We start from the raw sequence: 136,196 nt of genomic DNA on the forward strand, positions 1-136,196 counted from the left end.
TTCGTATGTGGTACTGAATCCGATACATATCCGATGTTTTAGAAAGCGACTGCTTTTTGAATGGTCAGGTCGCATTAAATCCGTCTTTTACGTCACTGACACAAGACAGACGCCAATTATTAGCGCCGGAGAAGACATTGTGAACGCTTCCTGGCCATCCAGTGAAACTGTTGGGAAGACAACGTTGGAGAAACATGAATAATCTGCAGATTCTGACAGAAATCTGCAGATTATCCTTTAAAGCACCGCTCCTCTAAAACAGCAATAAGGATCATTAGTAGGCCAAATGTAAATAACAAAATAACTTTATAACTTAAAGCAAAATTGGGAAACGTAAAGTCCGAAACAGCCAAACAACACTGTTTGGTCTGGGTCTAAACAGAGCGCGTTGTGTGTGACGTCTTCTTTTGCGCATGCGGGCCGCTTTGAGGGTTCACACTAGAGCGCGTTTGCTGTCACATTTTATTTGTAGTGTGAACAAGCAGACAAAACAATGGGATTTGATCAAAAAATCGGAATTGAGCATTAAGACCTGCAGAGTGAACGTAGCTTAAGAGACGCAGAGCTTCACCAACCTGCAGAAACTGAATCCTCACTGTGAACATGACATCATCTACACACCATGACATCATCAGCATACTCAGAGGACCTGGAGGAATCTCTGTGCGCGGGGACGAGGACGATAACCTTCAAACGCCACTCTGTGATAAATCAGTGCACGGGCTCAGGAAAGCTTCCAGAAACCCGAGTCTGCGAGCGGCTTGGCGTGCAGTGCACACGTGCAGGTTACAGCTCCATCACGTGGAGGAGAAGCCATACGTGACCACGATGGAGAAACAGCGCCGTCTCCTTTAAGACTGATCTGAGGTCAGACCCATCGAAACATGGACACCTCAAACTAAAGAGAAAAGGGAGAAGAGCCCGGCTTCTTATCAGTGCTCGGAGGAGGGTGGGGCTATGAAAGCCTATGGAACATCTGGAAAGGCTTCATGGGTGCTTCATGGGTGCTGCTAGAATTCCTCTCCCAGATGTCAAACAGCTGCTATCCTCTACTCACAGACTCAAAATTTAAAAAAAAAATGTAAAAATTGAAAGCTATGATAACTCCGGCTTTCCTTCCAGTGGACATTAATGTGACCATCATTTGATTCTTCTTTCAATATGATTGTCAGGGTTTCTGGGTCGTTGACCCAGTATTCTTAGTTCATGTTCACTGTTTATATTCTGTCTGTTTCATTTCCTGTTTTATTGTGTTAACCTTGGTCCATGTGCATTATGTTCAGTCCTCTTCCCATTTATCATTAGTTCATTATGTTCAGCTGTGTACTCACCAGTTTCTAATCACTCCTCACTTAGCCTGTGTATTTATGTTCCTCAGTTCAACCAGTCCGGTGTCGTGTCATTGATGTTCCCGTGATGTTATTGTCGTCTCTCCGCTTGTATGTGCAGATCAGTCAGCCAGCCAGTCAGTTCTTCAGTCAGTCAGTCGTCCACCCAGTCAGTCATTTCAGTTCCTGTTCTGTTCATCCAACCTACCTCAATAAACTCCATTATCCTGCACCGTGAGTCCAGCGTTTGGGTCATCTCTTCCTCGCCTCCACACACGCAACGCCTGACAGAATGACACGACCCGTGCCAAGAAGACACGCTTTTGACCCAGCGGACTCGGACCTTTTCGAGCGGCAGGATGCAGCGCTCTCCATTTGGGCGGAGAAGCTCAGGAGGAATCAGCGGCTCTTCTTTGAAAGGGAGCACGTCTTTGAGGAGACTCGTCTGGCTCTGGGCGGGCCTCAGAGACGCCGCAGTCCTCCACCGGCTGCCTCACCTGCACCGGAGCATTTGCCGCGGAGAGTGGGCGCTTCACGCCACGCTTCGGCCGCGCCCTCTCTCGCCGCTCCGCTCCTCGCTCACACACCCGCCGCCTCATTCGTCGGCTCTTCCACTTCGCCACGGCACAGCGGCTATGCCTCCCACCTCTGCTCAACGGAGGCTCCCGCGCCGGAGGCTCAGCTGTTTACCCCGCCCGCTTCCTCTTCCCGGAGAAAGCGGCGCACACGCCGTCATAAATTGGACTATTCTCAGCAACTCCCGGTGGTGAGTTCCAGTGACTGTTTTCCACACCCTTCATCCAATTGTCCACTCCAACCGCATAACGGACTCATTTCTGATTCATGGGGAACTTCCCTCCTAGAGGATGAAGTGGACTGGGAGGATTTGTTCTGCTCTACTCCCCCAAAGACTGTAAATAGTGATGGCAGAAGGACCAGAATAAAACCCAATAGACCAGTCAGTATCACTCACCCAGTCATTATTTCCACTCCCATCAGTCAGCCTACGCCCACACCTGTGCCAACTCCCAGGAGGAGGGCAGCTGCGACCCAGTCTACCTCCACACCCGCTCCTGTTTCTCTGGTGGGGGTGACTGGTGTCCAGCCACCTCCCGTGCCTGTCCCGGCGCCTAGGCTGAAGGCAGCTAGAACTCAGCCTGACCTCCCTAGAGTCTCGGAAGAGCTAGCCTTTCCATCTGCTGTTTCACCTCTTCATCCTGATCCAGCCTTTCACGCCCTCGCATTATCACTGGTTAAGCTAGCTGAGGTTTCTCCTGCTCAGGCACCAGCTTTACTAGCCCAGGCTATAGCTTTATCTCCCTCACTAGCACAGGCTATAGCTCAACCACCAGCCACACCAACCACAGCTCCGTCGTCAGCCTCACCCACCTCTATTCATCCCTTAGCATCCCCACTCCAGTCAGCTCCCTCTCCTGCTGTTCAGCCTCCAGCCCAGTCAGCTCCCTCTCCTGCTGTTCAGCCTCCAGCCCAGTCAGCTCCCTCTCCTGCTGTTCAGCCTCCAGCCCAGTCAGCTCCCTCTCCTGCTGTTCAGCCTCCAGCCCAGTCAGCTCCCTCTCCTGCTGTTCAGCCTCCAGCCCAGTCAGCTCCCTCTCCTGCTGTTCAGCCTCCAGCCCAGTCAGCTCCCTCTCCTGCTGTTCAGCCTCCAGCCCAGTCAGCTCCCTCTCCTGCTGTTCAGCCTCCAGCCCTCGCCCAGTCAGCTCCCTCTCCTGCTGTTCAGTCACCTGCTCTCGCCCAGTCAGCTCCCTCTCCTGCTGTTCAGTCACCTGCTCTCGCCCAGTCAGCTCCCTCTCCTGCTGTTCAGCCTCCAGCCCTCGCCCAGTCAGCTCCCTCTCCTGCTGTTCAGTCACCTGCTCTCGCCCAGTCAGCTCCCTCTCCTGCTGTTCAGTCACCTGCTCTCGCCCAGTCAGCTCCCTCTCCTGCTGTTCAGTCACCTGCTCTCGCCCAGTCAGCTCCCTCTCCTGCTGTTCAGTCACCTGCTCTCGCCCAGTCAGCTCCCTCTCCTGCTGTTCAGTCACCTGCTCTCGCCCAGTCAGCAGTCCAGCCTCCTGTCCAGCCTGCTCCTGTAGCTCGGGCACCCGTAGCGCAGTCAGCCCCTGTCCAGGCAGCCCCTGTCCAGGCAGCCCCTGTAGCTCAGTCTGTCCAACCGCCTCCTGTCCAGTCTGTAGTCCAGTCAGTTCAGTCATCCGTTCTCTCACAGCCTGTAGTCCACTCTCCTGTTCGGTTCCCAGACCTGCAGCCACAGCATCCAGAGCCAGCTGTGAGCTCTCCCGCACCTCAGCCAGGGGTTTCCGCGCCCGCTGGCCCGGCCGCACCTCAGCCAGGGGTTTCCGCGCCCGCTGGCCCGGCCGCACCTCAGCCAGGGGCTTCCGCGCCCGCTGGCCCGGCCGCACCTCAGCCAGGGGCTTCCGCGCCCGCTGGCCCGGCCGCACCTCAGCCAGGGGCTTCCGCGCCCGCTGGCCCGGCCGCACCTCAGCCAGAGGCTTCCGCGCCCGCTGACTCTGCAGGTGTTGCTTTGCCGTCTGCCTCGCCTGGCCCGGCCTCGGCCTCGGCTTCATCCTCTCCTTCACCTGGCCGCCGCCGCCTTCCTCGCGGCCGCCCACCGGACCGACTTCGGCGTCGCCGCCGCCTTCCTCGCGGCCGCCCACCGGACCGACTTCGGCGTCGCCGCCGCCTTCCTCGCGGCCGCCCACCGGACCGACTTCGGCGTCGCCGCCGCCTTCCTCGCGGCCGCCCACCTGAACTGTCCGGGCTCAGCCACTGGCCGCGTGGCCGCCCACCTGAACTGTTTTTGTTTCGGACTCCGTCCCTCCGTCCTGGGCCCCCTCCACCCTCCCTGTTCTGGTTTTTCGTTCTTTTGGCCGTCGGGTGCCGGCCTTTGAAGGGGGGGGTACTGTCAGGGTTTCTGGGTCGTTGACCCAGTATTCTTAGTTCATGTTCACTGTTTATATTCTGTCTGTTTCACTTCCTGTTTTATTGTGTTAACCTTGGTCCATGTGCATTATGTTCAGTCCTCTTCCCATTTATCATTAGTTCATTATGTTCAGCTGTGTACTCACCAGTTTCTAATCACTCCTCACTTAGCCTGTGTATTTATGTTCCTCAGTTCAACCAGTCCGGTGTCGTGTCATTGATGTTCCCGTGATGTTATTGTCGTCTCTCCGCTTGTATGTGCAGATCAGTCAGCCAGCCAGTCAGTTCTTCAGTCAGTCAGTCGTCCACCCAGTCAGTCATTTCAGTTCCTGTTCTGTTCATCCAACCTACCTCAAACTCCATTATCCTGCACCGTGAGTCCAGCGTTTGGGTCATCTCTTCCTCGCCTCCACACACGCAACGCCTGACAATGATGTGCTGAATTGGATCATTATCTTTTTAATAATGATTGTTTTCATTGCAGTTTTTTTCAGTCTTGTTGGGAATTAAGGAGATTGGATCATTAAATGATTTGCCTGTTGCCTTCAGGAGCTACAGGGTGAATGGGGTCGGGGTCTATGGGGACTTGTTAGCTCTCCTTGTTAGTGCGGAGGAGTGGATGATTTCTTTGTTTACTGAGCTGTACCACCGCGCTCACAAATCCTGTTAGCCATGCTGGGAGAGAGCCTCCATCGGACACTCGACCAAAGACAATAAGTCACAGTCATCTCCCTCAGTGCACCACTCTGACTCATCGGTGAAGCACCCTCAGGTCTGCCTTTCCCTCATGTCTGAAGACGCGTGTTTTATAAAGCCGCACAGACGTCAGTGCAAACGTGAAGCTGAAACATCATCCATCCGTCACACAAGTCCTGATAGAGTCCTGATGGCAGAAACAGAACCCAATGAAAGCATGAAATTCACTGTTTGATACTCAACATCAAAACTCTCTGAATACTTTCAGACAGCTTTCAGGAGGCCTCGCCAACATGCTGATACCTATCTCACCATGCCGCTCACCTGGTTCACACAAACACACCTGTTTGCTTGGTTTACATCTCTTAATCACCCGGTCTATTAAAGTCACCTCCAGACCTGCTGAAGCTTTGCTGACGTTCACGCTCGACTCCTGGCTGCGTCATGTGACTCCTGCCGTTCGAGGCACTGCTTTACATTTCAGCAGTGTTGGGTGTAATGTGTGGGTGCAGCAGTGCATTACTGTAATCTCATTACAGTTTTCAGTAACGCACTAATGTAACATGTGTTACCTCAGCCAGGTCTGTGGCTCCATAGTAAAGAGACCTCTGGCTAATCCGTCGGGTTCTGTGACTGGCTTGTAGCCTGTAACTAGCTTACTGTGCAGGCCAACTTTGCTAGTGAAGAGACAGAGAGAGGCATTGGAAAGCTGCTTCACCGGAACTTTATTACTTCAGAGGCGCGAAGACCGTGTACAGATGACTCTTAACAGCTTACTTACAATGGGCACCGCAGACACACCCTTTGGCTCCTGTGGGAGTTATTATGCTTTTATGCTTTCCTTTGCTGTTTTCCTCAGTAGCTACTCGAACCTCTTTTTCCGACTCTCTCCCTCACGCTCACACACACACAATGGGAGGGGCAGTCCCACATATTCTCCTCGGAATACATTTCCCATGATGCTTCATCCTTAAGGGGCCATGCCTGTAACACGTGGTACTGTGCTAAAATCAGTTATAACATTACAGTTACAATTATGTCATTACTCAGAGAAGTTCTCACTAAGGCAAACCAGGCCAGGACAGAAACATCTGCATTACACTGCTAACATCTGCACAGACAGCATGCTAACACTAAGCTAGCCAAGAACCCAGAGTGATGTTAAAGCTGAGTGTGTGCAGACTCCAGTCCAGCAGCCAGAGCCTGAACTTCAACAGGTAACAAACTGATGAGCAGTCAGCCTGTTTCTACCTGTTCATGTTTCTATAGCAGCATCACCGTGACTACCGCTCTGATGTCTCTTTGACTGATTTTAACTTTACTGTGTCTTCATGTGTGAACAATAAAAGAAATACAGTGTGTGTCTGTGTGTGTGTGTGTGTCCTCACTGTTTTAAACTAACTTCATTTTTAATTTTCTTTGCTTTTTTAAAATCACTGTTGTAAACATATAATTCCTGCAGTCGTAGTATACGGCCCTTCTAAGGCACCTATGGACCTTCTGATCCTCAGCCCCAACACTGCACCTTAGCTTGTGTAACTGTGTAATTGAGGGTATGATAGGAACACAGATGTCATTCATTTCATTTGTGAAATAAACTTTAGGATGTTGAGTCTGTGTAAACGTTAAGTGTTAAAAACAATAAATGAGTGCAGCCCTGATATCAGCGATTAAAGGAGGACTTCTCATGATGTATGAGCTGAAAAGCAAAAACAGAAAAACCTGCTTCAAAAGTGGTGACGTGCAGCTGTGAGAGGTAGCTCATGAAAAGCCTCTGGAAGAGGTTTGTGGTGACTGAAGTGAACTTTGTTAAAGTTCAACGAATGATGTGATGAACCTCTGTGACTAGTCTGCATCCTCTGGGCGATTATTAGTGCTAAGCTAGTTCTTGGTCATCATGCACAGGAAGAGACTGCAGACGCGACTCAACAATCAGAAGCGCTTCATTCACTCAGAGTTTCTCTGATTCAGCAGTGAATGAAATCAGTCCGATTCCACACATCTGAGCACTGAAACAACACACACACACACACACACACACACAGTAGCAGAATGGCTGCAGTTCACTTAACTGCTGCTGTTTCATTATTAGCAAAAATGAAAGGAATCATAATGTCCAGAAAACCATGAGCGATTCTTCTAATAATCCAAAATGCATTCCTGCTGCTTGTTTCCTCCTCAGTCTGTGTTTGTAGCTGCTCATTATCTTTGTCTTTGTTCCTCTCTCCATTCTCCCGTCGGTGGCTCTCACTCTGAAACCCGATAAACCTTTAAAGCTCAGGAGAGCTCGCTGATCGGATTTGTCTGCCTGCTTCTTCATATCCGGCTAATTAGTCCTGATGTAAAACAACTCCTGTCACCGCACAGGGAGTTCAGCACAGCACTCTCAGGAGTGTGGAAGCGTGGCCTCCTGCAGCAGGCTGATATCTGCAGCAACTATGTGCTCAAACACATTCCACTGAGAGAAAACAGGACAATAGTTTCTCACTCACAGAATAAGAAGCAGACGGACTAAAACATCCCACAGTTAAAGCTCAGTGAGTCTGACCTTTGACCCAACCAATGACAGCCCCACAGACCACACAGAATAGGAATGTGCAGAATAAAAGCTTTGCACCGCCGTCGGTGTCTCCTGTTTACAGAACCATTCAGTGAAATGATGGTTCAGAGTTAAATGAGCCATGGGGAGGTCTCCGTGAAAGGATCTTTAAGATCAGCCTTTAATCTCCCTGCTGTGCAGCTCATAAACAGCAGCATTAATAAATCCACACTGAAATACAAAAAGAAAACACTGAGCAGTGCAACATGATTAAAAAGAGGAAGTGAGAAAAATAAAAGTAGGCATGAAGTTTGTTTTACATAATATTGGTCAGAAGTGATGAAGTGAGTGCTGGTTTTTCATCTGCAGTATCAGCCCACTCTTGCACAAAGTACTCTTAGTTCGGAGGCGGGAGGAGGTGACGGCTGTGGAAAGAGGGCAGGAAACCAGAGTGTGACTGTGGCGGAGGTGTGGTCCCTGGCTCAGCTGCAGGGGAGGGTGGTGCAGTAGGCTCCGACATGTTGCTCCTGGACTCCTGTTTACATCCCGATTTTCCTCCTCAGCTCCTCCTCACTGCCTGACCTAAAAGCTTACCTTGTTTATTTGAGAAGAGCCTCGACATCAGGAGTGATCTAGGGTTTTTGTTGGAGAAGCTTCTTAGTCCATAAAGCTTTGACTGGTGATGCCCTCCTCATGAGCATCACCAAACACCCCCCACACAGGTGTGTCAGGATGGTCCTTTCTCTCATCCTTGACCAGACCAGTTCTTCTTCCTTGATGGAGGCTGGAGGTCGTGATCAGATTTGTGCAGGATGGGAAGAGCTCATGACTCATATGTCTTCTTGTTGCTGGCACAAAACAAGCCCAGTGTTTCATCAGTGCATGTAACACAGTGAGTGAAGGCTGCTGGGGGATGGAGAGGCAGCAGTCATGAGGTGGAGGCTCTGTAGGTGCTCCGTCTGCAGCCTGCAGTGTGAACTATGAGTGTTAGCCCAGGATTTCCTAAGCAGCTAATGAAAACACCTTTCCAGTGAGGCAAAGGAAGTGATTGCCCTAAAGATGAAACATGCCTCCACCTGCTTCTTAAACAGGGACCAATACGAGGTTTTTAAGGGTTCTTACATAGTTTTGTGCCTTACAGTCATGGCCCAGTGGTATCCAGCTCACCTTTCCTCTCTGTTCCTGCTTTGAGCTTTTCTTCTTCTGTCTCTCTCACCTGTCTTCATCGTTTCCTTCTGTTTCCATCTGTATTATATGACCTTTGTTTCATTATTATGAAACGAAGAGTAGCTTTTAATTTTTCCATCTGTGGTCCCATTGGCACAAAAATATGCATTCTTAGGTGTCGCTGAGCTTTCTTCTCTCCATAAAGGCCTCTTCACAGCATCGCTGCACAAACAGGTGAGGCCCTATATATGCAGGTACCTGGATGTGGGCCCCTCTCTGCAGACAAACGACTTCAACAGAAATCTTCAGCTTGCCGGTGCACACGTATCAAACTGTTGTAAATAATAAAGAGTCTCAGCTGTGGTCCTGTGACAGTTATGGTTGTTTGTAGCTCTTTCTCATTACTTCATTATCATTTCTTGAAAAGGCCCAGCCTTCATAGAGTCTTGATGCATGATGCATGATCAATTATCATCAGTTACATGATCATTAATATGCAAATTGTCATGACCACTGATCAATGGCCATGATTCCCATTCACAGAGAGTTGGGGAATGGCTGCAATCACAGCATTGTAAGATGGTGACAGATGTACCCTTAGGCCCCCTCCTCGATTCAGAGATGGTCTTTCTCTTTTCACGTAAATGGCCTCCTTGACTCCGCCCTCAAACCAGCGTTCCTCCCTGTCCAGGATGTTACATCCTCATCATTGAAAGAGTGTCCACTGGCCTGTAGGTGTAAACAGACTGCAGAGTCCTGGCCTGATGAGGTAGCTCTTCTGTGTTGTGCCATCCGCTTCGCCAGAGGTTGTTTGGTTTCCCCGATGTATAAATCCTGGCAATCCTCCTGCACTTAACAGCGTACACTATGTTACTCTGTTTGTGTCGGGGGACCCGATCCTTGGGGTGGACCAATTTTTGGCGCAGCGTGTTTTGGGGTTTAAAAGCCACAGAGACCCGGTGTTTAGAAAAAATGCGTCTCAACTGTTCCGATACTCCTGACACATATGGGATCACTACAGGTTTTCACTTAGGCGGTGGTTGTCCTTCTCTCCTGGAGCTTTCTTTTTCTTCCCCTGAAAACGCTACGTCCAGATAAACAGCATCAAGCCTTTGAGACAGCTTCACAGTCTCGTTTAAAGTAAAAATGTAGAGTTTGGTCATGTTTGACAAGTTTGGTCTGACTGGTGAATTCCAGCTTAGTTTACTCTGCAGCACACTTTTTGCATGTGCAGCCTATGCAGACATGTTGCTATGCAGCTCTCAAAGCCTGATGGGGATCACAGCGATGCGTAGGTAGCACCCTGATTGGCTGAAAGTTGAGCTCACAACAAGAGCAAGAAATGTGAAAAAACTACTGGAAGCTCAGACAGTCTGCATGCTCAGCTTAAAGCACTGCCAACAGCTCAAACATGAACATGTCTGTGACGCTGCCCCCCAGTGACAGAGAACAGCTACAACATGTAGCAGCGGTCTGGAAGGCTCTTCATCGGACCGACCAAGTCGTGTCAAGGCGATCCAAGTGGGTACTTTAAATAAAGAAAAAGGGTTCTGGTGTTCCTCCTTCCCGTCTTCCTCAGGGAGGCAACACTGATTAACATGCAGACTAACCCACACAGGAGTCGCCTCTGATCACACGTGAGTGCCAAATTAGAGCTCCAGCAGCCCATTCACACACGTTCCTTCACTCTGACAACCATCACTACCACACCATGGCTGGATCAGCACTTTAGAAGTACACACAGATCATTTTGAGGAGGTAAGAGTTACCTTATCATCACTCATTTTCTCCTTTCTTCTCCTCTCACTGCCTCCTCTCTTCCTCCTCTCCTGCCGTCTTCTTCTCCACCCCCTCGTGCTGAAAACTGTGATTAGCATCACAGACCGAAGCAACAGGCAGAGCTTTGTGTGGGTGTGCTTTGTGTTGTGTTGGCAGATTGGTGTGTTTAATTGCAGACGTCTTTCTCTGTTTGTTCTCGAGGGAGTTCACACTGGTTCTCCTCAAAACAACAATACAGCAGCAGCAGGAGGAAAGCTTTCATTGTTAGAGAGCTGAGCCAGTGACCACCATCCCGTAGCCGCTATCGCTAATCACAAACAGCTCCGAAAATGATCTAAAATCTCATAAATCCAGATTTTATTCACACTCACAACACAGAAAACATGAACGGAGAAAATAAAGTGCTTCAATAGAAATATGAGCTCAGTTTGAACTTGATGGCAGCTAACACGTCTCTTAAATTTAGTACAGGTCAATAAAGACTGCAAAAGAAAGAAAAACAGCTGATCAGGTGACCTGTCAGCAGCCCGGTCACATGATCGGGCAGAGCTTCACCAACCTGCAGAAACTGAATCCTCACTGTGAACATGACATCATCTACACACCATGACATCATCAGCATACTCAGAGGACCTGGAGGAATCTCTGTGCGCGGGGACGAGGACGATAACCTTCAAACGCCAATCAGTGCACGGGCTCAGGAACGCCATGAAGACGAACAGACGACCCAACACTGAACACAGGGGACAGAGGACTTAAATACACAGAAGGGCAATGAGGGAAGTGGAAACACCGGGGGAAAACAGCTGACACAAGTGAACATGACGCCACGAACTAAACACACTGAACATGGACACACAAGACTTTCAAAATAAAACAGGAAACCTGGAGAGACGTGATAACACAGCTTGACAACATGAACACGCAGACAAACTGGAGAGACACATGAGAACAGATAAGGGAGATGCAAGCACGGCATAACCAGACATTAAGAGGACAAGACAGAAGACAGGAAAAGACTCACATACACAGGGACACAAGGGAAACAAACTAGACTGAACACAACTAAACCCAATCTAAATAATAGCACAAGAACTTAGCATTATTGCAATACATAAGAAAATTAAAAGTCCAGATGTCACAGACCAGCCCCCTCCTCACTGTTTGTGAGCCAGTCAGCTGTTTTTATTTTCTGTCCTCTCGGGTGAACATGCTGTTTACTGTCAAAGTAAAATTACACAGTGAAGACGAGCTGGACTGCTCCTCCTCTTCATCCTCCGCATGCTGCAGTGCAGCTGGAAATGGAAGAAACAGAGAGGAAGCTGGGTAATCATGGTTTTAAATGAAGGAGCCAGGGTTACGTATTCAGTGTCCTCCAACACACACAATCTAATCATCATCATCACGAAGTCATGTGAGAGAAGGTGAATTCAGTGTAAGAATGGAAGCAGATCTGTACAGGTTGCACTTCTTTTATCTGAAATTAGACAAAATGAAACAAACACTGAGCTAAAAAGGTCCTTTCAGCTTCAGTGAAACGATAAATGAAATCAGATGGTGTTCTTTAGTGTTTCTGCTGTTTCGCCGACTCTGGGAATGCTCCCTGCATGCCATTACTCCTCCAGTGCCAAAGAAAGCAAACATCAGTGACATGAATGATGATCAACCACTTGCTCTGAATGTGAAAATAATAAAGTTCTTTGAGCTGGTCTTTTCCCAAATAAGGCATCTGTGGACTCACATCAGTCGGCCTGCAGAGGTCACTGCCCCGACCGTTTGTGCGGGTGCTTCGTGTCTGTTCGGGTCTCTGTTACTCTCTTTTACTTTGTATTTAGCTGCTTTTATTCTCACAGGTGCTTCAGTGCTCCCTTTTGTGTGTCCTGCAGGTTTTAGATCTCAGCCTGGGTCAGCACACCTGAATCAGATGATGAGTTCGTTACCAGGCTTCTGGAGAACTTCAGGACATGTTGAGGAGGTCATTTAGTCACACGTGTAAAACCTGCAGGATGATGACCTCTCTGACACCACGTAACATCTACCAGAGTGAAACACACAGAAATGAACAGATTAATCAATGCAGCGAACACTTAAAGCTAACATGTTGTTAATATAACTGCTCTGCTTGTTTTGAAATAAATTGTATGTAACTGGTGTGTGTGAAAACGAATGATGACACCTCCGTGTGAAGAGATTTGGAAGGACATTCACATTGTTATTGTTATTGTTATTGTATCTTTATTTCAGACATATACAGAAAAAAAAAACAATATATACACAAGTACACATACTTGCATTTACAAATACGAATATATATGTAAATACACATACGTATGTGCTCAGATAAAAAAAAACAAATAAAATAAAACAGAGTCTAAATGACATGAAATGACAATCACATCATCAGTGAACTACAAGCTGCTTTAACACCACCTATAATTTAACATTTACATCATGTTGAATGTTTATGTTTTTATTCATATGTATATATTATTCATGTTTAATTTGTTCTCATGCTGGTCGGATTTGCATTTAACACAATGCGCCTGGTATGGGGAACACTGCTGACCATTATCATTTTAATGATTGTTTGTCTACATGCTAACAAATGAAATGCATTCACCAGAACATCAGAGTTTAGTGAAACACTTCATGACATTGTTCTGAAACTAAAATGAGTCCACACTGCCAGAGAGAACTGCCCATCACTGTTTGGTTACAAAGAAAAGACAGTTTGGGCTAAAGTCCATAATTACAGCATCAAAAAGTTGTATGTAAATGTGCATTTCCTGTTTTACTTTGAAGGTCTGCGTCTTATGTCAGTGTGTTCAGTTTTGTGCTCTCCCTAGCTGTGAAGGACCCGGCCTTCACGGTCTACATGGGCCGGGTCCTTCAAAGACCGAGAAGGCCGGAAGTGCAAGGCTGTGAAATGGGTCTAGCCACACGGCAATGAGTTAAACTGCAGGAATGTCTTAAAGACATAAAGACCTGGATGGCCGCTAACTTTCTGCTTCTTAATTCAGATCAAACTGAGGTTATTGTACTCGGCCCTGAAAATCTTAGAAATATGGTATCTAACCAGATTCTTACTCTGGACGGCATTACCTTGGCCTCCAGTAACACTGTGAGGAACCTTGGAGTCATTTCTGACCAGGACATGTCTTCAATGCACATATTAAACAAATATGTAAGACTGCTTTCTTCCATGTGCAACATCTCTAAAATTAGAAATATCCTGTCTCAGAGTGACGCTGAAAAACTAGTTCATGCATTTATTACTTCCAGGCTGGACTACTGTAATTCATTATTATCAGGAAGTCCTAAAAACTCCCTGAAAAGCCTTCAGTTAATCCAAAATGCTGCAGCAAGAGTCCTGACAGGGACTAGAAAGAGAGAGCAGATTTCTCCTGTATTGGCTTCCCTTCATTGGCTTCCTGTTAAATCCAGAATTCAAAATCCTGCTCCTCACATACAAGGTCTTAAATAATCAGGCCCCATCTTATCTTAATGACCTTGTAGTACCATATCACCCTATTAGAGCACTTCGCTCTCGCACTGCAGGCTTACTTGTTGTTCCTAGAGTATTTAAAAGTAGAATGGGAGGCAGAGCCTTCAGTTTTCAGGCCCCTCTTCTGTGGAACCAGCTTCCAGTTTGGATTCAGGAGACAGACACTATCTCTACTTTTAAGATTAGGCTTCAAACTTTCCTTTTTGCTAAAGCATATAGTTAGGGCTGGACCAGGTGACCCTGAATCCTCCCTTAGTTATGCTGCAATAGACGTAGGCTGCTGGGGGATTCCCATGATGCACTGGGTGTTTCTTCTTCACTCACTATGTGTTAATAGACCTCTCTGCATTGAATCATATCTGTTATTAATCTCTGTCTCTCTTCCACAGCATGTCTTTATCCTGTCTTCCTTCTTTCACCCCAACCAATCACAGCAGATGGCCCCGCCCCTCCCTGAGCCTGGTTCTGCTGGAGGTTTCTTCCTGTTAAAAGGGACTTTTTCCTTCCCACTGTCACCAAAGTGCTTGCTCATAGGGGGTCATATGATTGTTGGGTTTTTCTCTGTATCTATTATTGTAGGGTCTACCTTACAATATAAAGCGCCTTGAGGTGACTGTTGTTGTGATTTGGCGCTGTATAAATAAAATTGAATTGAATTGAATTGAATTGAATTGAACTGTCAGACAGAGGGAAGGAGAGGTGACGGGGAGGCAAAGCGAAGCACACAGCTGTTTACAGCTGTCTTAAACAATCAGTGAAAAGTCCCGGGTCAGTTTCTACCTCGTTATGTCTCTGTCTCACATCTTCCTCTGTATGAGTGATGATTGTTCTGCCTCACTGTCTTCGGCCTCGCTTCACCTTTCCTTTTGTGGCAGGCTGACTCAGAGAGCTGCTGAAAAGTGACTGAAACAAATATTATTTATTTGATCTGGGCTGAAGCTTCATTCAGAACATGCTTCATGCTGCTGTAGACTCCTGGGTCCCCTCTCATCCTCTTCACTCATAATGTGTTCATTTACCACGATCCATGTCATTACGTCGTCTTGATGCATGCTCAATCATCCAGGTGAGTAAATCTCCAAAAAGTTGATTCTGTTCATCTGGACGTAGCGTTTTGTGGGAGAAACGTTTGGTCACTCATCCAGGTGACTTCTTCAGTCTCAGCTGACTGCAGGTTTCAATCTTATAAACAGTACATTTGCATGATGACTGAAACCAGCCCACTGAAGGAACAATGGGCTGGGAGGTCAGTTCCTTCATCATAATTATGCAAATTCTCATGACCATTGATCAGCAGCCAGTGATCAAAGCCCACTGATCAAAGCCCACTGATCAATGGCCATGAGTCCCATTCACAGAGAGTTAGGGAATGGCTGCAATCACAGCATTGTAAGATGGTGACAGATGTACCCTTAGGCCCCCTCCTCGTGAAAAGGGAAATCTCTGAATCGAGGAGCCTGTTCAGGTCAGTCCTTTATTATCCAGGTTTGTTGCTGAAGCTGTATTATACAGTTCTTCAGAGGAAACACAATCAGCCTGCTAAATAAAAGTCTCCAACACTCACGTATGAAATGTGATACATTAGGCCTTACAGGGTTAAGGTACAAACACGTCACCGGAGACTCAGACTGAACTGAATAAAACTGATTTATAAGTTCCTGTGTGGCGTTCTCACCGGAGGAAAATGTCACCACTGATCGATAGGGACGCCTCAAACCTGGGAGGACTCGACGGATCTCTGCACACAAACGGTCACACAACAGATTTCTGAAACATGAGGAGTTTTTACATGTCCTCGGACTTCAGCGTAATTTTAGGAGGAGTCCCGTTGCTGTGTGGTTATCACTTCCTGAGTGTGACTTTATGGACACAGATATTTTTACACTCTTTCAGCGTCTGGCTGAACTCATCTCAGGAAATTGGATAGCTCTCCGACTCACAGTGTAAATGACAGCAGCTGCCAGTAGCGCCAACCTGTTTCTTCTTTCTGAGCGGCACAGACCCATCTGGCTTTAGCAGCAGGAAATCATTTTCTAATATCTTTTTTCTGCTTTCATTTCTGTGACACTTTGACTCGTGGGGACAGGCAAACACACATCTCCCTTCCACTTCAAAATAATCCCATCTAAGACGCAGTAACAATCAAAAGCTCTCCTGTTGTCCTCTCGGCCATCTTCCTCTCTCAAAAACACTCCTCCTGTTTGAGCTCTTCCTCATCATCCTCCTGCTTTGATTGCAGCTATAACAAATCAGCTGTGTGGTTTTTCTCTCTGCAGATGTGAAAGACATGGCGACAGAGTTCAGTCAGTTTTCTATGTGGACACAAAAATCATATCTCTTATGTCTTTAATAGTTTTCCAGCACGAACACACGAAGGTACAAGTGGCTTCAACACACTGAGTCCTTGTTGTTCTCGTTGATGTTTGACAGAAACAAACTCCCTCGTCTCAAGTTTGAATCCTGGAATATCTTCTTCCAGAGCCATTTCTGCTTCTTCAGAATCAGAATCAGAATCGTGTTTATTGGCCATGTATATGCACAGACACATACAAGGAATTTGGTTCCGGTAGATGGTGACTCTCAAGCACAGCAATGTATATCTCAACAATGTAAGCAACACAATTCACCCACACACACACACACACACACACACGTGTGGATATATACAGCTACACATGCATACACAAACATACACAAGCTGTGTAAACCAACCATAAATATCCAGTCTAGATCTTATATACATAAAATACAGGATGACAGAAATGAAATGAGGTGGAATGAATACTACAGAATGCACATAAGGTGCAGTTGCAGTCTGGCAGTGGGAGCAGTGTGACAGGTCAACTATTTAGGAGGGAGATGGCGAGGGGAAAGAAACTGTTCCTGTGTCGGGTGGTCCTGGTCTGCAGGCTTCTGTACCGTCTGCCAGAGGGCAGCGGGTCAAAAAGTCTGTGTCCAGGGTGTGAGGGGTCTGCCCGTTTCCTGGTTCTTCAGAGGTGCAGGTCCTGGATGGAGGGCAGGGGGGCGCCAACGATCTTCTCTGCTGCCCGTACAGTCCGCTGCAGTCTGCGCCTGTCCTGTTTAGTGGCTGCACCATACCAGACTGTGATGGAGGAGCACAGGACAGACTCAATGACTGCACTGTAGAACTGGATCAGCAGCTCCTGTGGAAGACTGTACTTCCCCAGTTGTCTCAGGAAGTACATCCTCTGCTGGGTCTTTTTGAGGATGGAGGAGATGTTGGTCTCCCACTTCAGGTCCTGGGAGATGGTGGTACCCAGGAACTTGAAGATCTCCACAGTCGACACCGGGCTGTCTGATATGGTGAGGGGGAGCAGAGTTGAGGGATGTCTCCTAAGTCCACCATCATCTCTACAGTCTTAAGCGTGTTCAGCTCCAGATTGTGCTGACTGCACCAGAGTACCAGCCGCTCAACTTCCTGCCGGTATGCAGACTCATCACCATCCTGAATGAGGCCAATGACGGCGGTGTCATCTGCAAACTTTAGGAGTTTAACAGCCGAGTTCTTGGAGGTGCAGTCATTGGTGTAGAGGGAGAACAGTAGTGGTGAGAGGACACATCCTTGAGGGGCACCAATACTGAGGGACCGAGTTTCAGAGCCTCACTTGCTGCTTCCTGTCTGTCAGGGAGCTGGTGATCCACTGACAGGTAGCTGGTGACACGCTGAGCTGGGAGAGTTTGGAGGAGAGGTTCAGGCACGATGGTGTTAAAAGCCGAACTAAAGTCCACAAACAGGACCCTGGCATAAGTTCCCGGGCGGTCGAGCTGTTGCAGGATGTAATGCAGCCCCATGTTCACTGCATCATCCACTGACCTGTTTGCCTGGTAGGCAAACTGCAGGGGGTCCAACTGGTGGCCTGTAATGTCCTTCAGATGGGCTAACACCAGTCTTTCAAAGGATTTCATGACCACAGACGTCAGGGCGACAGGTCCGTAATCACTCAGTCCTGTAATCGGTGGGTTTCTTGGGGACCGGGATGATGGTGGAGCGTTTGAAGCAGGAGGGAACTTCGCACAGCTCCAGGGATCGGTTGAAGATGCAGGTAAAGATGGGAGCCAGCTGTTCAGCACAGGTTTTGAGCCAGGAGCGTGAAACACCATCTGGTCCGGGGGCTTTCCTGGGCTACTGTTTCTGAAACAGTCGGCTCACATCCTGAGTGTGTATTCTGAGTTTGAGGGAGGAGGAAAGGGGGGTGAGCGGTGTGATGGAGGTCGTTGAGTCTGGACTGAGGAGGGTGGTGGTGGTCGTTCTTCCTCTCTTTTCTCTTAACATGTCCAGTACAAATCAGCAGGAATATGAGCTCTGCGAGTTTGTCTGTGAGTCACCGGTGAGACTGTGATGCTGATTTCATGGCAGGAAAGATGCTCTCTGACTGAAGTGTACCTGCACTCATGGGGGAATATTTAATGCTATCAAATGTAAAACCATCATAAAATAGTCAAACATAGACTTTTACCATTTTACACTGTACACACAGTCTGCCTTATGTAATTTAATGAAAATCTATAACGCATGTTCACAACTTCTTCCATCCTTTAATGGAAAAGATGACCATTTAACATCAGAGCTTCATCCTGACCTGCTGCACTTAGAGACTGATTTCCCCTGAGAACACAGGTTAAAACATCTCCAGTGAATTAAACATGATACAGCTGCTGGTACTGAGACAGATGCTACAGGGGGGTTATTCAATACCTCCATCATCTCCAAGGTCATTGACAGATCACAGACAGGTGCAGACAGGTGCAGACAGATCACAGACAGGTGCAGACAGATCACAGACAGGTGCAGACAAGTGCAGACAGATCACAGACAGGTACAGACAGGTGCAGACAGGTGCAGACAGATCACAGACAGGTGCAGACAAGTGCAGACAGATCACAGACAGGTGCAGACAGGTACAGACAGATCGCAGACAGGTACAGACAGGTGCAGACAGATCGCAGACAGGTGCAGAAAGGTACAGACAGATCACAGACAGGTACAGACAGGTGCAGACAGATCGCAGACAGGTACAGACAGGTGCAGACAGATCGCAGACAGGTGCAGAAAGGTACAGACAGATCACAGACAGGTACAGACAGGTACAGACAGATCACAGACAGGTACAGACAGGTGCAGACAGATCACAGACAGGTGCAGACAGATCACAGACAGGTGCAGACAGGTGCAGACAGGTACAGACAGGTGCAGACAGATCACAGACAGGTACAGACAGATCACAGACAGGTACAGACAGGTGCAGACAGATCGCAGACAGGTGCAGAAAGGTGCAGACAGATCACAGACAGGTGCAGACAGGTGCAGACAGATCGCAGACGGCTGCAGAAAGGTGCAGACAGATCACAGACAGGTGCAGACAGGTGCAGACAGATCGCAGACGGCTGCAGAAAGGTGCAGACAGATCACAGACAGGTGCAGAAAGGTGCAGACAGATCGCAGACGGCTGCAGACAGGTGCAGACAGATCGCAGACAGGTGCAGAAAGGTGCAGACAGATCACAGACAGGTGCAGACAGGTACAGACAGATCGCAGACGGCTGCAGAAAGGTGCAGACAGATCACAGACAGGTGCAGACAGGTGCAGACAGGTGCAGAAAGGTGCAGACAGGTACAGACAGGTACATACAGATCACAGACAGGTACAGACAGGTGCAGACAGGTACAGGATGTAGACATGTGCAGACTGCAAGAAGTTGGAAGAGTTTTATCTGATTAAATGATGCAGCACAGTGGGTCCAATATGAATGAATTATGTCTCACAGCAAACACACAGGCAGATGAAACAACCACCTCTGCAGGTCTGTAAGACCTCTGTTACATATCTGCACACGGGAATCGACAGTCAGCAGGCAGCAGTCACCTTCTTTGGTTTCAGGTTATAGTTGAAATGCTTTCAGAGGACAGAAGCTAACCTTTCTTCTCAGAAACAATCTGATGACTGTCAGCTATTACCTGATGATGATGTTAGCTTTGTGATGTATCAGCAATCGCTAACAATGACCTGTGAATGAGACAGGAATTCATGAAACCCATCAGCTGCCTGCAGAGTCGGCGTCAGCAGACGAGCGGATTGGGCACGGGGAACCATTGCTGGGTTAAACTGGAAGCACCACACACGATCTAAGTTTAAAAGCTTGTGTGATTATCGGACAAGAAGGATACCAGTGAGGTCACTTTGAATGTTTGTTGCCTCGTGGTGATCAGTGAACGAGGCACCAGCCCTCTGATGTATGTCCTCACTCTTCCTCACAAAGCTTCTGCCTCGTCTTTCTCTGCTGATCTATTTCGGTGATTTCCCTGCAGCGTGTTTCAGTCTTTATGGTGACAGTTTTAATGTCAAACACCAGTTAAGCAGAGAGACCGTTTAGCAGCGTCTTCACATTGCTCAGTGTGAGCCGCCAGCTGTTTCCAGAAAAATATCACATTTCTTTAACATGCAGTGGAAGAAGAAAGAAATCCACTCTGACACGTTTGACCTCAGCACAAAAGCAATGAGGAAACTAAGATGTGACTTCAGATGGAGACAGGGAACAGAGTGAAGGTACCAGAAAGTCTCTGCCACCCGCCCACCATCTTTATTTAAAGCTGACCAGTTTTCAGAGCTCCCCTCATCGGTTTCCTGCTGTCGTTCAGTTTCTGTCTTCCATTAATTATTCAGAAGCAAACATACGTCACTGCAGTGAATCCAGACTGCAGCGCTGCACACTGAGCTGAGGGAGCTAACAGCCTCTTACTGTGCGTTTAAATAGACAGTACCAGTAAAACCAGTTACATTTACTGGACAGTATACATGTGTGCAGTGAACACATTATTTTATCTGCCAGTTTGACGAAAAGGCACTCAAATACCCATAATGCCTCAGTGATATCCGCAGCTAATGAACCCAGTGTTAATTTTAACTGTTGTTCTGAAGGCTTGACTTCACCTTCTTCTTTCCTTTGTCATTTCTGTGTTTGTGAACTTCCTGCTCAGTGTTGGGTAAGTTACTTTAAAAAAGTAATTAATTACTAATTACTAATTACTTAGTCAATATTGTATTTAAAATACTTATCTAATTACTGTGTCAAAAAAGTAACTTAATTACTAAATAAGTAATTTAACTAAATACTTCTTAAAATTTTAACCTTTTAAAGACGGAGACTCTACAGTATGCAGCGGTAGCATCTCTTCCACAATGTAGCCTGCAATCATTTTTTAAGCTCACCTTCAGACGCTTTCTGTGCTGCTGAAGTAAAATCAAGTTTTGCTGCTTAGCAGGAGTTGCTGCGGTGTTATCCATGGATGATGAACAAGGATCACTCAGAAGTGTTCGTCTATGCTCTGTGTCAGGCGCTTCGGTAGATTACTCGTGCTATTAACAGCGGCTGATAGTTTTTTCTCCCCAGCACATAGCTTACATATTACTGTAATATTCTTGTCTGCTTGTTTCAGAAAAGTGAAGAGACGGGAATATGTCCATTTCATAAAACAGCCACTCGCTTCAGCCGAGTCCGACATCTTCCGCTTTAGAATACGACTATGCAGCAAACTGGCGCGAAATGACGTGCAGCTGCACTACAGCGATGTTAAAGCGGCAGAGTTTACTTCTACATTTAGAAGATAAATTATTGAAATTAAATAATGATATTCAGCGAGTTTAATTATTTTACAATGTAACGCAAGTACATTGTAAGTAACTGTAATTAAAATACCTAAAAATGAACAGTAATTAGTTACTCTACTTTTTCAGTGGAAAAGTAATTTAATTACAGTAACGCGTTACTTAGTAACGCATTACACCCAACACTGTTCCTGCTTCACCTCACTGGTAGCTCTCCAATCACTTCATCTCAGCTGGTCGTCTGTGAACTTCTCTGGTGTCGTGTATGTCTGAAAAATCAACTTTGACCTTTTTGTGATGCAAAGCTTTTAGACCCGTTAGAGCCAAAGGAGGAATCAGCAGAGGTGAAAGTCTTTAATCTCAACCATATTTCTGGTGTACAGGTAGAAATGTTGGAGGTAAGAAATCAATTTCTAATGATCTCAAACATCCAAAGACACCTTCAGGTCTGCTCCGACTTTCTGCAGAGTCGAGCTAGAAAGGTTAGAGAGGTAACTCTGTGCACACTGAGCAAAAGTTAAGCTCAAACCAACACTGAGGTGATTTTAAACTGTTAGTTAGATGAGAGGAATGAACTCAAAGACCGGCATTAAAGGCATTGTACACTCAGCAGGTGGTTTATTGGAAAGAGTAATCAGCCGCAGAGATGCTGATTTGTTCCTCTTTTTGTCTTTATTTCCTGAAGCAGATGAAAGGAGTCTGTGCCGGGTCAAAGCAATTATCTTCGATAATCATTTCTGAGCACTGCAAAAGAAAAAAGTGTAACCTCGCCACCGAGCAGCAGATGTTCGTGGACAGTGTCCCCGTGGTGTGGATGAAATGAGTCAGACTAAGAAGAATTAGCATTACACCAAACATAGCAAGTTCTTCTACTTCTCTGAGTACTCACACTACTTGTACTTGCCTGTTTCACCATTCACACCAGCACTTTTTTGCAGCCTAAGTGCTTCAGTTTTACTTTTATGGCACCAAATCAGAACAGTTGCCTAAAGGTGCTTTATAATGTAAAGCTCCTACAATAATACTGAGAAAACTCCAAGAATCGTATGACCTGCTGTGCACAAGTGCTTTGGCAAGAGTGGGAAGGGAAAACGACCTTTTAACAAGAAGAAACCTCCAGGAGAACCAGGCTCAGGGAGAAGCAGCCATCTACAGTGACAGGTAGGGGTGAGGGGAGGACGACAGGACAAAGACACACCGTGGACAAGAGCCAGAGATTACTAATAAGTACTGATTAAATGCAGAGAGGTGTATAAACACCACTTAAACTGGTTAAACTGGTCATCTGACACTAAATCTCATGTGATTGTTGGTATTGATGGTCCACGGCCTCTAGCAGTGATCAGCAGGATTCAGAGCAGTCGTGTTATTGCTGCAGCGCTTGTTGCCTGTTGAGCTGAGAGACTGACACTGACAGACGAGATCGCTCTCAGGCGCCCTGTGGCTGAAACACTTCCTCAGCCAGACTAATGGAGTGGAAACACATCAGACGCAGCAGCTGTCGTCCATTTAACACCCAGCAGCCTCAGGATGGGATCTCGTACCTCGACCAAAAACACGTCGTTTCGCCTGAAGATTGAACTTATACCTGTTAGAGAAGAAACAGCAGCTCATCATTCAGTAAGCTGTTCTCATATTCAAGCTGTAAACAGTGAGCAGGATTGGAGATAGCTCAGCCCTCGGTGGAGCTCCTCGCTGCTCCACATCATCTAATCAGATAAAGCTCCGACGTCTCACCTGTTGGCAGTCTGTACCTGTCTGCATCCGTGTCTCCAACACACAGCTGATCAGCTGTGACACTGATGTTTCAGACTCGCCTCTGTGTGATGTTTCTGCTGGTCAGAGCAGAAAGGAGGCAGCGATCCAGGGAAGGCAAGTCTCATTAACCATGTAGTCAGTCTTAGCTCATCACTCCTCTCCTTTATAAAGAGTGTGCAGGTGTGAGTGAATCTATGGCTACAGGTGTGTGTAATTTGATTTGTTTGCATGTGAATGGTCAGGAATGAATGTGCACGTATACTGGCCATTTGAAAGTAAGACAAACTTCCTTAGACAGCAATGAGGGGTAGCAACATACATGGACTGGTTCTTATATAGTACTTTACTCAATGTGAGTACTCAAAGTACTTATACAACTTGCCTGTTTCACCATTCACACCAGCACTTTTTTGCAGTGCTTTCAATCTAACATTCACACTCTGGCAGATGCCTTGGAGAGCAACTTGGGGTCAGTGTCTTGCCCAAGGATATTTGGCTTGCAGACTGGAGCACTCGGGGATAGAACCACCAACCTACCGAGTAGCAGATGACCTGCTCCACCTACTGAGCTACAGCCACGCTCCCCACTCCCTTTCGAGCGTAGAATTTGACTTACTTATAAATGGACATTTTTTACATTTGGTTTTACTTTTGGAAGTTACATTCTAGTTATTTATCTGCCTATAGATCTATCTATATATGCAGTAGTGTCCTAGACGGCACTTGTGAAGGTGTGCCATGTCTACTCAACCTTTCTTCATTTGAGTTTCAGTTGGATTGGAAGAACCACGTGTAATTCACTGTTCAGATAAACATGGCTCCTCTCACGTCTCCTGTTCATAAATTGCTCTGTCTTGAGGAGAAGCCGTGGTTGGTCGTGTTTAGACAGAAGTCTGCAAAATGAAGGAGCCTGCACAGGCAACAGCCTGTTCCCAGCAGGATGTAGGGATGCTTACCAAATGTGTTTAAATGTGAAGCCAAGGGGTCGTTTACAAGCGACCATGTGACGAGCGTAGAGTGACAGACGTGTCGTATGCTGCTGCTGAACGACACTGTGTCACGGCGAGGTGCGCCAGTGTGTTAGTTAGAGCAGGGCCCAAGAGCAGACATAGGCAAGGAGACGCATTATGACTTAGTAAAAGGCGAGCCTTTATTATGGCTGATGACAGCAGGCAAAACAAAAGCTAAGACGAGTGCAGGCAAGACAACTAAACTGGAAAACAGACTATGAAATCCTATGACACTGAACGCTATACGAGACTATGAAACTGTGATAAAGCTATGAAACTTTGAAAACTAATTCTATGACTGTGACTGTGAGAACTGTGACGACTATGACGAGACATAACTGGGAAGGTTACACAGACGACGCGACACAGACCGAATGAAACACAGAGACTAAATGCACATAAGGGATGATCAAGGGAAGTGGCCACACATGGGAGCACGGCTGACACACATGAACCTAATGACAGGACAGGGGAAGTGAAACTAAATACAATGAACAAAGAACACTGGACTCTTTCAAAATAAAACAGGAAACATGGAGACGTAGACATGACACAAGGGGAACCTGATAAACCATGAACTAAACTGCAAACTAGGCCTGACCGAATAACTAGATAACTGAAAAGAATACAGATGAAATAACAAAATAACATGAAACTCAGACACACTGGGTCACATGACCCAGGACCATGACACACCGGGCTGACACCAATCAATACAAAACTTTAATGGGTCATTAAAGTTTGGGGGATTAAAATTTCTTCCTTAAATTTAAAAGAAGAATATTTATAGATAAAATCCGTAATGTTACAGCATTTCACTTTTACTGTTATTTTATGTGAAGGTGGCAGCATGCAGAGAGCTGCAATAATCATGCTCACTACAGCGATCAGTCAGAATTCATGTACCTGTTGCTACAATCACGGAGGCTGTTGCATGCTGAGCAGTGACAGCTGAAGTAATGAGGCAGCCTTCCTCCGAGCTGCCCTGCGGCCGACTCAGACAAACAGCTCTTACGACAGCGTAATGAGGCAGCAGCGGGATGCTCCGAGGGTCAGCTGCACTTCACCACCATGCACTGATTCGGCTTCATCTGACCAAAACAGGGCATCCTGTTGCTCTGGGTAACCGAGAGGAGGAACAAAGATTTCCTATCCTGCCCGAGTCCGCTGAAAGTTTATGTGGAGCAGTGAGCAGTTCCACGGTATTGCAGTATTAGTATTAAAATACCACCAGTAATACAAACAGGTTGAACAACAAAATAGAAACACATGCTGGGCTTAGGAGACAGGTCTGCTGTTTATTACAATTAGTCCTGGACAGCTGTACCTAATAAACTGTCAACAGAGGGCAGTTTTACAGACATTTACAACCAGTGATCGGATGTTAGCCCATTATGTCTGTCAGCCTAACACTCGATCCAGCAACGCTCTGGTTCCCAAACCACGGCCTCAAACGTGGAAGTGTCACGGCTGCTTCACATTCATCTGTAAACCACCCCAGTGTGAGCTGCAAGGCAACAGAGACATATCCTGGGGCACGCCCTCCACTCCCCACTGTGTCTGTCCTTTAAAAATGATCCATAGGATGTCATACTACACAAAATGACTTTACATTGTTTGTAACTGGTTTCTAAAGTAGTTTTCATTGTAAATCTAATGAAACCCACATATGGTTTAATATAAATCTTTGTATCAGTGTCATAAGGCTGACACTTAAACATCACAGAAAATTAATAAACAAAATAATTAATCTTATTTCTGCCAATAAAAGGAAAAAACTGTGGGTATTAATAAATAACCAAAGCTAATTAATAATCACACACAGGCAACATAGAAATGAGCCAAAGATGTCACACTACTACTACTAATAATAATAATAATGTTGCAGCTTTCCCCATGTTTAAGTTTTATTTCTCTTCTTTCTTTGTTCCATATTTGTCCGTCTCCCATGGTGTCATTCCGTCAAGACTACCTACTGGAATTACTAGCCCAGGAAATGATGAAACATTCACCTCCCAGCATCTAAAGAGTGACTCATAAATGAGCTGTACGTGACTCAGAGCCTAAGACAGTGGACTTATCTCTGTCTCGCTGGATACATTCAAAACACTTCAATGTGCAGATGAAAATAAATTCTTGTTAGACAAAACGTGCTGTGCTGGTGTGGATTCTATCTGTCTGAGAGACTCCACATATAAATGAAAAGTCTTCTTTACTCACCAAAGTCATTTATGGAGTTCCACAGGGCTCTGTGCTGAGACCAATGCCATTTAGCCCCAAAAGGTCCCACTTTGATCAGTGGTTGTTGATCAGTGTCATGACAATTTGCACATAAATGATCAACAAACTGACCTGACAGCCCGATGTTCATCAGTTAAACCATGAGACCATGACAAAGTGTGAAACACTGAGCCACCCCCAAATCCAGACATAGCGCTGGACGAAACTTTTGACCCTCAGACACGGAGCGCCAGCACGTTTATCAGCACACTGCATTGTAGGGCTGCTCGATTATGGCAAAAATGATAATCACGATTATTTTCACTGAAATTGAGATCTCGATTATTTGACGATATTTATTTAACAATAACAATGTATTGAATAATGGCTTTAAAGATGTCAAAAAATAATATAAAATAGTGTGCAAATACTGAAAACAGTGCAAATGTTTGCAATATAAAAAATAAATGAAAAATGTAAACATCTATGTTTAGTGAACTTCAAAATACTGCATAATACTGGTTGTTCACTGTATTAATTGAGCAGTGGTCTTTGGCGAGGAAAACGTTACCGCGTTTGTTATCTCCTTGTGTCTCTGGGAGCTGGTGGGATATTTAGTCGCGTTGTACAGGGTAGCGTGAATGGAAGTCTGTGAGGATGAAGCAGGTGTTGTAAAGAGTTTTTTCTCTATGTTCCTTCATTGTTTGATCGTATGTCACTTTGTGAGCGGTCTTCAAATGATTGAATAAATTTGTAGTGTTGCCCTGTGGTGCAGCTACGACACCGTAGCAAAGTTTCCACACTATGTCTACTTGATCCACGTCTGACTCCGCGAACCCAAAATGTTTCCACACCACTGAAGTCGTTTTACCTCTCTTTTCAACCAACGGCGTTCTTTCTTCAGCAGCCATTATCCTCTCCTCTCCAAATAACTTCTGCTTAGCTTTCCGAGCTTCCCTCGGGTCCTCTTAATTGTTGTGACGCGTGTTCGAAACGCAGAGAGATGCGCTCGATTTGCCACACGGAGCAGCGCGAGAGTAAAGCATGAGGGAGGTGCTAATAATCGGCTCAGTCATTTTTGATGATCGTTGAAAGCCCAGATCGTAATCTAGATTAAAATTCGATTAATTGAGCAGCCCTACTGCATTGTGTATAAAAAAAAATAATAAAAACAATAATTCTCAACCCTAACAGCCCTCAGCCTCTCTGTCTCAGTGTATCTAGTTTTGTCTCATTATGTCAGATTATTCCCAGCTGTGTTTCCCTCCTGTTTCCGATTCCCTCCTTACACCCTTGTGTATTTTTTTTTCTTCTCTTGCTCTTGACGAAGGCGGTCGCACTTTTTTTCCTCCTCCTCTCCTCTCCCTTAGCTTCCCTGCTTAGCCTCTTGTGTCCTTGTCTAGTCTCGTGTTTTTTGTATTACTTTTCCCTGGAGCACTCTCTCACAGTCTGTTCTCTAAAACCTAAAAGAGGAATTATGGATTTGATCAATTGGTCCCTGAATGCAATTGACACCCCTTCTCAACGAGAAGTCTGGGCTCGGGTGAGCCTGAGTGCTGAAGATATCTACCTATTCGGAACCATGATAACAGGGTTCTTGCTGATCGGAGCTGGCTTGGCCCTGGCTTATCGAAGAATTAAGGAAGCGGAACCGGCTGTTCAAACCCCCACAAGGCTGCCCGCTGGGATTGAAACGATGGGACGAGGCGTGAGTTTCTCGAAATGGGTCATTGAGTGCAGCACGGATAAGATCTTGGAGAACCGCACGGCTGCCGTGAATACTCAGAACAAGACCTCTGAGTGCAAACTGATTACATCTGGAGGGGCTCGCTCGGAATAACACCTCTGGGCGCAAATTGGATCACATCTTGGGAAGCGCACTGCGGTCGTGAGTTCTCAGAACCTGCTCTTTGAGCACAAGAATGACAACATCACGGAGCGTAAGGTTGATAACATCATAGAAAGCTCACGGCTCTCCAACGGGAGATTGAGAGACCAGTGTTGGACTGTTAGAACAGCTTTGAAATTCATATGAGTTGTTCGCAATAAAGTTAAAACCACCATTACTTCATGCGGAGACCCCTTCGGCGCCAGCTGTGGTCTCAAGGCTGGAGCTGAACAACAACACCCTGATAACGACTGTGTTTAGACTGTTCTTCCCATTCTATGCAAGGCCACCTGGGTTGGCTGGAAGACTGTTAACTTAGCCTGGCAGGGCGAAGGACACTGTCTCAGCTGAACTCTGGACATATACACACACATGCACACACAGACATATATACACATGCAGATATACACTCATCCCCCCTCCCCCTCCAAACGCCTTCGACACTTATTCCCTTCCGATGCTGACGGTGGATCATGGAGACCAGCGCATAGGCTGCAGGCCCGGATGTACTGTCTACATTGGCTGTCTCTCACCCTTTACCCGCCCCTGTTGCTTGTCATGTGTTTCTTTGGTGTATTAAGAGTTTTTTCATGTGCTATGTGCAGAGGTGTTTTTTTCTGTTCTCAAACTGATCTCCCTGTTGGAGCTCAGTCTGGGGGGAGTTATTTTTTCTCCTCGTCTTTCCTCATGTTGTGCTTTTCCATGTTATACCCCTCTGACCTGTCTTCCCCATCTGATGTTTGTGTAATGTATGTATGGTCGGATGGGTAAGACGGCGCTGGCACGGCTGGCAGCCTTAACCCAATTTCCCTCGGGATGAATAAAGTATAATCAATCAATCAATCAATTTAAGCCCTGTGTTTTCCTTTGCCCTTCGTTGTGTCGTACCCTCACCATGCTGTGTTTTTCCCTCCGTGTTCTTAGCTGTTTCCTAGTTCACAGTTCCTGGTTTGTTTTGTATTCAAAGTTGTTTACCGCCAACATAAAGCTGCCTCTTTTAGTTCATGGGTCCTATCCTGCCTGCCACACAGTAAACCTTGACAATAGCCCTTTACTGTCACTCTACATATACAACGAAATTGTGGGTGCGCCACACCAACTGTGCAGAAAAGAAAATATAAATAGTAGACAGCAGGAATACATAGAAACACATTAGAGGACATGTTGAGGATTGAGTCCATGGTTGAGTGACCTGAGTGATGGAGGTTACTCAGACCATGGCTCGGATTGGTGGGTGGGGGGCAGGTGTGGGGGGGAAGAAGCTGTTAGTGAGTCTGCAGGTGTGGAACCTGACCAGAGGGCAGCAGGTCAAACAGGTGGTGGGCGGGTGCAGTCCTTTATAGAGAGAAAATCATTTCTGCTTGAAACACTTTAAACCAGCTGTACTTGCGCAGTGTTGTTTAATTGCCACACAGGTGGCCCCTGGACCAGCTCGGGGGGCCCGGATCCACCTTGTCACCGCCGCCGCTGGATGTGCGGGTGGCCACTGAAACTAACACCTCCCTGTCGCTGGGCCAGGGACTGGGGGTGCTGATGGTCAGAGCTGATTCCCTCCCCCTCCTGTGTGGGGCGTAATGCTGCAGGGGAGGCGAACGCACCTGCACGGCATCCGCAATCATGCCTCGCCAGCCTAAAGTCTGCACGGGGTCCTGAATAATGTTGTTGTTGTTGGTGTGTGTTTTCGGCTGGCAACTGAAAAGCTGCAGCCGTGACAGTGTAAACAGCAAAAGCATGAGACCACGGTTGGTCTGTCGTGGATCTTTCACAGTGTACCTGACATGGCTGCTGTGATTTGGAACTATATTACGGAGTAACTGACAGACTCTTTAGAGCATAGGTGTCGAGCACATGGATGAATGACTCGCTCTCAACGCTGTCACTGATTGGACCAGAGGGATTTAGCAGTGGAGCTTCTCCCTGATGATGTGCTGCTGACTCACTGTGCTATTTTCTCATTCAAAGTGTATTTAAAGACCCCCGTATCACAGGAACAATGTGAATCCGATAACAGAAAACGAGGCTGAGGCAGACTGTGTGAACTGTGACGCGTTCCCCTCCTGCTGAAGCCCTAATGTGTGGATATGGTGATGAACATATTAAAATGATTTCAGCTGTGAGAACAAACGAAGAAACTGCTCAAACTATTCTACACAATCAGAATCAGGGCTAAACATCCACAGACTGAACGTGACAAACGAAGGTAGCATCGCGCCTAACATTCCCCGCTTCCTGTTCCTCTGTGGCTCTAACGGGACCAGTCAGACCAGATCAGTTGACCAGGAGGCTCATTTTCTCATGGACTCTAGAGAGAAAGCAGACACGTCTGTATTGGCTTCACTTTTAAGATGTGAATGTTTTTTTATTTTTAGAGACTGGATTTAGAGCAGGTTACCTGCTGCTCGACAGGTAAGCATGCAGCACCTGTTGGAGTCTCAGTCAGGCATCAAATCAGCTCGAGGCTTCCAAACCTGCGATAATGACGCCTGTCTCTGTATTTACAGTCCATGCAGAAAGGTCAGGGCTACAGTCGGGATCAGAAAAACAAAACTCTCGAATGTCTTTTGTGTCTCCGGTTATTATGTAAAGTGCTTTTAGCCGCAGAGACTTGGTGCTGGAGATTAGAAGAGAATAAAAAATGAAAACAGATCTAGTTCCTGTGTGTATCATCCAGAGGAACCAGCTCCATTGCTCCAGGTAACACCTGGACTAAGATTACTTCAGGAATGAGAGGTGCTGAGAGAAACTACAGTGCTGTCGTATGTGACCTCATTAGATGGTTAAAAACTTTACTGCATACTAAACTGTAGCGCAGTCTTTTAAAGCGACGGAGACATCCATCCTCGCCGTCTCTGGAAGCGCTGCAGTGTGTCCCTCACACGCTGCTGTTAAAGCACTCGGCCTACAGAGGTCTGTCAGGCCTCCTCTTCTTTATCATGGACCAAGCAGCCAAGATTATACAGGCGCAAAAAATGGGTTTGATTAAACCCCAAAATGACAAAATTATGACAAAAATTCAAAATGACAGGAACAAGCTATTTTAAAAACTGAGTGGGCCCATGAAGGAGGTCAACTTCACAAAATATCATAACTCAACAAACTGACTTATTATAGTAAGTGAATGAACCATTGTATACATGAAAGGTGGGAAGCACAGAGACCATAGCTCAACATTAAACAAGAATAAACCCCAGTCCCCCCTGCATGGTCACAACAGATGGTTTAGTCCATTTTATTGGCCTCTGCATTTAAACCAGCTCCACCTGTAGCAGGTCACTCAAAAAGAACAGAAAATCATTAATACAGCACAGAGCCATAACCAAACAGGCTCTGTGTTGGCATCAAGCTTTGCAGCACAATGTAAACACGAACATTACCAGAGTATTTCAGCCATCACAGTCTTCTAAACTATACAGACACAGTGTCAGTGATCCTACGTCCATGGCAGGAGCACAGCACCTCCTCCTGCGCCTCCTCCTCCTCCTCTTCTTTGTATTCAAAGACAGAAAGAGTTTTTCCATGTTTGCTGTTTACACATCCTTACTGCCATTAGAAATCAGTCCACAGGAGCACTTTGTCCTCTGATGTTCTCACCTAATAAAGATCATCATCCTGTCTTAAGACTGTCACAGCACACCACATGTACACTTCTTCGGAGTTTAGCTGCAAACTGGACACATAGTGCTCCAGTTTGCAGAGTAGACACTGAGTAAAACCAGAGCCATGCATGACACCTGTGTGACTCACTGCTGCTGAAATATCTCCAGTAATGCTGCTGTGATATGTGATACACGACACCCCTCAGATATCAGCCTTATTTTGCACCGTGATTAATTTCACTCAGTGGTAAAGACTTTAAGAGGGGCACCGAGAGCCTGAGGGCAGGTTAAAGGACATCGAGGGAGGAGATGGGAACAAAGGACAAAATGTGACGCAAGGCGAAAAAGCAGAAAAGAAAAATGAGCCGTTGGGTCCATAAACAGCTCAGAGTTAGTAATCCTGCAGGTCCAGTGGCTCTGCACCCTCTGCTCTCTCACCTAAAGGGCCATTATCTACGTTTGATGTCACCAAGAGATGACAACCTGCATTTAAGCCAAATCTGATTTAAAGAAAACACTTGCTGATCTGGTCCCAAAAGAAGTTCCAGTGTTTTTTTCCCCCTGCAAGTTAAGATCAGTCATTGTGCCACGTCTTTCTCTAATTAAATCAACTCTGTTTAACTCTAATCACTGATTTTCAGCCCAGTTCTTGTGTAATTCTCACACCTCAGCCCTTCTGTTTCCTCTTCTTTCACAATGGCTTCCAGACTGGAAAAAATAGCAATAATAAACAAATAACAATAATAATAAAGGTCGAATAAAATATGACCATCAAGTGAGCAGTATAGCAAAAGCTGTAATGGTCCATGGGGAAAATAAATGTGTTGGGTATTTTTCTTGGCCTTATAATTCTGATCGCTGATACAGCACTGGGCAGGACAATAAACCCATTTCTGATGAAGCTTCATTTCAGAGGCTCCACCCATCCATCCATCCATCCGCCCGCCCACCCAACCACCCACCCGTCCATCCATCACCGCTAATCCAACATTGGGTTGTGGTGGCAGCAGGGTATTCCAGCCTTTTTCCTAAAAACAAACACAAGTGGACTTACTTTTAGCTCATGAAGAAGTTTGACCTCTCACCTAAAGACTAGTCATACTAAATCATATTTTCAAGTAAGATCCTGTTAGTAACACAGAGTATTTGATGAATCACCCTCAGCTGTCGGAGCAGAAGAACAAAATCTTGGCTGCAGCTCTGTATGAAATACGCTGTGCTTAAACAGAGCACAGTTACAGGCCTTAAGTCAAAGCAGATATTTACAGTTTAAATCAGCAGCGGCGTTGCAACGTGATGCGCTGCAGTCAGAGGGCCGCTGACATCATGTGTGCAGAATGAGAGCGGAGGAGCTGCTGAGCTGTGAGTTCAGGTCAGCAGAGGAAGTCTGTTTAACGAGGTGATCTTCTTCAGGCAGGAAAACATGATTTGTTTCCCTCTGGGCCACAACCAGGGATAAGATGGAGCCACTGTGGATTCATTTAAAGTGTGTGAATGATCACATGTTACATGTGTGTTTCATTTCCATTCAAGCCTCAGAGCAGGGCGCGCAGTTTAAAGTGAGCAGTGCTGAACTCCTCCTGAAGGAGTCGTCATCCAGAGGCAGCCATCTGAGGCGACTGATGAGTTTCTGTGCTTCCAGGCGGAGCAGCTCCTGAGTCTTTTTAACCTGCTGCATTTCTTAGTCTCTCTGTAACACTCGACTGTCTGGCCGTCGTTCTCGGCCTCTCCGGCCGTTATCGGCTTGGACGCCTGCACCACGGTTTAGTCTTATTCAGGTAATGTCTTTCCTGTGGTAACTTCCTGCGAACCTACCTGCTCCAGAGCAGATTCAGATCCAGAGTAGAGATCAGCAGGTATGACATCACTGATTACGGACCAATCAGATCTCCAGAGAATAGCATCACCATCTAGGATCCCTGGGACCTCTGCACACGGAGGTCCCAGGGAGGGTCTGAAGTTTTTGTTTCCCTGATGAGCATCACTAATAAATAAATAGCCTTACTCAACACAACTTTAGTGTTTGTTGTGTTTTTTTCTAACAACATAACTGTATTGTTCTATGAGCGTTAGGCTTTGAGCCTCATACTGTCTGTCAGGTTTGGCTGGCAGTCATAGGTTCCTTCCAATAATATGACGCGAGACTGGAATTAAATGTATCCATGGACTGGCACTTTATTAAAGAAGGCACATGCTAACAGCACAAACACCAACAACCCACTAAAAACAAAATGGCTTCCTTTATACTCTACCTATTCAGGTGAGCATCTGGACTAGCCCAAGTATGGGGGTTAACTACTCAAAATGAAAACATAACCCTCCACACAAACAAATATACAATAACATTAGAGCACATAACAAACATATACATATTTCCAACACGTACTATAAACACATCAATAACATAAGCTTCACCCATTACTATCTAAATTAAAACCCTTCTTACCCACACTCCCTAACCTGCCACACTGGTCTGCTCCAGCAGCTCATCAGCAGGTGATTGAGCTGCTGGAGCTCTTTTGCTCCACATCCTGCAAGAAGCAACCAGGACAGGTGAGTACGTTTACAAATTCTCTTTTCACACATGTTTAGGTTACCGACAAATGATTAAACGTAAGCAGCTCTAACTTCGGCTCTTTTCTGACACAGGTAGGATGGCCAGTCCCCTTGTCGCTTCACCTTTTTAAGCTGTCAATTTAATCCTACATCAAATAAACCTAATAAAGAATTCATAAGAACTAATGTTTTCTTTATTATACTTTTTTAAATTCCCAATCAATCAATTACTAACAATGCAAACGAGGTAATGGAACCCCTGGTCTCAATTATATTTCCTCCCCCCTTCTCCTTAGACTACTGTACTTCAATCTTCATACATACGTGAAAGACAGTCTGCGACACAGTTAGATTTCCCTGGACGATAACGCACTGTCAAATCAAAGGGTTGCAATAACAGATACCATCTCGCAACACGCATATTGGTCTCCTTCATCTTGTGCAGCCACTGAAGGGCACAGTGGTCTGTCTCCAGGGTGAAATGTCTGCGTAGAAGATAGTACCTCAGTGACTCCACCGCCCACTTCATTGCAAGACACTCCTTTTCCACGGTGGAGTATCTAGACTCCCTGTCCTGAAGCTTTCTGCTGAGGAAAACAACTGGGCGCCTCACTCCCTCCACCTCCTGCAGCAACACGGCTCCTATGCCTACTCCAGAAGCATCTGTCTGCAGTGTGAAAGGCTGAGTGAAATCCAGGCTGTGTAGAACAGAATCATTCGTGATGGCTGACTTAAGGTCATTGGAAGCTCTGTCACAGTCTTTTGTCCACTTGACCTTATTCAGTGCAGATGCTTTTGTCAAGCCCGTGAGAGGTGCTGCCCTCTCTGCAAAGTGGGGGATGAATTTACTGTACCAGCCCACTAAGCCTATAAATGCCTGCACCTTCTTCTTTGTTGTAGGGACTGGATATGCATGGACTGCCTCCATTTTCCCCACCTGAGGCTTCACCTGTCCATGTCCAACCAGATATCCAAGGTACTCCACCTGCGTCTGTGCAATCTTACACTTGTGAGGATTGATGGTAAGACCAGCAGATTTGATCAGCTTCAGAACACGTCGCAGGTGAGCCACATGCTGCTCCCAGATCTGACTAAATATCACAACATCATCCAGGTATGCTGCAGCAAAGTCTGACACATCCATCAAGACCTGGTCCATCAGCCACTGAAACGTTGCTGGCACCCCCTGGAGACCAAACGGCATCACCCTGAACTGAAACAGCCCAAACGAGGTTTTGAAGGCCGTCAGTTCCTTTGCCTCTGGAGCTAGGGCCACCTGCCAGTAGCCCTTGCTTAGGTCAAGAGTGGTAATGAACTTGCTTCTCTCCACCCTCTCCAAGAGGTCCTCAATGCGAGGCATTGGGTAGGGGTCAAACTTTGAGACAGAGTTGAGATATCTCAAGTCAATGCAAAACCTCAATGTTCCATCCTTTTTAGGGACCAGAACAATTGGGCTGCACCATTCACTCGCTGATGTTTCAATTATCCCGAGTGACAACAATAGGTCGATTTCTTTCTTCAGCTGTGGCACCAGGCGTTCAGGAATCCTATAGAATTTTCTACGGGGTGGAGCATTATCCCTCAGGTGGACTTTGTTGTACCAGTTTTGTAAAACCAGGTTTTCCTGGAACAAATTTGGATCCAGAAGAGCACTTAGATTTTCCTGCTGGGAGGGCTTAAGATGGGTCAGTGACACTAAACTTGGCCCTGATTTGCCTGTGGGGAAAAAACTGTTCTCCCTCTTCTTCTTCCTTGACCACCCGAACAAGATAATGTTGTTTTACCTGCTGCGTGGACTGCATTGGCAGTTGCTGCTGCTGCGTGGTGGGCTGCTGCTGCTGCTGCGTGGTGGGCTGCTGCTGCTGCTGCGTGGTGGGCTGCTGCTGCTGCTGCGTGGTGGGCTGCTGCTGCTGCTGCGTGGTGGGCTGCTGCTGCTGCTGCTTGAATTCTTTTAACAGGTTAACATGGAAGACCTGATGTTTCTTCCTCCTGTCAGGCATGTACAGCTCATAGTTGACATTGCTGATGCGTTTTGTAATGTTGTATGGTCCTTGCCACCTGGCTTACAGTTTGCTGTCTGTCATAGGAAGCAACAGCAACAGCTGCTGTCCTGGTTGGAAAGTCCTTTCCCTGGCCTTCTTGTCATACCAGGTTTTCTGCTTGTTTTGAGCCACTTTCATGTTTTGCTGTGCCAGTATAGTCATTTGTTCTAGTCTGTCTCATTTTCAGCACATAAGCCACTACATTATCTCCATCAGGCTCTGGATTATCCCATTGTTCTTTCAGCAGGTCGAGTGGACCTCTCACCTGACGGCCATAAAGCAGTTCAAATGGTGAAAATCCTGTAGAGGCCCGTGGCACTTCACGATAGGCAAACAACAAGTAAGACAGCCACTGATCCCAGTCTGAGCCAGTCTGTTACAAATTTGCGCAGCATGTTCTTTAGTGTCTGGTTAAAACGCTCCACCAGTCCATCTGACTGGGGGTGGTAAGGGGTGGTTTTAATACCTTTTATGCCAAGTAATCTATACACCTGCTGTAGAAATTTAGACTGGAAATTTGTGCCACAGTCTGTCAGGACCTCTTTAGCTATACCAACTCTAGAAAACAACTGCAAGAGACAATTGGCAACCTGTCTCGCTTTCACTGATCTTAGGGGGAAAGCTTCAGGATAACGAGTGCCATAATCACAAATGACCAAGATGTAACGATTACCTGATGAACTTCTCTCAAGGGGCCCCACTACATCCATTCCTATTCTTTTGAAAGGTGTATCTATGACAGGCAATGGCTGAAGATGGGCACGGGCCAGTCCTTTACTTAGGGTGAGCTGACATATCTGACATGACTTACAAAACTGCTGTACTTGAGTGTACATGCCAGGCCACACAAAACGGCTTGCAATCCTATGTAGAGATTTCTGAAAACCAAGATGGCCTGCCCAAGGTACAGAATGACCAAGTTCCTTGACTTTGTGTCTTAGTGCCTGTGGTAATGCTATGGCTTCAGTCTTGCCTTTACACTCATAAAGGACACCATTTCTCAGCACATAGGTTGCATCTGCCAACACATCTACTTTCCCTTGCACCTGTCCATCAACCTCAGACACCTTATCAAACCAGGATTTTAATGTTGGATCTGCCCGCTGAAGTGAAGCGATATCTGGTGGGATATCAAGTTCCAGAGGGAGGTTGGGACTACGGCTGGGACGACGTGTCGACGTAATCAATTACGTCAACACGTAAAATACGTCGACGTACAAAAATGTGCGTCGACGCGTCGTCACTTTCAAAACAGACATGGCGGCAGCGAGTAGTGGCAACATGAGTGAGGCAGCCGCAGTCGACTTAAATCACTCCACCCGAACACGCAGTTCTACAGTATGGGGATATAGATAGTCTGTAATAGTCGGCCTCATCACTGATGGGGACGACAAGGAGTACAGAGGACTGACCCAAGACTTTGTGGACTGGTGCCAGCTGAACTACCTCCAGATCAACACTAGTAAAACCAAGGAGCTGGTGGTAGACTTCTGCAGGCACAAACATCCTCCACTCCAACCACTGAACATCCAAGGTATGGACATCGAGGCTGTGGACAGCTACAGGTACCTTGGTGTTCATCTGAACAACAAACTGGACTGGACTCATAATTCAGACGCCCTCTACAGGAAAGGGCAGAGCAGGCTGTACCTGCTGTGGAGACTCAGGTCTTTTGGAGTGGAGGGCCCACTCCTGAAGACCTTCTATGACTCTGTGGTGGCCTCAGCTATCTTTTACGGTGTGGTCTGCTGGGGTGGCAGCATCTCTGCCGGGGACAGGAAGAGACTGAACAGGCTGATCCGAAGGGCCAGCTCTGTTCTAGGATGCCCTCTGGACCCAGTGGAGGTGGTGAGTGACAGGAGAATGGTGGCTAAGCTGTCATCCCTGCTGGACAACATCTCCCACCCCATGCAGGAGACTGTGACAGCACTGAGCAGCTCCTTCAGTGGGAGACTGCGGCACCCACGATGTGGGACGGAGAGATTTCGCAGGTCTTTCCTCCCCACTGCTGTCAGACTCCACAACAAAGACTTTAACTGATCAAACACACACACCCACAAATGTGCAATAAGACTAAGTGCAATACTCCTTTCTGGCATCGTTGTACTTTTACTCAGTTGTATATAGAATTTGTATTCTATTTTTATCCTATTGTATATTTTTTCTATTTTATTCTACTGCATATAGTATTTTATTTTATTCTATTCTGTACAGTTGTGTACTGTATTTATTCTTATTGTATTCTAATTTTTGCTACATAACTTTTGCACTGTCCACTTCCTGCTGTGACAAAACAAATTTCCCACATGTGGGACTAATAAAGGTTATCTTATCTTTTAACAGAAAAGGAAGTGATTCAGTCGTTTGCTGGCTTTGTAAGGTGGAAATGGCCTATCATAAAAGCACGACGGCTATGCACCAGCACATGATTGATGATTGAACTCACACACACAGAAACGTGAGAAACGGCAACAAAATGGATTTTATTTTGTGAGTGAAGAGCACTTTTTTGCAGAAAGCAAAGTGAATGTTACATTTTGTTTGTTTAAAGACACCATTGCTGCTATTTATTTTAAATGCGTTGTTAACTTTTCCTTAATTTTATATATGTTTGCACATTTCATTTCTTATTAAATGCTATCTCTAATATAAGATTGTACTACTACTACAACTTTATTTTGCAATTTTTGTATTGAAAGGTGTTCAAATGAAGAAATTTGTGTTTTTCATTAAGATACATAAATTAGTAAATGTGAAATTGCTATACAAGTCAAATAATGGGGAAATAATCGATAATTGAATCAAATCAAAATAGAATCGGATTGAAAAATGAATCATTAGATTCATCTATGCATCGAAAAATTAATCGCTAGATTCATCGATTAGGAAAATAATCGTTTTGCCCAGCCCTAGTTGGGACTCTGGTCTACAACCTCTAACCTGGATGAACCCCTAAATTTGTCTTTGTCTTTGCGCTCGAGATTTAGCTGGTTTTGCTGGGCTTACTTCTAATTCTTCATCATAGAAGGGTAGCTCTTTCAACGGGTCATTTGCACTCTGAGCTCTTGTGGTGATCAAACTGGGGATTGCACTTTCTGGCTGTGCCTGCAGAATAATTTCTTGCTTCTGTAAGTTGTGGTCCTGATCTACATGAAATGCATTCAAATGTCCAGGAACTTCATTAGACACAATCTAGCAGTGTAGGTATATCTAAGCCCAGTATCACTGCATATGGTAGTCTGGGTGCTAAAGCCACTGGCAGGAGAAATGTCAAATACACCTCAGCCCTGGGATAATCCTTCTCATCACCATGTACACAGCTTATTTTAGTCCTTGTGTCACTCCATAGCTCTCTTGGTACTAAACTAGCCAAAACCACTGACTGAAAGCTCCCTGTATCTAAGAGTGCTTCTTCATGCTGACCATTAACAAGTACAGGTGCTGTTCTTACTGCTTCATGATCAGGACCTGGCAAAGTGGGTCTGGGGGCTGAGCACAAAAGGGATGGCCCACTTTGTGTTGCTGGGCAGGTATACTGAGTGTGGCCGATCTGGCTACAGTGATAACATCTAACATCTGATTTTGAGCCTGAATGTGACTTTTTAGTATGACTACTTTTACCAGAAACAAAATGTCTGCTTGCAGGATAACTTCTACTCTGGCCTATACCACCACTCCTTACACCCCCATCAGACTTACCTTGTCCAGTCACGAAGCTGTCCCGGCCAAAGGTGATTCCTCTCGATCCTGTTCTGGCAGAGATGAAGATTTCCGCTAGCTGTGAAGCCTCCTCTGCAGATTTGGGGGCACGTTCCCTGATCTACACCTCCAGATCAGGGTGGACCATCCTCAGAAACTGCTCCAAGATCATCAGTTCAGAAATGTCTTTCACTGTAGATTTTTCAGGTTTCGCCCATTTGTAAAACATATCTTTTAATCGCACATAAAGTTCTCTTGGAGTTTCACCTGGGTGAATATCCAGGGCTCGAAACCTTCTTCTGTATGTGTCAGCAGTTATTTCATATTTAGCAAGAATGGCATCTTTTACTTTATCATAGACTTCAGAATCAGCAATGTCCATGTGCACATAAGCACTACGTGCTTTACCTGTGAGCAGAGGTACGAGTCGAACGGCCCATTCTTCTCTAGGCCAACCGCAGACTTGAGCCATTCTCTCAAAGGTAGTGAGAAAATGCTCAATATCATCATCTGAAGTGAGTGGCAACAACTTGGGATCTCTCTGGTGAATTGGTTCCTGTCTTGGCAGAGACCACATCTGCTGACCAGTCAGACCAGGCCCCTCATCAGGTTCACCTCCTTCCTCATTTTGGTTGTCCTCTTGTTCCTGCTGCTCGTCTCTCATTTCTCTCACCTGAGCTTGAATTTGCTGAAACTGGTGTTGCATGCTTTTCCGTCTTTGCTCTTGTCGGGCTGATTCTTTGTCCATTCTCTGGTCTCTTGTTGCTTGAGACTGCATCAATGATTTCACCAGATCTGTCAGTTCATCCAGTCTATCGCCCGGTTTAGCTCCTGCTTTAGCCACTGCATCAGCTGTAGCACCTTCACCATCCTCTGCCAGCTCATTAAAGTCATTTTTCTTTCCACTTCTCGTCATCATATTTACCTCATTCATTAGAGGAAGCAGTTCTGACACCACTTGTCAGTTTTGGCTGGCAGTCATAGGTTCCTTCCAATAATATGATGCAAGACTGGAATTAAATGTATCCATGGACTGGCACTTTATTAAAGAAGGCACATGCTAACAGCACAAACACCAACAACCCACTAAAAACAAAATGGCTTCCTTTATACTCTACCTATTCAGGTGAGCATCTGGACTAGCCCGAGTATGGGGGTTAACTACTCAAAATGAAAACATAACCCTCCACACAAACAAACATACAATAACATTAGAGCACATAACAAACATATACATATTTCCCAACACGTACTATAAACACATCAATAACATAAGTTTCACCCATTACTATCTAAATTAAAACCCTTCTTAACCACACTCCCTAACCTGCCACACTGGTCTGCTCCAGCAGCTCATCAGCAGGTGATTGAGCTGCTGGAGCTCTTTTGCTCCACATCCTGCAAGAAGCAACCAGGACAGGTGAGTACGTTTACAAATTCTCTTTTCACACATGTTTAGGTTACCGACAAATGATTAAACGTAAGCAGCTCTAACTTCGGCTCTTTTCTGACACAGTTAGGATGGCCAGTCCCCTTGTCGCTTCACCTTTATAAGCTGTCAATTTAATCCTACATCAAATAAACCTAATAAAGAATTCATAAGAACTAATGTGTTTTCTTTGGGAATTTAAAAAAGTATAATAATCAATCAATTAATTTCTAACAATGCAAACGAGGTAATGGAACCCCTGGTCTCCATTACACTGTCAAGGCTGCGACAGCAGAAGTGTGCAGAGCAGTGTTGGGTAAGTTACCTTAAATTAGTAACTTAGTTACATTACTAGTTCTATCAAAAGTAACTCAGTTACTTCAAGTTACTCGTTACTTTCAAAGTAACTGGTTACTAGGGAAAGTAACTTTGGTTTTACTCAGAATTCTCTTGGTAATGTGTTGCTTCCCTAACTGGATACCCAGCCAGATTGCCAGTCTTCTAGCTTGCTTACTTGCCACAACTGCACTGTGCCACCTACCAATAGAAAGGAAAAGATAATGTGCATATTTCCACGAGAGAAATCCCACGCCTGAACCGTCGTTGACCGCCGCCATGATTCTAGCCTACGTCACAGCGTCACGTGCGCTTTTTACATCCAACACAAAAACTGCAGTCGTGGTGCTTTTGATTGTACTCAGAACTCGGAAATTCTGCCTTCTGAATAGGAAGATGTAGGTAACACCAGACTGCAGATGACCTGCATACAGGGCTGGACTGGGACAAAAAATCGACCCGGGCATTTTGACTAGAGACCGGCCCACCATTATAGGAAAAATCATAAAGCCTTTGAATGAAAACAAACACTGTTGTGACAGTGATGTACACTGTTCTGATGGTATATATGTATCAATCTATCAGTCGTTTGTTGTAAGATTCAGATAATTATTTTTTAAAAGCGAGACATTTTAAATGAGAATAAGAAATAAAAGTATTTCTTTGTGCCCCCCTCTCCCTGTTAATGCCCTACCTGGCCCCCCTGGCAAAACTTTGCTAGACCCGCCCCTGCACAGTTACCAGCTGTCAGCTACTTAGAAAAGAATCCTGGTGTTATTTGTCTCTCAGAAACAGTTCATAACTTCAACTCATTCATGTCACCTAAAAGGTAAACCTGTTTCTCCATCACCTGTTCAGCTCTGATGATTCAGTAAGGACATCTCCTGGTTTCATCTGCATGTTTCCCTCTCACCACATATCCAAACCGACATCATGACCAGCAGCTTTACAGCTGTGGCTCCAGCAAACATCAGCTGATACTAGAAATTAATATTAAATAAATTCTAACAACAGCTGATCAAGCTTAAACGTGCTGCTGTTGTTTAGCGCGACATCCGCTGGTTTCCTCTTTCTGGCGCAAAGTGGGCGATTAAAAAAAAAACAAAAAAAAAAAACTGCAGCTGCGCAGAAACCCGCCCTGCTTCAGCACTCGGACCCATGACGGGCCCGTCCCGGTGCTGCGTTTGGGTGCTCGGCTCGTCCACGTGCGTGCACTGCAGCAGGGCGGGTTTCTGCGCAGCTGCAGTCCCGAACTTTGGACCGGTCCTTCCAACTCTACTAACTAACCTTATGAATAAAATAAAGTTCACTATCAGTAACATCATAGCACCCACCCAGCTGTATAGAAACTCCGTCATGCTAGCTAGCACGCAGTACGAGTTATTGTAACTGACTGTAAAAAGTCAGCACAATGAAAATAAACTAAACTTGGTTTATATCTGACCCAGATAGACTGCAGGTCATAACTTCTTACCTGAAGTTCAGTTCACCTGACACTCGGACCGGCGGCCGCCTCGGGTCTTTCCTTCTCTTGCCTCCCCTCCCTCATCCACCTGCTGGCCTCCACCACTTGCTAATGTTACTGAATCTGTGGAAGCTCCGAGATAGCCACCACACGAAGTAACGACCCTATCTAAATCCCAGTAACGATTAACGCGTTCCTGATTTTGGCATAACTAGTTACCGTGCTCATTACCACAATAATAACGTAGTTACTGTAACGCATTACTTAATAACGCGTTAGTCCCTACACTGGTGAACAGATGAGAGAAAGGACCCAAGTGCAGGCACCGACTTTGCTGAGACTGAGCTTTAATTTACGGTTGTGACATACAAACAAAACAGGAAATGACTGGCGTGGAGCGAACAGAACCTAAAACCGAAAACGAACCTGGAACTAGAGACCTGAAAATCTGGAAGCGTGAGGAGACTGAGAGGAGGGGTGACACGGGGCATGACGAAGAGCAAAGGATAACACACAGTAAATATACACAGAGGGAAACGAGGAAATGGCACACGGGGGGAGATACAACTGAACACGATGAGACAGGGAGGAAGCAAAACAGAATACACTGACATAAGACACAAACCTTCAAAGTAAAACAGGAAACACGACACACATGCAAAGACACAGACTCAGAGACTTCACCCTGAGACATGACTGCCTTTGAAACAGAGAGAACATGGGAACCAAGAACTAGAAATCTCAGCAGAAGACAGAAACCACGTTAACTAACACAGAAACACTGAGTCATCACACTCAGGACCATGACACAGGACACCTACACTGGCTCATATAAACTTTGAATTGTGTTTTTGTGTTTAATCTTTGCTGTCAATCTCTTAAACAGTGGCGAGTTTGCAGCTGAGAGAAGTTTCACTGGTCTGGAGTTCACTGATTCCTTTATTGCAGTCTGTTTTCAGAGACTCTCGACATGTAGTTACTGAGAAGAGTCTGACTCTGGCCCTCCTTCTTCCTGTGCTGATGACTTCACGTTAGCCTGACTTCATGTAGCCGTCGCTGTTGATCAGTTTTCTGTTTCCTTCAGTGATGGCGTGGTGTGCCGTCTTTAGATGGAAAGTAGATCGCTCGATCGGCATTCCCTCGTCGGCTGTACTTAGGGGCAGCGTTTTCAGGGCGGTAATCAGGTAGCCGTCATACGCCACTGCAGCAACTTATCTGGGCCTTGGAACAGAAACACCAGGCCCCCACCCCAGCCTTGCACCCCCCCCGCCCACAGGAAAGTCAGGTGCTGAGCTTTCCTGTGACACCTCCGTGGAAAAGCTGCCTCAGTCTGTGCTCTCAGAATCTGCAGCATGATTTCGTATGATTAACATTGCCATTCTGGGCTTTAATAAAGATTCGTTAATTTCTGAAAATAACGTGCTTTTAATGCGACGCAGCATGTCTGTCACAGGGATGCTGTGTGTTTGTGCTTTAACACGACATGTGAACCGTTCCACAATCAAATGATCAACCTGACGTGTCCGGGTCACCGCTGAGCAGCTACACAACAAAACTGTTACAAGCACCAGCAGCACTGAGGAGCTGCTCTGATCATGTGATCTCATCATGTGATATGATCATGTGATCTCATCATCATGTGGACAATTGTGGACCTTCAGACTTCCACAGTTGAATTTTCCCAAACATAATGACATAGAAGCAGGAATACAGTCAGATCGGAGTTTAGGAACAGCAGGAAAACCACGAGCTCAGGACACACACACAGACACACACTCAGACAAACAGACACACTCACGCACACATACACACAAACACACTCAGACAGACAGACACACTCACGCACACAAACACACACACTCAAAGACACACACACTCACACACACTCACGCACACTCATGCACACACACACAGACAGACAGACAGACACACACACTCACTCACGCACACACACAGACACACACACTCACACACACACACACACTCACGCACACAAACACACACACTCACGCACACACACACACACAGACAGACAGACAGACAGACACACACACTCACTCACGCACACACACTCACTCACGCACACACGCACTCACACACTCACGCACACACACACTCACACACACAGACACACACACAGATTTTACTGGTGTTTCAAATGTGCAAAAGAAATCCGTGTGTATGTTTGTGTGTGTGTGTGTGTGTGTGTGTGGGGGGGGGGTTAATCACACCCTGATCGATCACAGAGAGAGAGGCAGTATCTTCATCTCTCAGACCCCTCCTCCTCTCCTCCTCCTCTCCTCCTCCTCCTGTTGGTGCCGCGGATGCTGGAGGTGAAGCTTCTGTCTCGGCTCTTTGTCCCGCTGCAGTCCGCGTGGATCCGCGTGGATCCTGGAGGTTCTGGAGGTTCGGTTCGGAGTGTTCGCGCTGCCGGAGCTCGGACTCAGCTCGGAGGACCGGAGCCGTGCGCGCGCATCGACGCGGAGACGAACAACAACTTGGAGGTGAGTGCGCGCAGCCTGCTGCAGTCATCCGTGTACTCGCCTACATGTGCATGATGCGCGTGTCCGTCTTTGTTTCGTGTGCATGTCAGCGAACACCGCGCGTGCGCGACGCATTGGTTCTAAGGTGTATGCGTGCGTGCGTGCGTGCACGCGCGCCCGGTGTGTCGCGCGTTAAGGTGCACTCGGACCCGTGACGGGCCCGTCCCGGTGCTGCGTTTGGGTGCTCGGCTCGTCCACGTGCGTGCGCTGAAGCAGGGCGGGTTTCTGCGCAGCTGCAGTCCCGAACTTTGGACCGGTCCTTCCAAACTTCCGCCTTTCTGCTCTTCACGTGCTCATGTTCAGTCCAGCCTATCTCAGAGAACACACATGGTCACGTCGTCATGACAGCACCCTACTGCAGTACCTCCAGTGCCCATTAGGGGGTCACCACCTGACTTTGAGACCCCATTTCTAGAAAATTAAAAACAAAACCAGTCAAAAAACTGAAAGTACCTGCAGTGATCAGTCAAGGTTAAAAACAGGAAGTGACTTCAGTTTAGTCGTGTCAATCGATCCTGCGCAGAGAGCGGCTGCGTTTGATGAAATAAGAGAAATAAAACGATGACGGCAGCAATGTTAGCTAGCATCGTGTTCAGACCTGAGGAAGGCATGCACGAACTCGTTGCAGCTGTTTAAGAGAGAAATCCTGAAGGAAACGAGCTCTGTAAACATTGATTTTCAAAGTAAAAGTCCTATTTTTATCTTAAAGCAGTCAGTCTGCTCTCACATCAGTTTGATAAAGCTGAACTTTGAGTTTGGCGTTCAGTGAAAGGTAGTTCAATAAAACAAACGCTTTGAATCAACGACGTTTAGGTTCCCGATCATCCAGGTCATGGTACTCCAGTGACTGGACAGAGGGCGGGGCTTACAACACCAGCTGTCTGCCATATGTAATCCTTCCCAGGTGCCTCAACCCCCCCTCACATCTTGTGTCAGCTGACCTCATTAGGTCACATGATAGGGTGAGGCAAGCCGTCACAATGGGTTCACCTGAAACCTCTGCTGATAGTGACCAACACCTGTTTTCACACCTTGGCTCATGTGATGAGGCGCAGCTTGATCCACGTCCCAAAGAGAGGAGTCCCAACAGGGCTTAAATCTGGGACTCTCTGGGATGAAACGTATCCGGTCTTTAAGTCTGATGTCATTAACCACGTCTGGGTCCAAACTCCGCTTCAGGTCCCAAAGTCAAACGAACACTGCAGCATCACTGAAAGTTCTTTCATCTTTAGTAAAAGCGTTGCTGCTTTACCAGGTGTAACAATTAAGTTTAACATCCAGGCATCCATGAAAACAGGATTTGTTAAGTTTAAAAGTTAGAAGTTAGCAGGAAGTTAGCTCGCTAGCTTCCACCTAAACATGATATAGCATGTTCTGACTGAGAGATTTCTGCAAAAATTCAAACGTACAGCTCTGCTATCACTTACAACATAAATGAAGACAGTAAAACTAAACAGCAGTGACGTTTGTAGGGTTACTGAAGTTGGGCTAGCTGGTATATAATGATGTGCTATGTGATTGCTAGCTACACAGCTATGTTAGCATAATATAAACGGTGAAGCTGGAGGATGAACGCTAACTTTTTTCCACTCGATAAAAGTTAACGTGAGGGTTCCTGATGGTTAGAGACAAATGTAATCTCATGGCAGGATGCTGTAAACGGACCAAACTTCAGTCAGGAGAACAACTGAGATAATCCATCCACAATATGAGGTTAGTCATTAATATACTGCTGCATGGGCTGGGCTGTAGTTACAGCGTAAGGTTTTAAAAACTGAGCTTTAAAATAAACAGTGGTGATAAAAACCGAGAGAGGCCGACAGTAATCACTGACTGTTTTTAGGGGCTTGTGGAGATTAAATAGAACAACATAAAAAACATTAAAACATGTTAAAAACACAACAGCCTTAATAAAAGCAGAGTAGTTTGGACCCGCTCCTGGCCGCCGCCCGACTCACATTGCACCCGACCCCTACGGTGCCTCCTGCGGGTGGTGGGCCTGCAGGAAGATGGGCCCATGTCCCTTTTTCGGGCTGTGCCCGGCCGGGCCCCATGGGCTAAGGCCCGGCCACCAGACCTCGCCCTCGGGCACCCTCCCCGGGCCTGGCTCCAGGGCGGGATCCCGGTAACCCTATCCCAGGCAGGGTGAACTGTTCCCTCAATGGTCTTTTCATAGGGGTCTTTCTAGGCGTAGCCAAGTGGCGGAAGGCTTTCTCTTCGGTGGTCTCAGGATCTCATCTCTGCTTTTTGCAGATTATGTGGTTCTGTTGGCTTCATCAGGTGATGGCCTCCAGCTCACCTTGGAACGGTTCGCAGCCGAGTGTGAAGCGGCGGGAATAAGAATCAGCACCTCCAAATCTGAGGCCATGGTCCTCAGCCAGAAATAGGTGGACCACTCCGGGTCAGGGACGAGACCCTGCCCCAAGTGGAGGAGTTTAAGTATCTCGGAGTCTTGTTCACGAGTGATGGGTGAGAGGAGCGGGAGATCGACAGATGGATTGGTGCAGCGGCCGCAGTGTTGCAGACCCAGGAACGCCTTCGTGTTCCCTCGGATAAGCTGGAGGAGGTGGCTGGGGAGAGGGAGGTCTGGGCTTCTCTGCTTGGGCTGCTGCCCCCGCGACCCGTGACCCGGCCCCGGATAAGCAGAAGAAAATGGATGGATGGATGGATAATTTGGACCGGGAAGAGCAGGATTCATACGTCATCACTTAAAGACTGGATTAAGAAACTCAAAGCAGTCCTGCTGGTTTTCTTTTAAAGCTCTTTAGAATGAAAATCCTCACATGGACTCAGGTCAGGGTTTCTGGTCCTGCGCAGTTAAAGCAGGACCAGGACCAGGAACTGAGATTAACCACAAACTTAGAATTAATGCAGCGTTCAGTGACTGAACACAGACCAAGCTCAGCCTGTGGACCACATGACTCCATCACCACATGAGATGGCAGAGCTCTCCATGTCAGTCTGAACGCTGAGATTTTACATCTTAAACTAAACGTCAGGTGAAGGATCCCCTCTGGAACCTGAAGGCAGCGCGCCACAAGTCCCATCAGGCGTTTTCCTGTAACAGCACGAAGCGTGTGCAGGAAACCTTTTCGTCCACTTTCTGAACATGAAAACTGATCCCAGCACACCACAGAGGGACGAGCACACGGACTACAGTAAATCCTCTGAGAGGTCTGAAAAAATCGGAAACTGTCCAGACAAGATATTCCTGAACTGGAGACGGGCAAAACTTTTAAGCTCCTCGGAGCGTTTGGATCACTCCTCTGAATTCAGAGAAGCTGCTGCTCAGTGTCATCTGTGCCTCTTTGCTGGATGGGATGAGCTGAGGCTTTAATGCTGATGAAGATGAAGCATGTTTAGCACACGGCGGTGCAGAGATGTGTGGAGTAATGAATCATCGCTCGGATCCAAACAGTAACCGAACGGTGTGTTTGCAGTCGGACCTGCTCAGCAGCTGTAGACCCGCCGTCTCTGCGTGCAGCTGTACGTCTGCGCGAGCACGCTCCCCGCCTGCAGACCTTTAAAGGAAAGCAGCAGATCTGCAGCTGGATATCAGCCTGTGTGGCGCACACGTGGGGACTCATTGCTGAAGGACCGCAGCTCTTTGTGTGTTCTGCAGGGTTGCGTCTCCTCTTCCTCCACAGTTTGCCTCACCTGTTTGGACGTATTAACAGCTGTTTGTGTTACCTGTTTCCTCTGAGATTTAGAGCAAGCTGCCCTCTTCTGTCTGTTTACATTTTCACAATCCACCCGTCCTTCTATGAGCTTTCCCGTCATATTTAGTCTCCGGCCTCACTTTCTCCAAATAAACACACAGAGGCATGAAAAAAACACTGGGCTCTTATGCACTTGAATAAAAGTAGACTGAAAGGAATCAAGATTTAAAGGTGCAGTGACCTCCTCATTATTCGCTGTAAACTGAAGCTTTCTAAAACTGGACCAAGCCGTGTGCTAATGTTAGCTAATGGTACATGGACGTATATTTCTGGTTTACTTAAGCAGTCAAAGCACTTTGTACAAGTGCTTTTTTATCTAACATTTGATCTAGCATCTGAAATCAACTCAGGCTTAGTATCCTGCCCAAAGATATCTGGCATGCAGTCTGGAGCAGCCTAAGACTGAACCGCCACTCCTTCTCGATTTTCATTCCCGTGGAGCTCGGCATGCACAACAGAAGAAGTCCTGCGGCTTGCTGATGGAACCGGACCACCATCCACATCTCCACCAGTTAGCTCCTGGAACATTTCCTGTTTTAAATAAGTACCACATACATGGATGTGTTCAGTACCTCGTTCCTTTCATTACAGCTCCTCGATGTGCTCACTCGTGCTGCATGTGGCACAGAGTGGCCCACCCAGTGTGGCATCGCAGCCTTACATGGACACACTGCGGACTTCAACTTTAACTGCTTATTAATCACAGCTATGGCACACACGCTCTGCAGACGGAGGCCCGTATATGAAGGCTGGCAGGACCCTCGGGAAGCCGCGGCGAGTTCCTGCTGCTGGGATTCGATGAATATTCATGAGTATGCAGAGGCAGGCGCCGCTTTATGGCGGCAGTGTGATGTATTGCTGCTGCAACTGCATGCCGGGGTGTTGCGGTGAAGCAGCCTGGGATCAAGCCTGTACAGTAACGCCACGGTGGACGTGTTAACACACGATGTTGCTTTATTATGGTGGACACTGTGTTTACGCCCCACACACACATCCCAGCTCTCTCTATACGTGTGTGTTGGATCGCAGCCTGCGTCAGAGCAGACGAGGAGGCCTTCTGAGTCCAGGATGTGTCTGGTGGCGTCCTCCGGCACCACCTGTTACCTCCACAGCACACAGCTCTTTTGGATTTTCAGGACCTGTGTGCTTTTGATTTGTTGGTTTCTGTCTTTCTGTCGTTTCTGTTTTTGTTTTTCTTTTCTTGTGATTATCTGCTTCAGCTCCTCCTTCCTGCATCTTACATGTATATAGAATCTTGTGTCCTCTGTGTGCGTTTTCATTTCAATTCAGTTTTAGGCTACGTTCACACGTACACGGGTATTTTTGAAAACACATTTTTTTCTATGTGTTTGCACCTTTCGTCCACACGTAAACAGTGTTTTCGATCACTGAAAACTGAGATTCTTGAAAACTCAGTTTTTGGGTTTACGTGTGGACGAGGAAAACAGAGATTTATTCACGCAACCTCAAAGGTGTGCGCCGTTTTTGACGTCACGCTGTGCGCCACGTTATTGTTTACATGAGATGAATTTCTACAATGGTGGATAGAGACAAAATACTGTTGCTGTTAATCTGACTGTCTGCAGTTTTTACACACTTACTGTCCCTCCATTTACACAGACAGAGGCGTCAGAGTGAACTTCTCCGTTCAACACAGACACAACCCAAATCCCCACGTCGTTTTTGAATAAATTTACTTTTTTTAAAAGTTTAAATTTATGCATGCTGTATGCATTTTGTTCATTCCTAAGTTGTGAGTCTGCAGCAACCAAAATACTGTCTTTAGTTATTAACGTTTGAAATGATGAAGGCACCTGAGAAGTAACACAAAATTATCTGCCTTTCCAGAAAAACACAAACTTTCAGAAGTACTTAATGTTTTGTGAGGGTACAAAACCCTGTTTAGTCTTTCCCAACCAGGCTTCTAGACTTCTGATTGGCCAACATTTCATTTTTAGCGTTTACATGTGGACGGGATTTTAAAAAAATGAAAACGGAAAATCTCAGTTTTCGAAAATACCCGTGTACGTGTGGACGTAGCCTTATTTATACAGCGTCAAATCACAACAACAGTCGCCTCAAGGCGCTTTATATTGTACAGTAGATCGCACAATAATAGATACAGAGACAAACCCAACAATCATATGACCCCCTATGAGCAAGCACTTTGGCGACAGTGGGAAGGAAAAACTCCCTTTTAACAGGAAGAAACCTCCAGCAGAACAAGGCTCAGGGAGGGGCGGGGCCATCTGCTGCGACCAGTTGGGGTGAGAGAAGGAAGACAGGATAAAGACATGCTGTGGAAGAGAGACAGAGATTAATAACAAGTATGATTCAGTGCAGAGAGGTCTATTAACACATACTGAGTGAAGAAGAAACACCCAGTGCATCATGGGAATCCCCCAGCAGCCTACACCTATTGCAGCATAACTAAGGGAGGATGCAGGGTCACCTGGTCCAGCCCTAACTATATGCTTTAGCAAAAAGGAAAGTTTGAAGCCTAATCTTAAAAGTAGAGATAGTGTCTGTCTCCTGAATCCAAACTGGAAGCTGGTTCCACAGAAGAGGGGCCTGAAAACTGAAGGCTCTGCCTCCCATTCTACTTTTAAATACTCTAGGAACAACAAGTAAGCCTGCAGTGTGAGAGCGAAGTGCTCTAATAGGGTGATATGGTACTACAAGGTCATTAAGATAAGATGGGGCCTATTTCTAAGATTTTTAGGTTTTTAGTGTTTCATACACATTCTTGTGTATACTTGGTCTTTTTTCCCTCCAACCTTGTTACATGATTGTGTCGTACTTCCTGTTTTCATTGTTGCACACATACAGATTTGTGCCCTCCTCTGCACCAATCCTAACAGTCATAATGTGATGGTGGACTAAAACAGTATCATCCTGTGTTACCTGACCTCATCACAAATGTGGACAAAGAGCTGGCTCATACTTTACAAAACACTCACTTTCACTGATCTTTGGTCTCGTTGCTGCAGAGATGAGTCCTCTGTCATTCAGGCTTCCTGTGGATTGGCTCATAGATGTCATTCATGATCACCATAAAGGCTGCAACACAACACAGCAGGACAAATGCAAACTGAATTATGGAGAACCTTAAACTCACTTTGATCATTTGATAGTTTTTTCTTATAGAGATTGATTTGCATATAAACCTACATTCTTGATAAGTAACAGATTTTATTGCAGCAGTGTGATGTTCAGCTGTGGGTTGAACAGCCTGTCGCTGAAGAGTCAAACATACATTTGGAGGTAATTGTTGTCATATTAGGATCATATTAGAAAGTCAGTATGAAGGCAGTTAACAGAGGTCCCCTATCACTGCGCTCCACAGCGCCGCGAGGTTTGAAGCCCGAGTGGGTGTTTCAGCTGTCCGTGTGCATGCAGGTATATTTCCGTTACATGTAGCGGCTAACTGCTCAGCACCAAAGGCCGCCATCAGCGATCTTTCTCCCAGACCAGGCGGAGCGGCACTCCGTGTTACAGCCTCAGACCTTTAGGCCTGCAGCTGCGTCGCTGCAGTCTCAGTTTGATGAAGCAGCGAATGCTGCGTGCGACCGCCGTCCCTGTGCTCAGCTCAACAGCTCAAACTCAGTCTGGTGGCGCTCTAACTAATGGCTGCTTCCCACATACCTGCTGTTACATCAGTTAGAGGTGGGATCAAGGACCATACGTCATCATCATCATCTGATGAGGATAAAAGTCGAGATGAATCGTGCTAATTAGCCCAGAAACTCTCTGCTGAGGATCATCTTTGTTTGTGCCTTAAGTGGCAGACTTCAAAAGGAGCCGGCTGAGTAAGACCGCTTCCCCTCCTGGACCCTCCGAGGTGAGCTGTTTCAACAGGGGGGACATTCTGGAGAGGATGTCTGGGTGGGGGCATGGGTTTTTAAACACTACAGAACAACATCGACTTTTCCCGTAAATGCAGAAACCAGTTCTCCTGTAGAACTGCAGTAGTCGATGATTGAAATCTCTGCTTTCTCTTGCCACTGCACTGATCCAGAAAGATCGATGTCTCCGCCCTCTGGTTCATCCATCTTTGCCTTACTGCCACGCCTTTTCTCACATTTCAGTGTGAGAAAGGGCGTGGCAGATGGTGCGCCCTTTCGCAGCAGATGGCCCCGCCCCTCCCTGAGCCTGGTTCTGCCGGAGGTTTCTTCCTGTTTAAAGGGAGTTTTTCTTTCCCACTGTCACCAAAGTGCTTGCTCATAGGGGGTCACATGATTGTGCTTCCTGGTCCCAACTCTGGATAGTCATATTTTGGGGGGTTTAATAAATTTGTCCATATTCCTAGAAATGAGAGCTGCTCCATCCAAAGTGGGATGGATGCCGTCTCTCCTAACAAGACCAGGTTTCCTCCAGAAAGTTTACCAATTATCTATAAAGCCCACATCGTCTTTGGACACCACTCAGACCTCCGATTGACGTAAACGGCTGTTATTACTGCTGACGTGAAAATAAACGTTTATTTTCACGTCTATCAACGGATAGAGCAAAACATTAAAGTGAAATAAAATGATGAAGCTCAGTTTGAAAGCCAATTTGCTCCATAACAAACAAAACACTGACTTAAAGTAAACATTGGAAAGTATTTCTTACCTTTAATCTCCACTGAGACCAAAATCTAGACCAGTGATGGTGCTCTTTTGCATTTATTTTGTGACGCAGACACCTGTTCTCTGGGATCCTTGGCACCACCTGCTGCATCCTTGATAGAGTGGGCGGAGCAACAATACACTTTTTAGTGTACACGACTTGTTGAAATGGCCAATCAATGTCTTTTTCCAACCACACGTGTCGCCCCACTTCAAAATCAAATCAAATGAAAATGGGGCGTGGCTTACTTGTAGAAGGTTTAAATGATAGTTGGCTCGCTTTCCTGATGACCTCAGATGTGATCACTAACTTTTGATTAATCTATTGATTTTATAAATCAGTAACTACAAACCTTTGTACAGGACCGGCAAACACAAATTTTTAATGACTGTTTTGGCTTTTTTGAATCAACTTAAGAAGTGAGAGATCGTAAAAATGCTCCGTCACATTTTTGTATGTTACAGTGTTTAACCACATTTCTTTTTTCCTTTACAGTGAGCGTAAAAATTTCTTCGATCTCAGCTAAACATGGACTACCCTGAAGACTTCGCGCTGCAGCCGTACAATTTATCGTTGTTTCTGAACAACTTCAGTTACCCTCAAAATGACACTGACTACCTGCCAATGGGGGTGAAGGTCACCATCGTGGTCGTCTACATGATCGTGTGCGTCATTGGTCTGGTGGGAAACTTCCTCGTCATGTATGTCATCATAAGGTAAGATACACACCTCCTCACACTGAAGCTGTGGTGGATATGACCTCAGTGTCTATAGCAGTGCAGTCAGATACTTCTTCTATGATCTGATGCTTTGACAGAAATAATTCAGCTTCAACAAAGAAAAGGTTGTCCTCGAGGGTTATTCATCGGTGTGCTGGCTGCGAGATGTTTTATTCATTTTCAGTTTTAACAATCATTTAATAAAATCTCTTTCATCCTTTCTGAGCTGGAGTCCTTCGTACTTTTGAGAAACTTTTGGACCCGAGTCCTACAAAGCTGCGCAGATAAACTAAAACAGTTTTTATTAGAGAATAATTTTACATGATGAGAGATTTAAAAGGCAGGTTTATAAAGTAAGAGCTGTCTTCTCCTTTGGCTTCACTGCCGTGGAGCTGATTGGCTGGCTTTGTTGGTGATCTGGAGAGGTTTACATGACACATCCAGCTGCGATTGCTGATAAGGGCGGCTCAACCACTCATTAGGTGTAGGACTACATACGTTTTCACACAGGGCCGTGTAGGTTTGGATTTCTTTTCCTTCAATAGTAAATATCTTTATTTAGAAACTGCATTTTGTGCTCCCTTGTGTTATCTTTGTCGAATATTTGAATTTGTTGGATGAGCTGAAACATTTCAGTGTGACAAACATACAAACAAATAAAAACACCACCGTATCATGAAATTATAAAAGGCTCATCTCGACGTCTCCAATAAAGAGTCACTAATTGATCTGGATCCAGTCTCAGTATCAGTCTCTGAGTTAGCCGAAGGAGCAAACACGACACAGATAAAAGCTCTGAGTGCTCCGTAACACCATGCTGTGTTTAATGACGTCCTACACCAGCATCAGACTTCATTTTGCACTTTTTCTCCAGTTTTGTATTAAAGCAGTAAAGCCAAGGTTCAGACCGGCCTCTGTGACGTGAGTAGTTCCTGTCAGAGGCACAACCGTAGATCCTCTGAGGCTGCTGTACCTCTAAAGCTCCAATCAGGCCTTGTTCTCTGTGAGTGACTGAGCATAACTGGGTAACCAGAGATTACAGTCATTTAGAAGCATCACACTGAACTGCTGCAGGAGATCTGCACTATCAGCATGCACTGTGTGTGTGTGTGTGTGTGTGTGTGTGTGTGTGTGATTTGACTGAATGTGGGGTAGGTGGACTCACGGACGTTCTGACGGTTGGCGTATCTGCCCACTGGGCAGCTGCTGTTTGTTTGTGTTTCTGATGTGTGTGTGTGTGTGTGTTTACCCTGCAGCAAAGCAGCATTCATGTATGAAGTTGTGTAATTGATGAGAGAAAATAATCCGGGTTATTTACCACAGAGTTTCCTGTCATGCATTTCAAAGCTTCCTGTTATTTTTTGAAAGCAGAGGTTAACAGCTGATCTCATCATGGAAATGGACCTTCACGTTTCAAACACGAGGAAAAACAAAACATTTGAAAAATAATTTCATGTACTTGAAAATAAGATGAATTACAAAACGTTAATAATGAGCAGGCTGTAAATGCTGTAAAGCGCCACTGCGGGTAGTTTCTTCCACTCCTGCCTGGAGATGATCCACGTACAGTCCCGCTCTGGTCCAGGTTTGGACCTGCTGTCGGGCGTTCCCCTGAAGGTGGTGCTCTGATACTGAGGACGGGTCAGCATGGGAGGAGTTCTTCGTGGATCAGTAATCTTTTAGGTTGTTGGTGTAAACAGACGTGGATCCCAGTCCTCTGGTGTTGTGCTCCCACATGGTTTCCTTACACTGGTTTCACTGGAGGACGCGTAGCAGCACCTGATCCAGGAAATGGACAACATTTCAGGGGGCTCATTGGATCTGCAGTGAAGATAAAAACAGTAAAACTTGGTTTCTATTGTCTCCCTTGAGGTGGTGGCAGTTCATACCTTTGACATCGTTTAAGGCATGTGCAGAGACGTTCCGATCCTCCGGCTCGTTTTTTGCCTGGGGCATCAGTCGCATTGCTCGTTTATGCTCGAGATGTCGTTTGGCGTCCGTGCCCGGTTTATGGCATCGGTGAGATGAGTTCATCACTCCCAACAAGACTGATGAGGGTTACTGTTCTGTATTAAGCTAAGAGACCATTACTCTCAAACCTACTCTATAACCTAACTGAGCAGTTTGCTGTGCCTAAACAGACCAGCCAATGGTCCACAGTCTCCCCGCTGATGAACGGTAGGTTTTTGAAACAGGGCGGCTATCTCTCAGAGAATTCAGAGACCTGCTCACTTGTTATGTGGGGGTGTGGGTGGGTGTGTCAGGGGGATTTGTACTGTGTGTTGCTCCCTTTGTTATTTAGTCCCAAACAGAGAGAGACAGATGGATTCCATCAGCTGGAGCAACCCCACCGCTACAGATAAAGGAAATCGAAGCTCCAAAGGCAGAACCGACATCAATACTGAAAACACAAAGAGGTGGTTTACTAGATACACCTCCAAACTGTGGGTTTGTACCCTCTCTGCCTCCAACAGATTTAAACACAACAAATACAAAATGCAGCATTCAAAAACCAACAATGGACAACAATGACATCACATTCACTTCAGTTTTATTTATATATCAAGAGCTTATCACAGCTTATTTTTGTTTACAGACCCTACAGTAATACAGAAAAAACAACGATTATATGAGCCCCTGTGAGTAAACACTTGGTGACAGTGAAGAGGAAAAACTCCCTCTTAGCAGGAAGAAATGTCCAGCACAACCAGGCTCAGAAAGGGACAGCCACCTGCTGCAGCTGGTTGGAGGTGATGCCTTTGATTTATGGGTGTACCAAGTGTCACCACCAGGTGGTGATCAGCTCTGCTCCTCTCTTCACCTGAGTGTCCTGGTGCCATTGCCTTATGGGGCTTTTTCCAGGACCCACTCAGGGACTCCAAGAAGTCTGGGCACTCTGAACAAAGGCTAAACCATCCTCTCGTCCACTGTGGGAAAACCCCGACATACTGACACAGAGCCATAGGGATACTCTCCGAGGGTAACTCCAGAGTGGAACCAGTCTTCTGGATAGTCCATGTCCTCTCCAGAAGACTGGTTTCAATTATATCTACTGGGGACCTCATGCACATCCCTAAAGCCAGTTCTAGGAAGCGAGGGTTGACTGCTGCCTGATCTGTAGAGCACTGATCTTCTACAGCAGGAGTGTCAAAGTCCAGTCCTCGAGGGCCGGTGTCCTGAAACTTTTCCATGTGTCCCTGCTGCTTCAGCAAGACCTGACTGCATGCCGAGGTGGCAGCCATTTGATTCATGTTACAGCAGCTCACAATCAACATGGTCCAATAAAAGTACTCTTTTTTTCAGAACACTTACATTTAGTTACATTTTTCCAAATTTACTCGTGTATGGGTAGGGTTTGGCACCTGAGTATGCAGTCAGGTCTTGCTAATGACCTACTAATTGTATCCAGGTGTGTTGCAGCAGGGACACATGTAAAAGGTCCAGAACACCGGCCCTCGAGGACTGGAGTTTGACACCCCTGGTCTACAGCAACGACCCTGTGGTGTTCTTTAACCAGGCACTCTTCTCCAAAGAGCTGTGTGTGAAAGCCGGGTGTGAAAGATTGCTTTTCCAGTTGACCTGCATTCCCACCCTTTCCTAGGATCACGAGCTGTGGGTAGTGTCTGAAGAATTAGCTCATGGTAGAGACTGCAGGCGTGAGCTTCCTCTGCTGGTAGTCTAGGTCAGAGATGGGGTGAGGAGCTCAAGCTCAAAGTGGAGCCACTACTCCTCCACATTGACAGGAGCCAGCAGATGTGGTTCAGGCATCTGACCAGAAAGTGTTTCAGGGATGTTTTACTGTGAGGAGCCCCAGGGCATACCCTGAGCACACTATTATATCAGATGGGAAGAGGTGGAGTAGGTACCTGGAGAGAGGGAGGTCTGTGCTTTGACTGCTGCCCTGACACAGATAAGCTTTAGAAAATAGATGGATGCTATGTTGGCATATTCATAAAATATGCACGCCTCTATAAATCCAATATCTGCATGATTAGTTTTGGACCTTCCACAATATGAATTAAAAATGAAGATTTATTCTGAAATTAAAAGCCAGTCTTCACTTTGACCTTGAGGTAACAAAGTTAGTCATGTGTGCATGAACTCCAGGAGGTTACTGGGCCTCACCCCGTGGGTCAGAGATGAGCAGAAAGGACTTTGTTAGAGAAATATAAATACTTTGTGAACATGAAACGTCAGTGAGCAGCGAGTTCAATGAGGAGTGTTTTTGCTGGAACACCTCGAGAAGAAAGGAGGACCAAACAAGTCCCAACATGGAATCTTTTTATAAAACTCACATGGCAGCCATTGATATTGTCTCCTGTCCGAGCGTTAACGGCCTCAGATGTCCGTCTGTTTGTATAAAGGACACAGTGTGTCTCAGGAAACCAGGCTCAAGCTGATTGGATATCAGTGAAAGCAGAGTCTGCTGATAAGGCTTTAGCTCGATGCTCGAATGACATCATTCCTGTAAATAACCTCTCGTCATTGGCTCCCTGTTCATTTTAGAAATATTTAAAAAATCAGAACATTTAAGGCTCCCTGTCTGAACATTGAATATACTGAATTTGAGGTGTGCACATGAACACTACAGAAATAAGAGCAGCAGCCCTGTGCTGCCTTTTACCAACTCAAGGACATCCAAACTCATCCGCTGAATATTTATTTGTCTGTCGTCAGGTCTGGTGCTGATCCTTGTCCTCTGGCAGTAGCAAACAAACCAAGGTTGCTCTACTTAAGGATCTGTCTCTGATCCGAGTCAGAGAAAACCTAAAACTGTGTGAGGAATATGTGATATGCAGATGTAACAGAGAGGTGGAGGTTTGCTCCAACAGCAACCTTTTTAATGGCAAGGAGGTGCAAGAAAAAGCTAAGATTTGATCATTTAAATGGTGGGGTTAATGACAGATGGAAGCAGCCAGCGGCATCTAATTTAGCTCTTCCTTGTAAACAAAAACATAAAAGGATAAAAGGCACAGAGGAAGAGCCGTCGAGCAGCATTAAATGAGCTTTTGTGTCTGTCGGGAAACGGTGCTTTTTGTTTTGAGCCCTCTGTGCTGTCAGACAAAGGTGGAAACAGAGCTTTAACTCCAGCGTCAGACGTGTTTTTGGCCACGAGCAGAGATTCCTGCGAGCATCTGCTGGCTGCACAACCTGAAAAGGCAGAGGACCGCAGGGAAGGCGTCCTGCCTGCAGACAGAGAGCAGAGGGAGCCTGGCGATGACAGGCTGGAGCTGTGTTCACACCAAACACTTTTATTCTTTACTTGTGTGCTACCCGAAGGGATTTTAGTAGGAAAAAAGAAGCCTGTTTCCATAACAACAGGCCGATCTGTGTTGTACAGCGAGGACATCGTCGGCCCGCTGCATCACTTCAGAGACGTCAGCGTGGCGATGCTCCTCGGAGGGAAACACAAACGATGAGAGGACTGTCGGTCTGAAGGAAGGAACGGGCTTCGCAGGTGTCAGGTGACCCAGAAGCACCAAACCTCCTATCAGAGCTCCAGATTGCGGCGTGCTTTCAGACGAAAGCTGACCATTAGACACAAAACTAACAAAGACGATGAAGGACGCCACACTGAAATTTCTCTGTCACTTAAAACGATGCCTAGTCTTATGATCAGGTAAAAGAAGCACGGGACGAAACGCACTATGTCACTGTTTATTCATCAAAAGTGAAACCAACATTTAGAAGCAGTGCTTCTGCAGTCCTGTAGCTCCAGCTGGATCGTCCTTTTGTTGGCTCAGGTCTGCGCTCTGACCATTGCAGCAGTTTGAGTCTTTTCTTTTCTTTCACTTTGGTATACAGAGGAGTCGGTGGTCCCCTCACATCATCCGCGTGCTGACAGGTGGTATGAGCCATCTGGTTTCCTTCAAACGTGCTGCTGTGCGTTACGGCTGAACATGAGACGAGCTGTAAGAAAAAGTGTAGAAAATCGCTAAATGCCATGACAGCAGTGACTGAGCGCCACAGGCAGAAAATCACTCAGGCTGGTCTGATAACCATAAACAGAACCTCGCTCCTCGTTCTCCAACAAGCTTTTATTCCAATAACTTCATGTAGAGTCAAAGTCATTTCCAGCGTGTGTGTGTGTGCTGCCTTCATGGTGACGGAGTTGCTCCGGGGGAGTGCTGTGACATGTTTTCACTCTGACAGCACCCTGAACGCAGGACGATGTGTTCAAAGGAACATAATGAGATGCTTTCAGTGTCTGTGGGAGCTTTACTCTAGTGGGTGTGATGAGAGAACACATTTCAGTATTGTTTCAGGTTTAAAGACAGTTCAGTTCAATTTTATTTATACATCAAATTACAGCAACGTTAACAGTGATCCTGCAGTAATGGAGGATTGAGGCTCACCTGATCCAGCCTAACTATGTGCAAAGAGTCAACCTGCTGCTGCTTTTCCTTTGAGCCCAGACACAACGCTGGCGTTACTCAGTCTACAGTCAGACTTTACAAGACTGCAGTTTTATTTCCAGAAAACTTACAGGAGAGAATCCTCACAGGGTGGAGGAGAGCACGCTCTGGTGTTTGGTACTGCACAGAGGTCATTAACACCACCCAGGATACCCCTGGAGGCCATCGCCACATCCTCCTGTCTCACAGCGGGGCCATCACAGGTGACCCTCGCACCCCGCCCACCCTCTGGTTGGCACCTTAGGTCAATTGGGTCCCACACCTCCAGCTTCTTCCCCCAAACACTACCCCCACCCCCACGCCCACCAACCTGAGCCACGGTCTGAGTAGGGTTCATATGTGAGTGAGGGCTACTCAGACCAGGTCCTTTGTTCGTTGTTGTTTCGTATGTAATTCTAATAATTATGCTGTAACATGTACAATGACAATAAAGGGCTATTCTATTCTATTTTATTCTATCCTATTCTTTTCTAATGAATCGTGGATCTTCTTCGTTTGTGTAAGTGGAAAGAATTTACCAGCCGGCTTTACAAAGCATGTGGTCAGTCTGTCAGCTCGTCTGCTGTGGTGAACTGAGCCTTTGGTACCACAGACTCTGATTAGTCCCAGTCTGCAGTTTGAGCTGCGCTGATGGAGCCAGACCGTCCTGATGAACAGGCAGTCGGGCTTCGAAGTGATTCCCAGATCATAGCTGGAACCGTGTATCCTTTTACGCTTGTTGAACACACCTGTATGTGAGACGGTCGTGTAAAGGGTCGTTCATCCCCTCGGTTCCTCGAGCCTCTGCAAGGCCTTCCTGTCCTGGAGTGTAACCAGAGGTTTGCACTTGGTTGTAAACTCTCTGTATCTCCATCTATGAAGGCGACTCTGGATCGTAGATGTTTACAGTGCTGTCTCTGACCTGGTTAGCTGCTGTGAAGTTTGTTTTCTTGGCCGTCTTCTGTGGTCTGCAGTAGCTTTGGCTCCTTTCCCAACAGAGAAGTGATGTTCCATGTCCCTACAGCCAGTCTTAGTGAGCAAGGATGTCTCTGTTAGCTCAGCAAACTCCAGCAAACACACAGTCTGAGTGTGTGCACAGTGTGTTGCTAGCTACAGGTCCAGCTGCTGTATGAGTGAGAGCTGACTTCACTCAGATGCACATCATATCTTCTGTGGTCGGCTCAGTGCGGCCCGTCTTTTTAACAATGATCTGGACACTTTTAAACTTTCTCCGCTCTGATTGGCTTATTTTTGTTTTCAGCCTAATGATGGCCTCCATTACTTACATCTCTTTAGACCTCTTGCTGTGTGTGTGTGTGTGTGTGTGTGTGTGTGTGTGTGTGTGTGTGTGTGTGTGTGTGTGTGTGTTGTTCGGACGGTCTTCTGGTTTCCATGCTGAGTGTGGTCATGGGCAGCCAAATACAAGCTGAACAGTTCAACACCGTTTCTGTTATCTGCTTCTTGTCCAGTTAATCCTGAAGCTCTGAAAATGTCTGTGTATAAACAGTCCATACAAACTTCCTGCGAAACCATCCATCAGTAAATCCTCCACTGGCACAGAGCAAAGATGAGGAGCTCACTTTCTGCAGTACCAGCCAACACGATGAGGAAGTTAGCGGGCTAGTTGTAACCACCTACACAGCATGTGTCGCCTCAGGTATGGAGAATAATTGCTGCTCTCTCAGCTGCTGGATGACCTGACGCCCAGCAGAGGTTCGTACATCTGCATTGATCAGACGATGCAATCTGTAACAGTGTTAACAACTTTTTAAGCATCTTCACGGAAACCCATTAAACAATGTGAGCTAAGAAAAGGTGATTCAGATGAAGAAAGACTCATCGTGAGCCACGGTTGGAAAGGTTTCAGGCTGCAGGTGTCTGTCGGTTGGTGGTTTGTGGATAACATCCAAAAGTGTCCGTGCAGGGAGAGAGACATCAAACATTCGTGCTTTGGCTCGGAGGCTTGGAGCCGACTGAATAGATAATTACACACAGATGGTCCAAGTGTGATTTTGTGCGTTGAGAGTCGTAGAAAAACGAAAACGCATTCACACGCATTGTGTCCAGTCTGACCTCCATTAGTCGGCGCTTCATTCTGTCAGATTACATTCACCGTTATCATCACAAAGGTCAACACCAACACATTGTCTGTGTTTTCAATCATCTGAGGGAAAGTCTGTGCAGCAGTGGGATGGTGGTGTATGTGGAGGTGGAGGTCGAGCTCACGGCTGTTTTTTTGAAGTTTTTACAGAAAATAGACTGAAACAGGAAAAAAGCACAAAGAGGAAAGTTTAGGAAATCTGTAATGCTGCATTACAGGATGGCTTGCTCTCCTCCACACAATGAAGGACACATAGGCTCTGTAATCTACCTTTGTAATCAGGCTAGAAAAAACAGGCCAGTGGTTTGCTTTCTCAGAAGTTTGATTTGAATTACTAACTTGCTGCTGTGTGAAGTGACATCGCAGTGACGCCTTTGATTGGCCGCTGCAGAGAAACTTGCGTGTCTCTGTTCAGGTGTGACAGATAAAGCAGAGACGCTGGGAGGAGTTCCAGCACTTACGAAACCTTGACCGACAGTTTCAAAGTGCCAGTGTGATGCACTCTAACCTGGACTCACCGCACTGCTTCTATAGAAACGTAAAGATTTGCGATTTCTAAGCTGATTAATTTGCTAAAACTAATGAACTTTCTAAGCTAAGATAAGCAGTCTGGTGTTTGGTGGCTGTGATGTTTTCCTCTTAGAGAATAATCAGTGCACATGAATGAATTCACCTTGAATAAGAAATCGCTCTGTTGTGTTTGAATGTTCGATAAAGTTGGTGCTACGGTTCAGATGTCAGGTGTGCAGCAGTACCTGCTGCCTGCTTGCTCACTGACGTGACTGTGTCCATGACTATGTCGGTGAGTGTGTCGGTGACTGTGTCGGTGAGTGTGTCAGTGACTGTGTCGGTGAGTGTGTCGGTGACTGTGTCGGTGACTGTGTCTGTGACTGTGTCAGTGACTGTGTCTGTGACTGTGTCGGTGACTGTGTCTGTGATTGTGTCGGTGAGTGTGTCAGTGACTGTGTCGGTGACTGTGCCTGTGACTGTGTCGGTGAGTGTGTTGGTGAGTGTGTTGGTGAGTGTGTCAGTGAGTGTGTCTGTGACCGTGTCAGTGACAGTGTCCTTGACCGTGTCAGTGACCGTGTCAGTGACAGTGTCCTTGACCGTGTCAGTGTCCGTGTCGGTGACTGTGTCGGTGAGTGTGTCGGTGACTGTGTCCGTGACTGTGTCCGTGACTGTGTCGGTGACTGTGTCGGTGAGTGTGTCGGTGAGTGTGTCTGTGACTGTGTCAGTGAGTGTGTCTGTGACTGTGTCCATGACTGTGTCGGTGACTGTGTCTGTGACTGTGTCAGTGAGTGTGTCCGTGACTGTGTCTGTGTCAGTGAGTGTGTCGGTGACTGTGTCCATGACTGTGTCGGTGACCGTGTCGGTGACCGTGACAGTGACAGTGTCCTTGACCGTGTCCGTGTCGGTGACTTGTCGGTGAGTGTGTCGGTGACTGTGTCGGTGACCGTGTCGGTGAGTGTGTCGGTGACTGTGTCGGTGAGTGTGTCAGTGACTGTGTCGGTGAGTGTGTCAGTGACTGTGTCGGTGAGTGTGTCGGTGACTGTGTCTGTGACTGTGTCGGTGAGTGTGTCGGTGACTGTGTCCGTGACTGTGTCTGTGACTGTGTCGGTGAGTGTGTCGGTGAGTGTGTCTGTGACTGTGTCAGTGAGTGTGTCTGTGACTGTGTCCATGACTGTGTCGGTGACTGTGTCTGTGACTGTGTCAGTGAGTGTGTCCGTGACTGTGTCTGTGTCAGTGAGTGTGTCGGTGACTGTGTCCATGACTGTGTCGGTGACCGTGTCGGTGACCGTGACAGTGACAGTGTCCTTGACCGTGTCCGTGTCGGTGACTTGTCGGTGAGTGTGTCGGTGACTGTGTCGGTGACCGTGTCGGTGAGTGTGTCGGTGACTGTGTCGGTGAGTGTGTCAGTGACTGTGTCGGTGAGTGTGTCGGTGACTGTGTCGGTGAGTGTGTCGGTGACTGTGTCTGTGACTGTGTCGGTGAGTGTGTCGGTGACTGTGTCCGTGACTGTGTCTGTGACTGTGTCGGTGAGTGTGTCGGTGACTGTGTCGGTGAGTGTGTCGGTGAGTGTGTCTGTGACTGTGTCGGTGAGTGTGTCGGTGACTGTGTCGGTGACTGTGTCCGTGACTATGTCGGTGACTGTGTCCGTGACTGTGTCTGTGACTGTGTCGGTGAGTGTGTCTGTGACTGTGTCGGTGAGTGTGTCCGTGACTGTGTCCGTGACTGTGTCTGTGACTATGTCAGTGAGTGTGTCGGTGACTGTGTCCATGACTGTGTCGGTGACCGTGTCGGTGACCGTGACAGTGACAGTGTCCTTGACCGTGTCCGTGTCGGTGACTTGTCGGTGAGTGTGTCGGTGACTGTGTCGGTGACCGTGTCGGTGAGTGTGTCGGTGACTGTGTCGGTGAGTGTGTCAGTGACTGTGTCGGTGAGTGTGTCGGTGACTGTGTCTGTGACTGTGTCGGTGACTGTGTCCGTGACTGTGTCTGTGACTGTGTCGGTGAGTGTGTCGGTGACTGTGTCGGTGAGTGTGTCTGTGACTGTGTCGGTGAGTGTCTCAGTGACTGTGTCTGTGAGTGTGTCGGTGACTGTGTCTGTGACTGTGTCAGTGAGTGTGTCGGTGACTGTGTCCGTGACTGTGTCTGTGACTGTGTCGGTGAGTGTGTCCGTGACTGTGTCTGTGACTGTGTCAGTGAGTGTGTCGGTGACTGTGTCCATGACTGTGTCGGTGAGTGTGTCAGTGACTGTGTCCGTGACCGTGTCGGTGACTGTGTCGGTGACCGTGTCAGTGTCCGTGTCGGTGACTGTGTCGGTGACTGTGTCGGTGACTGTGTCCGTGAGTGTGTCGGTGACTGTGTCGGTGACTGTGTCTGTTATGGTGTCGGTGACTGTGTCCGTTACGGTGTCCGTGACTGTGTCGGTGGCTGTGTCAGTGTCCGTGTCAGTGACCATTTCAGTGACTGTGTCAGTGTCCGTGTCTGTGACCATGTCAGTGACTGTGTCCGTGACTGTGTCGGTGGCTGTGTCAGTGTCCGTGTCTGTGTCCGTTACGGTGTCCGTGACTGTGTCGGTGGCTGTGTCAGTGTCCGTGTCAGTGACCATTTCAGTGACTGTGTCAGTGTCCGTGTCTGTGACCATGTCAGTGACTGTGTCCGTGACTGTGTCGGTGGCTGTGTCAGTGTCCGTGTCTGTGTCAGTGACCATTTCAGTGACTGTGTCTGTGACCATGTCAGTGACTGTGTCCGTGACCATTTCAGTGACTGTGTCTGTGACCATGTCAGTGACTGTGTCCGTGACCGTGTCAGTGTCCGTGTCTGTGACCATGTCAGTGACAGTGTCTGTGTCTGTGACCATGTCAGTGACTGTGTCGGTGGCTGTGTCAGTGTCCGTGTCCGTGTCAGTGACCATTTCAGTGACTGTGTCAGTGTCCGTGTCTGTGACCATGTCAGTGACTGTGTCCGTGACCGTGTCAGTGTCCGTGTCTGTGACCATGTCAGTGACTGTGTCCGTGATCGTGTCAGTGTCCGTGTCTGTGACCATGTCAGTGACTGTGTCCGTGACCGTGTCAGTGACAGTGTCCTTGACCGTGTCAGTGACCGTGTCAGTGACTGCTTCACTGACCGTGTCAATGACCGTGTCCGTGACCGTGTCCGTGATCGTGTCTGTATGGTCATGATCAGTATCATACTGGGCGAGCAGCAGGCCAGACTCTTCTTCAGCTGCTGTGCACAGCTGATTATTAAACAGCAGCAGGTCTCTGCCTCTGTTCTCACCTGCATGAACAGAAACACTGTAAACTGAGTGTTCGTGGTTCTCAGCAGCAGTAACACAGTACTGGCTGCAGACGAAACACACAGCACTGAAAACACTGTCAGTGTTCCTGTCTGCCTGTCTAACACCGGCTCACAGGTTTCCAGAGTAAATGACAGAAAGACAGCTGACGAGTAAGGAGACGTCTGTGTGTGTGTGTGTGTGTGTGTGTGTGTGTGTGTGTCAGTTTATAATAAACATTGCATATTTTTAAACTCAGACGGCCGTCCTTTCTTCACCCTCAGTTTTACTGGGCTCCCAGCAAAGCCTGATGTGTATAACCTGTCTGTGTTATTAATTGGAGCTATGCATAAACCTGTTATTGATGGTCTATGTGTCAAATGTCCAGGTGACAGGACAGTGTGAATTATTATTCTTGTACTGTGGGAGGAAGAGGTGGGTTGTTCATCTTTACACCTGCAGAAATAAACTGTCTGGTCTCTGTTAGTATTCTGGCCCTTCATAGCACATGTGTGGAGGGATGATGGTTTTAGAACTCACCTGTTTGCAATATTAGGGGTGCAGCCTCTTTGACTGACAGGTGGATGGTGACACAGGCAGATGTAGCTGCTAGCTGTCTGCTAGGCTGAGCTGGATCATGTGACCAATAACATGGCTGCTGTGAGGTCACTGTATTAACAGAGCATCCAAGAAGGCGGAGCTCCAGGTTTAATGAGTGAAATTCTATTGTTTTGATTGGATGATACTGATTTCCAGGTGTCTGAGTCTGTGCGATGCTCCCATACAGTCTGATAACATAGGTAGTTAGCATCAGCTGATAACATATAGTCACTAGTGGCACCAGGAAAACAAGATGGTGACGGCTAAACGCCACCGCTGAGGCGTCCAGACCATCAGTGCTGTCTGTTTTTGTCTGAGGCCACACCCACGTCAGCTGTGTTTTCCATTTCTTCACCTGTAAATGTTCTGCAACACCTGGGATTGGTCGGTGAGTGTTTCAAAGGTGTGTTAGAGGCACAGAAAGAGAGCTGCTAAAAGTCTCACCTGATAGAGATGGCTGTGTGTGTCTGTGTGTTTGTGTGTGGTTGGTTTGGATACTAAATATGCACATGAATATAAGACTCAAACCTGTTTGCGGGTATTAAACCGCAGACACGTACCTGCAGGTGTGTCTGTGTGTGTTTCACAGGATAATGAGTGTGTCTTCCTCTTTCCTAATGACCAAGTTGAATTATGAGGCCTTTTGCTCTGAACTGCAGATGAAGACCTCCCTGTGTGTGTGTGTGTGTGTGTGTTTGTGTGTGTGTGTTTGTAACGAATACCAAATATAGCTGGTATCCATGAAAGAGACACACAGTCTCATATTTACAAGTTATCTTTTATTTGAATTTACTTTATTAGTATTGATCTTTGTTGGCACATGTTTATCAACATGTGTGATAATAGCACTGTGATCATACTGATAACACGAGTGAAGTACCAAAGAGTCTCAAGTCACTTAAACCTGCGTTCTTCTTAACAGCTACCTGGGGGCGATAGCTTCTATTAGCAGTCTGTGGGAGCACTGAGCTCTCTGAACTCTTTCTTGATGACTTTATGACCTTCTTTCGCTTTTACTGAAACAGTTTTCAATTTTAATTTAATTCAATTCAATGTTATTTATACAGCGCGAAATCACAACAACAGTCGCCTCAAGGCGCTTTATATTGTAAGGTAGACCATACAATAATACATACAGAGAAAACCCAACAATCATATGACCCCTTATGAGCAAGCACTTTGGCGACAGTGGGAAGGAAAAACTCCCTTTTAACAGGAAGAAACCTCCGACAGAACCAGGCTCAGGGAGGGGCGGGGCCATCTGCTGCGACCGGTTGGGGTGAGAGAAGGAAGACAGGATAGAAGACTTTGTTTTTGCAGATGATACAACCGTTATTTGTTTCGGGTAGAGTTGAAGCAGCTTTTGGAGGTTGTTAGAAAATAAACTGATCGTTTATGTTTGATCAAACCAACATTTACGTTTAAATTGATTGAAAACCAAATATATGATGTTTGCAAATTGAGAAATTGATACAAATGTGGAATCAGATATGGATAACAGGTTTCTTGGTGTCATTTGGACCACCGGCTCTGTTGGAAACCACACATCCAACACTTCTGGGAGAAACAATAACACACTGCACACACTGTACCGCACACTGTTGCTGCTGTTTAAGTTATTGAGCTGAAATCTGGGGTAACACTTACAACTGTTCGCTACAAAAATATGCACAATGCAAAAAAGACAGGATAATAATGAACATAAATGATCAGTTTGAATGAAATTCAAGGATTTGGTGTCATTTAAAACTGGAAAAGCCAACGCTTGTTCTTCCTTCGAACACCTTCTGTTGTTCATGCACAGATCATTTTATGTTTTCCATTCCCTGTCTTTGTTTTGTTGACATTTGAATTGCTCAAAATGAGAAAAGAAAAACATTAAACATTAAAAAAAAAACTACCAAAATCTTTTTACCTGAAAGGAAATGCTGTCCACCAACAGGATCTGATCACGGATTCATGTTTTCCGTTAAAATAATTAGTGACACATGAATTTCAAAACTGCTTTTATCAATTTTATGTAATTTTTATTCATGTTGTATTTTTGCTCTGTGGAAAGCAGATGATCATATTCCAGATGTGCACTTAAGTATGCACAGGAACAATATTTATAACCAATCCTCCTTTAGTCCGCTTTATTTAAAGGTGGAGGAGGCTTCTGACCGACTGACTCTCAGAGGGACAGAAGCTGTTTGGCTTCACGCTCGCTGTTTTCCCCTCAGAGTCTGACGTCTGCAGGCCGGCCTGGGTGCTCTGGAGGTATTTCTTTTATAGGAGAGCGGTGATGAGGTTAAACTGAGCCACAGGACACATGACTGATGCTCCACGTCTGCACTTCAACCAAAGCTCATCAGTCATCCACGCTGCACTCACTCTGGCTCAGCTTTTTTATTGCCAGCGTTCTTTTGGCCAGAAGTCTCCTAAATCAAACAAAATGTTTTATCGTCCTGGATCTGTTCCCGTCAACCAGGCTTTGCACGCTTGTTCCAACACGCTGAAGTCTAAACCTAACCAGCTACAGGAGCCCACAGTGCGCTTGGGAACACGAAACTACACGAACAATACAAATCTATCATAACGCAAATGTGAGGCCGCAGTGAGAGGAAACACTGAAGAGAAATCACCTGAAGGTATCACCTGTGCATATCTAACAGAGGAGGAGAGCCAGGCGAGCGGCTGAAGCTCCCCTGCTGAGAGGGAAAAGACTGAACCAGGGCCGCAACCGTTCATCAAGTAACTCGAACTATTAGATTAGATTAGATTTGTCTACTCAGATTCTTTGTGCATCGATGCTTCGTTTAATGCACGCCGATGTTTCAAACGATGTAAACACGAGCGTTTCGACTGAACACAGACCTGCAGTACAAACGAATCAAAAGTCTGACCACATCAAGCCCACGCCTCCAAGCAGTGGAGGCGGAGTCTGTTTACACACAGGGAGAGCAAAGAGGCGGAGACTGAGCTCAGGTTGAGTGAAAGAAAGGGGTGCTGTGGCTGTACTGGGCTATATTTACGTCAAGGCTTTTGTTACATTCATCACATTGAAAGTTGTGAGGTTGGAGTCGAGTGCTGTGAAGCAACAGTGTTACCAAAACTTTTAACCTATAAATGACGCTCATGTAAGGGAGAGCAGTGTGTCAGCACGTTTGGCAGAAACACAGTAATGACTTAACACAGTGTGTATTGATACTGTGTTTTTAGAGAGACCTAGCATGTGCCCATCTTTACACTTTGACACTCCAGTGTTTTTTCATTTATGATAAATTCACTTTTCCTCCACTTTTCTGAACTCTGTCCTCTACGATGCCGACCTCAGCGTGGAACTGCCTGTTGAACCTTTTTAACTCTACATGCTCTGGTACTCTGTCGCTGATGTCAGGACTAAATGCTAAAATCTTCACGTCACCCTTGGCTGGATGAAACCACTCGTGCTCTCAGATGCAAATGTCGACGTGCAGAGACAAAGTGGAAAAAGGACAAACTCCAGGTGTCTTTGGGCGTCCTACTATAGATCACTGTTAGAGTTGCTTTTCTGTCCAGCGTCACTTCTACCATCAGTCACAAACCCCAAGTTTTTTTGAATATTTCTCATTGTGTGATTAACCCCTGTGCCACCGTTCCTATGGAGGCTTCTGCACTTTGTGAAAAGCTTTGGAAGCTTTTTTTTTTTGTATTATATGATTTATTCATCACATTTTATGTGGAGTGAGTAAATAAAAGTATATTTACGGTGGCCCCTAGAGACAAAGCAGGTACAAACTCCAAAACACGTACAAAACACAACAGAAGTGCTCCAGGATGCTAGGGCGCACTGTTGAGCTTTTGTTACCTGGTGGCTACACAAGCCAGCCCGACGTCCCGGGGCTAGCGATTTTTCCAGTCGGGCTACCAAAATCCATTTCAGCCCTGCCCGTCGGACTATCATAGGAAGGAAAGATATGTCAATGCTTTTGCATTCTTTCGCAAATGTAGCTGAGTAATTATGTCATCGGAATCGATGAGCCACTGTCAATATGTGACACATTGAAATCACGTTTGAATTTGCGCTTGTTTTTTGCTTTCACTTTCACTTTGCGATCGCGCGAACGGTGTGTAGAGAGCAGCAGCACTGATTGGTAAGTCACAGATTAATTGCGCACCAATTCCTCTGGCATCGTCTTATCAATCGTTAGCTTACTATCAAACATGACAAGTGAAATCTCCTGCAGCAAGCTTAAGATTGCTGAGAGAATTGCTGATCGTTATGTAAGTACGTGTGTAAAAGCAAATGGTATTTTAGTTCTGCAGAGCCAAACAAGAGAGGTCAGGGTGAAGAAGGGGCAGCTAAAGAAAAGCCGACCACAAAACGGAAAAGTTATGACAAATCAGACTATGAGGCAAAAGGAAAGCGCAGCTTTTTTGGTTTCATGGACAAAAGAATTTATGTGGCTGGAATATGACGAGCTAAATAACATAATGTTCTGCCGGGTGTGTTGTGAGTTTCCCTCGATTTCTAAGTTGACAAGCGCCTTTGTTACTGGGACCAGTCATTTTAAGAAAGACCCCATGAGAAATGCAAGAAATGCATTATTGCTCAGTCTGCAGTATCTTTCCCAGAACAAACACCAATTACAAAAAACATACTAAAAATAAACCAAGCATAACAAGAAGTCCTGAAAAAGCTGTTTAGAACAGCGTACTATGTTGCAAAGAGTGAACTACCATTGGCAAAATTTAGCAGTCTTTGCAAACTTCAAAAAGCAAATGTCCTAGATCTTGGTTCCACTTGCCTCTTACCCGTGATTTCAGTGGAAATTTCAAATTCAGGATCTGACACAGACTGATTCATGTTCTACACAGTTCTTGCAAGTTCATAGAAATTTCTGTTCAATTAGAACCAAATATTTGAGTTGATGATTGTAATTTGTTGTTGTAATTTGTGTTTTAAATATTTTTAGATTGATGTTTTGTTTCCTTTAGAATATTATGTATAATATTGTAAAGGAAACAAAACATCAATCAAAAAAATGTCCTCTTTTTTTTATTCGGGCTACTTAAATTTATTTTGGGCTACCAAAAACGGAAGAGTGCCTGCCCGAAGGGCTACCAGGGATTTTGAAATTTTGCGAGCCGTGGTACGTGCTTTGTCTCTAGGAGCCACCGCATATATTTATATGTAAACATATGAATAAAACCACGTTGTTTTACATTCGTAATTTCTTTTGTGCATAATTTTATATTGTTGTTGATAATAAATTAATTAAAGCAACAAAACAACCTGAAGAGCCGGTTGGGACCTGAAAGAGCCGGCTCTCTAAAAAAGAGCCTGAAATCCCATCACTACTTTTCAAGAACGCTCTTCATGTTATTGGGCCTAGTGTTTTATTTTTATTAAATGCTTCCTTGTCATCAGGTTGTGTACCAGCTGCTTTTTTAAAACATGCAGTTGTGCAGCCCATTATTAAAAACAAAGATCCAAATTCTAACTACAGGCCGGCCTCTAAACTCTGTTATATGTCCAAATAGTTGTGTTTAAGCACCTTCAGAGCTTTTTAGACCCTCAAAGCGTTCGTGAAGCGTTCCAGTCTGGTTTTGAATCTCGTCACAGTGCTGAGACGGCACTTTTTAATCATCTTCTTTTAACTGTCGACTCGGGTTGTTCTGCTATTTTAGTCCTTTTAGATTTGACTGCCACCTTTGATCAGAACATTTTTTATCCAGACTTGAACACGTTGTTGGTCTCAGAGGCTCAGTTTTATCATGGTTTAAATCATAGCTGTCACAGAGGTCTGTTTCTGGGAAACACTCCTCTTCCTCTGCCCCTATTAGTTGTGGTGTGCCACAGGGGTCTGTTTTCGGTCCAAGTCTCTTCTCCTTATACATGCTGTCTTTGGGATCTATTTTCAGGAAACACTGTTATGCTGATGACATCCAAATGTACTTCCCCTTGAAACTGGACGTCTCTGTCCCACTGCAGCCTCTGCTTAACCGTCTACATGATGTTAAAGCTGTTAACACGGAGTTTTCTCACACTAAACAAGAACCAGACTGAAGTGATTGTTTTTGGAGGCCACGCCCCTTTGGATGAGCTAACTCAGACCCTCGGTCCTCTCGCTTGTCATCATTCTCAGACTGTTAGAAATCTCAGAGTGTCTTTAGACGGCTCTTTAAATGAGAGAACCAAGCTGTGAAAAACAGTTTTCATCAGTTAGGTGAAATTGCCAAAGCGATGTCTTATCTTCCTCCTAAAGACCTGGACAAACGTATTGATCACCTCTAGACTGGACTACTGCAGTTCTCTCTGTTTGGGTCTCCAACACTCGTCTCTCCGTCACCTGCAGTTAGTCCAAAATGTTGCTGCACGTCTTTTAACAGGTGTTAGAAGGTATGAACACAAACTTACACCGGCTCCCTGTCCATTATCGTGTTGGTTTTAAGATTTTTAAAGTGTTAAACGGTGGCAACCTCCTCCACATATTTAACCTCAAAACAGCACTGAGATCATCCAACAGATGCTCTTAGTACAGCCGAGGTTAAAGCGTAGAGGAGATCGGGCCTGGACTCTGGAGTAACTTGATATTTGTACTTCAGAGTCTATACCAGGGGTGGGGTCCACGAGGGCCGGTGTCCCTGCAGGTTTTAGATGTGTCCTTGAACCAACACAGCTGATTTAAATGGCTAAATTACCTCCTCAACATGTCCTGAAGTTCTCCAGAGGCCTGGTAACGAACTAATCATGTGATTCAGGTGTGTTGACCCAAGGTGAGATCTAAAACCTGCAGGGGCACCGGCCCTCGTGGACTGAGATTGCCCACCCCTGGTCTATACGGTGTCACTTTTTTACGCTGGCTTTTAATTGAAGTACCATCAGGTTAGTTTTATATTTGTGTTTATGTTAAATATTAATTTCCTCTGGTTCTTCTTCCTTCCTGCTTCATGTCTGGTATCTGTGCACTTTGTGCTCATCTCTCACTGTCAAAGAAGAAGAAGAGTGGCTTTGAACAGCCAATCAGCCGAACATTTCAATCACGGAACAGCTGAAGAAGTGAGAAGAAAAGGATGAAGAGGAAAATGAGGAGAGGCAGGAGAAGCCCTCGGTCCTTTCTTCTGCTTGTGTCCCTCATTATCTGTTTTTATGCTTTCATCTCTGATTATCTTCATCATCTGTCTGCTCCCGTTTTTTCTTCATGTTCATTTAATGAGCTGGATCTGAACAGAGAGCTCTGAAGAACAAACGACGGTCGTTATCTGAGATTCGGGGCCGAATCTGTCTGTCTTTGGGTGCCTCCTGTGACCGTTCGATACTTTGTGGTTTATTTTGAAAGATGCAAAGTGCAGTCCTTCTCAGTAGTTGGTTTGTTTTCTGTTGGATTTATCATGACTCTCTCTGTTTCTTGGCCTGTTTACCTCCATCAGATCTTCTGGCTGGACATGTGACCACTCTTGGTTAAGTTTAAATTTGTTGGTTTCCTGGCATGTACCCGACTTTTAATTCAATTTCAATTTTATTTATACAGTGCCAAATGACAACTGTCCTGGTCCTGAGTCTGATGACTCAGGGTTTTGTGTTTCTTTATCGTATTTTATGTTCTTGTTTATTCTGATTGTGTTTTCCATTAAGATTTGCCATTTGTTAGGCTTCTGTGCCTGCCCTGGTCCCACTTCTCTCTGTTCCCTCTGTCTGTCCATGATGTTATTATGTCTGCTCATGAGTCTGCATTGGTTAAGTTCTGTGTCTCGTCTGGATCTCTGTGTCTGTCGTGTACTTCCTGTTTTACTTTGTAGGTCTGTGCCTTATGTCAGTGCGTTCAGCTTTGTGCTCTCCCTGTCTCGTCTGTGTAATCAGCGTCAGCCGTGTCTCCCAGCTGTTTCCTCTCAGTCCTGATCACCTCTTGTATTTAGTATCTGCGTCTGCCCCTGCTGGTTGTCGTGTCGTCCCTCATACTTCACTGTGTGTTCTGTTTGCCAACATGCCAGCCTGTTATTTTTTTCTTTCCCAGTTTAGCTAATTTTCTGTTCTGTCTGCTACCCCACAATAACGCCGCATGTTTTGAGTTCACTTTGCCTCTGCAAGTCCAGCTCTTGGGTCCACCATTCCTGCCTACCTTCACACAGCCATGAGAACAACAACAGTCGCCTCAAGGCTCTTTATATTGTACAGTAGATCGTACAATAATAGATACAGAGAAAAACCCAACAATCATATGACCCCCTATGAGCAAGCACTTTGGCGACAGTGGGAAGGAAAAACTCCCTTTTAACAGGAAGAAACCTCCAGCAGAACCAGGCTCAGGGAGGGGCGGGGCAATCTGCTGTGATTGGTTGGTGTGAGAGAAGGAAGACAGGATAAAGACATGCTGTGGAAGAGAGACAGAGATTAATAACAGATATGATTCAATGCAGAGAGGTCTATTAACACATAGTGAGTGAGAAAGGTGACTGGAAAGGAAAAACTCAATGCATCATGGGAATCCCCCGGCAGCCTACGTCTATTGCAGCATAACTAAGGGAGGATTCAGGGTCACCTGGTGATACAGGGTTGTGAAAAATTGTTTGTACCCTTCTTGATTTTCTGTTTTTTTCTATGTTTGTCACATATAAGTGTTTCAGATCATCAAACAAACTTAAACATTAGACAAAGATAACACAAGTAAACACAAAATATAGTTTTTAGATGAAGGTGTTTATTATTAAGGAGGAAAAACTGAGATAAACAAATGACAAACAAAATAATCAAATCTAATCACTTTTATTGTCACATGACATTACTGGTATACTGGTACAGCACATGTGAGTGAAATAGGGTTAAGAATGCCTGGCTGACCAAAATTACCCCAAGAGGTCACAAAAGACCCCAGAACAACATCCAAAGAACCGCAGGCCTCACTTGCCTCAGTCAAGGTCGGTGTTCATGACTCCACTACAAGAAAGAGACTGGGCAACAATGGGATCCGTGGTTCAAGGAGAAAACCACTGCTGAGCAGAAGGAACAAAGAGGCTCGTCTCAGATTTGCCTGGAATGGTCTCGATGAGCGCCAAGACTTTAGGGAAAGTACTCTGTGGACTGACGAGACAATCGTTGAACTTGTAATGGTGTGTGTCCCAGCCACATGTAATAGGACACACACTTTCTGAAAAGCAACATCATACCAGCAGTAAAGTGTGTTGGTAGTAGTGCGATGGTCTGGGGCTGTTTTGCTGCCTCAGGATTTGGAAGACTTGCTGTGGTAAATGGAACCATGAATTCTGCCGTCTACCAAAACATCCTGAAGGAGAATGTCGGGCCATCTGTTCGAGTTGAAGCACGGTTGGGTTCTGCAGCAGGACAATGATCCAAAACACACACAACAATTCTGCAAAGAAGACTGGGCCGAACTTCCTCCATGGTGCTGAAACAGGCTCATTGCCAGTTATCACAAATGCTTGATTGCACTTGTTGCTGCTAAGATTGGCTCAACTAGCCATTAAGTCTAGAGGAAATCATAAACTCCTTCATTTAGAAACTGCATTTTGTGTTTACACGCGTTATCTTTGTCTAATTATTAACTTTATTAGATGACCTGAAATATTTAAGTGTGACAAACATACAAAAAAAAAAAGAAATCAGGAAGGTGGCAAACACTTTTTCATTTTCATCCTGTTAACTGATGTTGATCAAACCGAGTGCTGTCTGAAGTCGTGTATGTTTGCAGAGGAATATTAGACATTAGGTTTAAACCTCCGGGCTGGCTGAGGCCTCTCTGTGTGGAGCTGTTTGCCATGATCCAAACGCAGGCTGGTTTGGTTCAGGGATGCACTGACTGTGGGCCATGATCACACGGGTCCTCCTGCGAGCATTCACACGAGCCTCGCATTTGTGAGATGGTTAAATTCCTGAGAGATGAACTCCTGCGCTCTTTTTTTTTTTTTTATAATTATGTACTTAGACTCCACCTCTCTGGGAACTCCCAGGCCCTCCAAAGTGTGGAGGCCTATCTCCCCTCACCACACTCCCTGCCAGTGACTGATGCCCTCAGGGGTCGGTGCATTGGTGATTCTTGGTGTCCGGGGCTGGGCGCTCAGGTATGCACCAGCTCTTGCTCTAGCTACTTGGCGGGGCCTGGTGCCAGTCGCTCGGTCAGGCCTCTTCCGGGGCAAAGGGGACCCCCCGGGCCTCCGGCCTCGGGGTCTGCGGCTCGGTTCACTCTGGCACAGCTGGCTGCCAGCAGAGCCGGCGGGCACGCCAGTGCAGCCCCCTCTGGCTTCTGCTCCGTGGCTACTGGGTGACCCCTCGTCTGGGGATCTCCTCAGCCCTTCCCAGGAGGGTGGCACGGATGCCCCTCCGGTGGTCCACCTTGGGCTCTCGCACTCTGGGGCCTCTGGATGTCTGAAGCCTGGATCTTCTCCATGCCTGCTTCATGCCCTGGGGGACGAGGCTATGGCCCCCCACACCCTCTAGCAGACCGTTACATGGAGAAACCTTTTGTATACAAGCGCGCTGATCCACACAGGTTTGCACACGGGTGTTCACTGTTCGTAGACATAAACTACACCTTTCTTAGCTGCTACTTCAAAGCACATTGTGCGCTGTCTGTCCTGTGTGCTGCACAACAACATTCAATATTTAGTATTTACTGCTGTTTACACTTAGCTAGATTAACATGATGGTGTTGTGTTTAGTATGTTGCTTTGTTTTTTTTTTGCTTGTTTTCTCTTCTTTTTCTCTCAACAGGTGATCCAGGAGATTTTTTTTTCTTTTTCTCTTTGTCTTTGTAAGTGCCCTTTCTCACTGTCCCTCTTCCCTTCTGTTTTTCTTTTCCTTCCTCTCTTTCCTATCCCCCAGTCATGTCTGTCCCATCTGTAACAACTGAAAATAAAATAAATAATAACAACAAAGGTTGATCAAATGGACCAATACGGCAATGCCATGATGATCCATTTGGCAAAATAAATCCATTTGGTATCCTTGTTGGTCTTCAGACAACAATTCTGACGGCTAAAGAACCAAATGGGACAGACAAAAAAAAAAAAAAAAAAAAAAAAAAAAAAATATATATATATATATATATATATATATATATATATATATATATATATATATATATATATATATATATATATTATTTGATTTTCGGTTGTTACAGACGGGACAGACATGACTGGGGGATAGGACAGGGAGAAAGAATGAAAGAAAGAGAGGGAGAAAAAGAAAAACAGAGGGGGGGAGAGATGGTGAGAAAGGGGGAAGAAAAAAAAGAAAAACAAACAAAACACCTGGATCACCTGTATGGAGGAAAAAAAACAGAAGAGAAAACAAACAAGAAAGAGCAACATAATAAATACAGCACCATCACAATAAACTAGCTAACAGTAGATAACAGTAGATACTAAATATTACATGTTATTGTGTCTGTGAAGGTTCTCAGTCATCCAGGTCATCGTAGTCTAAGGAGCTTGGAAAGAAAAGCGTCTGGACTTCTTTAAGTTGCTTGAAGACGTTGCTTGAAGAGTCCAGGACTCTCGGCCATTTGACCTTAGAACTGAAGAAGCTTCTCGGATGAGGGGTGAAACGTTTCCATTGACTTTACATGTAAACCTGACGCTCTGGCCGTCTCTATCGCGTTCGGTGTGAACGCACCGTAAGACCCAAGCTGACATATAGACACAGACGAACAGGCGCACGCAGACACAAACGTGCATTCCCACCCCCATATACACAAACAAATACTCAGCACTCACCCAACGTGGAGACAGACACAAATAGACACTGTACACACAATCACACTCCCCAAACATACTCTATATCCCAGGTCCAGGTACCCCTGCCCCCAGAGGGGCAAACCGTACCCAGACCCAGGAGATGTAACCCTTCTCTCTGGGGTGGAGGAAAGCAGACCGCCTCCTTATCTGCAGTAGCAGGGAGGCCCCGCATCCCAGACCCCAATCTGACGGCCAGCACCTCCTCCCAGCCCTCCAGCCCCGACGGTTAACAGAACGGGGGTGAGTGTTTTCTTTCATCTGTGGAGAAACGAGTTCATAGTTTGAGCAGGCATGGAGGCTGAAGTGAGAAGGTGGCAGCGTCTAGCCAAAAGCAGGTGGCTCGCCTGGTGTTGAACATGCAGCTTGGCTCAGTCATATCATTTCCTCTCGACGCCACGAGATTGACTCTGCACGCACACAGACTCAAAAACACACACTCACAGGCACGCACACACACACAAACTGCATGGTGTTGGCTGGTTGATGACGTGTGCAATCATCCCCGCTCTGGACCTCTGCGAGGCATTTCCCTTAATGAGGACCTCAGATGGTGAAGCAGAGCCAGGCCATTTACCATCAGCACGGCCAATTTGTGCTCGGCTCTGCCCAGACATGGCCCCACATCTGCAGGACCTGCTCCTGATTCCTAACAATGCAGGGCCGGCATGATTTCTGACCGGGGAGTGCTTCATTTGCATTACAGTAGGAAGCAATGTGCGGACAGATGGAGTGTGAATGGACAGCTGTGATTTTTTTTTTCAACTTCTGTGAGCGCAACATGCTGAGTGGCACCATCGCAGGCTCTAAGCATCACAGCCGAACTGATATGGCGTGACCTTAAAAAACCCAAAGAGCCTCGATTTGGTCCGAATATTGTTCAAATAAAGCCTTCGTCACACGTTTGAGTCTGAAACACCCTCACAGGTCCACCTCATGTCAAGTTTCTCTGCAGAACTGCGGTACTGAGAGCAATTTTAAAACACCACAATCCATTAAAGTCCCATCACTGTGTTTGTGTGTCTGTCACTACCATGCAGTGTAATCCTGAAGGAAGCAAAGAGGACAGAGCAACACGCGTGAGGGGGAGGAGGCAGAGGAGGAGGAGGCAGAGGAGGAGGAGGCAGAGGAGGATAAGCTGAGTTAATTGTGGGGCTTTTGGGTCAGACCTGCAGTAGCGTGTTTGACGAGAACGGTGAGAAAGAGAAATAAATCCTGAAGAGAGAGAGAGGCTGTGAAAGTGTGGTGGTGTCATTACTCAAAATAAGTAATCTATTACACGTTACTTTTATTAAAAATATGTTACTTAATTACTTGCCAAAGGGAGTAATTTGTGGCATCGCTGTGTAAAATGACCTGAAACACACTGTTACATAATTACAATTAACCATATAAACCTGAGGCTACTTTCACACACACACCAACACAAATCCCCGTCCCTAATGACGACACACATGAACGTTCTCGTAGTATTTACGGTCGTCAAGGTGATGCTGCTATAGAAACATGAACAGATAGAAAAGAGCCTGACTGCTCTTTGTTACCTGTTGGAGTTCAGGCTCTGGCTGCTGGACTGGAGTCTGCACACTCAGCTTTAACATTCTTGGCTAGCTTAGCGTTAGCATGCTGTCTTGCAGATGTTAGCAGTGTAATGCAGATGTTTTTGTCCTGGATGCAGTTTGCATTTTTCTCCTTTGATCAGTAAAAATAAAGGTAGTGTGCATATCTGCACTTCTGAAACGTTTAGTCTGTTCTATCGTCCTCCTCACGTAGGTGTGCGCGTCGGCTCTGTTGCTGAATGAAAACGAGCTGATTAATTAATAATTAATGGTGTGAGTGTGTGCTTAAAAGCAGTTGGTGTGAGAGGCAGAGAAGACTGCAGAAAGCAAACCCATTATGTGTGAGCGTACAGTGAACGCATCGCAGCAGCTTCTAAATGAGCGCAGTAATCTGACTGTTATTGAGCTCTGTTTCTGTTCCATTACAGGCTGCAGGTCATAAATATTCCTCTTTTTTAATAAGCTGTATTTAACTTGGTGTCATCACACATGGCTTTTCTGGGACTTATTGTTGTATTGATTGCAGCCATCAAAGAATCACATAGATCCCTAAAATAAATCATCTGCAGTGTTAACAAAGAGCAGCACAGGTCATGTTCACAGCTGAGCTGTTGTTAATAAAACGCAGACGAGGTTTTTGGCCAGCATCACAGGTTATCCTCTCGTGTGTGTGTGTGTGTGTGTGAGCCCCATGAACAGCAGAGCAAATGTGGATTCATATGTAGATAACAGTCAGAGAGGAAAATGAAAAGATGGGCTGAAAAAACAGGATTGTTCCCATGAAGCATGGTGGGAATTGAATTGTTAATTAAGGAGGAGAGTGGGTGGAGGCGGGAGGGAGGGGGGAAGAAGAGGAGCATGAAGAGCTCTTTAAATGCCATTTAGAGGTAAAAATGAGTGATGTGCCTCTAAAACCTGCATTTACAGCACTTACTGAAGAAAAAATCAACCGTTTCAAAGTGAAGATGTTTAAAATGTTTCCACTTTCCCAGAGTGAACGCTAAAAAGACAAGAAACAGAAAAGTTAAGGGACAGTTGGAGGGTGATGTGAAGAGGAAGGCGAGAGGAAGAAGAAGAGCACTGTGATGTTTATCAAGAAAGCTATTATGAAATCAATTTGTATTTAAAAAGAGGAAGAGTGTCGGGCGGAGCGAGGCGGATCCTCCGGCATCGTGGACAAACCTGAAAATGGGATCTATTTGTCGGGTACGTGAGCATGATTTCTGTCACGGCACAGCTCGCAGCACATACAGAAGAAAACTAAGCACTGCCTGTTTCAGCCCAAACAACGAAAGCTTTATCTACAGCTCGGCGCCGAGGCCGCTCACCTAAATCTAACGGTCCTGCTGCTTACCTGCAAACTAAGGCAGCAGAGTGGTGGGTTTACTGTAGGACTCCGGCCTCCACAGTTGGAGTGTTGGCCCTTTAAACCGAGGAGACCTCGATCGATTCTTGCCTGTGTGCACTGATAAATAAATTTGATTGTTTTGATGAAGAAACGCGTTGATGATGAAGAAGGACTAAAGCAGGAAACAGAAAGCAGGGCTGAGACTGGAGGCTAAGGAGAGACACGGGAGCGCTGCGAAGGACAAGGAATGATGAAGAGGAGCAAAGAACTACAATAAGAGAGGAGGACGGAGGGTGGAGAGATGATTCATCACAGGATCTGATGGAGGGAATGAAGAGGCTCAGTCTGTGCTCTCCAGAATAAAGTAGCCTCGATTTTACATCCGTAAATCCACTCGGAAGTCTGGACCTGAGCTACGTCAGAACGGGTTACTACACCCACCGCTGCAGTCCCCCAGAGAGACTGCTGTGGCTGAGGGTAACAGGGTGGTGAACGGGCGTTTCTGGGATTCACTGAAATAACAGAAGCTCCTACATTCGCAGTCAGACGTGCCCACACCTGTGACTGGCTTTCGTAAATCCCAACAGCACAGATCAGTCCCCGAGTCTGCAGGACGCGCAGTAAATGTGCATCCGACGGTTTTCCTGCTCAGCCTCGGTTATCTCCTCTGCTGCTCCACATGCTAATTAGAGAAGCTTTGAATGTGCCCACAGAGCCCCATCCAATCCCATCCAAACTAATTTCACACATGATGACGGCCGCGCCCTCTCGACAATGATCTCAGAGAGGAGATGGCAACGTTTGGATTAGATGCACGGCCAGCTCGCACAAAGGCAGTCTGTCAGGCAAACACACTCACCTGCTTTCTGTTTGTCTTCCTGCTTTGGGAATCATGCAAGTGCAGCAGGCGGTACGATTACATCCGTGATGGACGAGCGTATGATCGGGTTAAAGAAGAAGCTGCGGGCGGCTCTGGGGGGGGCAGCTGGCTTCTCTTTATTAAACACTTGTAATTAATAAATTGTGATCCTTCAGACTGTTAGACAGGTGCTGTTTACCACATACATGCTAACAGGACCAACAGCCAAGCTGAACTTTCCTCCAAACACGAAGCATGAGTAAACTCGATGCCCGAGCGCTGCTGCTGTGCAGCTCGCCTCTCATTTCTGTTTATTCAGACCTAATAAATACACGAACTGAGCCAGTTGTGGGATTTCCTTCCACCCTCTGACTCTGTAATTGAACCGCTGCAGTTTTTAGTCTCCTGGAAACATCATGGATAAAAGCATATCTATGCTAAGTTTGTGGCCTTTTTCCCAGCTCCTAAATCACTTCTAGGACTCTCTGAAGAAAGGACAGAGGAGTAAAATCTGAAGAAAAGGATGAAGCTAATCTGAGTGCTCAGCTGGACCTGAATGGAGGACCACGAGTGAAGCTGCTCCTCGTCTGCAGCTCCAAAGAGGAGGGATGAGCTCTGTCAGCTGAAAGGTTTTATGACGGCGTCTGTTATCAGTCGGCCATGCTGAGGCCGGCGGCGTGATGGCAGAGCTGTCGGCTGTCTGAGCACGCACAGCACTTCAGTTTCCACATTTAAGCATCCATTATTCAGCGTGCAGGTACAAAGTGAGCGCTGCTGTGAGGCTCTGACAAACGTACGTCGTCACATCTCTGCCATCTGCACGTGTCTGCAGGTCTTCATACAGGTCTGTTGACGACTCCTGCAGATGCAACTGCGAGTGCATCCTCGGGTCAGGACTAAGCACAGGAAGCCTTTGAGCTGTGAGGAAACGGGAGGAAGGACGCATGTTGAAGTCCACAGCTGCCTCCGACTCCACAGGCTCCGCCCTGTTCTGGCTTCATGTGACGCAGCGCAGATCTTTTTTTGTTGTTGTTTTTGCAGACACGCTGTGTCTTTGTCCCGCCTTCTGCCAGAGGTTTCTGGCAGTAAACTAAAGAGGTTGCGTTGCTCAGTACCAGTGTCACTAATAGTCACACTGCTTCGAGTCTCAGCTTGCGTGCTTTTCTGGAAATGGCTACCTTCGTGATGACATCACAGATGTGGTGAAGGACGCAGGCCCGATTGGTCAGAGGGCGGCGTGCAGTCGGTTTCTGTCAAGTTTATAATCGTATGATGCAACAAACACGGTGAGGTCTGAAACGGCATCGTGGACCGTCACAAACTCTCGTACGGTTTGGTCGACCTTCCATGTGTTCAGTGAGATGATGTAAATCATTCGGAGCCCTCGCTCCACTGTTGCTGTTTCATGGTTGGCAGTTGTGCTGAAGCGTTCGCCGCGTGGCCGACTTCACCTGCTTCTCCTTTAGTGGCAGGTGAGTCCTCGGGTTGTCATCGTCGTAGTTTTAATTTCCTGAGTGGCTCTGAAAAGACTGCCATTAAGTCTGCATGCTCTCTGGATAAAAGCAGCAATGAAACAGATAAATGACTTCTTAAATTTGTTGTTGCATAACACGCTGACTCGAGGACACGTTAAAAGGTTAAAGCACATCCTCTCAGCCTGTGATTTGTGGCTAATTTGCAGCTGAATTACCTTCTGCAGCCTCTGCAGAGGGAAGCATGTGTGCTCCGTGGCTGCCTTTGACATGTTAAACAGAGTGAGCAGATTCAGGTCTGCTGACGGATGAATTTAGAACCTGCAGGCGAAAGATGTTGAAAGCATGTTGAGCTGTTCGTGCTGCTGCTGTAATGCTGATATCATCCCGTAAACTCGATTTTAAAATAAATTCTGCCGTTTTCAGTTCGTTCCTTTATGTTTTTCTGAGGAGAAGTGTGATGGGAGCAGACGGTTTAACCCTAATGGATCATTAACCCGCTGATTTTCTGTCCGAGCCGTGTGCGTTGGATTGTGCTCGTGGTCTGTGAGAATCTCATCCCCGAAGCTTTTCCACCTCCTGTGGACTGATGTCGTGATGTGTTTGATGCCTGCCTCCGACACAGATGCTTTCAGGTCTTTTAGACTTTGTGTGTGTGCAAAGGGTAAATGCTTCTTCAAGGAGAAATTCTCTTCACGAAGAGCTTTTTGTTTTGCACAGAAACACTTTGTGCATTTTCCCGTCCTTCAGCCTGCTCGAGTCGCTCTGTCGTCCTCCAGTGTGGTACTGATAATGAGCAGAGACGGCCTGTTCTCATCTTGTCAAAGCAGAATCAGCTTTGGCGGTGCAGCTTTCAGAGCTGCTGCTGCCAATGGTGACGCAAAGCAAAAGTACACATCTCCAACCCTGATGTGAACATCGTTGTTTGAAACACTAGAGAGGACAGCCTGTGTCTACCAGATGGGCATTAAACCGATGAGGTCAAATATCCGGCCCTCGAGCGGTGGAACTCACGGCTGAACGTGAAAAAACCAGCTCTGATCAGACAGAACAGACGTTTGACAGATGGAGTCTGAGCTCATCGTGCTCATGGGAAACAACCAAGTCTGAATGGAAATGAACCAAAATCACCGTTCACGTTGGTCTGAAGTTGAAGCGGTCCAGTCTCAGTCCGGCTGCCACACGAAGGCTCTTTTTTTCTGAACATGCAAAGGAAATGTTCCCAGTGCAGCGGGCCAGGGGTAAAACTCATCATCCATGAGGTCAAAGTTCACGTCCTGTTTGCACCTCTGCAGGCAGGAATATTTAGCAGCTTTGCTCATCTGCAACAGAAACAGAAGTCAGACCGTCTGAAAACGTCTGATTTCTCTTTTTTCTCTGTGTAAGTAAACACGTCATATTCCCTATGAGTTAACAACGTTAGCTTAGTGATGACATCATCACGATCAGAGATAAGGACCTCTTCTCACACTCTATCAGCTGGGACGTGTGTGTGTCTGTGAGTCTGCTGGCATTTCCTCTGGTCTGAGTCTTGCAGGTTCAGCTCGGGATCCTTTTCCTTTCACCGCCTCTTGTTCGGTTAGTGGGTCAGAAAAACGTCACGTTCAGGGCCTCTCGTTCTCTCTTATCCACCAGTCTGAGACCTGTACGTCGAGCATCTGTTTGGCCTTTCTGGTGATGCCACATTTGTGGGGGCATGGTTAACAAAACAGCCTAGCTTTCTTCTGAACATGGCGCCCATTGCAGCTTGCACATTTTGTGGCAGTGAGAGAGATGAATTTCATTTGAAAAAAGATGATGGTAATCAACGATGATTCAGGGTTCGTCCGACTTTGTTGCTCAGGCGTCGGCGCTGGAAGAACGTCCCACTTTTACCAGAACGTGCTGAATGTGAAGTCTCCAAATTATTGTTAAAAAGTACAATTTTCACCAAATTATACAAAGACACAACTGTGATAAATACTCAGACTAACTGTGGTCACATGACCTGTTATAACAGTGGACTGTCTGCGTGTAGTGATGTGTCCACGGTATAAATGTGCAGTAAGAGCTGCAGTTTGACGCCTGATGGCAGACAGAAGACACACTCCTTCAGCATGCTGCACACAAGCAGGCACACCTCTGTGTGTCTGGCTTTTTAAAGCATTCACCTCTCAGGTAAGGCTCTGCAGGCTCTTTAGCCAGGTGTTAGACAGGGGTCAGCAGGTGAGCTACAGAGCAGGCTGAAGATATAACTGTGAATATGAGGAGTGAACTCCAGCAGCTCTAAACAGGACATGATGAAGAGCTGTGGAGTAGTGATGTGTCGGTCGTGAACGAAACGGCTCTTAGAGCCAGATCTTTGACGTGAACAACGCGAGCTGGCTCCTTATTGGGAGCCGTGGGTTTTTTCTTTCTTTCTCTCACCCTCTCTCTCGCACTTTTTTTCCGCTTCACTCCGCACGCGAGCCTTGTGCTTTGCGCTGGGCAGAGGGGGGAGGGGCGGTAGTTACACTTGCAGTAGCACAGGAACAGAGCGGGAGGGAGAGAGAGAGAAAGAGAGCCAGGGACAACAGCGTCACATTAGAAAGGTATAGTAATCATCCACAACTATTTTCAGTTGCAGATGATAAAGGATTCAGAAAGTTTATTCATGCAGGCCCATATGACAGAGAATGTGCATCTTCTTTTTCATATTTTAATTTATATTTAATTGTGTTGTGGTTTGCAGTGTTTCGTGTTGTTTCAGTTTAAATTTGTTTAAAAGGAAAAAGCTGAAAACTTAAATAGTTAAAAGCTGAAATGTGAATAGTTGGTTTTTGTATTATATGATTTATTTATTACATTTTATGTGGAGTGAATAAATAAAAGTACATTTACAAACTCCAAAACACATAAAAACTCCAAAACACAACAGAAGTGCTCCAGGATGCTAGGGGGCAGTGTTGAGCTTTTGTTACCTCGTGGCTACACAAGCCAGCAAGTACCAACGACCGGATTTGGTGTGTGGTAGTAACAGGTAAATGAACATTTTTTTGAATTATTTGAATATATATGAGTGCTTGTGTATAAATACACAAACAATACACATATGCTTTCAACTGTGTAATTTAAGTGATCTAGGTAGCTCTGTTTGGAAGTTCAGTTAACGCTAGAAATGTGCTTTAGTTTGTATGTGCTTTGTCTCTATGGACCACTGTATATATTTATATATAAACATATATAAATAAAATCACGGGTTTTTTTGGGATTTGAGCCGGAAATCCCATCACCACTGTGGAGCTCACGGGTGAGTGGACATTTTTAAAAGTGGCAGGACCTCTGGAGCCACGCCACACTCACCTCTAGTGATGGGATTTACGGCTCTTTTTAGAGAACCGGCTCTTTCGGCTCGGCTCACTAAAAAGAGCCGGCTCTTTCGGCTCCCAACCGGCTCTTCAGGTTGTTTTCTTGCTTTAATTAATTTATTATTAACAACAATATAAAATTACGTACAAAAGGAATTACTAATGTAAAAAAATGTGGTTTTATTTATATATGTTTATATATAAATATATGCGGTGGCCCCTAGAGACAAAGCACATACAAACTCCAAAACACATTTCTAGCGTTAACTGAACTTCCAAACAGAGCTACCTAGATCACTTAAATTACACAATTGAAAGCATATGTGTATTCTTTGTGTATTTATACACAAGCACTCATATATATTCAAATAATTTTTTTAAAAAAAAGTTCATTTACCTGTTACTACCACACACCAAATCCGGTCGTTGGTACTTGCTGGCTTGTGTAGCCACGAGGTAACAAAAGCTCAACACTGCCCCCTAGCATCCTGGAGCACTTCTGTTGTGTTTTGTAGGATGATCTGATATCCTCGTGTTGGTGTTGTTCCCAGATCATCATGAAAATGTTGTTCCAGGATCAACATTGCAAGTGACCAATCAGAATGTCGTGAAGTTATTCTTTTGCGCGCCAAGCCATTCTTGCATTTATGAAATTCCAGTGTTGCAAGGACAATATCAATTCTGCTTACCGTTTATTAAAAGGTTAGGGTTAGGATTAGGATTAGGGTCAGGGTACGTTGATCGGCGGACAGAGGCGGTTTCTCACAGCTTAAGTACAGTTTTTTGTTTTACGGTGTTTTTTCCCGAAGTCGCAAAAGTATGACGTCACAACATTCTGATTGGTCACTTGCAATGTTGATCCTGGAACAACATTTTCATGATGATCTGGGAACAACACCAACACGAGGAAATCAGATCGAGCTGTTTTGTACGTGTTTCAGAGTTCGTACGTGTTTTGGAGTTTTTACGTGTTTTGGAGTTTGTACGTCCTTGTTCTGTAGGGGCCACCGTAAATATACTTTTATTTATTCACTCCACATAAAATGTAATAAATAAATCATATAATACAAAAACCAACTATTTACATTTCAACTTTTAACTATTTAAATTTTCAGTTTTTTCATTTTAAACAAAATTAAACTGAAACAACACAAAACACTGCAAACCACAACACACTTAAATATAAATTAAAATATGAAAACAAAAAGAAGATGCATATTCTCTGTCATATGGGCCTGCATGAATAAACTTTCTGAATCCTTTATCATCCGCAACTGTAAATAGTTGTGGATGATTACTATACCTTTCTAATGTGACATTGTTGTTAGTGCTGTGCGGATTCTTCCGATACCAGTCGTTTATGTTCTAGAATCGATTCTCATATTAAAATATCGATATTTTAGTACTTTGGGGTAAATTTGTAGTTTTTCATTAACAGGAACACAGTGGAAAGAAACTATATAATTCGGATTGTCTACATTGGAAGGAACTACTTCCTCTTCCGCCTTTCATAGCCATGTGTGAAATACGGCTGTATAAATGTGTGGCAGCCCCTGGCGTGCGCACTCACAACAATGGCTGAGTGTAAATGGAGTCATGCATGGACGTATTTTACCTCCACAAACAGCCAGGACGCGGTTTGCGATACATGTGGCAAGACAGTGAGGTGTTGTGGCAACACCACTGACCTCGCCAAACACCTCAGAGTAAATCATATCACAGAACATGACGAGCGTATGTTGAGGCGAACTGAAGAGGAGGAGAGGGACAGGTGCTGCTAGGGCGAGACAGACGTCTGTCGCAGAGTCTTTTAGTGCTGCAGGCAGGCAACATGCTCAAATGGCACACAACTTCATTTTTTATTTCTATATGATAATTCTGCATTATTAAGTGATAAGAACAAGTAATCTGATGTCCTGTAATCATTATGAAGCTATATTACTATATTATTATTACAATTACATAATACAATTATATATGAAATACAATGAAACATTAAGTTTTTGTACAAAGTATCGGTATCAGATCAGTATCGTCGATACCACCCTGAATTTTACTTGGTATCGGTTTGGAAAGGAAATCAGTGGTATCGCACATCACTAGTTGTTGTCCCTGGCTCTCTTTCTCTCTCTCTCCTTCCCGCTCTGTTCCTGTGCTACTGCGAGTGTAACTACCGCCCCTCCCCCCTCTGCCCAGCGCAAAGCACAAGGCTCGCGTGAGGAGTGAAGCGGGGAAAAAGTGGGAGAGAGAGGGTGAGAGAAAGAAAAAAAACCCATGGCTCCCAATAAGGAGCCGGCTCGCGTCGTTCACGTCAAAGAGTCGGCTTTAAGAGCCGTTTCGTTCACGACCGACACATCATTACTCACCTCGCCTCTGAGCTCAGACGCAGGTTTCACAGGTAAACTCGTGTGAAGAAGTTTCCATATTAAAATCTGTAATATTGCAGGATTAGCGAGGAGCCCGTCTCCTCCTCATTTCCTGCACGCGATGCATCTGCTGGCCTCAGCAGGTTGTGGCCTTCATCTGTGGAGTTACTGAGCCGTCTTCATTCACCCCTGTGCTGTGAGCACAGCTGTGGGCAGGGCAGAAGGAATGAGAGTGACAGGAAGGAGTTTCCTCTGACGGGTGTCCTGGCTCAGGCAGGAGCTCCTCCACCCTGAGAGGACACGTTTTCTTCTGGACAGGCCAACAGGAGCAGATCCAGAGGTCTGTGGAGAGGCCGTATATCACCTGGGATCGCTGAATCCATCGGGAACATTGTGAGGATGGATAAAGTGTGTGTGCTGCTACAAGCAGAGAGTGTTGAGAGGCATTAAAGGCATCTGTTTTATGTCACTGTGATGCACGCTGGCTGCTTGGTCTAATACTATTAGTGTTTTGCGCAGGGAGCAGCTGTGTAGAAATGAGTAGGAGAGGTCCTAAAGTCTCAAAAGGAGCAGTGTAATCCTCAGAGTACAAGGAAAAGCCTTCCTCTGCTGTGGGACGTGCTTCAGTAATCCCTCTCTCTCCATCCAGCAGGGTGGAGATACTTGTAGATCCTTTGCATGGCTTTCTTTGAGAACATGGCTGGTGATGCTGTGACCCGAGGAGAGGGATGATAATACCTTGAACCTCTGCAGCAGCTGCCAGCCGTGAATTAGGCTGTGATTGTCGCTGAGAGAGGCTTTCCTTCAACAGCTCTTTCCTCTGAAGATACACAGGCATATAAAAAAGCTTCGAGTGAGTCAGGGCGCACATAAATGCGTCTTTATGAGCTGTGTCATTAAAGCAGAGGCTGCACAGTGCTGTTTATGCAGCTGCTTCTCGGAGGCAGCGTTACCTCCTGTAAACTCCTCTGAACGTGTGCGTTCCTGTGATCGTGGATCAGCCTCAGGTTTGCTTCAGCACATGGCACAATGTGTGAGAGCGGCTCACGTCGATGGCACGGAGCCATCGGCACAAATGCAACAGAATCTGCTGTAACCGGGTGACACAACCAGGGTGACACCACCGAGTCAGCACCGGGGTGACACCATCGAGTGACACCACCGAGTCAGCACCGGGGTGACACCATCGAGTGACACCACGGAGTGACACCACCGAGTCAGCACCGGGATGACACCACTGGGTGGGTGACACCACTGGGTGGGTGACACCACGGAGTGACACCATCAAGTGACACCACCGAGTCAGCACCGGGGTGACACCACCGGGTGAGTCACAACACCGGGTGGGTCACACCACCGGGTGACACCACCGAGTCAGCACCGCGTGACACCACCGGGTGGGTCACAACACCGGGTGGGTCACACCACCGGGTGACACCACGGAGTCAGCACCGCGTGACACCACCGGGTGGGTCACAACACCGGGTGGGTCACACCACCAGGCCAGCACCTGGGGTGACGGGGAGGCTGTACCGTTAACTTTGTGTTCTGGTGTTGTGTTTGTCATGAGAGGTGTCCTTTCTTTAGAAGCAGGTGGATGTTAACCACACCCTCCTCCAGTCCATAACCCTGAGTTTGTCAATAGAAGATAAATGTAAGAGTGCTGCTTTCTGTCCTTACTTTTATCCAAAGGAAACAGAAGTGGAGCATGCCGTGTGAATATTGGAAGAATGATTTGTGATCATATGTAATCACATCCATGACTGATAACTGGAACACCTGCTGGTGGAGTCTGAGCAGCTGAGAGCAGAGAGAAAAACTCACAAAACACTTAGAATCGAAGTTTCTCCAAGAGCGTTTCAGTCTCTGTGGTTTCCTCACACGCGCGCACACACACACACACACACACAGTGGTAGCGTGTGAATAATTCAGTGATTATTAATATTTGAAGCCAAACGGCTCAGTGGATTAAAGAATCATCAGAGGAAGCAGAGAGAGAAATGAAGTCTGAGAGGAACCACAGAGACGAGGACAGCCTTCGAAGAACAAGCACCATCAAACCGTTCATTGTTTCTATTTACCTTTACTTGTTCAAACATCAAATCACTTTGAATCGTCCTGTCATACATTAAGAGCTGCTGCTTCATCGGCCACTCATCATCATCAACAGAGCTTGGGCCATCAGCTGCTCAGCCTTCAGTCAGAAAGCTTCAATGTCCTCCTGCCCAGAAGCAAGTTTCAGAAACAGGAAGCAAACATGAGGTCTGACTGTCACTGGGTCAGTGTTGCTGAGTCTGAGGTCTAGACGGGGCCTTTACGTGATGAAATTAGGGCTGCATGTGATTTGAATAAAAACCCACAGTGATGTGCAGGGAGGCAAAGAGAAACTGGCTCTTTTTTCCACTCTGTGTTTGTCTTACACACTCGACCAAACAACAAATACACAATTCAACAAAAACTCAGTTAAAAATCAAAATGTCCAGCGAACATAAAAAAAAACTCTGACGTAAAGTTACGTTTTTCACATCTCAAATAAATAAATAAATAATCCAGTAAGTTTCTACATTAATACTGAAACAAACAAGAAAAGAAGGTCAAAAATTCCCTCCAAACAAAACGTATAAATTTTAAACGCACAAATCAGTCCGTGCCTGACATCATCGCTCCGCCCATCAAAAAGTCACCCGTGCGAATATATCGCCTGTCGTCGGTTACTGGACTGACGAACGTCGGTTGGAAAATGTTTACATATCAGCCAACCTTGGAGGCGGAGCTACAGAGTTCTCTTTTTTTCACGTCACAGTTTGCTGACTCCTGCTAGCTTTACCACAGTGAAGGTTTTAATGTTGGTCACAGGAACCTGAGCTCAGCTCATGGGGATGCTCCGCCTCTTTGCCTCCATGTTAACGTGCCGGTGTGCGTGGGCGTAATCGTTTCATTCATGCACTGCTCCTGAAAACATTTCTTTGCAGCTCAGTCTGTGAAACGCTCACGTTTCCACGGTGACAGTAGCGCTACAGAGCCGCGTGTTAAACGAAGCAAAGAATTTGTGTTTTCTAATCGAATTATTGGAATTGCTCGATGGCTCACTGCAGCCCTTCGTGCATGTCTGCGTGCACTCGTGACTCATGATGGGAGTGGAAGTGAAGCAGACTGGGGGTGAGTACCATCAAACCTCAGCTGGCCGAGGCTTTGAATCAGAGCTTCGGGCAAAGCCTCGTCCTTCAGCTGAACCACCGCAGGGACATCTACAGGAAGAGCGTCTCGCACCATGACAGGTCGGGCTCCATCTTCGGTGTGCAGATCCGATCATCGTCATCATTTATTCGCCGCGCAGCAGCACATTTCATTATCTGCTGCGAGTGTGTCTGCTGAAAGGTTCACAGGTCTAATTGCATTTATTAATTATAAGATAATGGGCTCATGCAAATAAAGGGGAAAGGTGAAGAGGAAATATGAAGGTGAGCAGCGAGAGAGAACCGAGCAATCAAAGAGAGGAAACCAACAAAAACACAGAGGTTTGAATTATTCCAGCTGCTCTAATTCGACTCGACGTGAATTATTAATAGAGCAGAAGGCAGGATGCTCGTCACACTTCCATCAGCTTTATGGCTGCGTGATGTTTTCTGTCTCCGATGGCACCGCAGAAGAAGTCTCCTTTATTATTAGTACAACAATGAGCAGCCAAAGCAACAGGAGCGAGGAGGTCTGGCGGTCTTCAGCACAATGAAGAACAGACTGGGGCACTCTGAAGAATACCTGAAAACCAAAGCTGATCACTGATTATCGTCCAGTCACAAGTCAGCCAACAGCACGTACTAACCACGTGGTTTAACCACGGTGGTTAGTACACCAGGCTCCTCCCAAAGTCCAAACACATGCACTTAATGGGGTTAGCTTAACTGAGTCCCATTGAGACTCAGTGTGTCATGTACCGGAGAGACCTGTTCCACACAAACAAACAACAATAAAATGTATGCAGCCGTATCAAAGACGAGTTTTTCACCAAAACATTTGTACGTCTTTGGAAGTCTGTGAAATCGAGGAGCTTCAGGTCCTTCTGTAACGTATTCCATGAAGACGGAGCAGAGAAGGACAACGCCTTCTTCCCGAGCTCTGCACGAACCGATGGAACGACGAATGTGATGATGTCCTGAGAGTGCACTCTATCTCCAAACTGTGTAACGTGTACTCTGATAAATCAGAGGGCAGTCAACCAGAAATAGGCTTTCGTGTAAATGATGTCACCGTGATCCAGGAAAGGTCAAAAAGTGGCAGCAACGAGTCTTTTGTTGAAGTGAAAGAGAAACATGATGTGCCTCAGTTTCTTTAATAGCTGGTGACTTAAAGGAAAGACTGTCATCAATCACAGCACCGAGGTATTTGTATGAGGCCACAGTTTCATTCAGTGACATTTAAAAAACATTATACATTATTCATAGAGATGAATGGTTTTCTGTGTCTGCTGCTGGTGACCTGTCCAGGTGTACCCCCCACCCTCTGCATAAGGCCATGTCTTCCGTCCACACTGAGACGGCGTTTTCGGTCAAGGAAAGCAGATACTTTTGAAATGGAAATGATAACACATTTTAATCATGTGATGCAGTCATGTGACCAATTAAATTAAGATGGCATTATACAGCAGTTGTTTTGTTTGACAGCCCTATTAAAGATTAATATCAGTCTACATGCTCCAGATAGCTTTTCTTTAAATTCTTTAACTCTCACTCGCTTTTGCAACTTTGTACTTTTGTGTTACTTGCAGCAACAACTCCACCTCATTGTTAGTCCATTTAAAAAACTCGCTGCTTTTCCTCGACATTTTGCAGCGACATTTCAAAGAGCCGGAAAGTAAATAAACGGCAGACAGAAATGAGGCAGGTCGAGTCTTCTTGCGTTTTACGCGTGCGCAGGACTGGAACGTAAGCGCTTTTGACCGTTTCATTGTGGATGAACAAGTGTTTGGAAATGATTGAAAACAATAGTGTGGACGCGGAGCGTTTTTAGATGAAAACGCTGTTTTCAAATGTATCCGGATTAGTGTAGCCTAAGAGAAGGTTTGAATGTTTATAAAGAAGCGTTCAGGTGTGATCCCACCCTGAGTTGGCACTTTCTCATGCATCTATCCATCTTCTGCCTCAGTAGTCTAAGCAGACACCTCTCTTTCCTCTCGCTCATTAACCTGAGATACCTGAACTCGTCCACTCCTCCTGACCCACTTCACCCTTTTTCATGAACTGCGATGGAGCCTTCACCATGACTGGAGGTGTTAGTTCTCATCTGTGGTGCTTCACACTCGGCTGAATGCTGATCTGGATCACTGGATAAACCATTGCAAACACATCATCTGCAGAAAGCTGAGAGAGCCTCTGCCTGTGCTCGTTGCTGTCGTAGAGAAAGAAGGTGGGTCACCAGCCCACCACAACAGAAGTGTGGTGGGGTTTTTCACAGGAGATACACAAACTCAAATTATAAATTTTCAAAATGTATTAAACGGTTGAAGGTCGGTGCCACGGACCTCCCTCTGCCCAGTAGTCGAGACGAAGAAAAGCTGCCGAGTGAACAAAGTGGCACAAACAAGACGTGACTGGTTAAAGAGTTGGGGAGAAGTTTAAACTGAACACAGATGTGTAATCAAAGATAAAACACGAATGAGGTAATTTCCTAACAGAAGTGTCAGATCGTTTATTTAAATGCATTTCTCTAGTTTGCATCCAGTTTGAATATAATCAGGAGGTGGAGGTTGGGGTGGTGGATGAGCGACCTCCACGGTCGGAGCTGTGAGAGGCGGCGTGCTGGATTAGCTTAGCTCCGAGGAGCACAGAAGTGGTGAGGAGACAATTAGAGTGAGAGCTGAGGAATTAGCTGAGAGGAGGCGTGAGGCAGTAAAGCCTCTGTGATGGATGCTTAAATATTTCATGCTTGTTTTGGAGATTCCTTAAGTGCAGACGCACAGAGAACGCTAACAGGATCAAGTGTTCGTTTCAGGATTATGAGGGATACACACAGCAGCAGTGTCTGTGTGAGCACTTCATTTATCACACACAAGCTTCAGCTGGACCTCAGAGAGGCAGGAGGAGGGCCCTGTCATGGAGAGGAGGCTGATGCACGTTTGCTGCTGCACAGGCTTCACGTAAAGCAGGGTCACGCTTTTGGACTAAAGACAGGTTCGTGGAAATGTCACAGCTTTTCACCGTTTTTTGGTATCATATAGATGAATTAGATGTGAGAGATTAGCAGTCATGAATGATACCGACTGAGGTCGGCGGGGTTCGTGTTCACCCTGAGAAACTAAAACCTCTTCAGGTCTTTGTTTACCTGACTGTGTGTCACTGTTGTCACAAGCGACGGCAGGGTTCAGTTCCAAAAACAGAGTTTATTTACACAGTCACCAGGTGCAGAATACAGTGGTGGAAATCCAGGTAGGGGAAGCTCTCTCACACTCGCTCTCTTCTTCACACTCCAACTAACACACGTCCACACGGCGGGTAGGTCACAGGTCGGGGAAAACTATACACAAGAGACATCGGTTACACAGAATCACAGATTAACACAAGAAAACTTCACTGAGGCTAGAGGCTCACTAACGTGTCTCGCACAATCATCCAGCAATGAGACTGTCTGCGTCCGAGCCTTAAATGCAGCCTGATGGCCAACAGGTGTGTGGGCCGAGGGCGGGAGCGCGCAGTAAGCTCCACCCAGGCAGAGTGGCGAGAGAAAGAGGGAGAGAGTAATCAAAAACACATGTAGCCTTGCAGGACCGGCCGGGCAGACACGGGGACCATGACATGTGTGTGTTAGCAGGATTACTGTTAAACACATTGGAAACACTCTCAGGGGTCGGGCTTGGATCCCTTTACAGACGTCCGGTATCTTCAGATATACGCACCAAAAGAAATGAAGAGAAACCGGGAGGAATTCTGGTCAGGATCCAGGATCAGTTTCCAGCTTTGATGGAGAGATGCAGTTTGTTGTGTTGCTGAGAGGCAGACTGACTGAATGATGATCTTTGTCCTTCATCCTGATTCTGAAGGGTTTTCATAAAGAATCATTTCTGCGCAGCACGCAGAGTATGGATCTGTTTCTTCCTGAGGATCTTGTCTCGGGACGCTCTTTAAGCATCCGCTGCACGAAGGACTCGTTTGTCTTCAGTACTTGTGTTTCTTACTGTCGGCGTGCTTTTGCAGTGAAGCACACAATCCTGCGGTAAATCATCAAAGCAGCAGAGCTGATGAAACTCGGTGCAAACGCAGCGCTCGTGTGTGTTTGAGAGAAGACACGACTGCCCGACGCTTCTCTGAGCTCCGGTCTCACCTGTCACTCTTTCTCCTCTTCCTTTGTGCCCACGAGCACTGAACTCATAATCAGCATTTCAGGGGGTTTTTAACTACAGCAACAGAGCAACAGAAGAGAGAGGAGGTGGAGATGGAGAGGGTTAGGAGGGGAGATGTGGTCCCGATGTGAAAATGGGCGGAGAGCTCAGCTGAACACCATAAAATATTCTGTGTGAAGACTCCCGAGCTCCCAGCAAGACTCCAGCATGCACAGGGAAGGAGGCAGGAAGGAAAGACAGAAAGGAAGGACCGAAGGAAGGAAGGAAAGACTGCGAGAGAACCGGGCGAGAGATGAAAGCAGCTGATTGGAGCTGAGAGGTGGAGCAGTGAAGAGCAGCAAGAGTGGAAAGGTGGAGGAGAAAATAAAAAGCAGACCAAACGTGACCATAGTGAGAGTCAAAAACAGGAAGTTTGACCTCCTGCCGGACGCACCTGCAGCTTCTTCCTCCACCTCTCTGGCTGCGGAGGCTGCAGGTGGTTAAGTGGAGCAGTAAATTCATTTTTTAGAGTGAAATAATCCAGAAGCACATAAATAGAAATTAAGATTTCCCTGTCCCGTATTCAGCAAGTGAAAATAAAATAAACAATAAAAAGTTGAATCAAATGGACCATTACGGCAAGGCTGGGATGGTCCATTTGGTAAAGTAAATCCGTTGGGCATCTTTCTTCGCCTTTAGACAATAATTCTGATGGCAAAAGAACCAAACGGGACAGGTTTAAAAAAAAAAAAAAAAAAAAAAAAAAAAGATTTCCCTGGATTAATATTGTGACGGCTGAACGTCGCCGCTCCTTTGCCTCTCTCAGCCGCTCTCTATGAATCTTCATCTCTCAGTTTTGACCTTTAAGACCTGATTTTAACTTAATAAAGGCGGCTTCCTGTGAGCTGCAGGTGGAGACGGAGTCAGAGGGCTGAGTGCAGCAGGGATACATCAGAGGGAGGCAACGAGAGGCACGAAAGCATAAAAGAGTGAAAGACACAGATGTTGGGATGTAAAGGAAGCGAGGAACATCGGCTAAAACCGAAGCTGGAGAAATAATAAGAGGACTGAAGAGGAAAGGAGGCAGAGGAGGAGACGAGAGGAAGAGTGGAAGAAAGAAGGGGATGTGCTGAGGAGAGAGAGCGAGGGTAAAACCGGCTGAGGGCAGGGAGGAGGAGGAGGAGGTTTGACTGCACTGCGTTTTCTACACTTGGTTCAAAGTTGCAGCAGCCGATGCGCTCAGATAAGACGCAGGTCACGTGACTCTCCGCTGCGTGCTTCTGTTTGTGTTTCCTTCTACGCCCCAGATGTCTCCCATCCTCCCGGTGGTTCCTAAATTAAGGTTAAAAAAGCAGAGCATGCCCCTCCCCCGACTCTGCTTCTTCATCGGCCGCCTTAGACCTGGTTTTAGATTTAGGCTCGGCTCAGGCTTACCGCAGGCGCTGTTTACAGGCTCAGACGGGTTGCTAGGTTACAAACCTGTCTTCTAGGTGTGGCTGTGTTGACAGCGCCTCCTGCTGTCTCTAAAATCACACGCACGTGATTAAAGTGCGTCACGTGACGGTTCAAGTTTGAAAATGTCGCATTGAAACGTCGTCATGCGAGGGTCCGAGCTGAAGCTCGTGGCCTCTGTGGGAGGTCACAGCGCTACGCGTGCCTCCTGCAGTCTGGTTGGAGAACAGCTGGAACGAGTGCTCCTCCTCATCTGCTACAATAAAAATCAAATAAACTAAAAAAAATGTTTTTACAAATTTGCCACAAGTCCCTCCCCTTCTTGATTTTGATTGGTTGGTGACAGTGATGAACTGAGGGTGGTCAGCGGTGCCGGTGGTTATCTGCTGTGAGCGTTGTCAGGTGCTTCACTGAGGTGTGTGTTTGTGTGTCTGACTGAACTGATTCTTCTCGCTCAGGTACACCAAGATGAAAACAGCCACCAACATCTACATCTTTAACCTGGCACTGGCTGACTCGCTCTTTCTGGCTACGCTACCTTTCCAGGTACGACATCATCTGCACGTGTGCAAACTCTGTAGGTTAACCACCTGTTCCTTTAGGAGCTCCGGCTCTGTGACCCTGAGCAGGATAAGTTGTGTGATTCACACTCAGACTCTGCTTTCTGGATGTTTCCAGGGCACTGATTTGTATCTGGGCTTCTGGCCATTCGGGAACACTCTGTGCAAAGTGATGGTGTCCATCGACTACTACAACATGTTCACCAGCACCTTCACGCTGACGGTGATGAGCATGGACAGGTACGTGGCTGTGTGCCACCCTGTCAAAGCGCTGGACATGAGGACTCCTCACAAGGCCAAGGTACGTTTTATCCTGCCGTCATAAAAAGCCGCCGCCGTGACATCACCATCTCGCTCCTATCAGAGGGAAACTTTGCGTTCATTTAGTCTAAATTAGTGAAGCGTTATGAACCAGTGAGCAGCTTTCCTGACCTTTCTGACAATAAACTGTCTTCAGCCAGAGGAGTTGCCTCCTGCTGGTCATTGCGTAGAATGCAGGTTTAAAGAACTTTTCAGAGGTTTTCTACGTTATTTTGACTCTTTTTATAGACGTTATCAGGACCTTAAAATGTAAAGCCCTGATTGGCTGTTGACCCCTTAAAGCCTGAAATATAAAATTCCAGTTTTTTGGAAATGGAGAGTTTATTGAACCATCTGACAAATTTGTTTTCAAATTTTAATTTCCGTGTATGACTCTTAATTTGTGTAAAAATCACAATGATGATGTGGAAGTCTTAAAACATTAAAGCGATCATGTTCAACTGTTCATGTCTTCATGTGTTCAGGTGGTGAACATCTGTGTGTGGGTGCTGGCGTCCGCCTTCGGAGTTCCAGCGACGTTCCTGGGAAATGTGGAAGAGCACGAGAACAGTACGCCACGCGCACACACATGCACGCACGCACGCACACACACACACACATCTCAGTGTGTGTGTGTTTGAGCCCCGATGGCAGCTCAGTGTCACCGCGGACCACGAGCTGCAGATCTGACGTGTACGTCCTGCACAGCTCCACGTCTACATAAAACCATTATCATCATCAGCTGCAGCGACCTGTTCGCACGAGCACTACATCTGCCTGCACCGTAGGGCATTGAATTTAATCACAGCTTCGGGCTGTAGAGGAATTTAATCCTAATGAAAACTACGAGTGAAACATGGCTGTTAAAGCTGTAGCACAGCGCCCTCACTCCTCTCTGTTCCAGTGAGAAGCTCTGACTCTGTGATGAAGATTTGACTTCTCTGCTTGCAGCAGGAAATAGACAGACTTTAACGCTAGAACATGCAGACTGCTGTTATAAATGGCCTGTATTTGTATAGTGCTTTCCCTAAGGACCCCAAAGCGCTTTACACTACATTCAGTCATCCACCCATTCACACACTGGTGATGGCAAGCTACATTGTGGCCACAGCCGCCCTGGGGCGCACTGACAGAGGCGAGGCTGCCGGACACTGGCGCCACCGGGCCCTCTGACCACCACCAGTAAGCAACGGGTGAAGTGTCTTGCCCAAAGACACAACGACCGAGACTGTCGGAGCTGGGACTCGAACCGGCAACCTTCCGATTACAAGACAAACTGCCAACTCTTGAGCCACGATCGGGTTAGCTATAACCCTAAGCCTGTCCTGCCTCCTTGGAGTGAGGGTCGAGTGCCGAAGTGAAGCTGTTGAGTCACCGCTCGACCGTGGGACCAAAAGGATAAGATGGAGGAGGCCTCGAGGAGGGTGTGTGGATCAGCCAGTCAGGAGGAACTTTATGTGCCTCATGTAGTGATTGGTACTCTCAGTAAAGATCCTCAGTCTCTCATCTCTCCTGAGGACATGTTAGTGGGCGGAGCAAAGAAAAACCTGAAGTGAGGCAGAGGCTGAATTAGAAGGCTGTACTTCGCAGCGAGACGTGGCCGTGCACTGATCTGAACCTTCAACACAGACGTCAGCATCCCTGCTCAGACTAATGCTGTTAACCAATGTCAGCATGTCTTTATCACCACTTTGACTGAATAATAAAGCAAATAATGCAGAACTAAAATCTGTGACACGAGACTTTCATTTAAAAGGAGCCTGCACACGTGCACCTCAGTGTCGCCGTACCGGTGCAGATCAGGAAAGATGCTGTTTCCAGCATCGTGTTTTATTCATGAATGCACTGCAGCAGCAGCTCTGCACCACAGCCCTGCATCTCGGGGTAAACTCATTAATCACAGATTTGTCAGCCGGGAGGCCCACGGAGCTTTGTGGTTACTTTTCACAGTCACAGGGGAAAAATCAGATTCCACTAAGTTTTTATACCTAAACTCTTAAAATTCACCAGGTTATACAATAATTTCATCCTCAGATGATCAGTGTAATAGTATAATAGATAACATTGAAGACAGGAGTAGCTTTTCAGTCAGACGGTGGTCCTAACGTCACCGCGAGCTGTGGCTGGACACCAGCAGACTGAGGATACAGGTGCCAGAGCCATTACTGCGCCCCTTCAAAGGGAGGCGGGTGCTCAGAAAGGCCTCTTGGACACCTCCTCTTAGAAGTTTTCTAAGCAGACCCAGAACTCACTGGAGAGACCTCATCTCTGTCTTGTCTGGCTGGAAAAACCTGGATAGTGGAAAATACTGCACGGGAGGAGCCCAGCCTACCCTGCTGCCAGTACAACTTCACTTTAGATAAGAAGAAGGAAGCTGGTGCACGGGCCTCCTATGTACACATCGAGCAGGAGCAAGTTTTTGATGCTCACCGGGCTGGAAGAAGATTCAGCAGCATCTCTGACGAGTTTACCCTCAACCAATCAGCACAGACTAATCAGCGATCACTCCCAGAGGAGGAACCTGTTAGCGGATGAAAGATCACGAGTCCACATCAGGATGACTCTGAGCAACAAAGTGTACAGATCAGTGCAGCCTGTCTGCAGACGTGTTAAACTTTCCAAGAAGGGAGTCGAACGCTGTGTTCAGCATTAGAACTCACTTCATCAGGAACATGTGGCCGCGTGCTGCTTTAGGCCTGTCTGGGTCAGCGCGGCTCGACATCGTCAATAGAGCATCCACGTGTGACGGGCTGGGAGCGAGACGATAAACCTGCTTCGTCACAGCACTGCGGGAAGCCACGTGCACGACTTTGCTTCAGTCAGGCCGGATCAGGTGCTGTTCCCGTCCTCGTCAACTGTGCTGAGCTCAGCCCTGACAAGCTTTTCATTTTGGCTGTAGCTCAGGTGGCAGAGCAGGTCAGCCACTAATCAGAAGGTCGGTGGTTCGATCCCAGGCTGCCTCCTGGCTGCATGCCAAATATCCTTGGGCAAGATACTAACCCCATGTTTGCCTACTGGTGGTGGTCAGAGGGCCCGGTGGCGCCAGTGTCCGGCAGGCCATTTTATTCCATTAAAAGCTGAGGCATGGCTGCAGATCAACTGCAGGCGCGTTAGATTCAACTCAAATTGTTCTCTCTGCGTGAGACGTCTCAGGACTGCTGAGGTGAGTCTTCAGACGGTGAACGGCCGAGCAAAGCGGGATGTTATCAGGCTAGCCGTTTCCTCATGACTGGAGTGCTGATGAGTGCTGACCTGGTGTGAAGGCCCGACTGGGCTGGTAAAACAAACTTTGTTTCACTTTTCTCAGCTGTTTTTGCTTGGCTGTGTCTCTCTCTGCGTGAAGTCTGTGCACAAACATCCGTAATTATGAAACTCACTGCGCTCGTTCCCAGGACTTACTCTGAATCCTCTTTGTTGATGCTGAGCATGTCTGTGCTCTTTAACCTGCTCTCTGCTGCTCGTCATTAACAATGTGTTTCAGCGGCGTTTACCTCACTTTGTCCTTCAGCGTTTGCCGTTTTGACTGGCCGCTTAGCTTCGATGGAAATTCTCATCATTATTCATCGTCTGGTGTAAAGACCTGGAGCACACAACAGCACTCCAACATATCGGCCATCGCAGGATCTGTCAGAAGAGCTCTGATCCCCTCCCAAAAGCACAAGCAACAAATTGCAAATGTTGGGCACTGGTGAGGCTCAGACGGACTTTAATCACTGACACGGCTCCTTTGGTGACATCTGACATGCTCTCTGTAGGGAGCCTTCAGCAAAGGTTTCAAACTGTTCATGAAACTGAATTTATTTGTTTTTCTGGACATGAACACAATTATTTTGAGTCTAGTCTCATATTTTGTCATGTCCTGGGTCAGTTGACCCACTGTTTTGATGTCATTTTGTATTATGGTTTATGTCTAAGTAGGGGTGGAAGGTAGAAACGGTATGAAATTGGCCAACTGTAGAGATTTTGACTACACTGCTCTACCACGATAGCGCATATTGATGGTGTCATCAAGCTACGCCTGTTTTGGTCGAAAGCATTGTGGCGGCTGCAAACAACATCATCTGCAAATTATGTCGGGCGACAGTAACAGTGAAGAGACGAAGCACGTTTTGGAATATGAGGAATGCCAAAAACTGCGCTTCCTCCACTTCCTCCATTGATTCATTAATGTTGAATTCTCTCACAGCTGCTCTATTCCCATGTAGTTGCAGTATATTAATGACCACTAATGGGAATAACGGCATTACTAACGGTGTTACTTTTTTCAGTAACGAGTAATCTAACTAATTACAACGCCGTTACTGTTACTAACAAGAAAATGCGCTCGCGTTACTATTTTTCAACAAACAGATGGTTGAAGCTGTGTTCAGCTTACAGCATCTTATATCAGCTGCAGGAAGTAGCTGTAAGTAATCTGGGCGCTACAGCTTTAAGCAGCTGCGCGCTCCCGCGGACGGCAATCACTTTCTGCCCGACGATCACTTTTTGGCACAACAGCTGGAGCTCAGGGGGCAAAACAATAGCATGAGTGCTGCTGTTTGACTGAGGAAGGATAAAGTAGTCGTGGTAAGCCAATCACACGACCACTTCAAGATGACAAAGCAACAAGGTGACATATACCAGTTTTTAAACTGTGTTGATAGGCCACGTAAAACCAGAGTCATGATAAACAAGATATAAGCTGCTATATGAGCAGCGTATATATTGTTTATGAGCAAAAAAAACCCAAAACAAAAACCAGCCCATTCGTGTTGGTGGAAAAATGCACCATGTGGACCAATCAAAAAATTATATGGCAACGTGACATTTGGATGTTTAGGAACAGGGGGAAGATTTAGGAGTGACGGCGAGAGAGAGAGAGAGCGAGTTTTGAGATGTGAGAGATTTGTGACGTTTAGCGTGTTTGGAGTGTGTAGTTAATGTGTTGTCTTGTGTAGTTAGTGTGTAGTGTTGTGGATAGTTTTGTGTTGTGTGTCAGAACAATGAGGCGACTGCTGTCTCCAGGTAGAAACAGGAGTGATACACCTGCTGCTGTCAGACCTGCAGGTATCAGGCTGTGATGTTCTCCTTTATAGTGGACAGAAATATTTGGAGTGGCACAAATAATTTGTGGCATCTTATTGAAGAACAGCTGATTGTTCTGTAAATAGTTTGAAATGGTTATTTAAAAAAAGGGTAAAAGGTAAATGGCTGCAAATAACTTTGTTGTTTGGAAAACTTGTGCATAGGATTTTAAAATTCACAATTTATATTTGCATTTAAAGTTATGAAATATGATTCAATAAACATGTTTGTAGTTGTTACAGTAAAAAATATAACTTTTTCTACTCGCATTTTATGTTTTTTGTCTGATTTTAGATCAATTGTGTTAATACAGTCAAAATGAAAACATAACTGTAAATTCAGACACGTGAGGTTGTGCTGAAAAGGATGATACCAAACAAGGCAAAGGAAATAGTTTTTAAAGGTGAAATGTGGAGGAAACATCAGAAGTGGTTAAAAATGGCCAATTATACCCTGGACCCCAGAGGGTTAAACTTTTTTTTTAAGTAATGCAATAGTTACTTTTCAAGTAATTAATTACTTTTTGAATCTTGTAACTCAGTTACTAACTCAGTTACTTTTTTGAAGAAGTAACTAGTAACTATAATTAATTACTTTTTCAAAGTAACTTGCCCAACACTGTTAATGACTAACCTGGTATTGTGGATGGATTATCTCAGTTGTTCTCCTGACTGAAGTTTGGTCCGTTTACAGCATCCTGCCATGCGATTGCATTTGTCCCTAACCATCGGGAACCCTCACGTTAACTTTTATAGAGTGGAAAAAAGTTAGCGTCCATCCTCCAGCTTATGTTATGTTATGCTAACATAGCTGTGTCACTAGCTACCACGTAGCACATCATTATATACCAGCTAGCCCAACTTCAGTAACCCTACAAACGTCACTGCTGTTTAGTTTTCTGTCTTCATTTATGTTGGAAGTGATAGCAGAGCTGTACGTTTGAATTTTTTCAGAAATCTCTCAGTCAGAACATGCTATATCATGTTTAGGTGGAAGCTAGCGAGCTAACTTCCTGCTAACTTCTAACTCCATTAAATGTAATAAATCCTGTTTTCATGGATGCCTGGATGTTAAACTTAATTGTTACACCTGGTAAAGCAGCAACACTGATCATTTTGTTAAAGATGAAAGAATTTAGACAGTTTTTAACGCTCAGTGATGCTGCAGTGTTAGTTTGACTCTGGGACGTGAAGCTGACGGAGTTTAGGACCCAGATTACTAAGTTCATTTAGTCAGTCGTGAGTTTATTCTATATTGCCGAGGTTGTCCTGTCATAGCTCCTTGGTTATTAGCTTCCCCTTGTCTCTCTGCCCTCTGTGTGTCTCTGTCTGTTTGTCTCTGTTTATGTGTGTGTCCTTTTATGTTCTTTCCCTTTTCTGTTCCTATGTTCTCCTCTTTATGTTTTATCCCGTGTTTCCCAGCCCATCATGTCTCTCGCCGCTCTCTCCCTCGCCCTCTTAGTGGAGTCTGTGTTTTGTCCCCTTACCTGTTTCCGTGTTCCTGTCCTTGTGTTCCATCCCATCTCCGCAGTCTTCATGTGATCCAAGTCCTGTTGTCACAGCGTACGGCTCATTATGTTTCCTGTTTTATTTTGACAGTCTCGTGTTCATTGTTCAGTGTGTTTAGTTTTGCTTCCCTGTGGTGTCGCGTTCATTTGTGTTGGCTGTGTTTCCCGTGGGAGATCGTGTTTGCCAGCCTGTGTGTATCCGTGTGTTTGTTTAGGTTTCAGTATTCCCAGTTTAGGTTAGTTTTGTTTTTCTTTGATGTTCCAACAATAAAGTTGTGTGTTTGTGTCAAGTCCTGCCTGACATTTGGGTTCAATCCTGCCTGCTCCACACACAGTTCATGACATATTTGCTCATTCATGTGTGCAAGAAGAGAAGTTCTGGAAGTCCTGGAGGGTTGATGTGTCGGGGCTAATGATTCCTGTTGATTTGTTTAATCATAAAAACTTGTGAGACAGTCTTAGAAACAGGCGACGGTTTAAATTAAAATGACATGATTTCAAAGCGCAGGTTGATTGGTTACTGGGCTGAAGAGTTACCTCTGAGTCTTGCAAACATCCAAACAAATGCAGAAAGCGTTGAATGAGCATTTACTTTATTTATGTTTATTGTGTGAACTCTAAAACAGCTCGTTGGAAAGCTTTAAAGGAAATCCCAGTCTGATGGTTAGGAATTCTGATCAGAGGCTCTGGCTGAGCGTGAGCAATTCAATTCAATTCAATTCAATTTTATTTATATAGCACCAAATCACAACAGCAGTCACCTCAAGGCGCTTTATATTGTACAGTAGATACAGAGAAAAACCCAACAATCATACGACCCCCTATGAGCAAGCACTTTGGCGACAGTGGGAAGGAAAAACTCCCTTTTAACAGGAAGAAACCTCCGGCAGAACCAGGCTCAGGGAGGGGCGGGGCCATCTGCTGCGACCAGTTGGGGTGAGAGAAGGAAGACAGGATAAAGACATGCTGTGGAAGAGAGACAGAGATTAATAACAGGTATGATTCAATGCAGAGAGGTCTATTAACACATAGTGAGTGAAGAAGGTGACTGGGGTGTGAACAGATTCTGCAAATGAGCTGAAAAAATGCAACAAGGGCCACTGAGCACGTGCTAGAGGACACAGAGCTCTGCTCTTATTGGTGCACAGACTCGGTTTACCCATTTACAGCAGAGCGCCAACGGGCCGCCGCTGAGCAGCCTGTAGGACAGTTAAACCATTGTCTTCATCCTTTCTGTTCTTGTCAGCAGGTCCTGGCTTTAAATTACAAACCAGGACATGAAGCCTTGTTTCTGCTCCAGATGTTCAAATGTATGAAACGGTTGGAAAGTTTACTTGTTTGCCACAGCGCCTATCTGCTCTCAGCCGCTGCTCTTCATTCCTCTCCATATACACCCGTCGGTTTCTGCTAAATGCCTCCACCTGCTCCTTCTCTGCACTCTGAGCCCGCTCAGGCACTCATATCTGGTGATGTAAGTCACACGCGTTCATATTTATAAACTCATATCAATGAACAATCCTGCAGGCCTGTGTGAGAGTGAGGAGGAGTGCAGCTGAAGCTCAAACATAAACGTTTGTCTCCTAAAAAGGTCAAAATATCCAGAGAATGCTGCTCAGTGCAGTCGCACGCACAAAAAGATGCTTTTCTCCATCTAAAGGCATTTACACACCGACCCTGAACGCAGACTCACACAGACCAACACAGACTCACAGAGACAAACACAGACCAACACAGACTCACAGAGACCAACACAGACTCACACAGACCAACACAGACTCACAGAGACCAACACAGACTCACACAGACTCACACAGACAAACACAGACCAACACAGACTCACACAGACCAACACAGACCAACACAGACTCACAAAGACCAACACAGACTCACACAGACCAACACAGACTCACAGAGACCAACACAGACTCACACAGACTCACACGGACCAACACAGACCAACACAGACTCACACAGACCAACACAGACTCACAAAGACCAACACAGACTCACACGGACCAACACAGACCAACACAGACCAACACAGACTCACACAGACCAACACAGACTCACAAAGACTCACACGGACCAACACAGACTCACACAGACTCACACAGACCAACACGGACCAACACGGACTCACACAGACCAACACAGACTCACACAGACTCACACAGACCAACACAGACTCACACAGACCAACACAGACTCACACAGACTCACACAGACCAACACAGACTCACACAGACCAACACAGACTCACACAGACTCACAAAGACTCACACGGACCAACACAGACTCACACAGACTCACACAGACCAACACGGACTCACACAGACCAACACAGACTCACACAGACTCACACAGACCAACACAGACTCACACAGACCAACACGGACTCACACAGACCAACACGGACTAACACAGACCAACACAGACTCACACGGACTCACACGGACTCACACGGACCAACACGGACTCACACGGACCAACACGGACTAACACAGACCAACACAGACTCACACGGACTCACACAGACTCACACAGACCAACACAGACTCACACAGACTCACACAGACCAGCACAGACCAACACAGACCAACGCAGACTCACACAGACTCACACGGACTCACACAGACCAGCACGGACTCACACAGACCAACACGGACTAACACAGACCAACACAGACTCACACGGACTCACACAGACTCACACGGACCAACACAGACTCACACAGACCAACACAGACTCACACAGACTCACACAGACCAACACGGACTCACACAGACCAACACAGAATCACACAGACTCACACAGACCAACACAGACTCACACAGACTCACACAGATCAACACAGACTCACACAGACCAACACAGACTCACACAGACTCACAAAGACTCACACGGACCAACACAGACTCACACAGACTCACACAGACCAACACGGACCAACACGGACTCACACAGACCAACACAGACTCACACAGACTCACACAGACCAACACGGACTCACACAGACCAACACAGACTCACACAGACTCACACAGACCAACACGGACTCACACAGACCAACACGGACTCACACAGACCAACACGGACTAACACAGACCAACACGGACTCACACGGACTCACACGGACTCACACGGACCAACACGGACTCACACGGACCAACACGGACTAACACAGACCAACACAAACTCACACGGACTCACACAGACTCACACAGACCAACACAGACTCACACAGACTCACACAGACCAGCACAGACCAACACAGACTCACACAGACCAACGCAGACTCACACAGACTCACACGGACTCACACAGACCAGCACGGACTCACACAGACCAACACGGACTAACACAGACCAACACAGACTCACACGGACTCACACAGACTCACACAGACCAACACGGACTCACACAGACCAACACAGAATCACACAGACTCACACAGACCAACACAGACTCACACAGACTCACACAGATCAACACAGACTCACACAGACCAACACAGACTCACACAGACTCACAGACTCACACAGACCAACACAGACTCACACAGACTCACACAGACCAACACAGACTCACACAGACCAACACAGACTCACACAGACTCACACAGATCAACACAGACTCACACAGACCAACACAGACTCACACAGACTCACAAAGACTCACACGGACCAACACAGACTCACACAGACTCACACAGACCAACACGGACCAACACGGACTCACACAGACCAACACAGACTCACACAGACTCACACAGACCAACACGGACTCACACAGACCAACACAGACTCACACAGACTCACACAGACCAACACGGACTCACACAGACCAACACGGACTCACACAGACCAACACGGACTAACACAGACCAACACGGACTCACACGGACTCACACGGACTCACACGGACCAACACGGACTCACACGGACCAACACGGACTAACACAGACCAACACAAACTCACACGGACTCACACAGACTCACACAGACCAACACAGACTCACACAGACTCACACAGACCAGCACAGACCAACACAGACTCACACAGACCAACGCAGACTCACACAGACTCACACGGACTCACACAGACCAGCACGGACTCACACAGACCAACACGGACTAACACAGACCAACACAGACTCACACGGACTCACACAGACTCACACAGACCAACACGGACTCACACAGACCAACACAGAATCACACAGACTCACACAGACCAACACAGACTCACACAGACTCACACAGATCAACACAGACTCACACAGACCAACACAGACTCACACAGACTCACAGACTCACACAGACCAACACAGACTCACACAGACTCACACAGACCAACACAGACTCACACAGACCAACACAGACTCACACAGACTCACACAGACCAACACAGACTCACACAGACTCACACAGACCAACACAGACTCACACAGACTCTTTCGGCTCACCTGTACTCACCTGTGTCTTCCACTTCCTGTTTGTGTTCCGTGTCGATAACATGCTGTCCCCAATCAGGAATTCTGCTCCCAGAGATCTAGCAACAAAGCGGCGTCAGACACTGACTGTGATTGGTGGACTCTGCTGTTCTCTATGAGTCAGCTGATCCTGACCAGGTGTGTCAGCTGACACCAGGTCAGCCTGTAGCCGCCATGAGGAACGACGGCTAAGGAGCTCTGAGCCCACGCTCAAGTCTGCTGCTCATATCTTCCGTTTTGTTCTTGTGGTCGCTGCTCAAAGCTCGTGGTCACAGGTGAGAGCAGGAACATGGATGAAGCCAGGTGAGAGGGAGGTTGCCCCTCCCCTGAAAAAATTTATTTTTCTGCAGTTGGTTTTGGCGTGTTTGCAGGGTGAGCTGATGAAAGGCGTTCAGCTTTATAAAATCCATCCTTAAAACAGTTTCTGTGCACGCCGCTCTCTTTGTTCGCCGTGACTCGCTGATTCGAATCGATGCTGGAACTTTTCTGACATTTATTAATCGTTGGGACACGTGGCCACACGCAGCACACTTATTAGCTGCTGAATGGAGCGATGCGCCGCAGCAGAGAGATCCGGAGTGCGGCAGCTCCTTATTGATCGGCCTGCAGCGACGGCCTAATCCCATCATCGCTTTTATTAGTCTGAGCTACATCTGCACCGCCTCCTCTGCCGCCTTCTTCTCCTCTTCGTTGCCTGTTTCTCCTCCTCTGATTCGTTTTCGTCCTGTTTTCATCCTCTTCCTCCTCTGATTCGTTTTCGTCCTGTTTTCATCCTCTTCCTCACCTGTCGGCTTCAATCACTAAACATTTCTCCTTCCCATCTCTCTTTCATCTCTCGTAAGTTTATTCTTCTTTATTCTCATCTGTTTAGTTTTACTTCCAGTTTAAATCTTTGTCTTTATCCCCTCCTGCGTTTAATTTCAAACTCCTCCTGTCTCACATCTTCGATCCCATCCTCCTTCTCCATCTGCTCTCCTTCTTCCTGTGTAATTCCACCTCGTTGACCTGCTCTTGGAGCTTCGCTGTGCTCCTCTTCCTCTTCTGTCTCCTCCAAACAAACAGAGGGTCGAGCAGCCTCAAAGCTGACGGCTGCAGGCGCCGTCACAGCTCGCTGCTCGCAGTAATTGGGGTCAAAAGCCTTGCACAAGGACAGGGCGGCAGGATGGAGGCCAGAATCAGCAGCTCCCTGCTGTCAGACCGATCCATCCAAAACAACACGCCGACAGGTGCTGCAGACTCTTCAGAGGGTGGAGTTACCGCAGCATCCACAAACACAGAAAGGTGGGTGGAGCTTCAGTCACATGCCCCGCTGGTTTGTGATGTTTTACTGCTGCCACCATCTTGGTTCAGAGACGAAAAGAGCAACACGGTGTTAGCCAATCAGCGTGCAGTTTCATACCGCCAATCGATGATGACTGAGCGTGAAGTCATCAGCACTGATTACGGAGGTTCTGTTTCACATACACTTCTACAGGGAGACTTATCGCCATCTGGTGGCCATCAGATAGGATTTTGCCAGAGGTGCTTCTGCGTGGCGTTGTTTTCCGGAAACCATCAAGTTTTTATGACATGGATAATACGAAACATCACGGCACATTTGTTCGTCTCCCGAGGAGGACAGCCACGGTCCAGATGAAAGACGAGAAAACTTGAGCAAGTATTGGCTGCGGTTGTGACTTCTTCTGCTTATACAGCAGCACTGATTTCGTATTTGTATTGTCTGAATGGCGACACCTGTGGTTCAGGAGAATACTGCAGCACCTTAACAGCGAGCATAAATAGAAGTGACCGTGTGATGATGTTACAGACCCAACGTGACCAGTGGGGAGGGTTTACTGAGGACGTGCTACCTGCAGAAATACTCTGAGCTGTAGTATACAGTACCCTATTTACTAGTACTGTAGTATCTGGTACAGAGTAGAGAGACAAACAGATCACAACATCTGGATCTTCAGACCTGACACTGATGCTGTTCTCTATGAAGATCACAGCTTTCCACTTTGATAGTTTAACCTGATTTTTGCTTTTTTACGGCACTAAAGGAGAAAAACTGGGATGACGTGGAATTATCTGAGTCCTAACACGTGGCAGGTTTGGACCAAAGACTGAACAGCGATCAGGCTTCTTGGGTTTTCTGTCTGCAAGCTTCCACCTGTCAAACATCGTCACGCGGAGGTTTGGACCGAGCTGCACAGGTGGGAATTTAACTGCTCTCGCGTGTTCAGGTGGCAGCACATCAAGAGCCAATCACAGCGAAGCTACAGGTCCCGTACTGTGGAACAAAGAAAGGAGAAAGCGATGAGGGAACGCGCAAGGAAGGCTGTTTCACTCTGAGCGAGAGACAATCAGAGGTTGACACGACGATATCAATATATCACTTAAATTAAAACTGACAGAAATAGTGAAGGAATCAGGATCAGACGTGAGGCGCTGCCGACAGAAGCAGAAGAGGTCACGTGAACGAGATTGTAGGGTGGTTTGTGGGCGGAGCTAGAGTGGTGTGTTTAAACTCAGCATTATTTAGGCTTAAAAATCTCCATAGTCTTGTCAGCGACATAGAGTGCTGAGACTGTTGTGTGATGCACTGATGGGTGAACGCTCGAGCAGACACAGACCCTCTCTACTCTAAAGCACCTGGAGGCGACTGCTGTTGTGATTTGGTTCAACTGAAGTCAATCTTCTGTCTCCGTCTCTTGAACTGAAAGATAAGATAAGATACATCAGGTCCAAACTGGGGTGGGCGAGGTCAACCCAACATCAGGTCCAAACTGGGGTGGGCGGGGTCAACCCACTAAGTCACATTTAAAAATGTGAGACATGTCCAAAGAGCCGTCACTTAGTAACAAAGAGCCGTTACTAAGTGAGTGCAGGCTGACCTTTTCCAGAACTGCGACACACTGCAGCGGTGTCTCTGAGATTTCCACCAATCACAGACCGAAGAGTAGACCTGTCCACCGTCACATGACCTCTGAGCACACTCGGCTTGTTCTGCACTATGTTGGCACTTTGTCTTAGTAACTGACACACACACATCTAGGAGACCCACAGATGTGGGCATGATGGGAAATCATCCCCATGTAGTGCCCCAGTCCTGGGTCTCTAAGGCTGCACTGTCCTCGGGCGTGAGGACGTGGTCATTAGTTTAGGGTCTTCCAGTGTGAATGAACTTTGACCCTCCGTCGTTTAAACCTTTTCCTGTGTGCAGAACTCACACACCTCTGTAGGTGATCAGTGCTCTCCTCTGCTCACTGCAGCGCTTCATTTTTACTGAGACACATTCACGTCGGGTTTAGAAATGGAGAAGCATGTTGCTGCACATCTTCTAACACCTGTTAAAAGACTTTAACAGGTGTTAAAGTCTTTTAACAGAGAGACGAGTGTTGGAGACCCAAACAGAGAGAACTGCAGTAGTCCAGTCTAGAGGTGATCAATACGTTTGTCCAGGTCTTTAGGAGGAAGATAAGACATCGCTTTGGCAATTTCACCTAACTGATGAAAACTGTTTTTCACAGCTTGGTTCTCTCATTTAAAGAGCCGTCTAAAGACACTCTGAGATTTCTAACAGTCTGAGAATGATGACAAGCGAGAGGACCGAGGGTCTGAGTTAGCTCATCCAAAGGGGCGTGGCCTCCAAAAACAATCAGTTCAGTCTGGTTTTTGTTTAGTGTGAGAAAACTCCGTGTTAACAGCTTTAACATCATGTAGACGGTTAAGCAGAGGCTGCAGTGGGACATAATTGGAAGTGTGTGTGGTTATTGCTCTCGCTGGCTGAATCGCTGTCATGGCTCTGCAGAGTTTGCTGTGACTTTTTCTTAGGACATTTTCTCAGGGACGGCTGAATTAATGGTGACAGGAAGTGTTTCTGCTAACTGTGCAGTGTGAAAATGGTTAGGAATTAGAAACAAAGTGGTGCTCCTGTAGTTAAAAGTAGGTTGTAATTAGTGTGAAGTGGCGCTCGACTGTAAAATGCTCTTAATTCATTACAAACACACTTGTTGGATCAGGACCCGTCTGATTGGTGCAGAGCTCGGCTGTGGCTCGTGCTCCTGCACTCAGGCCTCAGTAATAAAAAGATCTGCCTGTAATCTGCATTCTTCAAGGATATTAATAAAACATCAAAGCTAATGTCAGCAAACTTACCTGCCAACAGGTAATCAATCGTTTTTAGGCCCGTTTGTGGCGTCTTTGGTGAATCGATGGCAGGCTCGGACCTCGTCTGAGCAGGAACAGAGTCAGGCGCTGCCCCTGACTCCTCCCAGCACTTTAACACTAAACCCTGTCAAAGTTCTAGATGAACATGACCGTGTCCGCTTTGGTCTGAGTATCTTAATCTCAGTAAAGACCTTCACTGGGTGCGAGCAGGACGAGTCCATCAGAGGAACAGCTCGGACTCAGAGAGGCTGAGATGGTTTGCACATGTGTGGAGGAGGGAGGGTGGAGGATGAATATGGAGCTGCCGGGCAGAAGGAGAAGAGGAAGACCTTTATTTAATGGACAGGTCAGTTAATCGAGGTTGATTGGTAACTGTGGTCACATGACTCGATTCCGGTATGAAACGTTGGGTTTCTGGAAGGAATTTTTTCCGATCTTTGTGAGTTTGGGCTCTTCCTCCAAATGAAGGATGAGCTGTGGTCATCGTTCTCAGTGCTGGACTTAAAAGACTAGTATGTGAACTCAGGTCTAAGCTGAGTCTTTAAGGTGCAGTTTTCAGTTATTTAGTGAATGCAGGTGATGAAGGTGAACTGATGAGGGTGCGCTGCAATCAGGTATCTGACCTGCTGAAGAAGGTCGGAGCTGTTTTAAGGTGCAGTTGTGAACCGTGGCTGTTTCTTGCTGTAATGTCCCACAGACATACCTGTGTTTGATTCTGAAGTGTGTTGGTTTTGGATTTTCAGGTGTTTGCGGTGAACTTTTGTTCTTTTTCCTTCTGGTGTCTCTTTTGTAGAAAGTGACCTGCCCGTTGGGTTGTGGAATAACTCTGCAGTCATTACTTTCTTATCTCTCCATGGGCTCAGACACATTTATCTTCCTGTCTGCCTTCTCCAGCTGCAGACTGTATTATGATTAAACTGATTAAACCAGCTGACTCTCCTGTCACTGCTCATTCATACATTCATACCTTGTCTCCTTTGCACCTCCCATTTTTCTTTTCGCTTTTATGTGCCTGTTTCTGTTATTAGCATACTAATTAGCATTTTTAATAAGCACATTAATATGCAGATATCAGGAACGTTGTTCCCTGTAGGTTCTCTTCCATCCTGCCCGGCTGCATTGCAAATGAGTAGCTGGAGGTTTACTCCTCTCTGAGTGCAGGACTGTGGATCCTTGAACTAAAACTGGAGCAAACATCCAATCAAAAGCAGTCTAACACACACGATTCTCCACCAGGAACTCATGAGGACAAAGCGCTGCCGTCCACTCGACGTCACTGTGAACTCATAAAATCACGTTATTCAAAACAAACCCTGCCGTGTACTTCTCTATTTGAAAGTGTAACTTGTCACACTAACATATTCCACCTTTAATAGAACAACATCAGCCACTGTCCTTGACATTCATGCCAACAACACATACACCGACCAACCTACATCTCCCCACTGCCCTCCCCCTTTTTCTCCCGTATTTAATACTTCTTCTTTATTTCTCTTTTGAACTTGTAGGTTTGGAGTGCATAGTGGCTCTGCCCGAGCCAAAGAGCCACTGGGATCCCGTCTTTGGTACCTGTGTCTTCGTCTTCTCCTTCCTCATCCCTGTGGCCATCATCAGCATCTGCTACAGCCTGATGGTCAAACGCCTGCGCAGCGTCCGTATCCTGTCTGGCTCCAAGGAAAAGGACCGAAACCTGCGGCGCATCACCAGGATGGTTCTGGTGGTGGTGGCGGCATTTGTGGTGTGTTGGACCCCGATCCAAATCATGGTCCTGGCTCAGTTTCTGGGCTTCAACCTGAGTAGCCTATTCACAGTGGTCCTCATGCACTTCTGCATCGCGCTAGGCTACGTCAACAGCAGCTTGAATCCCGTGCTCTACGCCTTCCTCGATGAAAACTTCAAGCGCTGCTTCCGAGAGTTCTGCCACCCGTCTCCATTCCGCCTCGACCCCCAGCAGTCTGGCAGGATGAGGAGCATCGCCAGGGAGGTGGCGGCCGCCTACAGCTGCAAAGCCGGAGACGGCGGGGGGCTGGGGGGAGGGACGCCGAATCCGGCATGACTAGGCGTGGAGCTCCCCTTGGTGGGGGTGGACCCCCCACAGAGGGGAGAGACCCATGGAACTGGGAACTCCAACACAGAATTGACTCAGATTACAGCTCTCTAGCGGCACGAGCCCTCCCGCCCCCCAACGAGGAGACTGGCCTGGGGCGGGGGGGAGGGCGACAAGGAGGATGAGTTTGAAAGGAAAAGGATTTAGGGACAGACGGAGGGGATGTGGGGACAAGTTTAGAGTGAAGAGTAGCAGAGATGTCCGATGCCCAGACTCGTGTTTTGAAACTTTATGCGATAAGACGGGTACATAAAATACTTTGAAACAGCTCTCTGGCCTCTGGAAAAAATCTCACCCGGCTTCAAGAGAGGCGATAAATATTCATTCGAGCTCCAAAACAACAGCCTTGTGAAAAGAAACTGGATGTGTGGCGTCCCTGGAGTGATGACTCTGTGACGAGAAGGCAGGAAGTGAAGTGAATGTATGAAAATCAGGAGGAGTTTAACAGGAGCTGCCGATGCCAAATCAGAAACTATGATGCTTTTACAATAAATATATAGAACATCAGAAACTCTGTGGACCACGAAGACGTGCAGAGAAGGAACAGATCATTCTTAAAGTGTGAAATGGTTTCAGTCTGGAGAACCTCACAGTAGGACATTTTTGCTGTGGTGGTTTTGGTAAACGGGGGCTACATGATGTAATACGCTGCTGCCAGCACTTTACTGGGCCAGAAGTGTGACTAGACTGATGTGAAATCAGCAGCTTGTAGAAGTAAAAGAGCAAGACGAGATTCTGTTAAATATGGGGGTCAGGTGAATGTCATTTCTTATTTGAGCGACATTTCTCAGCTGAGACTCAACAAACCTAAGACACCCATGGGAGGACATGTTTCCTTTGACTTTCTGCATGGTGCTTGTGTGGGGGGGGTTTACACTGCGCCGTGTTGCCAGATGCATCTCACAGTTAGATAAGGTGTTGTTTGGGATCTGTGGTGGAGAAACGCGTCGAGGTTTAACGACCTTTTGTGTTTGGAGGTGCCATTTCTTTGTTTTGTTCAGTGTTTAGGCGCTAAAAATAATTTTGGTTTAGGATTGTTGACTGTGGTTTGGGTTAAAATGTGTCCACCACACTCGTGAGCCTTTGTGTTGAAAATCAGGAGTTGGAAACCAAAGGACAACATGTGTGTAACAGACTCACCAGCAGCTTTGACAAAATGACTTTGTTTGGCTCCCGATGGACAAATAACAACAACTGAGATTCAGTGTTCAGACAACGCTGCCTTTCAGATGGACTTTTACTCTCAGATACAAAGTGAACTACATACCTGTTTGATCTGAGGTTAAAGACTCAAAACTGCAGCTCACACTTGAAGTGGGACATAAACAGCCTTACCTGAGCATCTGTGAATGCTGTTTCAACACTTTAGCAGTGTGACGTCTAAATAATCACAACCCTGCCCCCGACTCCAACCCTGCCCCCGACTCCATCCCTGACCCCGACTCCAACCCTGCCCCCGACTCCATCCCTAACCCCGACTCCAACCCTGCCCCCGACTCCATCCCTGACCCCGACTCCAACCCTGCCCCCGACTCCTACCCTGCCCCCGACTCCATCCCTGACCCCGACTCCAACCCTGCCCCCGACTCCATCCCTGACCCCGACTCCAACCCTGCCCCCGACTCCTACCCTGCCCCCGACTCCATCCCTGACCCCGACTCCAACCCTGACCCCGACTCCTACCCTGCCCCCGACTCCATCCCTGACCCCGACTCCAACCCTGCCCCCGACTCCAACCCTGCCCCCGACTCCATCCCTGACCCCGACTCCAACCCTGACCCCGACTCCTACCCTGCCCCCGACTCCAACCCTGCCCCCGACTCCATCCCTGCCCCCGACTCCTACCCTGCCCCCGACTCCATCCCTGACCCCGACTCCATCCCTGCCCCCGACTCCTACCCTTACCCTGTGTTTTAGAAAAAAGCAAAAAGACTTTTGCTTACAAATGTTTATAAGTTGAATTATTTTCTTGTCTTCAGCCAAGACTTAGAGGAACATTTTTTTTAAATGACATGTTTTGCTAGTGTAGGGTTAATGAGGGTAATCGCCAACAACGAATTCGATCTATAAGGGTTAGGCATATGACACCTGACAACACAAGGGCAAAAGTTAAAAGGTAAAGGTTCGGTTTCATAAACACTGAAAATGATCCCTGTAAACGTTTGTGTGTGCCCCTGAGATCTGCAGCTCAGTAAATCTAACCCTGTGCCACTGGTCACAGATTTAATATAAAAGATGGATGTGTGAAGATCAATCTTTTCATTATCTTTCATCATTCTGAGACAAAGTGATGAGCGAGGGTTGGATCTGACTCTGAACACCAGGTACACTGGTCACTCAGAGTAGCAGCCCAACCCCGATGTCCCGGTTCTTTGTGACTCTACTGGGATCGCTATCCCCAAAACGAACATTGTGCTTTATCTAGTCAGACCTGAGTAGCGACTGAGACCATAAACTCATCACTAAAGAGTTCACTGAGCTCAGAGATCAACTGAGCAAGATGTTCATTTTCTCATAGACTTTTATAGACCAAGCAGTCAACCCCTGCTGGACTTTAAAGGCAATGCAGGTTTGAGGTACTTCAGCACTGGCTTCATTTTTCAGACTTGGAGCTACAGCCGTCCTTGTACATACGGACCGAGGTGGAAACGGGAAAACGTAGTTTTACTGAAGCCATAAAATAGCGCCCCCTCACAAAAGCAGTCCTCTTCAAACACCTCGCAGGTACAATCAGAGTGGGCCTGACAGGGGTCAGATGACCCCAGATGTTCAGGAAATGCCACCTCTGGACACTGAACTGCAACTGCTGTCAGGTTTTTGGATATAGAGGCGGGTCGGGTTCGGGAGAGTTGAACTGTGGGTCTTTAAACAATGGGGGTGTTACCAGCCCCACAGGGGCGGAGCATGGGGACAGGGTTGCAGTGCTCTGACCCCAATCCAAGGGACAAAGGGGCTCTCTCTCTCTTTCTTCTTGGTCTCTTAAAGAGGAAACTAGCTGTGAAACAGGAACACATGAGCATTCCTACCGTCCTGCACAGTTTCAGACAGCACTGGACTGCACAGAGCATGTTGGTGTGACGTTCAGGTACCACTGACCAAAACAGAACAAACCCTATGAAACGCTCATCGGTTGGTGTTTGTACTCTGATTGGTGTTACTGTGACGCTTTAAATCGAACTTTCATTTCTATTCGCTGTCACTAAATCTGATTAAAGAGTCCTTGGTCTCCTGAAGTTTGTCTAACAGAAGTGCAAGGATGAATCACAGACGTTGAGACTCATCTGTATGAGATGGTTTCTACGTTTAGCTGGATGCTGGTTGTTCTGTAAACTGTGCGGCCTTTAAGAACTTGCGTGTTCTGTTCGCGGCTCAGTATCCTCTTTGCTTTTATATTTGTGTCTCTCTATGAAGTTGGGTTTGCTCGATTCGTTAAGACTGAAACAGGTCTGTTTTTCAGAACGAGCGTGACAGTTTGGTTTTGCCTGGTTTCGTTAGCTGCAGCCACTCTTAGCAGCACCTTAAATGCTTCTGTTGGTTTTCTTTAGCTTTCGTTATGAGAGAAACATTTCAATTAACTTACATTGCCTTAAATATGAAGTGAAGTCTGTCACTAAACCTCGCTCTCTGGCTGGATTCAATGTGTTTTATGGTGCTTTGCTCTTAGTTTATACTAGTTCAGACCTGTACTCTGAAACCGTCTGTGGACAGCACTCGTTCTCCCGGAAGATATGACCTCTTCAGAAATGGCCAATCTCTCATCTGAAGGAAGACGAATATCTTTTCTTATTTGTATGACAGGTCGATCCTGAAACCAGTGTAAGAAACTGAAAATACGTGGATCTCAATCCAGTTTAGATTTTTTTCAGTACATTTAAATCACATATTTAGTACTAATACTTAATATTTATACGCCGTGGGCTCTTGCTGAATGAAGCTAGGACAGCCACTGATGTTTCTTCATTAGTGACAGTTTTCTTGCGTCCACATTTTGGCAAATCCAACACTGAACCAGTTTCACGAAACTTAGCAAGCAGTTTGCTAACTGTAGCATGGGAGATGGGTGGTCTCGTAGGGTGTCTTGCATTGAAATCTGCTGCAATGACCCGGTTACTGCGTTCACCAGATATCAACACGATTTCGATCCGCTCCTCACGTGTTAACCTCTTCGACATGTCAATGGCTGTGAACAAAGAGAAACTTGTAAATAACTCATGAAAGAATAAAGTTACGTTGAAACCAAGCACACCATTGTTTTTCTTGTGACATTACCAATAAGTTTGATGTGTCACATGGCCCTCTTCCTATTGAAAAAACAAAAGTTGTATCCAAGATGGCCAACTTCTAAATGGCCACCATGGTCACCACCCATCTTGAGGAGTTTGCCCCCTCACATATACTAATGTGCCACAAACAGGACTTTAATATCACCAACCATTCCCATGTTATTATGGTGTATCCATATAAATGGCCCACCCTGTACAATGAAACTTACAATAATGTTTGTGATGCACACACGGTACACTGGTGTACTCACAAATATTCATTTCAAAATCACAACAACAGTCACCTCGAGGTGCTTTAAAGACCCACAATAGTACAGAGAAACTCCAACAATCAGACAACTGCCTCTGAGCAGGCACTTGGCAACCGTGGGAAGGAAAAACTCCCTTTTAACAAGAAGAAACTTCTGGCAGATCCAGGCTCAGGGAGGGGCGGCCATCTGTCGAACTACTTTATGTCAACAAAGCTGTCTGGTTCTAAGCAGCACAATTCAGGTCATCAGTAAACTGGATAAAAGTGTCCTCTGGTATGACAAGAAATGAGGCTTCATGTCTGCCTTCATGGCCCCGGTGCCAATGCAGAACACTGATCAGCCTTCAGAGAACGGTTGCAGCGGTGCCTTCAGCCACAGATGGATGTATACCTGCTACTCTGGACTGATGAAGGTAGTCTGTGACCTCCACCCACAGCTCGAACTGAAGCGAGTTTGTTTGCTGGTTTCCAAACATCTCCATCATGAAGTCAGGTCCACCGACATGAATCAGAATGTGAAGTGTATTTAACACGCCACATCACTTCCTGGTGTGACTGTAATGCAGTAGCACTTCCAGGACTCCTTCCAGCTGAAGGCTGGTTTGGAGGTCCAAAGGAGGACCCAGAGTCATCGGCGTAGGCCCAAAGTCTGTCTCAGGCGTGGTTGAAAGCATTCTCCGTGGACGTGTGCTACTCTCAGGTGGTTTCTGAGCACAGGTCACCTTTCGTACAAACCTAGCAGACTGTGTGTAGGAGCATCGAGGGCTCCGTTTCTGGAGCTTTAAAGCTGCCGCGAGCTCTTTGTCCGTGACGTTCTCCTCCTGTTCGCCGTTCTTTCGTAGCACGTAGAGAGGAGTATGTACAGCTTTCTGTTTGAACGTGTAAAACACGATCATGTGACCTCTCTGGTTGTTCTTCGTCACCAGCTGTAACGGTTCGTGCTAGTTTACATTTACAGACCACATGAATGTTTGACCTGTTGTGACCTGACAAAGAGAAAACTAACGTGTTGCTGTTGTTCTTCTATATCTTTATGAACAGAGGAAAAAAGTGTTTCATTGGTGTTTCTGTTGTTACTCTTTCTAATGTGTGGGGTGGGCAGAGTCTGTTATATATATATATATATATATCTATAGATATCTATAAATGTACTCTGTGTTTTACTGTGGACTGCACTTAGCTCAGCACCCGAGTGATTGACCCACACCGCTCCATGCCGCTCACACGACACAGCTGGAGGAAAAATGTCCTGATGATGACGATGCTGTGCTTTAATCGCACATATTTGGTCATATCGTAAATACGTTGGAGCGGTTTGAGTCATGTGACCCAGGCTGCAGCCATATTAGTGTTCTGCACTCACAGACCGAACTTTACGCTCGCTCGCTTGTCGTCAGTGCAGAAAGACCTTCTGCTTCAGCTTGAATTTTAAACTGTATATTTTTCTGTGCTCATTAAATGAATAAAGATATGATGATTAAGTCGGTCTGAGCTCATCAGTGTATTCTGTCAGCTCATCGTTCAGGAAGCAGTCACAGTGCAGGGTTCAGATTTAAACAGGCAACTGCTGATCTCAGTTCAGTTTCATTCAATAATGAACGCCTCGTGTTTGTTGGGGCCAGTTCCTTTCATCTCAGTCCACTTCAACATATCCATATATTTATCCAGGATATCTTCTGTTTATCTGGCTTGTCAGACATCATCAGTGAGGCTAACAGGTCACATAAATGTTGTTATCAACTTGGTTTATCAGTCCAGCTATGACACACTGACATAACAGAGTTTGCAGCTGCTGACCAATCAGAAACATGGACATATTACTGACAACATTTTCTAAAGGAAGATAAAAGTTGCTCATCCAGGTAAGGAAATCCCCCAGAGTTGGTTCTATTCATCTGGACATTGTGTTCTCAGTGGGTTAAACATTTTGTCTCTCAGGTTTCCCCATGTTACAAACACTACATTTACATATCAGAGAGGCTCTGAGTAAATGCAGGTACCCCAGGACATTTGTCAAAGCTGGGAAGACTCGGGGCGATGCAGGATAGAAGAAGGATAAGGTTACACCCTCTTACAATGCTGTGATTGCAGCCGGTCTCCAGCTCTCTGTGAATGGTGCTCCTGGCTCCCCAGATAAAGACGAACCTTCAGACCCTGTGACTGTCTGAGCTTCTGCTGTTTTCCAGAGATCTAATTGGTCAGTCAGCAGTGATTTCATCCCCGCTGATTTCCTATCAGGAGCATAACCTGCTCCAAAGCAACAGTTACCATGGCAACATAGCCTGCTAAGAAGTGCAACACTTTGATATCAGTGAGAACAGCGAGTTGAAACTGAAGTTAGCTGGATGAGCTCCGAGCCTACGGCGTGCACTCCTTTCTTATTCAGCTCGTCAGTAACTGCTTTGAGCGTGAACTCTCAGCCTTCATCGCTGCACACTGGCAGGTGATGAAGACCTCACTGGAGTAGTAAGGAGCCCTTCCCCCAAACACCTCCATAATCCATTAGTGGGAAATGTTAATAGAAACACATCGGACATGTTTTCAAAGCAGCTCTGCAGACAGAAGCTCTGAAATAAAGTCAATCAGTAACGAGCACGTGGATAATCAGAGGTCTGCCCAGCAAATGGACGTGCAGAGTTTTCCCTTCTTCCTTTGTCACCATAAATTATAAACGTGGCTCAAAGAGCAAAGGAAGTTGTGTTTGAATGATTTCTTTGATGTAACAGTGTCTTTGCACTAAAGGCTGCTCAGGAAACGGTCTTCTTGTGCTGTCATCTACTTCACAGCCTGTCTCTGACATCGCCCGTTATATGAAACTTGGCCTTCTATCTGAAAAGGAAACTAGGGCTCACTCCAAATAAAGCTGCACTCGATTAGCAGTAGCAGAAAAAGCTGTTGGCAGAGAAGATTTGGCAAGTTTGTCATGCACAGCCCATTTTTTCCTTACAAATGTGCTGCCTTTTATGGGGGAAGCCTTTCCAACATTGTGAGATTTATTGCCAAGAAGCATCGTTACAACAAAGAAATCATCCAAATACAAACTTCCAGAATGTCTGTGCTAGGTTTATATTCAGATAATATATTCAGCCCACTGCACTGTGTTAAATGATTTCACTGGAGCTGAATATACATGAACTACAAAAGACTTCTTCTCTTTCACACATTGTTGTAGTGTGGCAGGCGCAGAGAGCAGCAGCAGGTCACCGAGCACAACGGCCTCCGTGTGCACAAGCGGCAGCCGGCAGCCTCTCTCGGAGCGTTCGTCAGCTTCGTGTCGGAGCAGTCGCTGATCCGTGCTCATGTCACACTGCTGGAAACGCTCACAGAAAAATAAATCGCATTATTGATCCCACTCTGGTTTCCGAACAGAAAGGAAAGACGTGGAATCGGAGAGATTTCACTCTGCTGATAAATTCACTGATCTCTGATTTCCAGCTCGCAGCTGAGGAGAGATAAACGCCAAAGGAAACGTCAGGCACGTGTTAAAGAATCTGTTTCAGACCGTCACTTCACCTGTGCAGAGTGTGCTTCCTTTCATCCTCTCCTTCCTGCCCTCAGACCACTCACCTCGTCTTTCACCCTCATGCTATCTGCACTCTGACCTGCATCTGCCCTCATAGACCCGCTGCTTAGGTCATGCATAGTGCACATGCCTCTTAGGTGAAAAGAGTTCGTATATCCAGCATGTATGTGCAGGCTGCTCCACTGTGCTCTACTCACGTGGAGGAAGGTCAAAGGTGCTGCAGCGAAAAACTCTCTGAAGTTAAACAGTGACAATCCCAGCATCCCTCTAACAACCCATGGACCGATTTCTCTGGTTAAGCTCTTTGGACCTCGGTGCCTCCTTCGGCTCCCAGCATCAGCAGTTAGCAACACGAGCTAACATTAGCTGAGAAAAGCAGTCTAACGTTACCAAGCGAGTGGCTGAGAGCCGATGGACCTGATGGGGGGGTCAAGAGAGGTCAAGAAGGCTGACAGTTTTTGACTCCTTGACTAAGCCAGCTAAGACCTTTGACCTCCTCACCTTTAGCAATAAAAGATTTGCCTGCTGATGGGTGGATATGACCAGAACCACAAAGACGAGTCCAGCCTTGAGAAGGTGGCTTTTTATTAAAATATGTCTCTACTACTTTTGTTTGGGTTTTGTTTGTTTGTTTGTTTTCTTCCCCCCTTTCTCACCATCTCTTCTCCCCTCTGTTTTTCTTTCTCTCCCTCTCTTTCTTTCATTCTTTCTCCCTGTCGTATCAGTCATGTCTGTCCCGTCTGTAACAACTGAAAATAAAATAAAATAAATACATAATTATAATAAAGGCCAGTCAAATATACCAATATGGCAAGGCCATGATGATCCACTTGGTAAAGTAAATCCGCTTGGCATCTTTCTTGGCCTTCAGACAACAATTCTAACGGCTAAAGATCTAAACGGGACAGGCAAAAAAAAACAAAGTCTCTACTGCTGTTTTTATTGAGCATTTCTCACCCAGGAGTCTGTTTTGCTCCTGAGCTGAAGGGTGATGAACATGTTTGTGCTGACGGGTGTATAAGTGAGTGACTGCAGTGCGCTGAATGTTTGGATGTTAAAGGACGATCATCCGTCCTGCACACACTGAAAAGTTGTTCATTCGGTTTTTGAACCCAAGTTTCAGATCTGACCCTTCCTGTGTTCTCCTGGAAAGGTCGTAACATCGTGCATTTGTTAAATTGGAAGATGGCTCATTGATTATCAAAACAATTTGCTGATTAATTTTCTTTGATCTTATAATAAATGAATTGATTAATAGACTGTAGTACAGTGGAATAAGGAGAGCATTGTCAGGGTCCACGGAGCAGACTCCAACGACTGACGACAGCTAAAGGTGATTTATTAAACTGAGATCACATCAGGAACCAGAGCAGGGACAGGACAGCAAGCCAGGAGCCACTGCACAAAAATGAACAGAATGTTCTCCACTGAACCATCCAACATGTACTCTTAGTGACACGGGAACAACATGAGAACAGTCCCACCAAGACCGCAGGTGGAGGAATACTGGGGAATATGGGGAAAAGACGCACCAGAGAACAACAATGCTCAGGGGCTAGTGGAGCTAAGACCAGACCACAGCAACAGGATCTAATCAGCATCACAGAGGCAAACATTAAAGGGTCTCCAGCATGGAGAGTTGGACAGCACCAGGCCCTGCCATGGTTCATGCCTACGGGCTGAAGAAGCTGACTGGCTCCACGAGCACAGCTGCAGTTTGCTGTGGCTGCTCTACTCGAGTTTGAACCTTTAAAATAAAATTAGTCTCATGAATCAGTTTACAAACCAGAAATAAGCCTTGGACGGATCAGTGACTGAGATGGGCCTTTGTGAGCCAGCAGCACTGTGTACTCTCCACTGATTTATGACACGGACGTCCACTCAGTAACAGCCTCATTCAATCACTGCAGCGGGGGAGCGACTCTGGGGCAGGAAATCTTTTCTTATCCACGCCGTGACAGCACGATGGAGGATCGTGTGAAATGCTGCCAGCCGTGACTTTATGACGAGACAGTGACGAACCTTTCAGCCTTTCAGCGTCCTCGGTGTGCGTCGAACGTCCCAGCACTCTGCACTGCTGCAGCAGACACTGTGGAAATTTTCTATCTGCGTCTTTCATCTAATCACAGGCTGTACGCAGGAGGCGCTCAAAGAATCCTGAGCACAAATCTGTGGGAGGATGCCGCCATGCGCCCCGCCCACCACCCTCATACATCCAATCAGGAAACACATCCTTTTAAATGATAACACATGCTGCAGGACTGATGAGCAGCTATCGAGCCGAAGCAAACTGTAGCATCAGCCTGGAGAGATATTCTTCAGTGACTGAGTCAGTCAGCTGACCGCAGGCCAGCAGCTCCTCGCTGATTAAATACCGAACAGACTCACAAGAGTGCAGCTCTGCAGGAAAGACCTGCAGAGCATCAGGGAGGACGCAGCATGTGGTCCCAGGGTTTCACTGCCTGTGGAGGCCTTTCATCAGGTATCCAAGTATATTTAACAGTTATGTGAGTTTGTGCGGTTATGTCTGAGCCTATGAAAAACAGGGACAGCGTATGAAAATTCCTGTAATTCCTGAGCTGTAATACTTAAACCTCTGCAGTTCAGGCACAGCTGGTTCGATTCAAACAGGACGCTAAATGACAAAAAGACAACCCGGCATGCGTCAGAGAGGAGAGATCCACAGAAACAACAAAGGCAGATGAGGATGAGGAAGGTGAACACATTGTCATGATTCCCAGTGTCTAAGCATACATTTCTGTTCTAGTCGTCGATGTCTCAATTCCAGTTTTTATTATTCTGTATTTATTATTCTGCACTTGCATTAATTTGCTGGGATATGTATCTGGATTTTCTCCTGTTGCAGTTCCTATAATTTCTGTGTTTATTCTGGTTACTTCCTGTTTTACTGTGAAGGATTGTCTCTCCTGTCTTCACCTTCCTGGTTTCCTTGTGTTTTAAATTTGAAACTCTTCTTTTAAAATCTTGTTTTGTCTTGGAAGTCTTTGAACCCTGGGTCCTGCCGGTCTGTCGTATGTGCGTGTTTGCCAGCACAGATCAAAAACCAACCATAATGGAAACCACAGCCTGACACCACCAGATAATAAGTGCACAACAATTACACCAACATCATTTCCAGGCAGGTGGAGGGTCAGTGTGAGGAGGAACGGGCTTAAGCATTACCTTCATCAACATTCAGAGAGAAACCAGCAGCAGATACCTGCAGAGCTTCAAGTCTGTTTCTCACAATGAATCCATCCCAGTGTGTGTGGAGATGCAGAGTGAGCACTGTTTCCTCTGTTTGATCCCTACACGGGGAATCTTAATGAGGGTCTTCATTGGTGTGCAGTCAGAACAACGAGATGAAAAGAGACAAACAAAAAGCTGCCGCCGAGGAAAAAGCCTGCTGACCTTTACCCAAGTGACATTTCTGCTACCTGCTGATTATGTTTCTGTGTGTGGGCTTTCAATAATGGACCAAATCATCTGCTGGCCTTCAGTCTGTTCATTCCTCTGCAGCACACGTCTGCAAATATTTACTGTAAACCAACAGGACCTGAGACCGAGGCATCCGCAGGAACATCAGGGTGTCTCACTGAGTTATTATGACACTCAAACGATGCATCTTCCATAAGCACTCCCACCCAGTGCAAAGCTCATGAAAGAATGACTTTCCGATGTCTGAGGATTATGTCTTCGTTCCAGTGGGCCGTTTTTTCCTCACTGAGAGAAGTGACCTAGTATTTGCACAGCAGCCGTACTGGTCCTGATGTTCAGGAGAATTCGGGAGTCTCTGATTGGGGAGTCTGATGGCCTGTAAAGCTGTTTGAGGCTCTTTTTTGTCTGTGATTCAGACAATGTTCGCCTGAGGACAGAAGTGTGAACAGGTGGTGATGTGGGTGTGTGCCACGGGCCCTCATGATGACCCTGGTGGTGTCTGAACATTGCAGCTTCCACACAAGGCTCTGTAAAAATGATTGAGGTCTTTGGTGATGTGCCAGATGTGCTCAGGCATCGTAGGAGGAGCAGCCTCTGCTGTGAGTGTTGTTAGACCAGCTGAGGTTTCCTCCTCTCCACCCCTGTCTCTCTGTTAGCTCCATATACATGTGCAGACTCTCAGCTTTCATTCGAGGGTATCTACATTCAAACTGGATGAAAAATAATAAATACTCTTGCACAAACTATGAATACTAGTCTTAAATTCTCTAAATATTCAATACTTTTTTGTCTTTTTTCTCTTTATCATTATTCTGTTGGATCTCAGCTCTGCTTTTGATACTGTTGATCACAGCATCATGATAAATAGGCTGAAGGACTTGTTTGGGATCACTGGTGTTGTTTTAAAATGGTTTATGTCGTATCTGTCTGAGAGATCCTTTACTGTCTGTATCAATCATGTGTTGTCTGAAACGTCAGTTCTGCCTTCTGGGGAACCTCAAGGATCTGTTTTAGGTCCTATTCTCTTTTTGCTGTATATACTCCCTCTAGGCCAAATTATCAAACGTTACAGTAATATTTCTTATCATCTCTATGCTGATGACATTCAGTTATACTGTTCTTTCAAAGCTTCTGAGTTTTATAAATTGTCTTGTTTAAATAATTGTCTGTCAGAAATCAAACAATGGTTAAATGACAATTTCCTCCAGTTAAATGCAGATAAAACAGAAACCTTGATTATTGCTCCTGATCACATGCTCTCAGAAATTCAGCAGCAGATCAGTTTTTTAGACCCTTCATTTCAGTCGAGTCTCAGAAACTTAGGTGTTATATTTGACAGTTCAATGTCTCTTGAGAAACACTCTAAACAACTTGTCCGGAACTGTTTTTATCATTTAAGAAACATTTCTAAACTCAGACTACTGGTGTCAAAGGCAGAACTTGAGATGATTCATACTTTTATCTCTTCTCGTTTGGATTATTGTAACGGTCTTTTTACGCGTCTCAACAAATCAGCTCTGGATCGCCTTCAGTCTGTACAGAATGCAGCGGCAAGACTTTTAACTGGTACAAACAAGAGGTCACACATTACTCCAGTTTTGGCTTCTCTTCATTGGTTGCCAGTAAATTTTAGGGTTCATTTTAAAATTTTAGTTGTAACTTTTAGAGCTCTGCACGGTGAAGCTCCCCAGTATATCTCTAACCTGTTGAAACCTCATGCTTCATCCCGAGCACTTAGGTTTTCAGGTCAGAGGTCACTGTTGGTCCCACGTACTAGGTTTAAAACACGTGGGGATCGGGCTTTTCAGGCACTGGCACCTAGGCTGTGGAACTCCCTGCTGTTGTCTTTACGCTGTCTAGACTCTACTGACTCCTTTAAAAAGCAGCTGAAGACATTTTTATACAAATGGGCTTTTAATTAATTTTAACTTCTATGTCTGATCTTATTGTGAAGCACTTTGTGATTTTTATCTGTGAAATGTGCTATATAAATAAATTTTACTTACTTACTTTTACTATTATTGCTGCAGTTTTCTGTTATTGTCTTCTTAATTTAACGGCACACTTCTATATCCTCATGTAAAGCTGAGGAGCACTAATGAATTTCATTATGGGTAAATGTGGCTGCACTGTTTATCTGTACATGACAATAAAACTTGAAACTTGAAGGATTTAAGAGTTTCAGCTCTTTAATATGTGCCACCCTCTATTTAAAGGGACCAAAAGTAATCGGACAATCGACTGAAAGGCCGTTTGATGGTGTGGGCAATTCCTTTGTTATGTCATCATCAGTTAAGAAGATTAAAGATTTGATTTGATGTTTGGTTCTTGTATTTGGAAGATTTTGCTGTGAACAGACATCATGCAGTCAAAGCAGCTCTGAAACAAGCCGCAAAAACAGAGAAAACCCGTCTGGGAAATTGCTGCAATATTAGGAGTGACAAAATCATCCTGAGAAAGAAAGCAAGCACTGGTGAACTCAGCAAGGCAAAAAGACCCGGACGTCCGTGGAAGACAACGGTGGTGGATGCTTGCAGAATCATGGTGCAGAGAAACCTCTTCACCACGTCAGCCAAGGGAACAACGCTCTCCAGGAGGAAGGCGTGTCGATACCCGAGTGTAGCATAAAGAGCAGACTGTATGACAGTAAGCACAGAGGGTTCACTGCAGAGTGCAACCACTCATAAGCCCCGAGAATAGAAAGGCTCGATCGGCTACAAACATCTAAAAACGCCGGCACAGCTCTGGGAAAACATTCTTTGGACAGATGAGGCCAAGATCAAGAGAAAAGTATGGAGAAGGCGTGGAACAGCTCGTGATCCAAAGCATACAGCATCATCTGTAACACACGGTGGAGGCAGTGTGATGGTTTGGACGTGCATGGCTGCCAGTGGCACTGGGACACGAGTGTTTATGATGATGTGACCGAAGCAGCAGAACGAACTCTGAGGTGTTCAGAGACAGACTGTCTACATGCAGTCAGAGTCATTGTGTTTACAGATGACCCGAAACACACAGCCAGGAGTTTATTCAAGCAAAGTGGGAGATTCTTCAATGGCCAAGTCAGTCAGCTGATCTTAGCCCAGCTGAGCGTTTCACTGGTTGGAGACTAAACGTCAGACACAAAGGCCCACAAACAAACAGGTTTGCTTAGGTTTACTTTTTAAAGACCTCTGCAACCTGCTGGAGTCGATGCGTAGCATGGACCGTACCGCAGTGCTGATCCAGGTGTTCCTGGTCCATGTCTGTTAGTTATCTAACTGATATTTGATAAAGGAGAAACATCAGAGCAGCTCCCAATACTAAACATGAAGTATTAAACAGATAAAGCAACGCAACCAAAAACAGCGCTACACAATACAACAAAACTCTGTGTAAAGAAAACAGCAGCAGATTGATCATCTTTAAGCCAACAGAGGGAAAAATAGCTCTCACACACAAATATGGATCTGCACTGAAGAAACTTAGAGCTCAGAGTCGCAAACAGCAGGAGGAGCAGCTGGGAGGCCCGTGCATCCTGCGAGGATAAACAGCATGTCTGCAGTCAGAGCAGAGAAGAGGTGTAATGTGCCGGCCTGCACTCACACTGCAAGGTCCTCAGGTCGTCCTTATGTGCAACAGAAACAGTGGATGACAGGCAGAACGAGGCTGCACATTCAGACATGAAGAGTTTGTAAAGCTCCTGACAGCCAATCAGATTTAACCCAGAGAAAGCTCCGAGCCTGCTCTGTGGCTGCGCTGAGAATCAGATTCAGCTTTATGACGAGCTCTGCACGCATACCAGGAACACACTGCTCGCAGACCACACTGACCACACTGACCAAAGCAGCAGGACACAGGCATTCGTAGGGATAAGGATAAGTGGTTAGGACTATATATAGTCCGCTTACTTGCGCACATACATCATGTATGAGGGATATTTAAATCCAGGCATCCGCAGTGCTCTGTAGCACAGGAGGGCAGGAGTTGTGTCCAGGCTGCAGCGGTGCTGGCTGCACCAGACCTCACCGTGCGCTGCAGTCTGTTCTTGTCCTGTTTGGTGCCGATCCAAGCCATGCAGGGATGAAGAACAGCCCAGAGTACTGCAGAGCATAAATGGACCAACAGCTGCTGAGGCAGGCTGAACTCTCTCTCAGTATGGCGTTTAATGTTTGCTGTGGTGCACCAAGGCTGAGCTTTATTACAAAGAATGAAAAATGTGCAGCTTTTCTGCAGGACGCGGTGAGGTGTTCTTTAAGGCGGAACACAGACAGAAACGCTGCTGGCTGACAAAGAGCTCACACGTTTCTCTTTGTGACAAACACGCTGACAGAAGCTGCAGCGGGTTTTCTTCAGCTACCTTTCAGCACATTTCAGCTCTGTGCGAACACATTTGCTCGATGACCTTTGCGGCAGTCTTCTTTGGAGTGCAGCGTGTTTTTGTTTGAGCAGCATCTCCTCGGACAAACTCACCAGAATTCACCTCAAGCTAAATGTGACTGAACCTGAAATGAAATGAAAAAAATGAAATGGCTCTAACGCTCCTTTTTGTCTCGCTGCTTTACCGCTTCAGAATTTCATTTTCTCCTGTTAGAACCTGAAATCTCTGCTGCGGTCACAGAGCCTCTCGAGCATCAGTCGCTCAGACTGGCTGCTCTTTTCAGAGAAATACGGCCGTAAACACAGCAGCTGTGTTCAGGCTGACCACAAGACAGATGGAGTCAAATGTGACAGGCGGCTCTGGTTTAAGAAGCATTAGTCTGCTAGCTTCATGTTTGTGGAGAAAATCTTTTAGTATAATGGGTCAATCATGTCATAAACGTCTGGACCCAAGCGCAGACTCACGGGGACCAAACTCTAACACAGCCTTACTGCTGGACCACAGGAAATACAAACTAAACTGGGAAATTACTAAACACACAGCCATGAGGGAGACGCTGACTCAGATACACAGAAGCATAACACGGGAAGCATAACCACTGACACAAATTAACATGACGCCACAGGGAAGCAAAACTAGACACACCGAACATGGAAACACAAGACTTTCACAGTAAAACAGGAAACGGTTGAACATGACACAAGAGTGGAGGAAAGGCAGACGAGAGGGAGAGAGACAGGAGGCGTGACAGACTGAGGAAACATGGACTTAGACAGGACGAGGGAAACAGGACACAAGAAGTCACACAACATAAACACAGAGACACACACAGAGACACACAGAGACACAGAGAGAGACACACAGAGACACAGAGAGAGACACACAGAGACACAGAGAGACACACAGAGACACACACAGAGACACACAGAGAGACTCACACAGAGACACAGAGAGACACACAGAGACACACACAGAGAAACACAGAGAGACTCACACAGAGACACACAGAGAGACACACAGAGACACACAGAGACACAGAGAGAGACACACAGAGACACAGAGAGAGACACACAGAGACACACAGAGACACACACAGAGACACACAGAGACACAGAGAGAGACACACAGAGACACAGAGAGAGACAAACAGAGACACAGAGAGACACACAGAGAGAGACACAGAGAGAGACACACAGAGACACAGAGAGACACACAGAGACACACACAGAGACACACAGAGAGACTCACAGAGAGACACACAGAGACACACACAGAGAAACACAGAGAGACTCACACAGAGACACACAGAGAGACACACAGAGACACACAGAGACACAGAGAGAGACACACAGAGACACAGAGAGAGACACACAGAGACACACAGAGACACACACAGAGACACACAGAGACACAGAGAGAGACACACAGAGACACAGAGAGAGACAAACAGAGACACAGAGAGACACACAGAGAGAGACACACAGAGACACAGAGAGAGACACACAGAGACACAGAGAGAGACACACAGAGACACACAGAGACACACACAGAGACACACAGAGACACAGAGAGAGACAAACAGAGACACAGAGAGAGACAAACAGAGACACAGAGAGACACACAGAGAGAGACACACAGAGACACAGAGAGAGACAAACAGAGACACAGAGAGACTCACACAGAGACACACAGAGACACACAGAGAGACTCACAGAGAGACTCACACAGAGACACAGAGAGACACACAGAGACACACAGAGACACACAGAGACTCACACAGAGACACACAGAGAATCACACAGAGACACACAGAGACACACAGAGACACAGAGACTCACACAGAGACACACACAGAGAATCTAACCATCGAGAAGCTAAACAGAGGAACCTACTCACTATAGAATAAACTCAAGACTAACAAAGTGGACTTTAACATACATCCTAACACAAAACGATATCAAAATACAAGATGACTCAAAGCGCTGGGTCAAATGACCGTGACACAAACATATGTTCAGTTCACAGTGTTCACCTGAGGACTCCTTTGTTTATGACCCGCACATCCATGTTCCTGTAAGTTGGAATATCGGCCTGAGATGGTTCCAACACACAGACACACCGCCTCTGAGGTTATCAGAGTCCTGTTTTGTGCTCATTATCACCACAGGTGTGCACTGGCCGGAGGTGGGCCTCCTGTTTAGCTGACTTTAGTTTGGAAGGTCAGGGTTGGGTTTGTTGTGTATTTTGTTCCATCCTGTGGTTGTTCTGGTGCTTCATCTCTGATTTTCTTTAGTAGAATTCCTCCTGTTAACATTTATACTCGTCATAATAATCTTGAACACTTCGTAGCTGTTCCTGGTCGTTTCTTCCTGTGTGTTGCCTTAACTGAAGTACATGATCAAACCAGTGTCAGCGTCGGTGTCGGCGTCCTGCTGCTGCAGGAGGAGAACACTTGAGTCTTTGAGGAGCAGCTGAGAAAATGAATGAGCAACTCTCCTCCTCCTCCCACAGCTCCTCTTCAGCTCCTTTGATCAGACGCTCCACTGCCAACAACTCAAGAGGATCTGCTCCGAGGGCCAAGTGAGTGTGTGTGTGTGTGTGTGTGAGTGTGTGTGTAGGTGTGTGTGTGTGAGACTGTGTGTGTGTGTGTATGTGTGTGTCTCTGTGTCTGTGTGTGTGTGTGTGTGTGTGACTGTGTGTGTGTGTGTGTGTGT

The 136,196-nt window shown here is 46.3% G+C and overlaps 1 protein-coding gene across 1 annotated transcript; it reads left to right on the forward strand.

Moving 5' to 3' along the window:
• Positions 1-45,962: 45,962 nt before the first annotated feature.
• oprl1 (opiate receptor-like 1) lies at positions 45,963-117,577 on the forward strand. Its single transcript, XM_063464019.1, has 6 exons — positions 45,963-46,072; positions 54,937-55,157; positions 99,905-99,992; positions 100,125-100,307; positions 100,792-100,876; positions 117,030-117,577. Exons 2-6 carry the CDS (start codon positions 54,970-54,972, stop codon positions 117,575-117,577), a joined length of 1,092 nt encoding a protein of 363 aa, XP_063320089.1. The 5' UTR covers positions 45,963-46,072; positions 54,937-54,969.
• The last annotated feature ends 18,619 nt before the right edge of the window (positions 117,578-136,196 follow it).

Source organism: Pelmatolapia mariae, linkage group LG20, assembly GCF_036321145.2.
Source record: "Pelmatolapia mariae isolate MD_Pm_ZW linkage group LG20, Pm_UMD_F_2, whole genome shotgun sequence".
Lineage (NCBI taxonomy): Eukaryota > Metazoa > Chordata > Actinopteri > Cichliformes > Cichlidae > Pelmatolapia > Pelmatolapia mariae.

Excerpts from the sequence above, each read along its gene's own strand:
- oprl1 (XM_063464019.1), top strand. The coding sequence starts at position 54,970 with ATGGACTACCCTGAAGACTTCGCGCTGCAGCCGTACAATTTATCGTTG. Across the intron at positions 99,993-100,124 it reads TGGCTACGCTACCTTTCCAG|GGCACTGATTTGTATCTGGG; the intron begins GTACGACATCAT and ends GGATGTTTCCAG. Across the intron at positions 100,308-100,791 it reads GGACTCCTCACAAGGCCAAG|GTGGTGAACATCTGTGTGTG; the intron begins GTACGTTTTATC and ends TCATGTGTTCAG.